The sequence below is a fragment of the Leucopleurus acutus genome, assembly GCF_964270905.1.
Source record: "Leucopleurus acutus genome assembly, chromosome: 7".
Classification (NCBI taxonomy): Eukaryota; Metazoa; Chordata; class Mammalia; order Artiodactyla; family Delphinidae; genus Leucopleurus; species Leucopleurus acutus.
The window spans coordinates 56,634,969-56,779,147 of NC_139150.1; the positions used below are offsets into that span (position 1 = coordinate 56,634,969).

At 42.5% G+C, this 144,179-nt stretch overlaps 1 protein-coding gene and 1 pseudogene across 2 annotated transcripts; one reads left to right on the forward strand and one right to left on the reverse strand.

The window, feature by feature from the left end:
• Nucleotides 1–8,087: 8,087 nt before the first annotated feature.
• Nucleotides 8,088–107,605, reverse strand: GLDC (glycine decarboxylase). The gene is made up of 25 exons (XM_082842838.1): nucleotides 107,139–107,605; nucleotides 106,522–106,600; nucleotides 87,745–87,880; nucleotides 79,718–79,882; nucleotides 75,056–75,133; nucleotides 73,916–74,063; nucleotides 73,032–73,228; nucleotides 71,377–71,473; nucleotides 65,509–65,614; nucleotides 63,944–64,083; nucleotides 63,263–63,343; nucleotides 60,832–60,929; nucleotides 60,237–60,321; nucleotides 60,022–60,063; nucleotides 58,903–59,045; nucleotides 44,265–44,340; nucleotides 38,278–38,403; nucleotides 36,707–36,856; nucleotides 26,397–26,509; nucleotides 24,956–25,097; nucleotides 22,443–22,554; nucleotides 14,159–14,254; nucleotides 10,989–11,161; nucleotides 9,329–9,409; nucleotides 8,088–8,791 (listed from the first exon to the last, which is right to left on the reverse strand). The coding sequence occupies exons 1-25, from the start codon at nucleotides 107,391–107,393 to the stop codon at nucleotides 8,648–8,650; spliced, it is 3,063 nt and encodes a 1,020-aa protein (XP_082698964.1). The 5' UTR covers nucleotides 107,394–107,605; the 3' UTR covers nucleotides 8,088–8,647.
• Nucleotides 107,606–122,975: 15,370 nt separating this feature from the next.
• On the forward strand, nucleotides 122,976–123,456 carry LOC309964463 (anaphase-promoting complex subunit 16-like; annotated as a pseudogene). The gene has a single exon. The product of its transcript is annotated as an anaphase-promoting complex subunit 16-like (transcript).
• Nucleotides 123,457–144,179: the final 20,723 nt, after the last annotated feature.

Below are 144,179 nucleotides of genomic sequence, written 5' to 3' on the forward strand. Positions count from 1 at the left end.
TTTTTCATACCGACTTACTACTTGCACACCCTGTGAGGTAAATGCCATCATCTCCATTTTACTGGAGATAAGAGCGTTACTCATCCTAAGTCACTGACGGTAGTCAGGAGCAGATTTAGAATTTAAGCTCAAGGCTGTGTTACTTTCCACTACATTTTCTGCTTCACTATGTTGTTTGATTATTTACTCCAGTATTTTCGTATTACATCCTTTTGCTCTTTGAAAACCAGGTTTGGACACTATTTTAAAGAGAACCGGTGTGTAACCTGACTGAATTTCATCTGAAAATGTCTGAGTGGTTGTTGCATGGCACCTATTTCTTTTTAGAGACTCTTCTCGTTTGCATACCGTAAAAACCATGGGCTTCATTCCTAAATGCAACCAGTTTCTGGGAAATAATGAAGTTGCTTAAGGATGATACTGAGCCTGCTTAACTGGCTCCTTTCAGCCTCTCGTCCCCAAACTGCCTCTTGCTCAGGAGCATTAGACCTCAGACTGACAGCACTGGTGTGAATGGCAGATGCTGTCCCAGGCTAAAGGCTGTCTTTCTGACAAAATGCAGAAATAGTGCTGACTCTGCTCTCTACCCCCCGACTCCCCCCACCCCACCCCCAGCCAACATGGCTGGCACCACACACTATACTCACTCCTTTGCTATTTGCAAGTTTATGTAACAGCCTACCCAACTGTCTCCTTCCATGGAAAGTATTTTCTTCATTGTCTTTTGGAATGCATTGAAGCTGCTTCTCTTAACCAATAAAAACATCTAGTTCTTCTATTTTGGGGAACTTTAATATTCCTATGCAGTTCATGTTGGATAAAATGTCTTGAATGCAAGCAAGTTATCTTTTTCCATTCTTTATGCCAGACTTTTAAGAAAGAATCTGTTTGTAATCTAATTGTACTTTGGCTGCTTCCTACTGCAGTGAGTAGCAATTTTGGATCAAGTTCCCAGTGGCAGCACTGTTGGGGGAAATTCTGCATTTTTTTAGGATGACTGATATCACTCCTGGTGCTGTTGGATTCCACCCTGTTTTCTGGGAATTTATAACTTCGGCTGTTACTTAAAGCACTTAAATCTTGTGAATCTCACCAAGTTTTTTGTTGTATTTTTTTCAAATGATCTTCAGAAGTGCTTTTGTAGGAAATTGAAAATGTCATACCCCAAACTCTACAAACGCTTTTCCTAGTGCTTTTACAGGGCAATAGACAGATCAAAATCACACTAAAATTCTCTTGCGTTGGTTCTGAAAACCCTAGACCTCTATAAGAGATCCAGACCCCCAGAGAGTCATGGAGGTCCATTTAAAAAAGATAATTTGGGGCTTCCCTGGTGGCGCAGTGGTTGAGAGTCCACCTGCCAATGCAGCAGACGCGGGTTCGTGCCCCGGTCTGGGAAGATTCCACATGCCGCGGAGCGGCTGGGCCCGTGAGCCATGGCCGCTGAGCCTGCGCGTCCGGAGCCTGTGCTCCGCGACGGGAGAGGCCACAACAGTGAGAAGCCCGCATACCGCAAAATAATAATAATAATTTGTAGTTGTTTTTTTTCAACCTTCCACTGTCCATTGATTCTCTTGAATTCAGGAGAAATTACAGGCAATCTCCAACCTGCATTTCAGAACTTAATTTGTCGAAGAATGATGGCCATAATCTATGACTTAATGTAGGTTGAAAATGAAATCTCTTCTATGAATTTGTACAAATATTTCCTGTAGGAACAATGATACAAACGAAAGAGGTAGATTTCCAGGTTAGCCTTCAAAAGCCTCTTAAACCCTAATTGAGCAGCACTGCTTTTACGGAAAAGGTATCCAGTAACCCTTCCCAGTTCCAGGCACCAGAGACTGCCCCCTCCCCTAGATAGACTACATGTTCCAAAACAAACTTCGGGATGGGTGATCTGACAGCAGATTGTAGCTTCTTTAATATCAGGGACTTATTCCCCATCCTGAGGAAGTTATATATATGAGAGGTGGGGAGAAGACATGGGAAAAGCTCCAGATGGACAATGTGTACAAAGGCTGGGAAGTTAGTTGGCAAGGTAAAGCTACAGCTGGGAGGCCCCCCGGAACAGGGAGGGCTAGGGGAGGGGGGAAGGGGGAGATCAAGTAGTCAATGAAGCAAGCAATAAGAATTACATATGAACAGGAGAAGCAAGAAAGAGGAAAAAGAACATATACACTCACCCGCCCAGACCACACATCTTGGTTAGTCATACACAGCAGGGTCCCTGCCTGCTTCTGTGGCCAGTAATAAGCAGGCGGGTCCTCCAGCCCCTCAGGCTCCCTTCCTGGGAGGTTTCCACCAGCCCTGTCCTCAGGGCTTTGCTGCTCTCTGGACTCAGTTTTCAACTTCACAGACATCCTAACCCCGAGGTAGTCATCCCCCTGCCTCTTACTTCCTTACCTCTGGCCTCAGGTTTGTATCCTGTATGGTTCCCTCAGTTCAGAATTCTTGCCGCCTAGTTGGTTTCTAAGAAAGACTTCCTTGTCCTTCCTCTTCTCTCAGCGTCCTCCCCTCCCACACACATTTCCCTCCTAATCATGGGGTCCTCCCTCTACCCCTGTATTGAGAGACCTTCCCACTCCGCTATGTCTGGTGCCCCCCCCTCCCAGCCTCTTTCTCATCCAGGGAACTTGGACCCTAGGTCTCTTGGTCCACTCGCCACCCACCCTCCACACAACACTGCTTCTCTCCTCTTCCTCCACCTTCTGCTTACTGCTGGCCTCCCTCGCTCCCAAGCTTGGGCTTCCTCCTGCCCTCCACCCTCTCCTTTTGTCAGACCCTGTGCTCTCAAGACAACTTTTTAACCATCCCCCTTCCCCATTCTCTTGATTTCTCTCCTCTTCCTAATTTGAGGGAGTTCTCTCCTGCCTCCTTAATTCGGCCAATTGTTCATGCTCTTGACTCCCTTCTCTTCCTTCTCCCCCTGGAGAACTTTCTCCCACCTCCCCTACCCCCTCATCTGGCTTTTCTTTCCCCCCAATGTTTCTTTCATCTGCCGTGTCACTGAGGTAATGATGTTCCTTCCTCTTCCACATCTGGATCCTTCTCCCCATCCTAGCACAGACCCCTACCACCGCCTCCCTCATTTCCTTGCTGTTCCTAACCTGCATCTTTTTCCCACTTTCAGTTCTCTTCCCTCCCTCCTTCCCCAATTACAAATCCTTCCCTCCCTTCCTGACCCAAGGACCGCTTCCCCTCCCCAATATCTTTTCTCCTTTTCCCTCAAAGCCCTCCATCCTGTGCCGGGGTCCCTTTTTTCCTCTCTGGACCCTATTTTCATTCCCTATGATCTCGACTCTAGGCTCAAACCCCTCCTCCCCCTTCTTGACTCCAGAAAGATTCGGACACCTTTCTTTGACCCCAGCGTTTATTCCTCATCTTCTTTCTTCCCTATTTCCCAGGGATTCTTAAAACCCTTTACATATGAGATTGAAAATAACCAAATGCTAAATAAATAAGATGGAGAATACAGATACTAAGGCCTTCGAATATGCTTCTTCCTCTTCCTGAACACCCCCTTCGCCCCTTCTCCACATCTAGTCATGGCTGGCTTCTTTTTGTTCAGATTTTAGCCTGAAAGTCACCTTGTAAGAGAATCATTCCCTGGTCACCTAATATAAAGGATTCCCAAACACCACCCACCCACAGACCATATTGGTTTTTGTTTTCTAAAGAACATTTAATACTGTGAAGTCTTGATGTGTTTGTCCATCTAGAATTGATGTCCCATGAAAGAGGACTTAACTTTCTTGTTCATCTTGTATCTCTGTCATTTAGAATGGTGCCTGGTACATAATGGCTCAGTCAGTTTGCTGAATAAGTTAGTGATTTCTAGGTACCAGACACTATGCCAAGTGCTCACTCTATCTTGTTTAATCCTTACAACAAGGCTGACTGAAGTAAGTACTTTTATTATTGCTATTTTATACCTTAAGTAACTGAAGTGCAGAAAGGGTAAGTGAATTTGCCTGTTGTCTCAAAACAGTTGGTATATCTGAAAATTTAATCCAGATCCGTATGAAGTCACAGCTCATGTTCCTCCCACTTTCTCTGGTGGTCCAGAGGAAAAGGGCCCTTAGGAATGGAAAGGGAAAGAAGATGGATCTGAATGCAAGGTAAGTCAAACTGGAGTCAGGACTCCTGTGCTGGTACAGGGAGTGCAGGATGTATAGAATAGGACACTAGATCCTATGTGAAGATGAGGATAATAACAGGAGCTAACACTTAGGAGCACTTACTTTGTGCGAGGTTCCAAACAATATATCGAATTCACTCTCACCTAGGAGTGGTAATGTCATCTTACAGATAAGGCGACTGAGGCTCAGAGATGCTAATTATCTTCTCTGAGGCCATACAGGTACGATATAGGGGAGCTGGGATACCACCCCAGGCAGTCTGACTACAAAGCAAGTACTCTGGTTGCTATCCTGCACTACACCCAGCAGGAAAATAAACAGACTTATGAGAGTAGTATGCTCTGTGTTGGGCACCACCTCCTGCTTCCTGGATTCTTATCTTCTGGACATTCTGGAATGACCTCAGCTGATGGAACACTCCTGCCTCCTGGCTTACCTCTTACTGCTCTCCACAGAGGAGGTGATTGATGATGATCACCACGTTACTCCACTAGCACTGGGGAAGCCCCCCCCCCCTTTTTATCTCCTCCCTTCACCTGGGATCAGCACAGGGCGGCAATTCTGGATTAGCGTATCTGCTCTGCAGACTCAAGCTTTTTTCTTGAGTGGGGTGTCCCCGGGCTCAGATTGCTGAAGCATGGGGGTAAAAATGGAGAGGCAAGCCCTTCCAGCTAGAGATCTAAAACCACAGTCTCCAATTGGCTTCTTATTGATAATAAAGCTGATTTGTTTTCCAAATGGCAGGAGCGAGCCTAGCAGGCCAGACAGGCGGAAGCACAGGTGGCATCGGCTCTAGGACAGTCTGCTCCGGTCATAGAGGGATTTTCCTCTCAAAATGGTAAGATTTGCATAAAAGATGCAAGGTTGACTAAGTCCAGCCTCTTCCTCACCCCTACCTGCCTCCCCAGACCCAGCCCTTAAAGGCCTAGAGTTCTGGAAATGTCTCTGAAATGTGAACAAAGAAAGCTGAGAGGCAACAAAACCTGGGACTTGTTAGAAATGCAAATTCTCTGGCCCTGCCCCAGAGGTACTGAATCAGAAATGCATCAGGGCTCAGCATTCTGTTGTCTATAAGCCCTTCTGGTGATCTAGACACACAAAGGTTTGAAAACCACTGCCCTAGGTAACATCCCTAACCCTGGCTGATGTCTGAGCCAAATGTTATGTCCCAGAGCCCTGCAAACCTCTCAAAGTGCTAACATTTCAACTTCCAAACTGCTTGTCTCAGATGGCTTCTTGCACCCCAAACTGGCACCTACCTCCTTTATTTGCATGAAAGGCACCAGTTTGGTCATTGGAAAACACGTTCCCTATATGTATCTAGAGGGTTCATGATTTTTTTTAAAATTATTATTATTTATTTATTTTTGGCTGCGTCGGGTCTTCATTGCTGCGCGTGGGCTTTCTCTAGTTGCAGCGAGCGGGGGCTACTCTTCGTTGCGGTGCGCAGGCTTCCCAGTGCGGTGGCTTCTCTTGTTGCGCCGGCTTCTCTTGTTGCGCCGCACGGGTTCTAGGTGTGTGGGCTCAGTAGTTGTGGCTCGCAGGCTTCAGTAGTTGTGGCTCGCGGGCTCTAGAGCACAGGCTCAGTAGTTGTGGCGCACAGTCTTACTTGCTCCGCGGCATGTGGGATCTTACCAGACCAGGGCTCAAACCAGTGTCCCCTGCATTGGCAGATGGATTCTTAACCACTGCACCACCAGGGAAATCCTTCATGGGATTTTCAGACTGAGCTGGGGCCCTTCCCCTCTATGACACACAGCTGCAAGGCGAGGGTTGTTCCAGGAGTGGCCTGTGGCCTGTCCCAGGGCTGTGAGAAGGCCAAGGGGATGCCCGATTCACAGGATGTATGTGTGTGTCTCCATCAGACTCCTCATCTTCAAAAGTGCTCAAAAGGTATATTCTCCATAACATTTTGTAGGTACTTAGTGCCCCTGAATTGAATAATTTAAAATGGTTAAAATGGTAAATTTTATCACAAGGTGGGGGTGAGGGGGAACTATACAAAGCCTGTCCAGAGGCGTGTCTCCCAGGCCTGGCATTTTGTACTTAGCTTTAATAGAACCCTCACAGCATGCACTGGGAATACTGGTTTCCATGGCAGTGTCCCTCTTTGAGATCAAGGATTATTCCTTCATTCATTCAATTTATATTTGTTTGTTGAACACATACAATGTGGAAGACCCCAGCTCAGCACTGGGAATCCAATGATGAATGAGATATGGTCCCTGCTCTCAGAAAACTTAGTCTAATGAGGTAGACAAAAATCAGGTAAACAGAATAATTACTAACTGTGCAAAGAGTGTAGGATAACAAACTGAGTGCCAAGCTAGAAAAAGAGAGATCCCATTTCATGGAGACGTGCAGAAGACCTCCTGAAGAGATGCTGGAACATGAAGAACAAACGGGAGCCAGCAAAGCAAAGGTGACAGGGACAAGTGCTCCAGGTGGACGATACTACACGGGCAAAGACCCGGAGCAGGGAAAGATGGCACAAGCCTCAGGTGAACGCATGAGTGACTTAATAATGAAGACAGACAGTTTACTTCAACTCTCTTAATCACCTGCTTTTGCCCCTAACATATTCCAAGGCAAGCAGTGAATGACCAGCTGTGGAGACAACTTGGGCACTCGACCACTAACACTTTACAGTCTGATAAGAAAGAAAAGAATTGCTGTTCACTCTGATGGTTTGTTTACATATGCTTGTCCTTCCTCAGAAGGGGCTACTCCATTCCCTGATGGTCAGTCTGTGTTGAGAGCCTGGTTTCCAGCTCAGGAAGGGCAGAGTCTCCAGGTGTGTGGTGACCATGGCAGTGTGGTACCCAGTTTACACCGGTAGGAACTGGAGTTGTTCAGCCTGGGTTCAAATTCTGGCTGTTCTTTCTCATCAGCTGTGTGACCTTGGGCATCCTTCCATACCTTCCCCCTCGTGTAAAAGTGGAATGTTGTGAGGCTCCAATGAAATAATAAACACTTAGAATAGTACCTGAGAAGTACTCAACAGATATTAATCATTTAATTATTACGTAAAAAAGGAACCATGGATCCCATCACTTCGCTACTGCTTAGTTAGGCTGAAATGAACAGTTCTACAAACTTTTAAGTGTGAGAATGAGTAGACCGCTTGCAGAGCATTCAATAGAGCACGCAGACCTTTCATTCTGGTCACTATCATAATAGCTTGAATGATGGTTGGTTGAGTAACAAACAAGGAACCAAGTAGTCAGGGTTAGAGCAGATGCTCAATAACTTTTGGGGAGGAACATATGAAGCATTTGCTATTTCTAGGGAAAAGTTATTTGTGGCAGGCGTGCTAATTGCCTACCTGAAACTCATTCTTTTCCTTTTCTTCAATTAACAAACTTCTGGTTATCTTTGGGGCAGTAACATGCCCAGGTAAAAGACCTTCTCATACTCCCTTGCAGCTAGGAGTGGCAATTTGAACCAAGCCTGGCCAGTTAAAAGTAAGCAGAAGTTACTGGGTGGAACCTCTGGGAAAGCATTTCAAAAGCAGCTGACTTGGATGGAATCTGCCTTCTGTTTTTCCTCCTTTTCCTGCCTAGAATGGGTATGTGATGCCCGGGTATGCAGTAGCCATCTTATTAGGACCGTGAGGATGAAGACTGTATGCAAAGGAGGCAGAACAGGAAGACTGAAGACTACCCCTCGGCTTATTATCTCTGGACTTACTGTTAAATGAGAAAAAATGAGCTGCTGTTTAATTAAACTGCTGTGGTTGTTTTTCAGTTATATGCAGCCAAACACAATTCTAGCAGAAAGGGCTAAAGTGGCATTCACTGCTGACTGAGACATACAAACTGTTTCTTTAGCCAAAGACACAGCTAATAATGTAACGGTTCTACTGGGTTGGGTATTCTCATTACCCTTCAAACTCCTCTGAAACTAGGGTACATGGGAGTTAACATTGGAAAGTGGACCAAGAAGGCATTCTTCAAATTGCAATGCTTTTATTAGAATATTATTAATTGCAGATTTTTAAAAAACTACACACATGGAAAAAGGAGAACACTCAAATACTATTACAGATTAGGCAAATTAGTAGGAGGAAAAAGATTTCTTCAGTGTATACAAAATGTAAACATTTGCCCTGGGATTTCCCACAGATGGCACAGTCCACAAGGACTTATTTGGAATAAAAATATGTCTATCGGATCTTCAGTATAGTCTCTATACTGCAAACTTGCTACATTGGAGTTAAAGTTACTAGCACACCCCAAATTTTCTATGCAAAAAACTAAGTGGTCCCAATCAAGGCAACCTGAACATCAACTGCTACATGTGAAAGCAGAGGCACCAAAGCAAATCAATCTTCCAACAATGAGCTTCCACTCATGCTAATTGTATTTACATTTACCTTGAGAGAGATTACAAAAATATACACAGTATATAAAACCCCTACTTGAGTCTGTGGTGGAAAGTGAAACATTTCTTTATCAGGCGCTCCAAAGCCATTAAATCAGTCACTTGAACTTAGGGAGAGAAGATTAAGAAGAGGCCCTCTTCTGTTCAGAAAATGGGGACTCGTAAACATCCATGGGTGGGCAGGTACAAACCAGGTGCTGATCTCCATAGATGTCATCAATCCGGGCAATGGTTGGCCAGAATTTGTTTTCTGGTTTCACGAAGGGCTGCAAGGGACAAAAGACGGAAATCTTCCAGGATCTTCTGAGAGGTTTCTCTTGGTGGGGAAGAGGAAACTGCAATGATATTCCCACGGCCTGAGGTACCATTAGCCCAACAAGTACTCAAAAAGTATAAAAAGCTAAAATCCAAACTCCTTCATTACTGTCCATCCGAATCCCCCTGTCCCTGCTCTGCCGAGCATACCACAGAGCACCTTCACCTAAGAATCAAAGGGGAGAAAGACTGCATTTGGGGCCATCTCTCTGTTGGATGATGGTAGAAAACATCGATCCACTTGACAGGGACTCCCGTTTGGTCTTCCTGCACTGTGCACCCTGAGGATTCCCAGGCCCCTGGTTGGCATTCTGACTCTGACCTCAGAGCTCTGAAAGCCAATTCCTGGGTTCTGCATTGTTCTGACTACATGTGGTCACTATGGTGAGGAGACAGCAAGAGTGGGAGCCCTTCAGAGCAGGTGATGGCCTCTCATACACCCATGAACGTGGACCAGCTGGCACATCCAGTTTCAGAGGAGAACTTACAAGTGGGAATGCTGCCACCTCTCTGGAGTACGGCCGATCCCAGTGGGAGGATGTGACGCAGGTCAACGAGTGTGGAGACATCTGAGACAGAGACATGGATGGGAGAGGGGTCAGAGCAGAACACTGCCTTTTCCTTCTGCACATCACATTAACCAGTGAGGTGATGGAAGCCCATGGACGGAGGGTGGTGGTTTTGTTTCAGTTTGGGGGGAAGGAAATTTTGGTAGGGAAATTTTTACTGTGAAATATTTCAAATATCAGAAAGTTACAGTAATAAAATAAGCACCCAACATAAATCAACATTTTTGTCATATTTCTTAACCTTTTAAAACAAGAAACATTACAGATACAGTTGAAGCTGCCTGCATATCCCCTTTCCATCTTATTGCTGGCCCTCCTCCCCAGCGATAACCACTACCTTGAATTTGGTTGTCACAATTCTCATCGTGTTTTTATACTATTACTGCATATATTAATAAACTGCATAGAGCCTAGTTTGGTACACTGTTAAACCTTATATCATCCTGTGAGTATTATCCTCCACTTGCTTTTGTATCTCAGTATTGTATTCTTTGGATGTCTATTGCTATTTTTTAAAAAACGGCCTAAACCCTGAAAGAATCCAGAGAAAAGAGAAATAATAATGAGAGCAAATCCTATATTCCTCCACTACCCTGTCAAACTCACACTGAGCACGGTGCTGGCCTTCTCCCGCCAGCCACTGGCCCCAGCACTCCACCTTCAGCTGGGCAGCTCTGGAACTTGTCTGAGCTCCCCTGAACATCTCATACTCCTCTGGCTTGAAGCCATAACAACAGAACCACAGCCTTTGAGGTATTCTCAATTCATGATCCCTCAGCTTAATAATGTCTGGACCTAATGCAGAACTTAGAGCTCTGACCAGATATAAAAGGAACATATTTTGGAAGAGGCAAAGTAATGCCTAACAATTTTTTTTCCAGTGTAGGCCATAAACATGGTAAAACATTCAGGCCAAGTACCAATCTTCTTGTTCTAAGAGATAACTACTCCAATAAAAGAATATATTTATCCAGAGTTTATAAGGTAAATAATCAGTAGAGTACATCAAACAGAGACACAGAATGATAAGACTTCTCCAACTATATAGGGTCCTTCAGCCTCTGCTCCCTCCTTTGGAAGCCAACTGGGTCCTTGTGGGGTAAATAGCTCCCGCAACCACCAAACGCATACATAAAGTTAAAACATCAGAAATAACCACATTCGGGGTTTCCCTGGCGGTCCAGCGGTTAAGACTGCCTTCCAATGCAGGTGTCGCGGGTTCCATCCCTGGTCAGGAAGCTAAGATCCCACATGACTCGTGGCCAAAAAACGGGAACATAAAACAAGCAATATTGTAAAAAATTCAATAAAGACTTTAAAAATGGTCCACATTAAAAAAATCTTTAAAAAAAAAAGGAAAAAGAATAAATAACCACATTATACTTGAGTAACCACTGTTGTGTTGATTCAAGAAGATTTAAACTTCCAGGTAATGAACGTATGGTCTGCTCAGAAGAATGGCATTATTCTAGGCAAGAATATCATCTTCCAGTAAGACTTCAGAGGTTGCCGGCACACCATCCAGACACTGTTTTCTACTCTCTGGGATATTTTAGATAAAGTACCAGTGCCTACGTACCTTCAGTGGATTGACCCTAGGGTCGATGCGGCCCTCCTCAATGTCGGCGATTTCCTGCCGAATGCTGATCATGGCATCGCAGAACCTATCCAGCTCTGCCTTGTCTTCCGACTCAGTGGGCTCAATCATGAGAGTGCCTGCCACTGGCCAGGACATGGTAGGGGCATGAAATCCTGCAAAAGAGATGGGGGAACTTGTGTCACTAACTTTGACCTCCCCAATTGGGAAGAAGAGACCCTCCCCATCTTATAGTTTATCCCAAGGAAAATAATCTGATAAATTTGCTACCGTATATATCTAGGGATTCATTTTAGCACTATTTATGGAAGAAAAGCTTAGGAAATAACCTAACATCCAACAATAGAGGATTGGTTAGGCAAATTTTACTGGGCTTCCATACAATAAATATGCAACCATTCTTAGTATTTAAATGTATATTAATTAATATTTTTGAATGTTTACCCAACTTAAGTGAAAAAGGCAAGCTACCTAATGATATTGTCTCATTTCTATTTTAAAAATGGCAAAGTATTTATATATATACACATTTATATATGTGTGTATATGTATATATATACATACACTTTATATATGTATGTATGTATATTTTATGAGGGAAGCTGCTTTGAAGAATAAATACTAAAATTCTAACAGGGTTATTGCCAGAAAAAGACTAGGGTTTTTATTTCACTTTGTGTTTTAGAATCTTTTTATAATGTTCATGTAATACTTTAGGTTAAGAGAAATTAAAATATTATAGCCTACCAAAAGTTAAATAATGAGGTAACAAGCATTAAGGAGCCTGGGGTGAGTGTTACTGTCCCTATTTTACAGATGAGGAAACTGAGGCCTGCCCAGGATGTAGAAAGTCTTCACCTTTACACTGAATACAGGCTGAAGGTATTTCTGTGTTTCCAAAAGCTTTCACATGTTAAGATCAATCGACAAGACACATGGTCAAGAGAGAGATTTCCTGGACAAAAGCTAAAAACATTTTCCCAGTTCTTACACTTTTTCCTATGAAACTTTAAAAGGTGCACAGCTCCCAGGTTGATATTTCTGTCAACTAAGTTGGCCCTGGAGGGCAATGGTTCCCAATTCTGGTGTGCATCATTACGTGGAGTGCTTTATAGAGTCATGCCTGCATTCTTTAAGGGACTGTCTTCTCAACATTTTATTATAAAACTGTTCAAATATACCGATAAGTTGAAAGGACTGTAGAGTGAACACCCATACACCTTCTACCTAGAATCTACAATGATGCTCTGTTTGCTTTATCACATATCTATCTAGTCATCTATTCCTATCACATATCTAAGGCATCCATCTTAGTTTTGATGCATTTCCAAGCATGTTGCAGTCATCAGTACACTTCCCCCTTAAACACTTCAGCATGCATATTATTAGCTAGAATTCAATATCTGAATTCAATATCTGTCCCCATATTTTTGTGATAGTTTACTTATTGCAAAATACACAAATCTTAAGTGTACAATTTAATGAATTTTGACAAATGCCTACAACTGTGTCACCCAAATCAGAAAGGATTTCTTTTTTAAACAACAAGCTGATCTCATTACCCATTAAGTCTGATCTCAATTCCATGTGTGAGCAAATTCAGCCCAGTATTTTCTGCTGTAGTGGTTCCCATATCTGGAACCATCTGAGTTGTCATGGAAACATGGATTCCTGGATTTTAACCCTGATTCAGGAAATCCAAGGTATGAGCCTTTAAAAACTCATATCAGAATCAGGTTAAGTTTGGAAATCTCTGCCATATGGCAGCATGTCCCACCCACAACTCACCTGATAGGACTCATCCAAGTGCTTGTAAACACAGATTACTAGGCCTCACCCCTAGTGTAATCAGTAATTCTGATTCAGTAGGTGATTTAGACCCAGAATCTGTTGTCATTTTCACTGTTGTTTTTTTTACTTAGCCATTCATTCATTCTCTCACTTACTAAGCACAATTGTTCTGAGTGCCTCCTATGTGCCAGGTACCTGGACAATTCTGGGCTTAGGGCAAGCATAGCCATCACTCTATCAAACATCAAAATATCAAGGTTGTAGATAGAGCAGAACTTGGAAATACTGGGCAGTGACTTCAAATACCACTTCCCTCCTACCTCCATCCCCCACCTCGCTCCCTGCAAATGCTGCTGCAGTCAGATGCGGGATACAGACCACACATCACAGAAGGGAAGCCTTAACCTGAATCAGCCATCACTCAGCCATTGCCTGAGAAGTTAAGTCAGGTCATAGGAGCAGCCAACAGGAGATTTTGAGGTAATGGCTAATTTCATTAATGAAAACTCTCTGGTTTTCCCATTTATTATCAGTGTAACTCTACATAATAAGATCATTCATTCACGAGAGAAATGAGTCACACACGTGGGACTCCCGTTATGATACGATAGTAAAACTATTAAATTATTAAAGATTTTACATTCCTTATTAAAAGAAGTCATTCAAATTATCTTAAAATTCAGATAGGACTCCACATCCATCAAAAGGCAAAGTTTTCCCCAACTTAGCCTTCCTGAGAATTGAAGGTTCTGTGATGTTATTAATAATGTCACTAAGAAAATGTATTTTAATAACGGCTGTGCTGAGTGAACATCCACTAACAACACACAGATAAAAGACTTCACAGAAAAATCACATCATCTCTGGGAAAACAAGGTGCACCTATTCCTTCATCTCTATGAGCAGCTGAAACAGCTATGCCACGACTGAGGTGGCTATAAAACTCAAATGCCACTCATCTTTCTAACACTCCTACAGGATGCCTGCTTCACTTCCTTCACTTTCATGGACCTCTCTGTTTACCAGGAGTAGGATAGGTGGAAGGATTTACCAGAAACATGGGCAGAGAGCAGCAATCATTTTCTCTGGGATTTTTAACTTTGTTAACTATAAAGTCTTCTTTACCTAGCTGCTGATGGATTCAAGATGCGTGATTTAATATCTTTTGAAGGATGGTACCGATGGAGTCATGGGCAAAGTTTTTTCTCTGTCCACAACCCCCAGATCCCCATTTAGCCTGTGGATCAGTTTACTATGGTACCTGCACATTCAGTCTGTGGTCCATAGCCAACATGGGCAGCTATATGAATGTCAAAAACCCAAGTTCCCCTACAAGGGGTCACTCCCGGGAGACCACTCACCATAATCCTGAAGCCTCTTGGCCACATCGACGGCCTCAATATTTGCAGACTTTTTGAAGGGTCTTGTATCCAAAATAAACTCATGAGCCACATAACCTGTTGAGGAAGATTATTTTAGCTCAAGATTAACATCAGCTTGTTGTTTTACCCAAGCAAATGAACTAATAAACCAGCTTTTTAATGCATATCATTGAGGACCAAGAAACCATGGGCATTTGGTAAGTTTATAGTTGACAACAAAGATTTCATCTGCTCTTATTACATATAAAAATTGCTAACATGTTGGGCCAATATGTCCCATCCTCAGTGCTCAACACACCCATGAGCCAGGAGGCTGGTGGGAGGTGGAACAGTAGCTGGAAGACTAGCTGAGATCCCAGGGGATGAGACCATTTCTACTCAAAGGACCTAAAATCTACTTGCGACAGTTAAACATGTCATCATGGGCCTGATCCTTTTATATAAAATATTTCTAGAGTTAAAGGTACATTGACACCCTTTTCAACAACATTGCTCCCAACATCAAATAACGGTTTCTTCTGTGTGTGTGTGTAAATACATACTAAACAAATATCCATAAGACACAGAATTTTATTTGATTCTTCAAAGGGGCTTTTGAGGTTTTGGTTTCAGGCTTCAGGCTGAGAATTAGAAATAAGGGCTGTCAAACAGCACACCACAAGTGGCAAGGAGCTGATGAGGCCGAAGTCTTGTGGGGGTCAGTTCACTTTGTTCTAATTTGTAAACCAATTGCCTCTCTAGCCTCAGGCTGCCATCTCCCCAGCATGACTTGTTGACCACCCATCCAACATCTAGAATAAACCACGGAGTAAGTCAGCATTTTCTTAAATAGAACAACATTCCCGGGAGCTTCCCAAATTCCATGGCCCACACAACTGATGAATTTCCTTCAAGGAAAGTATCTACTCAGGTGAAAATAACGTACTCCTTCTTAACCCCCTACCCTGACCCTCAGCAAACAGTGAATCTACTTACAGATACTTGGAGCTGACATAACTCCTCAAGCCTGAGAAGAAAAGCTCCAGTCATTAACAGCCCCTGAAGATCTAGTATGTGAACTGCTCTGTTTCTTGTGTGATGAATACATATGAAGGGATTGGCTTTGTTTGAAAACAAAAGTATGAGACTTTGAATATACTGTCACTGCATATTTTTAAAACAAGCTTTCTAACCGTGATGAGGATTCAATTGTAGGGAGTGTGGTTGAAAACTAGAAAGGTGTATTCAGAGGTAGATAAACTTAGACCAAAAAAAAAGTGCCTAAAAGGAATGACCAGCTGGAATGTTCAGGGGGAAAATCATGACATTATTTAAATCCTCATCAACTATTAATTTCAGGAATGCTAAATGCCCTATGACACTACCCCATTTGGGGAGCCCAACCTCAAGCTTCGACCTTTCTTTTCTGAGGCTCTGGCAGCCATCCCAGTACCATGACAATGACTCGAAGAAGGCGGCTAATGGAGCTCACTGCTCTGAAGAACACTCAGCCATCAGGAGGAGAGGAGGAGACGGACACACGGTGGGGAGGAGTCTCTCTTGCTGGCGGGCAGACAGCACAGTCTTTCAAGCAGAGGTTCAGTAATAGCTGAAAGGCCGCATCAAGCCAAGCCCAGCCCAGTGCTGCTAAAGCAAGACTTCATCTGCAGAGGCCCCACCACAGCCAAGTGGTTTGGGAAGAGCTCCATTTTCAAAATGAGGTTCAGATGTTACTTTCTAAGTCCATATTCTAATACGTTCAAATGGAAACTGTAGTGGGATTTCGGCATCTCTCTCTCTCTCTCTCTCTCTCTCTCTCTACTTCAGGCTGAAAAGGGGTGAAATTTAAACTTGGTTGTTCTTGGAGGCCAGATCCCAAGATGTTCATCTTTGTTTGCAGTTTTTAAGGAGAAAATATATGGCATATGGTGAGTCAGAGTAATCTGAAGTAGAAATTGTATAAACTGATCAGTGTAAGTTTTAATTTTCAGTATGTGTTTCCTCTGGGCCTAACCATGACTATAGCTGAGAGTCTGAAAGGGTAAGTTGAAGGAGCAAGGAAAGAAGAGGGGTCGGGGGGATGATGGAAGAGCAAAATAAAAGTGGCTTGGCTCTAGACAGTATGGTACTGGCACAACAACAGAAATATAGATCAGTGGTACAGGATAGAAAGCCCAGAGATAAGCCACACACCTGTGGTCACCTAATCTTTGACAAAGGAGGCCAGAATATACAATGCAGCACAGACGGCCTCTTCAATAAGTGGTGCTGGGAAAACTGGACAGCTACATGTAAGAGAATGAAATTAGAACACTCCCTAACACCATACACAAAAATAAACTCAAAATGGATTAAAGACCTAAATGTAAGGCCAGACACTATAAAAAGCTTAGAGGAAAACATAGGCAGAACACTCTATGACATAAATCACAGCAAGATCTTTTTTGACCCACCTCCTAGAGAAATGGAAATAAAACCAAAAATAAACAAGTGGGACCTCATGAAACTTAAAAGCTTTTGCACAGCAAAGGAAACCATAAACAAGACGAAAAGACAACCCTCAGAATGGGAGAAAATATTTGCAAATGAAGCAACTGACAAAGGATTAATCTCCAAAATATACAAACAGCTCATGCAGCTCAATATCAAAAAAAACAACGCAATCAAAAAATGGGCAGAAGACCTAAACAGACATTTCTCCAAAGAAAATATACAGATGGTCAACAAACATTTGAAAAGATGCTCAACATCACTAATTATTAGAGAAATGCAAGTCAAAACTACAATGAGCTATCACCTCACACCAGTCAGAATAGCCATCATCCACAAACAATAAATGCTGGAGAGGGTGTGGAGAAAAGGGAACCCTCATGCATTGTTGGTGGGAAGGTAAATTGATACAGCCACTATGGAGAACAGTATGGAGGTTCCTTAAAAACTAAAAATAGAACTATCATCTAGCAATTCCACTCCTGGGTATATATCTGGAAAAGATTAAAAATTAATTCAAAAAGGTATATGTACCCCAATGTTCATTGCAGCACTATTTACAATAGCCAGGACATGGAAGAAATCTAAATGTCCATCAACAGACGCATGGTTAAAGATGTGGGGCTTCCCTGGTGGCGAAGAGGTTGAGAGTCTGCCTGCTGATGCAGGGAACACGGGTTCGTGCCCCGGTCCGAGAGGATCCCACATGCCATGGAGCGACTGGGACTGTGAGCCATGGCCGCTGAGCCTGCACGTCCGGAGCCTGTGCTCTGCAGCGGGAGAGGCCATAGCAGTGAGAGGCCCGCATACCGCCAAAAAAAAAAAAAAAAAAAAAGTAAAAAGGAAGATGTGGTATGTATATACAATGGAATATTACTCAGCCATAAAAAGGATCGAAATTGGGTCATTTATAGAAACATGGATGGACCTACAGACTGTCACACAGAGTGAAGTCAGATATCATATATTAACACATATATGTGGAATCTGAAAAAAACTGGTATAGACAATCTTATTTACAAAGCAGAAATAGAGACACAGACGTAGAGAACAAACGTATGGATACTAAGGAGTAAGCGGGGGGATGAATTGGGAGATTGGGATTGACATATATACACTACTAAGTGTAAAACTGATAACTAATGAGAACTTTGTATAGCACAGAGAACTCTATGCTCTCTGCTGACCTAAATGGGAAGGAAATCCAAAAAAGAGGGGATATATATATATATGTATTGCTGATTCACTTTGCTGTACAGAAGAAACTAACACAGATTTGTAAAGCAACTATACCCCAATTAAAAAAAAAAAAGAAAGAAAGCGGCTTGGCTCTAAGCTTGGAACATCCCCCCTCTCAACCCCTCATGTGTTAATTATCTTACAAGGCTGAAGATGACATGGGAAAAGTGCTACAGAAAGATAAGGCTTCCCAAAACCCTCCTTGAGAGCAGGCACTGAAACCTTCTTATCCTGCATCCTCAGAGCGAGTGCCTAGAAATAAATGGAACTCACTAGCTAATTAGAAAGCTTGGGTGGGCAATCAACACTCGGTCAAGCTTTTCATTTGCAACCCAGAGGCCACAACTAACAGCATCAAGACTCCTGTTTCCCTGGGAATGAGGTCAAGTAGGTGGGCCACCCCCCTCTAGCCTCAGGAGGTCACTTCCCAGCCAGGGATGTGAGGGTCCAGCCTCTAAGGCCCATGTCCACCTGCCCATAAAGGCCACCGGGAAACCTCTCAGGGACAGGAATTTCCAGGCAGAGTTAGGTTTGCCTAAGGTCAAAAAGAGATAAGCATTTAAGAAATTAAAACATAAATAAAACACTGGGCTACTAACAAAATGGCCTATCCACTGACGGGAACTCTACTTGGGTCAAACAGTGAGCCTAGCCTCCCACAAGAGCAGACACCTGTGAATTTTTTCAGTTCCTCCTTTAAAAATGCCTCACCCTACCTGAGGTAATTCCTTACCTTATCCTAGCAGAATAAATACTACTGCTGCTTCCCCATCCCAATTCTTGGCTATCACTTCCTTGTTTCACAAAACCCTAAGCCTCAACAAGTTTCGCTGGTATTTTCAAATCTCTCAAAGAAATGGTTCATAAAGGGAAGCCTGGAGTTCATTAAAATTATTGCCTCACAGTCGTCCGTGATTCCAGTCTCATTTAGAGCTGGTAAATATGATTAAGATGAGTAACGTCTTCTAATATTGCCATTAGACATTTTGGCATACAATGTGTTTATTAAGAACATTTCTATTTTGGGCTCTCAGGAGGTACGGCGATCATTCTTTTTTAGGCCCTAAAATACTAAGCCTCCGATTGTATAATGAATGTGTTTACCAGACCAAACACGAGACAATTTTTGGTTTCATGAACTTTGGGATTGGGTAAGAAAGTCTGTAATCACCAGTCTCTTTCTGCTTGGGATGAGAAATACAATTCATTATTTAATTCTTGGATAAAATGGAAACAAATGGAAATTTCATCCATCTTTCTGTGTTGCGAATCTCCTGGGACAGTCTCTGCCCGAACCAGTCACGTGATGCCAAGCACACGGCAGGCACCTGAGCCACAGGTGCTCATTCACTTTCCTCTCCTGGAGTGCCATGCATCCCCATGCGGTCCACACCACATTCGTTCTTGCTCTAAAGAACTCAGGCTTGCATCGCACAACTCTGTGAGCACACTAAAAACCACTGAAATTCAGTGGGTGATGTGTATGGTATGTGAATCCTATCTCAATGAAGTTGTTAAATAAACTTAATCCTAAGGAAGTATTAAATAAAAAATAACAATTAGAAAAAAAAAGACCCTAAACCTTGTAAATTAAAGCAAAAAGATGATTTTCACCCATCAAATTGGCAAAGACATTTGGGGTTTGGTTTGTGTTGCTTTCCCAGCCTGGCACTTGGTGCTCACTGGGCCCTAGTGTGATGGTCACTCGTAAGCTCTTAGAATGAAATCAATTGCTATTGTCTCTGAGGGGAAACAAGGCCATACATTTCAAGAGCTTAAATGCATTCAGATCCTCTGAGATAACTTCTCTTCTACAACTCTAACCTGCGGAAATAGTCAAGGACGTTTAAAAAAAAACTCTAGGTAAAAGATGTTCATTGCAGCATTGTTACAAATGCAAATAACATGGTGGGCAGGAGGCGGGTGGGGGGGGGACCCCTACAATTACTTAAATCATGGTATATATGATAGAATCGATGTAGCAACTTTCAAAGCACCTTTAATGACGAGGGAAATAATCGCAATATTAAATAAAGTTAAAAAACAGGATACACACTGTGTTTATAATATGATCTCAATTGTCTAAAAGTAAGGTGGGAAGGAATACAGCAAAATATTCAGTGGTTATGTCTGCTTGATGGAACCATGGATCACTTACATTTTCCTCCTCAAACTTTTTTATTGTCCAAATGTTCTATGTTGAGCATATGTACATGACTTATATAATCAGACAAAACCAATACTGATGCTAATCCTGAAGGCCAATACATAAGCAGGATGCATCTCATAGCACAGGAGCTATATTTGAATTAATTAGTAGCTCTTGTAGCTTCTTTCATACCCAACAAAAGCATTTCATTGTGTTGCTTAGAGACATATTGCCCACAACTTTCTTTCCTACTCTCTGGGGAGCATTGTTAACCAGAGCTCCCGATTATTTAGTTCTTTTCTATTTTCAAACTCCAGAACCACCCTTTTGGATACATATTTACAAAGCAAGATGAGCCTTTAAATTAAAGATCACAGGTGGAGATGCACACTTCCCTGGGCTGGAGACACTAAGAGCCAAAGAGGGGCCTCGTACCCGTGGCCCTGGGTCTGGGCACTGGTTACTGACGGCTCTCTGCTCTCTCTGCCCCAAGCTCAAGACCCGTGGCTCCCTGGTCTCGGATTCTGTGCCCACAGCCCACGCGCCGCCTGTCCACCTGACTCTTAGCGCCACCCTCCCATCACCTCCAGGGTGACTTGACTCCCCCTCCTATTATTCCCTCTATTGTAGCTTCACTCTCCCCTCTTCACAGCCTTTTCCCTGGCAGCTTAAAATCATCTTGTTCTCTTATTTAAAAACAAAGCTGGGCTTCCCTGGTGGTGCAGTGGTTGAGAGTCCGCCTGCCAATGCAGGGGACGCGGGTTTGTGCCCCGGTCTAGGAAGACCCCACATGCCGCGGAGCGGCTGGGCCCGTGAGCCATGGCCGCTGAGCCTGCGCGTCCGGAGCCTGTGCTCCGCAACGGGAGAGGCCACAACAGTGAGAGGCCCACGTACCGCAAAAAAAAAAAAAAAAAATGCTGCATCCTATTGAAACAGCTCCTGTCCCCCTTCACCACCAAACCCCCCAAACCATGAAAGCTTCTCCCTTCTCCCAACCTCAGCCTACTTCTCAGCCCATTTCCATCTAGCATCTACCGCACTGTTGGGCCCTAACTGCTTTCGAAGGTGACCAAAGGCTTCCTAATTGTGAAAGGTAATGGTGCTTTTTAAGACTCATGAGACCTGAGTCTTTTTAAGCCACCTGCTCTTCAGCCTGTCCCTCCATGTCACGTAAGACCACCCACGTGTGCTGACTGTGCATGTTGTGCTGACACGATGCCAGGGACCGAGGCAGCCACAGCCTCCGCCGGGCAGGAGCTCAAGGTCTGCAGGAGACAGCCAGATGATAAACGGAGTGGGAGAATCCTCCGCGGAGGAGGGAGCCAAGAGGAGCAGTTCTCGCCACCGGGAAAGGAAAGGGCAGCCTCAGGGAGGAGGTGGGGCCAGCGCAGAGGCAGGAAGGACCGGCGCCATGACAAATGCTGGGGGTTGGGAAGGGGGGCATCTAAAGCTGCCTCGGCACAGAGCCCCCCTCACCAGATGCCACTTTTCCGCACCCACTCCACGTAGCCATCTGCTTCAGGGGTTTTGCTCTGGCTTCTCAACACTGTTTCCTTGGGTCCCACCAATTCCAAGAGCCTGCTCTCAGATCCTGTGCCCAGAGCCACATCTCTGCAAGCCTACCTGCTCCAGCCTCTCCCATCACTTCCAGGGAGAGCTTGTTCCTCCATCTCTTACTCCCTCTAAGAGGGAGGCTTACCTAACATTTCTTCACTCTCAACTAATTAGTAACTAACTCCCCTGATTCTACTTCTAACAGCATGTTCATCTCCTCCTACTGTCTTAATGATATTAACATCCTCTTAATCCTGTCATTACCCTGCTCAAAAACCCTTCTGGCCCAACTGTAGAGTCCAGAGCCTTCCAAGGCCTTCAAAGCCCCATGCTACCTCTCCAGCCTCATCTTCATCTGCTCCCTTTCCTCCTATCCCATCCTTCAACCCACCCAACACTCCCGCCACCCAGACAACTCCTTTCTCTCCGGCTTGCTCCTGTATCTCTGTTTACTGGGGTTCTGCTACTCTTCCTTTCAGGCTTATCTCAAATGGCTCCTCCCAGAAGGCTCTCCCAACTGTTCTGCCCTGCCTCTGCCCAGTCTGAATTACTCCACTCATTCCCATGGAACTGGAGGAGGTAATGAGTGCGTGGTATTTATGTATACGTCTCTCAGTGGTGTGGGCTCCGTGTTGGCCTGCGCTTCAGAGACGAAGTGCATGGCAGAGCCTCGCAAATAGTGATATCCTGTTTACTAAACTGAAGTGCTTTCCAATAACTCTAGGCTTTTCTCTGGTCTGTGCTAAGAAACAGAAGTTCCCCACCCTCTTCTGAAAGCCTCATCCACTAGGTCAAACTTCGTTTGGCCAAGGAAGAAAACCAAGGTGAATACAGACTGAAGTTCATACTTGCCTCTTGCACCCCGGAAAAGGACTCTGTAGTGTTTTTCTAATCTCTTGGCCATGTAGTTGGCATTTAATATAGCAATTTCTGTGGCCTGTTTAAGGCCCTTGCCTCCCATCATCTGCAACAGAGGGAAAAAGAGCCATCAACCACAGAACAGGGAAACCCAATGGACACTAACCAAAGGTATCCCCAGATAAATCCCACTCACAAAGGAAATCAGCCTACCACCGCTCTCTGGATTGCAGATGAGTGAAATATCCTAACAAGGATATCTGTCAATCCTCTCTAAGCCTGAAATAATTTTTGGTTTTCTCCTTTGAACAGTAATTTTATGCTTCTTATTGTAGTTACAAAGCTTAGAACAGGGCAAAACTAACTGCTGACTATTGTGTTATCTACCGAAGAAAAAGAATTGTTTTTAGGTTACATGCATTTGGGGGAGGTTTTGTTTGGTTGTTCATTGTGAATTTGAGATGCCTTGATAATTGCCAGGAATCTCATGGGATCTTGGCCAAAATCCCCACTGAATCCATTTTGTATGGTTTGTCTTCCAATTGTCCATATTTGAGGGCTTTATGTTTAACAACTGCCAGGTTCAATCTTATTCTTTTCTGGTGGTTCATAAGTCCCTGTGATTATATGGGGTGAATGCCATTAGCAGCAAAGAGCTTAAAACCAGGACTGCACCAATTTTTACTCGCTACTTTCTTCCCAGAACACCTCATCTGATGGAGGCTTGATGTATATTAATACATAACTAACGTAAAGCAAATGAGAAAGCACCAAGTAAAAGGGCAGGGACGCCGAAGTCCAAAGTAAGGAGAGGACACATTTTGGTCAAAGAAGGGTTCCTAGGGTAAGAGTTAGAACTTGAGTGGAAACTTGAAAATGGGTAGAATTTGGATAGACAAAGAGAAAGGGGACGACGCTCCAAGTGAGAAGAATGGCAGAAACAAAGGTAGGGAATGGAAGGCACATGGCTGCAGCTTGGGAGGTGCTGTAGAGCCGGGTAGGCTGTGACTACCTCTCACAAGCCTCAAACCCTTGCTGGGAAGGACCTGGACTTGGTTCAGCCAGCCACTGCCTCTCGGCCTGTGCATCAGAGTCTCTGAGCATATGCATACTAGCCCTAAGCTGCATATGCTGAATTTGATTCTCTCCGGGATGGGCCCTAGGCAAGTGCATTTTGGAAGAATCCCCTAAGGATTTTGTGCAGGCTAGGCTAGGGAGATCCAGCAGCAGAGGCAAAGGGAAGCGAGGAGAGGACGGAGAGCCCTGGTGGGAATCTAGCAGTCCAAGAGGCTCCAAGAGGGACTGCAGCAGGGAGAGAAGATAATTCTAGAGTCCAGGTGATAAGTAACAACAGCCTGAAATAAAGAAAGGGCCCAAGGTCAGAGGGGTGGCTTAAACCCTACTTTATTTATTTCATTTTTAAACTGAGGCTCTCTCTGGTGTTCCTGGCATATGGCCAAACCAGCCTTGGGGCATTTATTTTCTATACGTGATTCATCTCCAGCCCAAATAACATTCCATAACAAATAACTCAGGTTTGTAGAGACCAAAAGGAAGCTGTAAATTAGATTCTGTTTGCAAAGAAGCAGACCTTTATGATGATTGTTTTTGTTTTTACTACTTGCAAACTAACTCGAGTATCATTTCAAAAAGCAGGTTTTAGTCTCTGGGGTACAGAATTGTTGTTCCAGCTTCCCAGAAAGTTTTCATTAAGAATCATAAATGCGACACTGTTCAAGAATAACAACCAGCCCAAAGAGTCATCTGGTGTTATTTGCATAGCTGAGTTAGGGGTTTATTTCACCAGAAGCCTCCCTTCCTCTAAGGAGGGGAGCCAGGTGGGGAAGGCTGCTCTAATTAGCGGCTGAAGAAGTGCTCCTATCCAATGCACGGTCTTCTCAGCCCAGGAGGTAGGCAGGACAGTTTGAACAAGAGCTGTATAAAATAAACTCCGGCCATAGTGTTTCTTGGAAAAACACAAAGGAAGGAAGCCTGTTCTCCGACAAAGTCTAATTACCCCCGAGAGTATAGTTCCACAGGCCCTAAAGGGCAAAGAGCTTTGGGAAACCACCACATAAGCAAATTTCTGCTATTTTCATCTTATCCTCCAGGCTCCCAAGAAATATAAAGCGAAATGAGATGTATTCCTAAAATTTATCCCAGGATCTCAACCAAGTGTAATAATTAGTATGTGCACTGTTTTTCACTTGCGAGGGGCCGTACAAATCCTACAGGAAACCAAATGACGTGGCCAGAACATCCATATGACTCATGGTACTTAACTCCGTCTGGAAAAATATATCTGGCGTGTCAGTTCCTCTGGTGTTAAACCCACTATGGGAACCCAAAGGAAAACAGCCTGATGAAGAAGAGACAAAATGAGTTTTAGCTGATCTCTTTAGGAAGGTTTCTCCACTCAAGTCAGCAATTTTCAAGTCTGCAGTCTCAGTTCCCCACCCACACATCACACACCCCCAACCCCTCTAACACACATCCATAGGCCTCACCTTAATATAAGCCCACGAAATGGGCAAGATGGAACTGGAGCCCCACGGGGCCGCGCTGACGGTACCCAAAGGCCGGGCATCTTCGCTTGGCTTTACCGAAATGATGGGATGATTAGGCAGAAAAGGGACAAGATGCTTCTTCCTGTATTGTTTTTTTTAATACAAATTTAGAAGCTGTAAAAAGATCCAGTCTAACCAAACAGGCAGGTGCTGGGCCCTCTCAGGAAGCTCTATTCCTAGCAGAGGAACTCTGACATGGGAGGGACCCGGCACCTGCTAAGGGGCAGATGTTCAGGAAGTTTCCTTCCTTCCTCCTCTGCTGGAGGCATGGCTCAGCAGCCATCAGCATCCCAGCAGCTCACCCAAGAACCGTGGCGGCAAATCTGGCAGAGACAAGCAGCCTGGAATAGTATGCAGGGCCATGGGCTCACAAGAATGTGGCGACATCCCAGCCCTACACACCCTCTCCCTCCCAGCCCCGGCTCCCACACTCTTTCCCAAGGCATCTAAGGGATATAGAAAGACGCTGCTGAGAAGAAGCCCCATGGGGTAACACATCAGAGGCCAGCATGTGAACGTCAGCCACCCTGCCTCCCCCACAGCTGAGGCACTGGGCCTCCTTCACTTACTATAAATAATAGTAATCAAAAAGGAAAGAAGAAGAAAGCAGGGGGCCAGGCTCGCAGCATTCCTGAAGACTGACCCCCTTTGGCACAGTTCTGGAAAAATGAAGATGCTCAGGAAATGGCGGCTCAGCACCATTTTCATGAGCTGATTTGGCTTCACGGTGTAAAGTTATCAACTGCTTCGAGATACTGCTTTAGTCTTGTTCTGACTGCATCCAATTATTTCTAGTAATAAGGTCTGTTTCCTTCTTACTTATCTCAGATGTAATAAGAATTCAGGCTGCAAAGTGTTCAACATCTTACACCCAATTCCCTTTTTTGGGGGGGAGGGGCGTTTAAGTTCTACTCTCTTAGCAAATTTCAATTATACAATAGTGTTCTCAACTATAGTCACCATGTTATGTGTTAGATCCTCAGGTGTAACCATCAGCTGATTTTAAGAAGAAACAAAGAAAAGCTGCTTAGAAGTCTAAATTAAAGTCTGAGAGGCACTTCTAGGTGCTCATATGCCGGTTCTCAGCCATAATGCTCCGTAAAGCTCCCTAGTCATCACTCTGTTAATAATCCTGCTCTGTCTATGCGTGACTGGGAGCTGAGTGTGGTCACACACTGTGGTTAACAAAATCTAAGTCTGTTTCTCCTTAGACAAACCCTAAAAGCACCCCTTTCACTGCTCCTCACCCAGCCTTTATAGGCACGCCACATGTGAAGGTATCCTGACACTTGAAGACCTCGATGAGAAGAACAGAGAGTTTGAGACCCATCTTTGATTCTCAGTCTCCAAAGCCATCCTGCAACCAGGGCCCAGAACTCACACTCCGATGGGCCCCATGCCAGGGCCACCTCCGCCATGGGGAATGCAGAAGGTCTTGTGAAGATTTAGGTGTGAGACATCAGACCCAACGTCTCCAGGACGACAGATTCCCACCTACCACAAAGGGAAAGAACCAAAAGCAAAAGTCAACAGCTCGAAGGGGTGTTCCAGAGAGGCGGCCATGCTGCTCCCCCTGAGAGGAAAGGCAGATGGAGCTGTTCACAGAAACATACTTAATACCACAATCAGGCCGCCCCCGCCAGCATCCTTCGCCTTCCGTGTGCCCGTGGCCTTTAAACTGCCGGTCCTTCGGCTGCGGACAGGGGCGCTGAGTTTCCCGTTGGGAGGTAAAGTGGCCCCCCTTTACCTCCCAAATGCCGCAAGGAGGCAGGCCTCTGGGCACTAGGTACCCCACCCTCACCCTACACATGCTGGTGCGAGCCCCTCCCAAGGCCAAGGAGGCAGAGCGCTTTCCCCAAGAACACAGTGAGTGGGATGCAGTGCCTGTCTCTTCTCCCTCCACAGACGAGAGAATTGAGACAAGGAAATTATATGCCCTGCTCGATATAAATACAACTGGATATAAACTTCAGGAGGCCAAAGTATATCATCTCTCTCGTTCACTCCCGTATCTTTAGCATCTAATACCATGCCAGGCATATGATTGCTCTGACAGTCCTGCACCAGCCTCCCGGGCTTCCTCCCAGCACAGCCTGTGAGCGACAGCCCTTCCCTCGCACCTGACTGGGCCTCTGGGGCGAGGAGGTGCTGCACAAAAGGAAGTCTGAGGCACAGACAAGTTAACTGCCTGGTCCAAGATCACAGAACTAAGCTGTGAGACTTGAGCTGGTGTCCTTCATGCATCACATCTTCCCATCATTTAAGAAGCCACTGAGATACTTGCATATTTAGCTGTCTCCTACCTGCGGTGTGGCTGACAAGGTCTTGGTGCTCCAGCCTGGTGTCAGGCCTGAGCCTCTGAGGTGGGAAAGCTGAGCTCAGGACATTGGTACACCAGAGACCTCCCAGTCCCACATAATATCAATCAGTGACAGCTCTCCCAGAGATCTCCATCTCAGTGCTAAGACCCAGCTCCACCCAACAGCCAGCAAGCTCCAGTGCTGGATGCCCCACGCCAATGAACTAGCAAGACAGGAACACAAGCCACCCATTAGCAAAGAGGCTGCCTAAAATCATACTAAGTTCACAGACACCCCAAGACACATTATCGGACGTGGCCCTGCCCACCAGAAAGAAAAGATCCAGCCCCACCCACCAGAACACAGGCACAAGTCCCCTCCACCAGGAAGCCTACACCAGCCACTGAACCAACCTCACCCACTGGGGGCAGACACCAAAAACAATGGGAAATATGAACCTGCAGCCTGCGAAAAGGAGACCCCAAACACAGTAAGTTAAGCAAAATGAGAAAACAGAGAAATATGCAGATGAAGGAGCAAGGTAAAAACCCACCAGAACAAACAAATGAAGAGGAAATAGGCAGTCTACCTGAAAAAGAATTCAGAGGAATGATAGTAAAGGGGATTCAAAATCTTGGAAACAGAATGGAGAAAATACAAGAACCGTTTAACAAGGACCCAGAAGAACTAAAGAGCAAACAAACAATGATGAACAACACACTAAATGAAATTAAAAATTCTCTAGAAGGCATCAATAGCAGAATAACTGAGGCAGAAGAACGGAGGAATGACCTGGAAGATAAAATAGTGGAAATAACTACTGCAGAGCAGAATAAAGAAAAAGAATGAAAAGAATTGAGGACAGTCTCAGAGAACTCTGGGACACCATTAAACACACCAACATTCGAATTATAGGGGGTCCCAGAAAAAGAGAAAAAGAAAGGGACTGAGAAAATAACTGAAGAGATTATAGTTGAAAACTTCCCTAACATGGGAAAGGAAATAGTCAATCAAGGCCAGGAAGCACAGAGTCCCATACAGGAAAAATACAAGGAGAAACACGCCAAGACACATATTAATCAAACTGTCAAAAATTAAATACAAAGAAAAAACATTACAAGCAGCAAGGGAAAATAAAAAAAAAAAATACAAGGGAATCCCCATAAGGTTAACAGCTGATCTTTCAGCAGAAATCTGCAAGCCAGAAGGGAGTGGCAGGACATATTTAAACTGATGAAAGGGAAAAACCTAAAACCAACATTACTCTACCTAGCAAGGATCTCATTCAGATTCGACGGAGAAATTAAAACTTTTACAGACAAGCAAAAGCTAAGAGAATTCAGCACCACCAAACCAGCTTTACAACAAATGCTAAAGGAACTTCTCTAGGCAGGAAACACAGGAGAAGAAAAATACCTAAAATAACAAACCCAACACAATTAAGAAAATGGTAATAGGAACATACATATCGATAATTACCTTAAATGTAAATGGTTTAATGCTCCAACCAAAAGACATAGACTGGCTGAATGGATACAAAAACAAGACCTGTATATATGCTGTCTACAAGAGACCCACTTCAGACCTAGGGACACATACAGACTGAAAGTGAGGGGATGGAAAAAGATATTCCATGCAAATGGAAATCAAAACAAAGCTAGAGTAGCAATTCTCATATCAGACAAAATAGACTTGAAAATAAAAACTATTAGAAGAGACATAGAAGGACACTACATACTGATCAAGGGATTGATCCAAGAAGAAGATATAACAATTGTAAATTGTACTCCAACATAGGAGTACCTCAATACATAAGGCAAATACTAACAGCCATAAAAGGGAAAATTGACAGTAACACGCTCACAGTAGGGAACTTTAACACCCCACTTTCACCAATGGACAGATAATCCAAAATGAAAATAAATAAGGAAACACAAGCTTTAAATGTTACGTTAAACAAGATGGACTTAATTGATATTTATAGGACATTCCATCCAAAAACAACAGAATACACATTTTTCTCAAGTGCTCATGGAACATTCTCCAGGATAGATCATATCTTCGGTCACAAATCAAGCCGTAGTAAATTTAAGAAAATTGAAACTGTATCAAGTATCTTCTCTGACCACAACGCTATGAGACTAGATATCAATTACAGGAAAAGATCTGTAAAAAATACAAACACATGGAGGCTAAACAATACACTACTTAATAACGAAGTGATCACTGAAGAAATCAAACAGGAAATAAAAACATACCTAGAAACAAATGACAATGGAGACATGATGCCCCAAAACCTATGGGATGCAGCAAAAGCAGTTCTAAGAGGGAAGTTTATAGCAATACAATCCTACCTTAAGAAACAGAAAACATCTCAAACAAACAACCTAACCTTGCACCTAAAGCAATTAGATAAAGAAGAACAAGAAAACCCCAAAGTTAGCAGAAGGAAAGAAATCATAAAAATCAGATAAGAAATTAATGAAAAAGAAATGAAGGAAATGATAGCAAAGATCAATAAAACTAAAAGCTGATTCTTTGAGAAGATAAACAAAATTGATAAACCATTAGCCAGTCTCATCAAGAAAAAAAAGGAGAAGACTCAAATCAATAGAATTAGAAATGAAAAAGCAGAAGTAAAAACTGACACTGCAGAAATACAAAAGATCATGAGAGATTACTACAAGCAACTCTATGCCAATAAAATGGACAACCTGGAAGGAATGGACAAATTCTTAGAAATGCACAACTGCCAAGACTGAATCAGGAAGAAATAGAAATTATGAACAGACCAATCACAAGCACTGAAACTGAAACTGTGATTAAAAATCTTGCAACAAACAAGAGCCCAGGAACAGATGACTTCACAGGCGAATTCTATCAAACATTTAGAGAAGAGCTAACACCTATCCTTCTCAAACTCTTCCAAAATATAGCAGACGGAGGAACACTCCCAAACTCATTCTACAAGGCCACCATCACCTTGATACCAAAACCAGACAAGGATGTCACAAAAAAAGAAAACTACAGGCCAATATCACTGATGAACATAGATGCAAACATCCTCAACAAAATACTAGCAAACAGAATCCAACAGCACATGAAAAGGATCATACACCATGATCAAGTGGGGTTTATTCCAGGAATGCAAGGATTCTTCAATATACACAAATCAATCAATATGATAAACCATATTAACAAATTGAAGGAGAAAAACCATATGATTATCTCAGTAAATGCAGAGAAAGCTTTCGACAAAATTCAACACCCATTTATGATAAAAACCCTGCAGAAAGTAGGCATAGAGGGAACTTCCCTCAACATAATAAAGGCCATATATGACAAACCCACAGCCAACATCGTCCTCAATGGTGAAAAATTGAACGCATTTCCACTAAGATCAGGAACAAGACAAGGTTGCCCACTCTCACCACTCTTATTCAACATAGTTTTGGAAGTTTTAGCCACAGCAATCAGAGAAGAAAAGGAAATAAAAGGAATCCAAATTGGAAAAGAAGAAGTAAAGCTGTCACTGTTTGCAGATGACATGATACTATGCATAGAGAATCCTAAAGATGCTACCAGAAAACTACTAGAGCTAATCAATGAATTTGGTAAAGTAGCAGGATAAAAAATTAATGCACAGAAATCTATGGCATTCCTATACACTAATGATGAAAAATCTGAAAGTGAAATCAAGAAAACACTCCCATTTACCATTGCAACAAAAAGAATAAAATATCTAGGAATAAACCTACCTAAGGAAACAAAAGACCTGTATGCAGAAAATTATAAGACACTGATGAAAAAAATTAAAGATGATACAAATAGATGGAGAGATATACCATGTTCTTGGGTTGGAATAATCAACACTGTGAAAATGACTATACTACCTAAAGCAATCTAGATTCAATGCAATCGCTATCAAACTACCACTGGCATTTTTCACAGAACTAGAACAAAAATTTCACAATTTGTATGGAAACGCAAAAGACCCCGAATAGCCAAAGCAATCTTGAGAATGAAAAACGGAGCTGGAGGAATCAGGCTTCCTGACTTCAGACTATATGACAAAGCTACAGTAATCAAGACAGTATGGTACTGGCACAAAAACAGAAAGATAGATCAATGGAACAGGATAGAAAGCCCAGAGATACACCCACGCACGTAAGGTCACCTTATCTTTGATAAAGGAGGCAGGAATGTACAGTGGAGAAAGGACAGCCTCTTCAATAAGTGGTGCTCAGAAAACTGGACAGGTATATGTAAAAGTATGAGATTAGATCACTCCCTAACACCATACACAAAGATAAGCTCAAAATGGATTAAAGACCTAAATGTAAGGCCAGAAACTATCAAAGTCTTAGAGGAAAACATAGGCAGAACACTCTATGATATAAATCACAGCAAGATCCTTTTCGACCCACCTCCTACAGAAATGGAAATAAAAACAAAAATAAACAAATGGGACCTAATGAACTTCAAAGCTTTTGCACAGCAAAGGAAACCATAAACAAGACCAAAAGACAACCCTCAGAACGGGAGAAAATATTTGCAAATGAAGCAACTGACAAAGGATTAATTTCCAAAATTTATAAGCAGCTCATGCAGCTCAATAACAAAAAAACGAACAACCCAATCCAAAAATGGGCAGAAGACCTAAATAGACATTTCTCCAAAGAAGATATACAGACTGCCAACAAACACATGAAAGAATGCCCAACATCATTAATCATTAGAGAAATGCAAATCAAAACTGCGATGAAATATCATTTCACACCAGTCAGAATGGCCATCATCAAAAAATCTAGAAACAATAAATGCTGGAGAGGGTGTGGAGAAAAGGGAACACTCTTGCACTGCTGGTGGGAATGTGAATTAGTACAGCCACTATGGAGAACAGTATGGAGTTTCCTTAAAAAACTACAAGTAGAACTCCCATATAACCCAGCAATCCCACTACTGGGCATATACCCTGAGAAAACCATAATTCAAAAAGAGTCATGTACCAAAATGTTCATTGCAGCTCTATGTACAATAGCCCGGAGATGGAAATAACCTAAGTGTCCATCATTGGATGAATGGATAAAGAAGATGTGGCACATATATACAATGGAATATTACTAAGCCATAAAAAGAAATGAAATTGAGCTATTTGTAATGAGGTGGATGGACCTAGAGTCTGTCATACAGAGTGAAGTAAGTCAGAAAGAGAAAGACAGATAGTGTATGCTAACACATATATATGGAATTTAAGAAAAAAAAAATGTCATAAGAACCTAGGGGTAAGACAGGAATAAAGACACAGACTTACTAGAGAATGGACTTGAGGATATGGGGAGGGGGAAGGGTAAGCTGGGACAAAGCGAGAGAGAGGCATGGACATATATACACTACCAAATGTAAGGTAGATAGCTAGTGGGAAGCAACCGCATAGCACAGGGAGATTAGCTCGGTGCTTTGTGACTGCCTGGAGGGGTGGGATAGGGAGGGTGGGAGGGAGGGAGACTCAAGAGGGAAGAGATATGGGAACATATGTTAAAAAAAAAAAAATTTATTGAATTTGTTACAATGAAAACAAAAAAAAGAAATAAAAGGAATCCAAATCGGAAAAGAAAAACTGTCACTCTTTGCAGATGACATGACACTATACATAGAGAATCCTAAAGATGCTATCAGAAAACTACTAGAGCTAATCAATGAATTTGGTAAAGTAGCAGGATACAAAATTAATGCACAGAAATCTCTTGCATTCCTATACACTAATGATGAAAATTCTGAAAGAGAAATTAAGGAAACACTCCCATTTACCATTGCAACGAAAACAATAAAATGCCTAGGAATAAACCTACCTAAGGAGACAAAAGACCTGTATGCAGAAAATTATAAGACACTGATGAAAAAAATTAAAGACATAGAAAGAGATGGAGAGATATACCATGTTCTTGATTGGAAGAATCAACATTGTGAAAATGACTATACTACCCAAAGCAATCTACAGATTCAATGTAATCCCTATCAAACTACCACTGGCATTTTCCACAGAACTAGAACAAAAAATTTCACAATTTGTATGGAAACACAAAAGACCCCAAAGAGCCAAAGCAATCTTGAGAAGGAAAAACGGGGCTGGAGGAATCAGGCTCCCTGACTTCAGACTATATTATAAAGCTACAGTCATCAAGACAGTATAGTACTGGCACAAAACCAGAAATATAGATCAATGGAACAGGATAGAAAGCCCAGAGATAAACCCACACACATATGATCACCTTATCTTTGATAAAGGAGGCAAGAATATACAATGGAGGAAAGACAGTCTCTTCAATAAGTGGTGCTGGGAAAACTGGATAGCTACATGTAAAAGAATGATATTAGAACACTCCCTAACACTGTATACAAAAATAAACTCAAAATGGATTAAAGACCTAAATTTAAGGCCAGACACTATAAAACTCTTAGGGGAAAACATAGGCAGAACACTCTATGACATCAATCACAGCAACATCCTTTTTGACCCACCTCCTAGTGAAATGGAAATAAACACAAAAATAAACAAATGGGACCCAATAAAACTTAAAAGCTTTTGCACAGCAAAGGAAATCATAAACAAGACGAAAAGACAGCCCTCAGAATGGGAGAAAATATTTGTAAACAAAGCAACGGACAAAGGATTAATCTCCAAAGTATACAAGCAGCTCATGCAGCTCAATGTCAAAAAAAACAATCCATTCCAAAAATGGGCAGAAGACCTAAACAGACATTTCTCCAAAGAAGATATACAGATTGCCAACAAACACATGAAAGGATGCTCAACATCACTATTAGAGAAATGCAAATCAAAACTACAATGAGGTATCACCTCACACCAGTCAGAATGGCCATCATCAAAAAATCTACAAACAATAAATGCTGGAGAGGGTGTAGAGAAAAGGGAACCCTCTTGCACTGTTGGTGGGAATGTAAATTGATACAGCCACTATGGAGAACAGTATGGAGGTTCCTTAAAAAACTACAAATAGAACCACCATATGACCCAGCAATCCCACTACTGGGCATATACCCTGAGAAAACCATAATTCAAAAAGAGGCATGGGGCTTCCCTGGTGGCGCAGTGGTTGAGAGTCCGCCTGCCGATGCAGGGGACACGGGTTCGTGCCCCGGTCCAGGAGGATCCCACATGCCGTGGAGCGGCTGGGCCCGTGAGCCATGGCCACTGGGCCTGCGCGTCTGGAGCCTGTGCTCCGCAACGGGAGAGGCCATAGCAGTAAGAGGCCCGCGTACCACAAAAAAAAAAAAAAAAAAAAGAGACATGTACCACAACGTTCATTGCAGCACTATTTACAATAGCCAGGACATGGAAACAACCTAAGTGTCCGTCAACAGATGAATGAATAAAGAAGATGTGGCACATATATACAACGGAATATTACTCAGCCATAAAAAGAAACGAAATTCAACTATTTGTAGTGAGGTGCATGGACCTAGAGTCTGTCATACAGTGTGAAGTAAGTCAGAAAGAGAAAAACAAATACCGTGTGCTAACACATTTATATGGAATCTTAAAAAAAACAAACAAAAACATGGTTCTGATGAACCTAGGGGCAGGACAGGAATAAAGACGCAGACGTAGAGAATGAACTTGAGGACACGGGGAAGGGGAAGGGGAAGCTGGGACAAAGTGAGAGAGTAGTATTGACATATATACACTTCCAAATGTAAAACAGATAGCTAATGGGAAGCAGCTGCATAGCACAGGGAGGTCAGCTCTGTGCTCTGTGACCACCTAGACGGGTGGTATAGGGAGGGGGGAGGGAGACACAAGAGGTGGGGGGGGATATGGGGATAGATGTATATATATAGCTGATTCACTTTGTTATACAGCAGAAACTAACACAACATTGTAAAGCAATTATACTCCAATAAAGATGTTAAAAAAAAAAAATACTGCAACCAAAACCTGGCATCCCACAGGCAGCGTGGCTTGTGGTTTCTATGGAAACAGCAACTGACTTTTTAGCCTAATTTAGATTTTAAAATACAGATTTGAATATACAGTCAATTCCTAAGTATTCACCCCAAGAGGGAGAAGAGGAAGTACCCCTAGCGCAAGAAAGGATAGTACCTCCCTGCTATTGAAACAGGCAATTTCTAGCACCCCTGCTTTGGGTATCATGCACTTTACCAAAGGGCCCCTTAGGGCACGTGGCTATAAAGGGCTGGAAGGCTGTTGGAGAGAATACTGAGCCGAGGGAGAGAAAGGGAGGCTGACAGCTTTCCTGGACCATCCTGGTACCGGCCACAACATTCAATGGGTGTTCCTGCCACTTTGGCATTTGGACTAATTGTGAATGTGGTCAAAGATAAAGAATCCATTTATGCTATTGAAGCAATAGAATCCCTGGACTACTCAAAAGAAATCAGACAGGAGCAAAGAAAAGCAGAGAGTCTGAAATGGTTAAAAAAAACTTTTTTTTTAAAGAAAGGGACTTCCCTGGTGGCGCAGTGGTTAAGAATCCACCTGCCAATGCAGGGGATACGGGTTCCAGCCCTTGTCTGGGAAGATTCCACATGCCACAGAGCAACTAAGCCTGTGCACTACAACTACTAAGCCTGCGCTCTAGAGCCCGCAAGCCACAACTACTGAAGCCCGTGCGCCTAGAGCCCGTACTCCGCAACAAAGAGAAGCCACCGCAATGAGAAGCCCGTGCACAGCAACAAAGAGTAGCCCCCGCTCGCCGCAACTAGAGAAAGCCAGTGCGCAGCAACGAAGACCCAATGCAGCCCAAAATAAATAAATAAATTTATTTTTTAAAAAAAAGGAGAGGAAGCTGAGAAGACTCTTAAAAAGATGACAAGTCCCTGTCCTCCAGTCTCCCTAACACATTTCCTCAAAGGTACACATCACACAGACCACCACCACACCCCCGCAGCCCTGCCAAGAAATCAGGATCAGCCCTTTGGGGACAGAGCTATTCAGCTGTTTCACACTGATGAAGCTGAAGCCAGTCCAAGGCCATGGGAGACCAACAGCCACCAGTGGCCAAAACTTGGGTCTAAATTCCCTCAGGAAGGGAGTCAGGTGACCTCATTGCCTTTAGTACCCCCAGAGGGATAACACCCTGTGACAAGCTAAGGACATTCAGCTCACTCCCTGCTTCCCTTCAACCTTTTTACCTCCTCCTCAGCATCGCCCGTGACCTCCTTAGGGTCTGTAATCTCAGTGAAATTGTGGTACATACTTTGTTTGATTTGGCAATATAGAAAAAGTCAGTCTCTGTTCTGAATTCAGTGTCATGTTTTAAGACAACTGGCAAGAAATCAAAGAAAATGAATTTTTTTTTTTTTTGTACTTAACCATTTTCTCAGGGAGCCCTCTCACACTGCCCACCTGAGCATTCATATTTGCTCCGTCCAGGTAGACCTGTCCTCCGTGTTGGTGGATCAGGTCACACACATCTCCGATGTTCTCTTCAAACACTCCATTGGTGGATGGGTACGTAATCATGATTGCTGCCAGGTTCTCCTTGTGTTTATCCACCTGAAAGATAAAAAAGGGCAGAGCGAGACAATGAGAGGGAATGTTTCTTTCTTAGCCAATCCCTCGCTTTTTATTTTAAAGGATTAAGAAAGACGAAGACTTGTTCTTTTCATTTCTGGAACTGTCTCAATGTAGGATGACGCTAATAGAAGATCCACAGCCATTACCCACTTTGTAAATCATTCCAAAGAAATAACAAGATCCCTTCAGGACAGGTCTCCATTGTCAAAACCAAAAAACTGTTCAGAAGATTTTTGGGTATTTTGGGCTCAACTCTCTAAAGTGGTTTTCCTTTGGTTCAAATCATCTCAATAATTATTTCAGATCTTTTCGGTTCCAGACAAGTTGATTCTCACAGTTAATCTCTCTCTGCTCATTTTGCCATATCCACCCTTATCCCCTTTCCCTCCCATTCTACTGAAATTAGAATTCCCACTAGGAGTGTTCTGCTCTGATTAAAAAAAAACTCCATCGTTTTTCCTTTTGACAGAAGGCAAGCATATATAAAAGGCATGTTCCTGTTTTTTTGACCAGCAAGTCAGTGAACAGGCTCATGTGGAAATGAAAAAAAAAAAATTTAAGGTCATATCCTATTTTGGAGAGACTTAATTATAACTACTGACCCAGAATATTTATCAGTAAAAACTTTATGGAGCTATGGAAGCAGGAGGGTGGGTACGAGAGGTGAGCAGCGTTGTGTGTTTTCATCTTCCCTTTGAGGTAGTTACATGAAGTTCTCAGTCTCCATACCTAATAATCCCGACAAAATCACATTGCTATTCAAGTGATTTCCTTCCCTCTTAAGATGCAGCCTCCAGTCCACCAGTGGAAAGCAGATACAGTTGCTAGGCAACCTCTTCCTGGAGGTTGGGAGGTTGGGAGTGGGGATTGGTGCTGGAAGAAGGAAGATGGAATATTGCCTGAAATTCAGCAGGTAACGGCTGGGCCCATCACAAGCATCTGCAAAATCTACATTTATGTTTTAATTCCCAACACAAAGATTGAGAATACCAGTGACTGCCAGTGTGACTGTTAATGGGGGAAGGAGGGGAAGGTTGGGCAGAAGGAGGCAGGTAGATCCTGCAAGGAGTATCCTTACTACCACCATGAATAATTCAGTTTCTTACACATGCACACATTAGACGAGGGGATTTCAGCGTAAAGGACTTTCTCCCTGTTAGAGAAGGAAGAGGTAAAATAGACTGTGGTCAGCTTTACTCTGGACCAGAAATGTGACTCTTGCTTTTATTTTTCTTATAGAGTCGGCTAGGTTGTCTGATTTTATGCCATTTCCCCTAGACTCATTCAGAGGAGGAACTGCAGTCTTTTAATTAGAATGCAAAAGAAGATAAACCATCCCTGAACCCCACATCTTCTTTCCAACCCAGACCTCCCCCATCTGTTAAGTGGAATATGAGTACCATAGCCTTGAGGTGAGCTGCATCAATATTCCCGTATTTATCCACCTCCACAGGCTGAATCTTCATGCCTGCCATGTGTGCACTTGCAGGATTGGTTCCATGTGCGGATTTTGGAATGAGGCAAACCTTAGGAATGGAATGAAAGGAAGGAAGGAGAGAAAAATCACCAGGCTATTCATAATGACAGAAAAGTCCTACAAAATACTTGGAGCATAAATTCAGTAGGTGCCACATGCTCTATTTAAATTGACCAGTAGTGCCTTAAAGTTTACTACTATTTCATTAGTACTGTATTGCAAAACAATGTCCAACAGGAGTTTACACTGAATCCCCAAATACTGTTCCCTAAAGACTTTCAGAATATTAATACTCTCCTCCCTTATCCCAGCAACACCAAAAACAGGCCTAGACTTATTCTAACCTTGTCTCAGCTATAATATATAGAAAGCACCTTACAAGAACATGAGATTGGAAGTTAAACTCTAGGACTCAAATGCACACATCACAGCTCCAGTGCTCTGCTTGGCTCTCCTGAGACCAGAAGTAATAGTCGACATATTCCAAGGCCTCCCAGTGCCAACACACCAATGACTACTTCATTATTGGATGCTTACTCTGTGCAATGAATTGTTAGTTGCCATGAGAATCATAACTAAGCACAAATGCCGATCAGCCCCTGCCCTGTGCTCACACACTGCATTCACTGACAAGGCTGGCATCCATATAAATAAATGTCTAGAAGGACTTCCCTGGAGGTCCAGTGGCTAAGACTCCGCGCTTCCAATGCAGGGGATGCGGGTTCGATCCCTGGTTGGGGAACTAAGATCCCACATGCTGGGCGGTGCGGTCAGATTAAAAATAAAATAAATAAAAAAAAAAAGGACCCTTTAAACAGGGACTACATCACCTCAACCTAGTCTCCTCGGCCAGTGGAAACATTTCCTCCTCCCTTATCTGAGGAAGCCGTTCCTCTCTTTCCAAAGCATCTTGTCGTTGTCAGTATAATTGGGGAAATAAAAATTCTCTAAAAACAATGTCTAGAGCCCACAGGTACCAAAGGAACTCAGAATAATGAGGTGCAACTTCAAGTTGAAGAGATCAAGAGAAAGTATTTCAAGAGCTAGAACCTAAGCCAGAGCTTAAAGATGTGCTGAATTCTTATGGAAGGCGGATGGTAGGCACGCACAACGTTAAAATTCCCAGATTTAGGGCTTCCCTGGTGGCGCAGTGGTTGAGAGTCCGCCTGCCGATGCAGGGGACACGGGTTCGTGTCCTGGTCCGGGAGGATCCCACATGCCGCGGAGTGGCTGGGCCCATGAGCCATGGCCGCTGAGCCTGCGCGTCCGGAGCCTGTGCTCCACAATGGGAGAGGCCACAACAGTGAGAGACCCGCGTACCGCAAAAAAAAAAAAAAAAAAAAAAAAATCCCAGATTTAAATCATTTTCATTTCCTGCCCCCAAATCATGTGAACACAGGTGCTCTGTATGATCTGATGGTGCCCCACTACAGGAAAGGGCCTCATGGAGTTCCCTCCAACAGAAAGCAACAAGAAGAAGCAATACTGACCCTGAAAACAATCCTGTTTTTCATTTTTTTTAATCCCAGAACCAATACTGACACCCCTTGAAGAGAAATGGATGGGCATCATACAAATGGGCTTATGAAGGGGAAATTTAGCTTACAGCCGTTTCCTCAAAAACAGCAAAGCCATCTACTTAAGCAAAATGCATGTGATCCAAAGAGAACTGCAAACAGAGGCAAACGTGAAATTACTTTGTTGTTCTTCTGCAGACAGGGAGCTAGTGCCTCTTTTGAATGGTTACTGGTCTCATGCTGATTATGCTGTGTTGTCCTCGAATCCTTTTTCTTGTTTAACTGTTTCCCTTTTGTATTAAATTCTTTAATTTCTCAGGACCAAAGCTGGAGTTATTTTTCCTTTCTCACGAGATATTTTTATTCTACCAAAGGATCTCTGGATAAAAGGATACCTTCTGGGCAGAACACGGATCAAGGAAGGGAAAGGTGAATATTTAAAAGTGAATATAAAATATTTGTTAAAGGCCTCAATGAAGAATTCATACCAGAGAAGCTACGAGGCAACAAAAACATCCAAGCTAAAAATGTCACTCATCTTGCGATACACTGAATAGCATCCAAATGTGTCCACATCCTAATCCCAGAGTCTACGAATGTGACTTTATTTGGCAAAAGGGATTTTGCTGGTGTGATTAAATTAAGGATCTTGAGGTGAGAAATTGAGGATCTTGAGATGGGATCTTGAAACCTGGATTATAGGTTGGACCCTAAATGCATTCACAAGTGTTCTCATCATAAGGAACCAGGGGAAGCTTTGACTACAGAGGAGGTAGAAGATGTGATAACTGAACAAGGGGTTGGAGTGATGGCAGGAAGGGGCCATGAGTCCAGGAATGTAGGAGGCCTCCAGAAACTAGGAAAGGCAAAGAAACGGATTCTCTCCTGGATCCTCCAGAAGGAACGAGCCCTGCCAACACACTGACTTTAGCCAAGTGAAACCAATTTCAGACTTCTAGCCTCCATAACTATAAGAAAATAAACCTGTGTTGTTCTAAGCCACTAAATTTGTAGTAATTTGTCACAGTAGCCATGGGAAACTAATACACATCCTGATATAGGGATTAGCGGAAAGAAAAGGTCTCAGTGGTTTTGTCAGGAATTTCTTGCTGTTAGATGTTTCTGATTTTCTATGTGGATCCTCACTTTAAAAATTGTGGCGTTGCAAAGGACTTGGAAATAACAGGACCCAGACTTGATATTTTATCAACACTAACCCTCTTTGGTTAGTGTTTAGGTGGATGCTGTGTTTTTCTAACCCCCCAATGCACCTGGTACAGACCCAACATAGCTCATCCTCAAACTCTTGCTGGGGGCTTCCCTGGTGGTGCAGTGGTTAAGAATCCATCTGCCAATGCAGGGGATACGGGTTCAAGCCCTGCTCTGGTAAGATCCCACATGCCGCGGAGCAACTAAGCCCACGAGCCACAACTACTGAAGCCTGTGTACCACAACTACTGAAGCCTGCGCACCTAGAGCCTGTGCTCCGCAACAAGCCACCGCAATGAGAAGCCACTCACTGCAACGAAAAGTAGCCCCACTCGCGACAACCAGAGAAAGCCAGCACACAGCAACGGAAGACCCAACGCAGCCAAAAAACAAATGAATAAATAAATAAAATAAATCTATTAAAAAAAAAAAGACTTGCTGAATGAGTGACAGATTAAGGAGGAGGGCTACTTTGCAAGGGAAATCAATTTCTTACCACAGGTAAAATCGAAAAACAAAAGGCCACTCCTTTGCCTCAGGCAGCTGAGAAAAGAAAAATACATACAGGTTTTGGGGGTGTTTTCGGCGGTGGGTTTTTTTTGTTTTTTGGGGAGTTTTTTGGTCAGCGTTTTCCCTTTGTATAGGAAATTCAGCCTCTGATCCACAAACCTGAGTTAGTATTTGACAGGCAAATTGAGTTAATAATCATAAAGTGTTTAGGACAGTGCCTGGCACAGGGTAATTTCTAGGTAAGTGTTTGTTAAATAATTTGTATTCTCTCAAGTTAAACTGGTAAATCAAGAACTTGGCCATTGCATTTTAGGAACCTCTGAAATTTAACCTAAGAGTAAATGTGAAAATAACTTCCAAAACAGCTTGAAATAAGAGAATCATCAGGAACCTGGGAGGTTCTGTAGCACATGACTTCCCCACATTCTTTTTTTTTTTTTTTTTTTCCAAAAGGATATATTTTACTAGACTCCATTAGAGTCTGTTGTATGGAAACAGCTGTCTTAGACATCTCTGATGCTGAAAAGTCCTCCCTGATTATTTGAATAATAAGTCATTTTCTTTTCCTCTAACTAAAAAAGTCAGGTTTACTTAAAATCTTTAATCTAGAAAGGATGCCAACATTTCCAAACTTAAGAGTTCTGTATTTCTACAAGCTCAGTGACTGGGTAGCCTTCCCTGCCTCCCCTCACCCACCCCCCAAAATGCAGCATCCCACTCCTCTCTGTCCTTCAGTGGAATAACCTCTCCCAACATTTCAGTGATGGTAGTGTGAACAGTGGTGCCAGAAGAAAAGTCACACACAAGGGGACTGAGAGAGAAGGGAGGACTGGAAAAAACAAAGCAGGAAAAGGAACTAAAAAGAATCCATGAGTCACAGAAGAACTCTGCCCAGGCCCAATCAAAACGTCTCTCATCCTTTTTCCTTGACCTTTCTGGTTGGGTCCCCAACTCCTAGACATTCCCAGATAGCTCCGGGTGTCAGACTAAAGAGCAGGGAACCCAGGAGGGATGGGAAGTATCACAGAGTGGACAGACCCGAGGTTTAGCTGGCCTTTTCTCGCCAGCTGCTCACTGGCCTTCCACAAGCACCACAGTGTAGATCTCGGCGGCCTCTCCATAAAGCAGGAGCGACATGAAGATGGTTACACAGGATGAATGGCTCCCTCCCCAGGAGTCCCAGACACCTCATGGTTAAAGAACATAACAATGGGAAGTTCCAGGGCCTACTGAGTACATGGAAGCCACGGAGGAAAAATAGAGAAAGCAACTTTAAATGTCAGTCATCTGGCATCCTCTCACTGGAGTCCCAGTGTTTCCTTTCTGACTCTGTGACAGTGCTGAGATTCTGAGGTCCAAAGAACAATTGTAATTCCAAACTAACCCTTCCTTAGAAAGTTAAAGAATTCAATACCCAAGCGAAAAAAAAAAAAGTTGAAATATCAGGGACTGTATCTGTCTGATTTATCACTTGATCTCTCTCTGGACTGGCACACACAGTACCTTGCATATGGCCAGTCTTCAATAACTTATTCAAGTAATAAATGTCCTGTTTTCTGAAAGGTCTTTGAAAATCAATTCTATTCCCCAACCAGGACGAAGGCCTGGGAAAACACACCTGTGTAATCAGGATGGATAAGCAAGGGAAGGTGGGAGAAAATTTTTTTTCTCCCCTTTTGTGAAAGGAAAGTGAAATAGTATTTAAATTCTTCACTGCAAAATCCAGGCAACTGGCCATAAACAATCTTCCAGCTTTAATAAAACCAGGAATGGACTAAGATTGGACTACCACCCACTGCACCCCACTTATGTGGGCAGCCAGACCACCCCAGCACCTTTTCCTCTAACTCTCCTGGGCTGGGCAGACGCTTCGACCTGCTCCTGGCTCCTACCCACTGCTCCCTCTAACACCACCTCCACAGCTCATGCAGTTCAAGTTTAGCGTGGCCATCACCAAAATGAAGGTCCCAGGAACACACACCTCCTTCAGCCACAATCTGAAGCCTGTGTTGTTAGGTCATCTGCTAAAGGCACTACCTTTGGGGATTAGTGGAGGCCTGGTGAGCCCATTAGCACCTGCTGGCCACACAAGGGCCCCCCAAAAGCAGTTTGGACCCTAGAGACTAGACTCACCCAAAGCAAACAAAGAAGCAGAACCGTGAACTCTGCTCCATGTCCCATGTTTTCTTTTGTTGCTTAGAGCTGAGAATCACTTAATAGGGAATTTATTTATTCAATAAATATTTTCTGAGCATACATATGACAAGAACCGTGCTCAGGCACAGTAGGAGTTACAGAAGAATGAAAGCTCAGTCTCTGCCCTCTGTCCAGGGCTGAGCCAAGGAGGGAGGCTTGGAATGGCAACATTCCTGCCCCTTCCTCCCTTTGCTCCCTGCGGGGAGCAGGTCCACAGCCAACTGGCTGACTTTTACAGACTGGCTTTGAGAGAAAGCCTTTTATCTCCAAATGTTTTCCCTCAAAATGGTCCAGTGAAACGTCTTGGAGGCAAGGATAGTAATAGCCAGTTCATAGACATTTGTTTCTTGATTTTATGTTTCCCCAGCTTCTTCCAAGAAGACTTGGAGGGAGTGTCCCACAGAATGAAAGGGACCCTAAAGCTGAACCTGCTGCCCTCCCCCCACCCCCCGACGCTGAGCAATCGGTCCACACTCACTGTTCTGTGTCTCTCTCCTTTCCCGTCTAAGTAGGCTCGGATAGTGGCCAGCCCAGCGTATTCCCCCTGGGCTCCGCTGCAAAGACAGGAAGAAAAGGGTCAGAGCTTTATGCCTCTCTGCTTTCATTTACTCATTCAATATTCATCAGGCACAGGCTGTGTGTTCACCAACATGTGACACTAAAAGCTCACCTAGGACCCCTGCATGGGCCTAAAGTCTTGAACAACCAGAACAGTACCTGGTATGTGCACTAAAGCTTACCCATGCACCTAAAAAAATTATTTTTATTATGGAAAATTCCAAAATTATAGAAAAGTAGAGAGAAGAATATAAGGAACCATCACATTATACCTATCACTCAGATTTTAAAATGATCAGATTATGGTCAATCTTGTTTCCACCTATATCCCTCAGTCTGAACTAGATTATTTTGAAGCAGAATTCAAGCATCATATAATTTCATCAATTCAATCTTCAATATGTATCTTTCAAAGATAAGAATTATTTTGGGGCTTCCCTGGTGGCGCAGTGGTTGAGAGTCCGCCTGCCGATGCAGGGGACGCAGGTTCGTGCCCCGGTCCGGGAAGATCCCACATGCCACGGAGCGGCTGGGCCCGTGAGCCATGGCCACTGAGCCTGCACGTCCGGAGCCTGTGCTCCGCAACGGAGAGGCCACAACAGTGAGAGGCCCGCGTACCGCAAAAAACAAAAAAAACAAACAAAAAAAAAAACACAAAGATAAAAATTATTTTTAAAAGATAACTGTAGGGACTTCCCTGGTGGTCCAGTGGTTAAGACTCCACGTTTCCACTGCACTGGGCACGGGTTTGATCCTGGTTGGGGAACTAAGATCCCACATGCCGCATGGCGCGGTGTGCATGCATGCATAAATAAATAAATAAATAAATAAATGAATGAATGAATAAATAAATACAAAAGATAACTAATTATTACATCTAAAACAATGAACAATAATTTCTTAACATCACCAAATGTTCAGTCAATGATCAGATTACCCCAAAGGAACTGTACACTTGGAGTGTGGCACCAGTCCTGACAGCCTCAGGGTTGGCTTTCCCATGAGCCCTAATGCTCATGGCTGCTAGAGGCTGGCCATCCGCATCTCAGCAGTCCTTGAAGACACTACTTTTAGAGAACACTTAATGACTAACATTCCAGGGAGGGATGCTGAGTCAGTCATAAACTGTTACTTAATGTTCTCAGTACTCTCTGCAGGAAGGAAAGGAAGTGAGTAATAGGTTTTTTTAATCCCATTCAAAATGCATATTTCCTCCATTTCACAAAATTACACCATCTTTTGACTCTGTGGAAGGTGCAGTGGTTTTGGCATTCATCGCTTCTGGTCACTCCGTAATATTGAGATCATACTCTAAAAAACCACAAGGCTTGAGAATAAATTAGATAAACTGTTTAATTTCTAAACTAAAAGCTAAAATTTTGAGCATTGGAAAACATTTTTTGAGAGAACACTGGGATGGAACCAGTTGAATTTGAAATATCTGCAAACTAGCATAGGGGCATTGATGGTTTGGTGTCAGGAGACGGCCGAATTGATGATTTAGGGCTCAGCATGAGAAAAGGACAGAGAACAGGGAAACATCTGGGTGTGCAGGGAGTAGAGCCTGGCTGGAGGAAAGGAAGGAAAGTGGTGATTTCCCCAGTGTGGGTGTCACAGAGCAACAGAAGAGACTAGATGAGTTAGGGAATAATAATAATAAGTATAAACTGCTCCATTAATTAAGCACTTCCTCTTTACCAGGCTGTGCACGGAGTAAACACAGGTAAATGGGAAACATTGTTGTTGTCACCACCAAGCATTTTACATCATCTTAATCTTCCTAATACCCCCACAAGGTAGGTACCATTGTCCTCATTTTGCACATGAAGAAACTGAGTCAGAATATTACATGCCCAACCGGCCAACAGTGACAGCCGGAGACATCGATACAAGTTGGCCCGTCTTAAGGGGCCTTGTGCTTCACTTGTAAGCAGTGAGGCTCCTCTGAGCACTCTGTGCTTCCCAAAGGATTGAGAATCATGGGAGCAAATGCTGGCTTTCCTTCACAGAACCCTTGTCTGACTGACAGAACTAGGAGGTTTAGCTCCATGTAAAAGGCCTGTCCCCATAAGACCTGGGGCACCCATTTCCTCATCACCCACACTGAGTGAGCTTTGCCTCTCCTCTCTCTTCCAGGCAGGGAGGGAAATACTCGGCTTCTGTTTTCCTGGCTTCTGAAAAACAAGTTCTAGCTCATTTGATGTTCTTTATTTTGAGAACAGGAAAATGAATATGCCACGTTTTAGCAAACCACTTACACCACTATTTACTTAGCCTCTCTGTGTTCTCATCTCTGAAATGTGCATAATAATTGCACCCAACTCGAAGGGCAGATAGGATAAGACACGAGATGATCCATGGTAAAGGGCTTTTCACAGTGCCTGGCACTAGGTAAACACTCATTAAGTGCTGGCAACTGTCATCACTATCATCGACGTCATCATCATCACCATCTTCAGGCAGCAACCCTCATCACTCTGTGACACAGGATGGGCAGAGGATGGGCTACCACAGCATTTGAATGAGCACTTCCACAACCTCAACCTCTATCACCCTCTCCTTTCCCTCCAACAAGCCAAATCCACCATTCTTCAACTGTCCCAACTCAAGTTCTGCCTCTTCCATAAAGCCTTCCCCAAAGTCACAAATCCAGTTCCTCACCATGGCCTACAAATCCCCCACATGATCTGTGACTTCCACCCACCTCTACACCCATGTCTTCTGCCATCCTCTCCTTGTTCACTATCCTCCAGCCACCCAAGCCTTCTTCCTTCCCTGAAACAGATCAAGCCAATGTCTGCCTTGGGGCTTTTCACTAAATGTTCCTTCTGCTTGGAAAGCTCCTCCTCTAGTTCTTCAAATATCTATCTTCTTCTCAGTATTTAGGCCTCAGCTCAAGTGTCACCTCCTCAGAGAGGCCTTCCCTGAAGGCAGAAATCTTATCTGTCTTTATCAACATTGTATTCTCTATGCCAAGAACACTGACATAGGGGGTGTTCAATAAATACTGATTGACTGACTGACTGACTGACTGACTTATTCTTTACCTCCTCCAAACTCGCGTAGTATTTTACTCTACTCGTTCTTCTGATAATACCATCCTATTCATACACTGTACACTGAAAATTATTATAGATCTCACATGTACTTCGTGTACCTATTTTATCTCAATTAGGGTATAGGCTTTGAGAATAGGATCTTAGGTATTAGAGTTCTATACATTCACAGGGAATATATAGAATAGTACTATGCATGGAGTAACTCTGCAATAAATGTTTAGTCAATTTGTTCAAAATTGAGTTCTTCTCCAGTCCAGACAATCAACATTAATGTCATCCTTTCTCCCATGGAAAGGGACTTCAGCATATGGATTTTGTATTTCTCTCTGTGTTTTTCTCATGACTTCTACTCATCTTGTTTTGTTGGAAGACCAACCAAGGTGTTTAGACTAGGAGTGAAAGAAGAGACTGGAGCTAGAAGCCAGTAATCCAGGAGAAAGGCAACATGCTAAAGACTTGATCAGGAATGCTGGGTGTTTTCTGCCTTAGATACTCTTAAAAATCAGCCATGTTTCAACTCAAAAAAGTACAAAAGATATGTTCTAAATGCCACACAAGTCTTATTCCTGGGGTACTAAGGAAATAAGGGGAATTATTAGTGCCACCTGTTGGTGGAAAAGTATTATGAAAAGTAACTGCTTATATGCATAACCCGGACTGAGAACCCATCAGAAAAGTACTACCTGCGGAGGGGCAGCTAGGATAGTGGTCTTCTGACATCTATTTAAAATGAAGTGGCTAGTGGCCTGGACCTGCAGAGCCAGCCACAGTGATGCCAGTGAATGGGGAGCCTCAGACCCATCTAGAAGTGCCAGGTAGGCATAAGTTTAAACTGTCTGAGAAAAACAAGGCCCCCCGTCATGGCATTTACTCAGGCTGGTGAAAAAACTGCGACATATTGTACTGTTTAACACTGAATGAGTGAGAACTAGCAACTTCTTCCAAAACCCAGACTCATTCTACAAAGAATCCACGAGAAATCCAGTAGGCTAGACGAAGCTAGAACAACTGTATAGCAAGTACAAAGGTCCGCGAGGTGAAAATAAATTGGAGTTGATGGGATTCAACAGTTTTGTAATGATTTAAACCTAGACCCTATTAGTGTCAGTGTATCATCGTAAGTGTGGGATTTCAGGGCAGCTATTCAATGTAAATTTGGGAAAAAAATTAATTAAAGGGGGGGTGGAATTTGAAGATGGCATGACAGAGCTAGAGTGATAGTTCAGCTCTTTTGCTAAGATTAGAGCAAGAAGGACAAAATAAACTTCAAAGATTTTTATCATTTTACCTTTACCTTTGCTAAGAGCACTAAGCAAAGGTTAAGATTAAGAAATATTACAATTTAGTTCTATCTGGAAAGGTTAAACTTTGAGATCTTTGGAACAAATTTTTATTGGACTATCACACAAAATAAATCCTAAGGGACACTTGGAAACTTCCACTAGATTTTAGAAATATAACTGCAGATATGTCTACCTATGATGAAGCAGGAACATGGATGGCCTGCTCCTCCAGATGATTTTGCAGAATGATATGCAACACCAATAGTCACAGGTGGAAAGCACAGCACTTTTTAAGCATAAAATTTAAGCATAAGATTGTTAAGTGAATTGCATCCTATAAAGAAGGCATTTTGGTCAGTTACTGAGTACCTTTGTCACTGATTGCAGAAGTCATCCTCAACCAGTCATGAAATAACCTCTTAACCTCTTTGTTCCACCTAAGGAATACAGTGGCTGACTTTATATACACCATAAGAAATGCCTCAGAAGCTGGCTGCTTGGGAATATTTGAAGATGGATTATTGTAGCTGCTGTTTTTAAGAGAAAGATTTCTGCACGGTATATATACTTACAAAAAAATAACAGAGAATCCATTTGCGTGACTGCAGAATACGCTACAATTCATGACTTAGTGTGAACCCCAGCAGTCACCAAAAGTCCTGTTGAATTATACTATAAATTGAACTGAGAAAACAGTAGGATGTTTTATTTATACAAGTCAAAAGGTGTTAAAAATGTGCCCTAGGGACTTCCCTAGTGGCACAGTGGTTAAGAATCTGCCGGCATTTAAAATTTTGGGTGCTGATAATTTAAGATTTATACAATTTTTTTGAACTATCAAGTATCGAGATTTATCAAATCTATTCTTGTTTTAATTTTCTCTAGATATTCTTCTGAAAATCATTCAGTAGTTGTTAACACACCATTGTAGTTCACACACTAATGGCCACATTTAGTGTGCAGTTTAGGAGGAGTTTTCTTTTAAGCTGTCTACAAGTCAGTGGGCCTATTTTATTTCTAATAATATCTGAACTTCTTAAGAAGTTTCCTATAATATGTTTTTTAAATTATTACATTTAAAAAAACATTTTTCGGGCTTCCCTGGTGGCGCAGTGGTTGAGAGTCTGCCTGCCGATGCAGGGGACACGGGTTCGTGCCCCGGTCCGGGAGGATCCCACATGCCGCGGAGCGGCTAGGCCCGTGAGCCATGGCCACTGAGCCTGCGCGTCCGGAGCCTCTGCTCCGCAGCGGGAGAGGCCACAACAGTGAGAGGCCCGCGCACCGCAAAAAAAAAAGACATTTTTTCATGAAAAGGTTTTTTTGAGTGATAAACTGTAAATTTAAATACGAAGTGAATTGTTTCCCTTCAACCACCTATAATATCTAACATCTAGCCTGTTGTAAAAACTATAACTTTAAAAAAAAATTATTTATTTTGGTTGCACTGGGTCTCAGTTGCAGCAGGCAGGCTCCTTAGTTGTGGCTCACGGGCTCCTTAGTTGCACCCCCACCAGCTCCTTAGTTGCACCTCACCAGCTCCTTAGTTGCGGCATGTGAACTCTTGGTTGCGGCATGCATGTGGGATCTAGTTCCCTGACCAGAGTTCGAACCCAGGCCCCCTGCATTGGGAACATGGAGTCTTGACCACTGCACCACCAGGGAAGTCCCAAAACTATAATGTTTAGTAGCTAAAATATGCATCATTATCAAATAAAACCAAGATTTTTGTAGACATAAGATTATTCTAAAATTTATACATAAAGGCAAAGTAACTGAAATAGCTTCATTTTGAAAAAGAAAAAAGTAAGAAGAATCAGTCTGATGCCAAGACCTATTATATAGTTACTGTAATAAATAGTATATTATTAGTGGAAGGATATACTTGTAGATCAATGGAATAGAATATAGAAACAGAAATAAATTCACATATATAAACCCAACTGATTTTTGACAAAATTGCAAAAGCAATTCAATAGAGGAAAGACAGTCTTTTCAACAAATAATGCTGGAACAATTAGACTTCCATAGGTCAACCTAAGTCTCATATCTTATACAAAAACTATCTCAAAATAAATCATGGACTTAAATGTAAAACATAAAACGATAAAACTTTTAGGATTAAACAGAAGAAAATCTTTGAAATTTAGAGCTAGTCAAAGAGTTCTTTGACTTGAAATCAAAAGCACAATTCATAAAAGGAAAAATGGATAAATTGAACTTCATCATAGTTAAAAAACTTTTGCTCTGCAAAAGACCCTGTTAAGAAGATGAAAAGACACGCTACAGATTGGGAGAAAATATCTGCAAACTACATATAAACAGTAAAAACAGTAACAAACAAACTACATAACAGACAGTAAAAAAACAAAGGCAATTCAATTAGAAAATGGTGCTGTGATGATCATGTGAATATGCTTAGAAATTGAAAGGAAGAGTTACATTAGGATGTTGGAGATTTGCAGGTTCTCATTGTTGCTCTTTTCGTGGGTGTATATGTAGAAATGCTCAGCCTTTCAGTCCCCTTAAAAGGGGAATTTCCCCTTTTGTCTGAGTCTAGGGAAAGGCAGGGTCCTAAAACCCCGTATGGAAGCAGAAAGGGACCAGATATTCCCAATCACTACCCATGAACACCTCGGTGCTAGACATGTAACCCAGTCTCAACCTATCGGATACTCCAGCCTGGGACTTCATGAATCTGGAGGGAGTGACCCTAGGAAAAGGGCAGTCACAGTGGTGGTGGTGATGCTTCCCCTGGAGTGACCTTGATTTATTCTCTGCTGCCAACTTCCCTTGGGTCTTGCTCACTTTTGAAGCCCCATTCTCCAGCTTTTCCATCAATTCTGGGAAGCACCCAATATCTTCACCCTGTAAATTGCTTTTCTGCCTAAATTAGGCCAACCCATCTTCTGTTGTTGCACCTAAGAACCTTTACTTAATGATGGTGTCATGGGGCAGGAGGGGATTACTAAATTTCTCCTACAACACAACATTTTAAACACCAAATATAATATATATCACTCATTCCTAGGCAGGTCTAACAAAGAGATGGGGCCATCCTGGAGTTTCTCTTGCCCCTAATATCAAAGCCTTCCTTGATTTGCTATCCCTTTTCAAGCAATTTTATCCTGAGCCCCTCTGGATCTTACTCTCATCTCATTGGGATATGCCACCTAATTTACAGATGAATTTAAATTTTGTATTATAAAAGTAATATGTTTGTCTGATTTTTTTTAATTCCATCAATGCAGAAGGGATGAAACTTACAGTAAAAAAAAAAAAAAAAAAGCAAGAAAGCAACTCCCCCCAAATTCTTCCTAGTCTTACTCCCCAGAAAGAAGCACTATTAATAATTTCTTGTGATATATGATGTTTTGATGTTGGACATTCTAATGCCAAACTGTCCTCATCCAAACCCTTCTTTATTTTAAAAATACCACCAACGAGTGGTTAGGAACAAAAATGATCCAAGTGAAATGTTAGCTAAGAAACTGACATTATGGTAAAACTAATCATAGTAAAATGATCAACAAAACAGCCAGTGTGTCAAAAATGACCTGAATCAGTGCATGGCAACCTCAGAGGACCACTCTCAGGAAAACAAGGTAGAATTAGTGCTGACTCCTATCTTACAGACAGGATAAACACGATATGCTTCCATATCTTGGAAGCAATTCAAATTCAATCAAACTCTTCGTTGCATAACTCAAATATTCCAAACACTACCTAGATCTCTGCTTCTAGTAGCTTAAAATAACACCCCCTCAACACGTTCTTACCAACCTGTATCTAATTTGACATAAGCTAAATTCTATGCTTAACCTTTGAATTCTGGGCAAAAAACATCTAGATGGATCCAGCCACTCTAACCTTTCTGATATCTCAAGAGCACCTTAAAGCAATGGTTTTCAAACTCAAAACCCCCAAATATCAGCATCACCCTGGGACTTGTTAGAAATATGAATGCTTGGCTTGCACCCCAGGAGTACTGAATCAGAAATTCTGTGTGTACAGCCCAACATGAGAACCACTTCTCCAAAGCCTTACAAACTGCAAAAATCCAAATGTACTCTTGGGAGTCAAGAAAGTTGGGGAAGGGGAGATCCTTCTCATCGCTTTATATTTCCCCAAAAGTGGCTCTTTTCATCCTTCAGCCTTCTTTCTCTTCCTGGCACTCTGAGGGTCTCCTTGGGAAATCAGTCACTCATCAGAGAGGGTCTCTAATATCTGGTTTCTCAGAGCTCTCTGTAGGGGAGGGCTCTGAAGCTGCACTAGGCCCAGTAGGAAAGCGAATCAGAAGTTATCAATGAGTTAAGTCTACTCAGTGACACTGACCACGAGCTCAGGAAAGAAGGGGAGGGACATGGCCAATATCAGGGGTTTGACTCTCTTTGTTGTAAACAATGTGATCTGCACATGACGGTCATGACTTGGCCTGCAAAGGCCAGTTTTAAAGTTCACTCCACTGGAAGATATTAGTCATCTAACTAAACATCCCTCTTTGGTGTTCCTCCAGGTCAACACACTTTGCAACCCAGTGATGCACATTAGAATCACCTGAGGAGCTTTTTAAAAACTCTGTGATACCTGGGTACTGCCCCTGGAGGAGATTCCGACGTAGCTAGTTTGCCCGGTGGGGAGGGCATGACATAACTCAAAGGCTCCCCAGGAATTCTAATATGCAGCCAGGACTGAGAACCCCTGCAGCCCGTGGTTTTCATAGTGTGGTAGCCAAACCAGCACAACCTCATCCCCCAAGATTATATTAGAAATACAAATTCTCAGGCCTCAATCCAGTCTCATTAAATCAAAAACTCTGGCAGTGGGGCTTAGCAATTTCACAAGCCCTACAGGTGATTCTCATGCACAATAAAGTTTGAGAGTCATTGATTGCACCCTGTTCACACCTCATTTAAGAACCTTACCAGGAGGAGATTCTGGGAAAGCAACCGCTAGCTCTATCTGCACTCAAGATCACAGTTTGCAGTTTTTAAAGACAAAAACAACTTCCTCACTTTTATAAGCCAAGTGAGCTAATAATAATTCCAGCTTGTCTTTCATTTTAGATAACCGTGGAAGGTGTTAATGGCTGTTTCTGTCTGCTTTAAACATTACATCATAATTTTAACCTAGCAATTCCTAGAGTGTATTTGTGTGCTGCTGAATGATTTTAAGAGTGTCACAGTGATACGGGGAGCAAGCCGAAGCAAGCTACGCTGGGCACGGTAGGAAATGGAAAGGTAATTAAATATTATCTGGCTATGTTCTCCACTAAGCTGGAAATGCTCTCCGGCTTTATAGATTGAGCAAATAAGAGAAATGGGGACAAGTTTCTTGACATTTTTGTTTCAAGTCCTTTAAACAACTTTGGGATCTAACTGTCCCAGGAAATAGACCAAGTGAAGGCTTGGCTATATGAACCAAAGATTTCACGCCACAGTTTTTGGTTACAAAATCCTTTATCATCCATATTTATCAGCCATCCCTCAATTAAATCTCAAATCAATAAGGTAGTGTTCCCTTTCTTGCTGTATAGGAGAGAAACCTACATCACAACTAGGGAGGAAGCCACATGACAGAGCTCTGGAGGCCTCATACATCCTGGGTGCTAGCTAACCTCTCCTCTGAGCTGCTGATTTCCCCTCAGAAAAAAGTGTACTGAAGACAAAGGCCCTGTGGCAGTCTCTATCTAGGCAGGAACTATTAGAGAAAGAGAGAAAGAATAAAAACCTTCTGTGGGCATAACATAGAACTGCTCTGGACTGGAAGACATTATGTGAGGGCCCAGCAGCACAGACGAGGCGGAGCCATCAGGAAAACAGGCAGAAACACTCAGGTTTATGCCCGAAAATTGCAGTTTTCCTACTTAGGCATTTTAGAACCAGAGAGTTGTATTTCGAGTCCACTTGATGTTAAATATTACTCCATTCTACAGAGTTTGGCTCTTTTGCCCTTTGTTGAAAACCTTCCTCACTTTGAGTACAGCTTTGCTACAAAGGAAGACCAGTAGTTTGCCTCAGCTCCAAGGCAAGTTCAAAGCCAACTTCACTATGTTATCAGCTGATGGCCAAACCCCCTGAGATCAGGAGAGTCAGGGTGGAAATGAATCTAAGTATCTTATCAAGAATTTCATTGTTTCATAATATGCATGTTCCCCACAATAAAAGTAACTTATTTTTGGATTGTATTAAAATAACATATATCGTGGTTAAAAAATGTTTTTATAAACTAAAATAGCATAAGGACAAAGAAGTAAAAGTCACTTGAAATTCTACCACCTTGAGATAACTATTTGGGTGTCCATCCTTTGATTCTCTTTCCATCTATGCCTCTGCATAGATCTGTCAAAGAGTATGGCAGTTCCTTAAAAAATTAAACAGAGGGCTTCCCTGGTGGCGCAGTGGTTGAGAGTCCGCCTGCCAATGCAGGGGACGCGGGTTCGAGCCCTGGTCCGGGAGGATCCCACATGCCGCGGAGCAACTAAGCCTGTGCACCACAACTACTGAAGCCCACATGCCTGGAGCTCGTGCTCTGCAGCAAGAGAGGCCACTGCAATGAGAGGCCCGCACACCACAGCGAGGAGTGGCCCCGGCTCGCCACAACTAGAGAAAGCCCGCAAGCAGCAATGAAGACCCAACACAGCCAAAAATAAATAAATAAATTTAAAAAGAAAAAAATTAAACAGAATTACCATATATCCAACAATTTCATGTCTGGCTATACAACAAAAAGAACTGAAGGCAGGGACTCAAACAGGTATTTGTACACCAACACTCATAGCAGCATTATTCCTTATAACCAAAAAGTTGAAACAACCCAAATGTCCACTGATGGAAGAATGGATAAACAAAATGTGGTACATACATACAATGGAATATTTTGAAAGGAGGGAAATGCTGACATGTCACAACAACGATGAACCCTGAAAACATTATGCTAAGTGAAATAAGCCAGACACAAAAGGACAAATATTGTATGATTCCATTTATGTGCTGTACGTAGAGTGGTCAAGTTAATAGTGACAGAAAGTAGAATCACAGTTGCCAGGCGCTGGGGTAAGGGGGGTAAATGAGGAAATATTGTTTAATGGGTACAGAGGTTCGATTTGGGAAGATAAAAAAGTTCTGCAGCTAGACAGAGTTGATGGTTGTACAATGATGTGAATGTAATGAATGCCATTGAACTGGACAGTTAAAAATGGTTAAAATAGTAAATTTTATATTATGTATATTTTACAATAAAAAATTAAGTTATAAAATATTACTAATGCTACTTCCTAAAAATTATGCCATAGTTATCTTTTAAAATACCATGCAGTAACAAAAAAGGAAGGGAAATATATTTAGATTCCAAAGTTTTGGTGACTGGACTCTAGAACTCTATAGACACACTGACCAATTCCAACTCGTCAGGTATAAATAAAAACACCAGGAAATGGTCCCTTGATAAGAGAGGTTACTACACCCTCTATTTTTTTTTTTTTTTTTTTTTTTTTTTTTTTTTTTTTTGCGGTACGCAGGCCTCTCACTGTTGTGGCCTCTCCCGTTACGGAGCACAGGCTCTGGACGCGCAGGCTCAGCGGCCATGGCTCACGGGCCCAGCTGCTCCGCGGCATGTGGGATCTTCCCAGACCGGGGCACGAACCCGTGTCCCCTGCATCGGCAGGCGGACTCTCAACCACTGTGCCACCAGGGAAGCCCTACACTCTCTATTTTATGAGTATAACTTCAGTGGCTGACATGGTACACTAAATTCTTTTTCTGTGCAGAGTAGTCAAGAAAACTTGTGTTTCTTCTTCCAATAACTATAAAGCCTACATTGGTCCCTTAGATTTCAGTGGACACTAGCCAGCAGTAAATCATGACTAATTAACCAGGAAGTAGTTAGCCCTGTAGTAGACTGACTCTGAGACCTGGAATATAGAATTATAAGACCTGGGATTTATAATCCACCTATGGAGAAAAAGATTACCACAAATAAACCAAGATGGAGGTTATGAAGAGCTAAAACTAAAGTCACTCACATAGAATATGTGGTGCATCCCTTCCTCTTTTCCCAAATTAGACATCAAATTTCCTTACTCACTAGAAGAATAGCCCCTGTATTTTCCCAACAAAGAGTAAGGTATTTCCCTATCTGTCATAGCAGCCTCTGCTCAGGACCAGAAATATCCCTCTACTAAGCCTCAACACAGCCTCTGTAACACTCAAGTCAGCTCTTGGAAATGGGTGGTATATCTGGGAATCTCTGCAGCTGTGGAAGGCATCACTGCCAGGAGCTACAAAATGATAAAGATTTCTTTCCCTCCTCCAAGACTGGGATAGAGAATGGAGTCTTGCTGACAATCATACAAATGAGGAGAGTAAGACAGAGAAAGAGCATTAGGTAAACTGAGGAGAACAGAGAAACTTCTAAGATGATGGTTTTCAACCTTGGCTGCAAGCTGGAATTACCTGGGGAGCTTTAAAGATATACCCATGCCTGCATCCTTCCCTCACCCTAGTCTTTCCCCATAGAGACTATTATTCTATCTGGGATTGTGATCTGGACATCAGGATTTCTTATAGACTCACCATGTGAGTCGAATTTCCAGGCCTGGGAACCACTGCTTTACGGGAAGGAGAGCTTCCTCATCCTTCAGTCAGTCTTCTGGAGACCCTGCCTGGGATCTCAATTTACTGCAAGAGCTAATGACTTTAAAAAAAAAAAAAAAAAAAAGAGCTAATGACTTTAAAATGGTCTTGAAAAATTGCTCTCCAGTACAATACAGAAGATGTGACCATATTCCATCACTAGAGGGCAGTTTCTTCATTGTCAACACTTAATTAAGGTATTGCCTCAGGTTAATTTACTCAGGTTCCTCCCTTAATTAAAAAAAAAAAAAAAGCAAAGCTGCATGATGACATTTTAATGAAGGTATACTACCGCCTGACTTTCATAAACGTCAATTCCTCCCTATTTATGAAATGAGAGTTTGAGAGACTAATATTAAAAAAGCTGTGTCCTTTCATCTGTCACATGCCCTCTTCCTAAAGGGTTTGTACTGTGTGGGGTATATTGTTTTCACAAAGTGTATGGCTTTGCTGTGTTACCTATGTTTCCAAACAGGAGGGAGGGCTTGATAGTAACTGATTAAGATCTGATTACTTTCTGTCTCAGAAAATGAGACAATAAATGTCTCAGTTTTTAAAATCCTTTGATTTTTGTATCTTGAAATAGAAATCTGGCATTTCTATCAAGTTTCTAAGTGCTGCCAATGCTGAGACTGCTGGTGGAGAACCACACTGAGCAGTGGGAGGTAGAGAACCTCGGGGCAGATACCAGACTCCTCCTCTGAAGGTATCCCCAGATGTTAATTCACATGTTGATGACATGTCTGTCTGTCTGTCTATCTATTCCCATGAAGACAGAACAATCACAAATCCAGTGGATCCAGGTTGACTACACTACATCAGAATCACTTGGTTGCTTCTTAAAAACAAAGACTTTTAGTCCCAACCCCTGGAGATCAGGACTTCTAAAGTGGGGCCCAGGAATTTATATTTTTTTAACAAGTACCCAGGAGATGCCGCAAGAGCCCTTTGCTTTTGAAAATCACTGTTGCTCAAATGTTTTTACTTTACAGACAGAGACCGAGGACAGAAAAGAGGAAGGGAACTTTCAAAGTTAGTGACAGAACAAACTAGGATGCGGACTCTCCTGGCCTTACTAGATTGAGGCATTACTGCTTATAAGGAGTTAACACGTGTGCTCGATTCTGATTCTTACACTATAAGACGGATGTAGTAACTAGCTTCCAAAGATGGTCTGCAATGAACCAGGACTCTTGACATTCACACCCACGTGTTGTCCCCTTCCCACGTTCAATCTGGGCTGGCCCTGAAATTTGCTGTGACAGATAGAATGCTCTGGAAGTGATGTTGTGTAACTCCAGAGGCTGAGCCTTAAGAAGTTTACAGCGTCCACGTCCTTCCATCTTGGAACACTCCACTTTGAACCCAGACCCAATTCTGTGAGGGAGCTCAAGCAACCACTGGAGAGGTCCACATGGGGAAGAACCAAGGCCCAGGTCAACACCCTTAACTGAGCTCCCAGACAACAGCCATCACTACCTTCCCAGTTATGTGAATGAGGCCACTTTGGACCTTCTAGTCATCCATCCCAGTGGGTATTATACTACAAGAGATGACTGAAAAGACAGAAGAAGAAATCCCCTTACCTGTTAGGCTGGAAAGAGATTCGGTCATAGCCTGTGAGTTCACACAAATCCTTCTCAAGTTCTCGAAAAAGCTGCTGGTACCCTTGAGCTTGGTCCAGAGGCACAAAGGGGTGTATGTTTGCAAATTCTTTCCATGTGATAGGCTGAAGAGCAAGAAGGGAGGAAACATACACATATGTACATATTGTAATAGTAATAACAAGACTAACTTTAATAATGATGATGATGATAGCAACAGCTAACACAAAGAGTGCTTACTATGTGCCAGGCACTGTTCTAAGCACTTTACATTCATTCATTTAACTCTTACCACAATCTTATGGGGTAAGTACTATTACTGTCTTCATCCTACAAGTGGGTCACAGAGGCCCAGAAAGGGAACTTATACAAAAATATAACCATTTCCTATTTTTTCAGGAACAAAAAGGCCCCTGAATAGATTTATATCCATGAAACCCAATGAGTTGTTTCAGGTATGGTTTATTCAAACTCTTACATAGCACATATATCATTCTTTCTTCATGAAGCAGAACAAAACACCAACATAAAAGCAAACGGGGAAAATCCTCCTATTAGAATATAAAATGATTTTCTTTGCCTGATGTGATTTGTCATATCAGACTAATCCTATGGAAAAAAAAGAAACATCCTAGCCTAGTAGAGATACTTACCAAACACCATAGCAGGGGACACAAATCTTCTGTTGATACAAGAAACAAATTAAAACCTCAAATCTCTACCTTTCTGGCACTGGGGAAGGATTTCTAGAAAGAAGGCTTACGGTTCTTAATTCTATCTAAGCTTAACAACTACAAACTGATAAAAGCTTTCAACGTGCCAGGTTTAAAAGGGTGGTGGGGGGAGTTGGGGAAGATAGGAAGACATAAACACCATGTTTAATGATTTTAATATTTAAAAATAATTTCACCCATAAATTTAAATGATCAGGTTGTGATAAAGTTAGGGTTTCTGCCAAGGCTGTTGAAAAGCAAGGTAAAGGATTACTAAAGCAGTTGTTAAACCACGGTCCCAGGAGCAGCTTTCTCTAGTTATCTGCTTATGTATAAGCCAAGACACGGCCTCTGCTAAGTTCCCTTTTAACAGAAGTGACCTACTTACTGTGAGTTCAGATGAACTGTTGAGCTTCATGGTACAGGACCCCTTGAAGAAGCACAGCCAAAGCGTATTACGTTAGTGACATCCTATGGTCTATCTGATCGGCCCTCCCATCTCCCCGAATGGTCACCCATTCATCCCTCTTGCAGCCTATTAGATGTGACCCAAAGAGGTGGGTTCAGGGTGGGGTGGGAAGTGGAAATCAAGGCCATAATTACCAGCGGAATCATGCTATGAACAAGGGAAATGTCTTTGTTTTCCAATCTCTTCATATATCGGACAATATTTGTTTCTGAGTGATAGCTGTGAACATAAAACACATGGTTTAGGCCAATATAGTTAGGTAAGAGCCCATACACATCCTTCTAAGAGGTAAGACACACTGAGATCTACCTTCAACATACAGATCAAATTAGGCCATGGACAACATGCCAACAAAGCATCCGAGGGAAGGGCGTGTACCCCCCATGAAGCTCAGAGGATGCCCTAGGACAAGAAGCCACCTGTGGGCCTGAGAGGAAGAGTTGGAAAGAAGAGGATGTTGAGTTCCTGGGTATGATCTTCAGCCTGGCGACTATGCATCGAAACTCCCATCTTCTTGAGAGTAGAATTAGGGGTTATAGTGTCAAGGGAGCACAGCCACCAGGAAATAAGGTGTGCTTCGCCTGGGTTAGAATTGGGATTTAGTAGTGGGTCAGGCTGAGCCACAATAAACCAGGCCATGTCATAGTCAGAATGCCATAGTAGAAGCCACTCTCTACCGTGCTCCCAAGCCACAGCACACAATGCAGAAGTCACACAAACTACACAAACCTGTTGAACACCTGATGTGTGAGGAATGGACTAGTTCTCTTGAAGGCAGTCCCTAGAATACCTCTCTGTTCCTCACCCATGCTTTCAGCAACCAGCTCCTGCATGGAGAGACCACAGAAACTGAAGGGCAGGAAGCATGCCTGGAACCACATGTGAAGAAGGCTTTCCATTCAGCGTGTATTCTGACAGAGCACCAGAAATTCCCTACCATCCAACCTCCCACCTCCCTGACCATCCACCCCAGGGATATCTGGCACAGTGCAGTGACAGATGTCAGGGGTCACGCATTGTGGCAATTCTCCAAAACACTGTTTTTAAGTTCTGTGGAAATTAGCCACAGTGAGCAAAGAAAAGTGAACAATTTTTACTGCCAAAGAAAAAAAAGTTGAAATCCCCTGCATGTTCCTTGAATAATGAAGCAAGTTCCAGTAAACTATTTTAAAGGGCTATCTAAAAAGTGACGACCATGATAACACTCAAGTAAAGATTCTCACTTGACATTGCTCTTTTATCTTGGAGAACAATTCTAATAAAAGACAAGTGCCAAGACCATTCAGTGGGAGAAAGGACAGTCTCTTCAACAATGGTGCTGAGAAAACTTGATATACACAGGCAAAAGAATGAAGTTGGATCCTTATCTTATAGCATATACAAAAACTAATTCAAAATGGATTAAGGGGACTTCCTTGGTGGCGCAGTGGTTAAGAAATCCGCCTGCCAATGCAGGGGACACGGGTTCAAGCCCTGGTCCGGGAAGATCCCACATGCCATGGAGCAACTAAGCCCGTGTGCCACAACTACTGAGCCCATGTGCCACAACTACGGAAGCCCTCGCGCCTAGAGCCTCTGCTCCACAACAAGAGAAGCCACCACAATGAGAAGCCCGCGCACCGCAACGAACAGTAGCCCCTGCTCGCTGCAACTAGAGAAAGCCCGCGTGCAGCAATGAAGACCCAACGCCGTCAAAAACAAATAAATAAATAAATTTATTTTTTTTAGAAAAATGGATTAAGGACCTAAATTTACAAGCTAAAACTCTTAGAAGAAAGTATAGGGGCAAATCTGCATGACCTTGGATTTGGCAATGGTGTCTTAAATATGACACCAAAAGCATGAGCAACACAAGAAAAAATACAGTGCACTTTTGTGCATTAAGGAACACTATCAGAAAAAAATTTTTAATTAAAAAAAAAGGGACACTACCAAGAGAATTAACAGATAACCCACAGAATTGGGGGAAATATTTGCAAATCATATATCTGATAAGCATTTAATATCCAGAATATATAATGAAATACATGGCTTGCTCCTCATTCTGCTCCAGGCCGGTAGTATGAGAGCCCTCAGTGGTTGCTCTGTAAATATTCTTCAAATGCATGGAACAAATATCTGTGATTAAATTTACTGCAGAGTTCTAGAGGGAAGATATTATTCAGTCTTGTTTATTAATTAAAGATTAAAAGAGAACAGTATAATACTTTTTTGACGATTTACATTTGTTATCTGATACTGAAGTCATCTCTCAAAGAGGACTCAGACAACCAGGACAGCCCTGATCAACACTCTGGAGCCTATTTCTGTCTCCTTCCATTGATTCCTTTAACAGATATTTATTAAGTGGCTCCTATGCTCCAGGCCTTGTAGAGTGCTCTGATGAACACCTTGCCACAGGTCTAGGTAGCTGACATCTCTCTTCCATCCCACAGACTCTCCTGCTCACATGTCCCTGCTATTTCATCATTTTAGAAACCAACTCAGTCTCACTGAACTGTTTCTAGTTCTCATATAACCTCTCTCCTCCTAGCCTTTGTGGCTGCTTTTCCCAGTGTCTGGAACACCTCTGGCCCCATCCTCCTTCTTCTCAACTGTGTCTGGATAGCTCCTACTCATCTCTCAGGTCTCAGCTTAAGACAGTTTCTTCCAAGTGTTGGTGAGAAGCCCCCTCCACTCTGTGCTCAGAGAGCATCTTTGGACAGTGCCCATCATAGGACATCATCTGGATTGCAGTCTTGTGCCTGTTTGGATCCTCATTAGACTATAAGCTCCAAAAGGGCGGGAAGTATGTCTGATTTACCACTAGCCTCAGGGCACAGCATAAGACCTGGCACATATTAGGTCAGTTTTCCCAGAATCAACATAACCAAGATGCCTATGCCATGAATCTTTGTATTAGGAATAGTTTCAGTTAAGCACCATTAACAATCCTTCCAACTAGCCTTGCAGCTCAGTCCTGGCTAGGGCCCACGGCAGTGACCTCTAACTATCAGCAGTCACAGTAGCAAGGGACAATCGGTGGCATAATTTTAACGCAGGCCACCTAATGTCATTCCTGTGCCCCCTCCCCCTCACACTCACGCCCATAAGAGGCAAAGCCATCTGTGACACCTCCTCAAATAGTCATTATGAGGAATGTAAATTTTGATTTACTTACTGCAGATGACTCACAGCCAAAGATCCACAACAAGTCATCCAGATCTTTTTCATTGACTGTTTCATCAAGAGAAATACCAAGCTATAGAAACGAAAATGAAAGGGGAAACATCAGCTCGAAATGCCAAGATCAGTGCAGAAACTCCAAGAGAGGTCAAAGGGGAGAAAGTGCTGGACAAAACTCTCAGTTGTTCTAAAATAACAGGCTATCATTATGTCCAAGTTGGCCCTTGGGCAAAGTAGGCTAGACCAGTCCCAAACGTCAAAAGATTGAGCGTTTTACAGCCACTTCTGGACTCTAAAAGAGTCCAGATGGCTGCAGGGCACTCCTTTTGGTACTAGATATGCTCACTTTTTTCTTCCCTTAACTTACCTTATCATATCACTTATCGTAGCCTTTACCTTGAACAGTCATATTGTGAACGAAGGAGTATTGAGCAAAATATGAGCCTAAGAGTCCCATATATGAAAACACAACATCTTAAGGAAAGCTGACAATGGATTATCATTTAAAAGGCCACAATGTTCCAAACTGAAGATGAAAATTGTTTACAAAGAAGTTGTGCCCAAAGGTCCAATACTGATTTTTTTTTAAAAAAAGAGAAATTTTAATGAGAAAAGTCATAAAAATTTATAGAATTTGTACAACAAACAAACAAACAAAACTGAAAGTCTGACTTACTGTGTGATCCTCAAACAGCCGAATATTTATTTGCCGCTGAGCAGCCCTGCCCAAGACCTCCTTCACTGAGCAGCCACACTGAATCTTCAAAGTGTCAAAGAACAAGTCATGCTGGAGTTGGTGTCCTGCTCTCTTGAGACCTAGACAAGATAGGATAGCCACCGGTCTCTATGTAGAAACCAGACCCTCTGCCACTGACGCTTCACAGAAGTAAAGAGGTAAATCCTACTACGGTCTGTTCGTACCCAGTGTTTTGGTCGGTGCTTTTTTTTAAAAAAAGTAGGACTTCCCTGGCGGCACAGTGGTTAAGAATCCGCCTGCCAGTGCAGGGGTACGGGTTCGAGCCCTGGTCCGGGATGATCCCACATGCCACGGGGCAACTAAGCCCATGCACCACAACTACTGAGCCTGCGCTCTAGAGCCTGTGAGCCACAACTGCTGAAGCCCATGCACCTAGAGCCCGTGCTCCACAACAAGAAAAGCAACCGCAATGAGAAGCCTGTGCATCGCAGCAAAGAGTAGCCCCTGCTCGCCACAACTAGAGAAAGCCTGCGTGCAGCAACGAAGACCCAACACAGCCAAAAATAAATAAATAAATTTATTTTTTTTAAAAAAGGTAAATGTTTATTATTATGCTACAGAAAGTTGTGAAATACATATAAAAATGGAGAAAAAAATCACCATAATCACCATCCAGAAATAACTAGTGGTTACTTCTTGGTATAGATTCCTCTAGAAGTGTGTGTGTGTGTGTGTGTGTGTGTGTGTGTGTGTGTGTGTGTGTGTGTGTGTGTGTGTGTGTGTGTGTGTGTGTGTGTGTGTGTGTGTGTGTGTAATATATCACGTACATATACTTCTTTACCCTTTTTTAAAAAATTTAATGTAGCATGAAGATTTTGCTTTTCTACAGATCAAAACCCCTATCATTATTTTTAATGGCTATATAATATTCAAACTTAAATTATGTACCATAATTTAACTAATTACTTATTATTGGACGTTTAGGCTGTTTCCAAGATTGTGCTATTGTAAATAATGTTTCAATGCACACCCTTTACATCATTATCTGATTATTTCCTTTAGATACATTCCTAGAATTTCTGTATCAAATTGTAGGCGCATTTTAAAAGTTTTTGACACAGATTGTTTAAGTGCCTTCATAAAAGTCATACCAATATCAGGATTCTTTTTAATCTCTGCCAATGTAATGAGAGAAACACTATTTTTTTCTTTCAATTTACATTTCTTTGATTAATAGTGAGGTTGAAATTATATATGTTCATTTGTATACTTTCTTTTAAAATTACATTTAATGTCCTTTGTCCAGTTTTCTCTCAGGGTGTTCATTCTTCTTGTGTATGGGGTGGGGGGACTGAGGAAGAGCTCACTATATTAAATATATTAACACTCAGTCTGTCATAGATGCTGAAAATATTATTCCTAGGTTTTTATTTGACTCTTAATTTTGCATGTAGTATTAGACATGCAGTGAGTTTTCAATTTTATTTACTCACATGTATCAGTCTTGTTATAACCAAAAGTTTTAAAACAGAAAACTGACTCACCTTCAGACAAAATCAAAGTGGCATTATGTACCCTCCTAGCAATATGTTCCAGCCCGTGGGACCCATGGTAGATTGCAAACATTGCAGCCATATTCGCCAAGAGAGCCTAAAACGACAAAGAGCTTTTAAAGAATCATGTTCAACAATGTGATATCAGGAAGATGATTAGTGGGAGGGACTGTTGTTCTGACTTGAGATGCCAAAACTAAAAGCAGGTACAAAGCAAAATGATCAGACTCCCTGCCTTCTCTATGATAGCTGGAGAACATTCATAACCTGCCCAACCATCTGAGGGGTAAATACAGCATCCAAGACACTCTAGCGTCACTATACTAAACCTTTGAATGTGACCATTAGTAAGGTGCTCCATCCATGCAACATAATCATCCCATAAAGGGGAAGATCAGGCTGTCATCAGACATGGAGATGCAATATTTAATGTTGGAAGACAGTGGAACAACAAAGACCTCAGGGGAAAACGGTGAGATCTAAGAATTTTATGCTCAATAATACAGTTCTTCAAGGATAAAAGCAAGAAAAATTTTCAAACACACAAGAAGTCAGGGAGTATAATTCTCTTGAAGCCTTAAATAAAACACTAGAAACTGAATTTCAGCCAACCAAGAGGTGAATGGTGAATCTATGCAAAGGACCACCAAAGATGAAAATGCAGGACGCAGGGGAATAAAACCAAAATGAGTTGGCAGGAGATATATTAGGAAGGGAAAACCAAAACCTACTGGCTTATTCCCTGCTGACAGTAAGGTGACTTTCTCGGGTAAAGATATCTCTCCTGACCGTTGATTGAAGTTTCACAAAAATATTTACAGGGAAGTGTGTATCCTAGTGTGACAGAGAATAGGAAAGAATGGCACTAGAATCTCTCAGAGACTCAGGGATGGAATCCAGCATAGGGAGCAAGGAAGGGACCACTGTCATGGCATCTTGGGTCAGGGAGGAGGATAAAAAGAGGATGGCAGGGCTTCCCTGGTGGCGCAGTGGTTGAGAGTCCGCCTGTCGATGCAGGGGACACGGGTTCATGCCCCAGTCTGGGAAGATCCCACATGCCGCGGAGCGGCTGGGCCCGTGAGCCATGGCCACTGAGCCTGCGCGTCCGGAGCCTGTGCTCCGCAACGGGAGAGGCCACAACAGTGAAAGGCCCGAGTGCTGCAAAAAAAAAAAAAAAAAAAAAAAAAAAGAGGATGGCAAGGGTCAGAAACCAAAATGAGGGCCAATGTGGGGGAAAATCATGGAGGGCCACCTCCTGTCTCTCCTCTCTCTCACCCTATCCCTCACCTGCTTTTCCACCCTAGATCCTACCAACCAGCAGCCTTCTAACCATGCAATATCACCCTAGGTAACTGACCCAAACTCTAATCTCAGACTCCTCACCTGCTTAGTCCATTCAATTCTCCCACAGCCCCTCCCATCTCATTGGTCCAGCACCATGGTTTCTATGAGTTTCCAGTCCCACTAAAGTGACTTTTGTCCTAATGTACTAGGTCAGCAGTTCAAGGTCCACCTTCATGTTCAATCATCCCAAGGTGGGAAGGGGCACATTACAGAACAGAAACACTACTCAGATGAGAAACACAGTGCTTTAAAGTTGGATGATGTTCAATATCAGATCTATTTTGTTAGGTACCCATTTCCTCTGTGAGGCTGTTAGAAGGAATCTCTCTGGGATCACTGCAAAAATGCCAGAAAGTGAAATCAGAGTCAATAAAGAAAATAAGGAAAAGAAGACATCAGAGAACACTGCAGTAGACTTTCTTGGACCAAGTGCCAGAGAGGGTACAGACATTCTTGTGGACTCTGTATAACAATTAGAAATAAATACGGAAGAACCACAACACATTATAGCTATGGAGAGGGCATGTCTGAAGTAAAACATCCATAATATAGTGTATCATGGCTCATGGCTATGCTGCCTGGGAATAAAAACTCAGGCTTGATGTTCACAGAATGCTCTGGAAGCCTCCCATCACAGAGGCTTTGTGGAGGTTGATTCATGTCACTTTTTAAACTAGAGATCATTCTTTCTACAAAGAGGAGACTGTATCAGCGAACTGACCAACAAATTAATGAAAAGTACAAAGTCACTTTTAGAAATCCTGGTAAGGCATTAGAGTATCAAAGGAAGTTCAGAGAAACAGAGAGACCAAGAAGATTCAAATTTCTTTGATAATCTGACAAACAACATAATTAGGATACTTAAAGTAATCAAAAGTGAGTCATGGGGACTTCCCTGGTGGCGCAGTGGCTAAGAATCCGCCTGCCAATGCAGGGGACACGAGTTTGAGCCCTGGTCCAGCAAGATCCCACAAGCCCGTGCACCACAACTACTGAGCCCATGCTCTAGAGCCCGCAAGCCACAACTACTGAGCCCACGTGCCACAACTACTGAAGCCCACGCACCTAGAGCCCGTGCTCCGCAACAAGAGAAGACACCACAATGAAAAGCCCGTGTGCCGCAACAAAGAGTAGCCCCTGCTCGCCCCAACTAGAGAAAGCCCACGTGCAGCAATGAAGACCCAACGCAGCCAAAAATAAATAAATAAAATAAATTTATTTTTTAAAAAAAGTGAATCATGAAAGGATGCTCAAAATCATTAGTTATTAGGTAACTGCAAATCAATCCCACGGTGAGATATCACTTCACACCCACTAGGACAGCTATAACCAAAAAGAGGAACAGTAACAAGTACAGGTGAAAATGTGGAGAAATTACAACCCTCATATATTGGTGGAGGGAATGTAAAATGGTGCAGCCACTTCAGAAAAGAGTCTGGAAGTTCCTCAATTAGTTCAACATAGAGTTACCAATGACCCAGAAATTCTATTTCTAGGAATATACCCAGGAGAACTGAAAATATATGTCCCCACAAAAACTTATACACAAATGTGCATAGCAGCCTTATTCAAAGTACCCCAAAGTGGAAGCAACCTAAATGCCCATCAATTGATGAATGGATTAACAAAATATGATATATCCATACAATGGGATATTCTTCAGCCATAAAAAAGAATGAAGTATTGATTCCTGATACTGTAGGGGTTCCAAACAGGCCTCCCTAACATCTGCCACTTTAGCACGTGGATTATTTTGAGTTCAGGCAATGGAGACCTTCTGGGCTCAAGAGAAACTACTGCTCCTCCCTTAACTGCCCAGAAGAATTTAAATTGAGGATTTTTCCCAGAAAAGGAGTTATTACCAAAGATAAATTTTATCTAAGTGGCCCCATCTATATGGCAGAACAAACAACTAATTACCAGACATCTTGTTCTTCTTCTTATCATCCAGTGAATGGCCCTCCCATGCTTGGAAGCACCTGGCCCCTATCCTATTCCTTAGCCCAGGATGACATGTATAACCTTATTTACTTTTCTGTCCTTTAACCTCTCATGTATGTGGGGTCTCTGAGCCTCTCATATATGTGGGGATCCTGTATGTATGTATAAAATGTCATTTTCTCCTGTTAATCTGTCTCATATCAATTTAATTCTTAGACCAGCTAGAAGAACCTAGAAGGTTAGACGAAAAAAATTTTTTTTTCCTTCCCAATTCTACAACGTGGATGAACCTTGAAAACATTATCTCAAATGAAAGAAACCAGGCACAAAAGGCCACATATTGTATGATCTCATTTATATGAAATATCCAGAATAGGCAGATCCATAGAGACAGAAAGGAGATAAGTGGTCACCAGGGGCTGAAGGGAGGCAAGAAGGATAGGAAGTGACTGCTTAATGGGAACAAGTTTCTTTTAGGGGTGATAAAAATATCCAGAAATGAAATGCTGGTGATGGTTACCCAACTTTGTGAAAATACTATCAACCACTGAACGGTGTACTTTAAATGGGTGAATTATATGGAGAGTTAAATCTCAACAAGAGAGCTAATGAAATGTAAATTATACATCAATACCCCTGGACTTCAGAAAAAGCTAATGAAAGCCTGTGGTGGAAGTTGAGAAATAAGAGAATATAAAGAAGAAGTTATGATGCAAATTCAGACACCTGTAGAAATGTCACAAGTTTACAGAAAGATTTTTTTTAAAGAATTCAGTAATGCGTTTTCAGAGATTAAAAAAAAAAAAAAGTTCTCGGGGCTTTCCTGGTGGCGCAGTGGTTGAGAGTCTGCCTGCCGATGCAGGGGACGCAGGTTCGTGCCCGGGTCCAGGAGGATCCCACATGCCGCGAAGCAGCTGGGCCCGTGAGCCATGGCCGCTGAGCCTGCGCATCCGGAGCCTGTGCTCCACAACGGGAGAGGCCACAACAGTGAGAGGCCTGCATAACGCAAAAAAAAAAAAAAAAAAAAAAAAATTTCTGCACCATCAGTGATGCAAAACTAAGAGAAGTCCAGTGTGGACCCTACAACACTCAAGAGGAATGGGGCAGCCTTGAGAAGAACATGGAAGAGGTGCTACAAGAAGAAGGCTGGAGTAATGACATAGAGTGCTCAAGGAACAGCTTAAAAAAATATCAGTCATCTCCGAACAAAAGAGAATAATTATAGGCCTACAAAGAAAATGATACTGGCGTCACAAGCAATTGTTGCATGCAACCAGTTATGAGAAGAAACACGTGAGATGAAATAGACAATGGAGAGTTAGAAAATCTCCAGAATAAGAAAATGAAAATCAGAGAAGACAGGGTATGACTATCTCTAGGGCAAACATCATTTTATTCATTGCTGAAAAACACAGACCTCTTATGATCCAAGTTAAATAATGAAATATCAGCTATCCATGAACTGGAAGGAAAAAAGAAGTAGGAATGTAACTTTTGCTCATTGTAGAATGCCCAAGTTAACCTGGAAAATTAATTCAAACCTTGAAGCAGAAAGCCCTTAGTGCACTTATGATCAGAAAGACACGTTCTGGAAGAACATGAGCAGAAAGCAGCAGAGGAAGGGAAGACATGTAAGCAGGGAATTCAACAAATGAAGGGTAAACTACAGAAAGTAAAGGCATCACATAAAGATGAATTTGCTGTCAACAGAGGACAAGCTTGTGACAACTGGCTTCTTCCTGCAATACTAGAGGAGCTCTTCCCTGAAAAGCAGCCGCCTCCCTGAGACAAAAAGAATAATACAGGAAAACCAACTGAGGAAACTATTTCAACCACCAATGGATATGGAGCAAACTATAAGCAGACCTTATCATCTACTCCCTCCCTGGAGAGGCCTTCTAAAAGCTGGCGGTGGTGCTGTGAGCCAATGCTCTGAGAGGAAGAACACTGCACTGCCTGCTGGGGTATCTGTGAGATCTCTCCCTTTCCCTGACCCCGAATGGAAGAGAACCGAGAATGGATTATATGCTCAGGAGTGGTCCTCCACCTGATCCTAGGAACTGGCTGGATGTCAGAAAACACTGCTCCCTCTAACCTGAGACATTGGGCAACGTTCAGGTAACTCCTCCTCTTTTGTCCCATACATTTCAGAAATGTCTCTCATGAGTTCCCAGTAAGAGTATCCCATGGCCACCACCGGCTGGCCAATCTGGACTATCCCCTCAGTACAGTCACCTCAAGCACCTTCACCTTGCCTTCCTCACACTAACCTGGAGGGCCTCCATCTCAGCTCTAAGAGGAGGTGCCCCAGTCACCACCCATAATGGACCTGCCCTGTGGCCAAGAATGCCAGAGACCCTAACAGGTGAAGGGTGTGCATACATTGAACCACAGTAAAATACATTGTATTGGCGTTCTGACAAGACCACAAGGCTTCTCTACCAACAAGATCTTGACATTTTTGGTGTGCACACTGCTCAGTGGATGAATGAAGCAACAACTCAGTAAATGAACAAGTAGCTCATTGCTGTAGACTGTAAGACATTCAGTGAGCAGGTCAGGTATGTGATCTACCTGAGCTGTACAGATGTTGCTGGTAGCCTTGTCTCTCCGGATGTGTTGCTCCCTGGTTTGAAGAGCAAGACGATACACTTCTTTTCCACTGGCATCTCTGGACCAAGAATAAAACATCCGGTTAGTACAGATCATTATAGCACCAGGAGTTGTTGCCATAAACAGAACTGCTTCTTTCCTTCCCACCTTTAAGTGAATTCAGCAAAGTTACTTAGGTGCAAGGCCATAAAGAAACAATTTCTAAACCATCTTCTTCTAAAGGGGACTGTTAATTTTCAGTCTGTACTTTGAGGATTTGAGGCACTGAGATATATACAATAAGCTGGGAACTTTAAAAGAAAATTTTCCAGGAATCACCCAGCCCAATAAAATGATGGTGATTGAGGATTAAACTTCACTCTGAGCTTCTTGGCAGACTCAGAGAAAAGGGAAATATCTGACAAAGGAAACAGAATTTCTATACTAGAAATCTAAAGCAACTATATGGCTATAAATAAAGGATGTTAACAACCTAATGCTTGTCTCTAATAAAATTTCTCCTTTCTTAATACAATTAAAAATCTAGATAACCACAAAGATTCAGCAGTCTTAGCCTTTATTTCATCAAACTCTCAGGTCCACTTTCCAGAAAGGTAAGAAGTTCAATACAAAAATCAGAAGATGATAACTGATATATGAAACTCTTTTAAATTAGAAAACCCTCTGTCACATCTCATCTGGTGAAGAGACATCATTGAAAGAAAATGTAATGTAAGAATACTTAAAGAAACTATTATTTTTTACATTAAAAAGCAAAGTGCCTTTTGCCATCATGTGACAAAGTGTAAGTATTTCAGAACTTCTCATCACTAGCACATCATTCACTAATTCAGACTCTTCACTTACATTAATAGCCCAGCTTTATGAAAGGTCAAAAACAATATGCTAAAGTTCCACAGTAATAATCATGGCATTCATCTCAATTCTCAACCCGAGGATTTTCATCAATGAGAAGCACTCAAGGAAGTACATTTGGAAATTACTCAAATGGCCAAACGGCAGGCCTCTAGGAAATAATGTAGGTCACACCCAATGTGTGCATGGTAATCTCTTATTGCACTTGTCTTTACATAGCCATGTGGCATGTTAATACTTTTGAGAAAGAAACTAGTTAGATATAAAACACACTTAAAATATTCAGTCTCTCAGGACTTTCATCAATCTAAAATTCATTTCTATGACTTCAATACAAATATGCTATAAATTATAAACATACTTTTCCAAATATGCACAAATTCATGGCATTCGAGAAGAGGTACATGGCATTTGAGAAAGGCCAGGTATGGGATAATGGTGTGTGTGTGTGTGTGTGTGTGTGTGTGTGTGTGTGTATGGGATAATGGGATGTGTGTGTGTGTGTGTGTGTGTGTGTGTGTGTGTTGGGATGGGATTGGGGAGTAGGTAGGGCATTGATACCCCAAACATTCATACCCCAAATACATTCTCTCTTCTGACTCTATGTTTACATTTCCTTAATCGACCCAAAATGGCCCAGTTAAATTCGACCCAAAATGGCCCAGTTAAATTCAAAGAGAAATCAACAACTTTTGTGATCAAGAGAAGGAGCAGGAAAACCCATAACCACAATAAAAGGGAAGAAACATGAGCTGCTTTACCTTGTTACCCCCACCATTCTTCCAGGCATCATCCTCACCAAACTTTCTCTGACAGCAAAAAAGGCTGCATGTGGTCCGCCATAGCCCAGAGGCACCCCAAATCTCTGTGAGCTGCCCAGGGCAACGTCCACCCCAAATTCTCCGGGAGGCCTCAGGATACACAGAGCTAGAAGGTCAGTAGCACAGCAGGCCAAGCTCTAGAAAGGAAACAAGAGAAAATGGACAAGGTTGTGACCTTCCCTGAGACCAGTGGAAGGATAGCAAATTATCTCCATTATAGGCAGACTGGCAGAGTTGGTTCGTATCCTGTGAAATTTATTTACTCATTCATTCATTTAAAATATTTACTGAGTGCCTACTATGTGCCAGGAACCAGTGAAGAAAACAAACTTGAAAAAAGGAGGTTGGAAGGAGGCAGTTTTACCTTACCAAGTGATAAAGGTGTGGAAATTAAAACACACCAAAAAGAGAAACAATAATAGGGCTTCTCTGGTGGTGCAGTGGTTAAGAATCCGCCTGCCAATGCAGGGGACATGGGGTCAGCCCTGGTCCAGGAAGATCCCATATGCCTCAGAGCAGCTAAGCCTGTGTACCACAACTACTGAGCCTGTGCTCTAGAGCTGGCGAGCCACAACTACTGAAGCCCGCGCGCCTAGAGCCTGTGCTCCGCACAAGAGAAGCCACCGCAATGAGAAGCCCTTGCACCGCAAGAGTAGCTCCTGCTCACCACAACTAGAGAAAGCCCGCGCGCAGCAACGACGCCCCAACACAGCCAAAAAGAAATTAAACAAACTTTTTTTAAAATCATGCTAAAAAGAGTAACAATAATAATTCAAAATTGAGACACACCTCCATGGACCCCCCACAAGGAGAGGTTTGCCTACCCCAGCCTGATGGGCTCTCTCCACGAGCTCCGTGAAGTCTTCCACCTTCCCCTCGCTGTCTGGGTACTGGAACAGCGCTCCACTGACATCTTTTCCACTGAAGTCCATTTCATGGGGTAACTTCAGCTCAATGAGGACTCCGGCATACCTGAAAAGACAGAAGACAAAGAACCACCATGCTTTTGGTTTACAGGGAAAGTCAAATCATCTACAGTTTCTTTTCCACGTTAGAGCATGCGTATTCTGTGTCCTTCCTCAGTGCCCCCACCCCCTACCCTATCCCAACACGCACACACCCCCATCCCACACCCAGCCCTTCAGTGGTAACTGTGCTTCACACCAACTCACCTGCAGCCACTGTTAGCACCTCCCCTCCCGCTTTCCTGTCAGAACCTGTGCCTGAGACAAGAGCAGAAACGTGCCTTCCTAGGGCTAAACAACCACTACCTGCAACTACACAGCCATTGCCACTTTGACCTTGGATAGGTCTTAGGTGAGTGGAAAACCTCAGTAAGACAATGAAGAAGACCTTCCTTAGGTTCCTGAAACTATCTAATTCCTATCATATATCAGAAAACCACTTCTGAAGGAATGGTGGTATGGGATTGGGGGAAAGGCTTTTACAAGGAGAAAGTAAATAAACACACCCACATGCGGTAGTTGTGCTGTGTCTGTTTTATCTGATTACAGCACTTAAAAAATATAATCTGCTTTCAGCTACATCATACTAAAGTACGTATTATGTGGATTCCCTATGGGCCATGTTTGCAGGAATATATACAAAATCAGAACAGTTGTGTGAGAGTTCCATTTTTACCCTGTGCTTTTCAAACTTTTCAAAACACTGTTGAAACTATTTTAATATTAATTTTCTTTTTTGTAAAAAAGAACACAAAACAATGTGCTCTTTTTGTAAAATATAAAGCAAAGGTGACCAAATCCACTGTGTTATTTTTTCCTGAATTCTGACACATCTTACTCACCAGTGAGGTCATGGGAAGAAAGTGGGAGGGAAAGTAAAATTCAATAACCCCAGCTTAAACCAGGTTCAACTCCAGTCAGTTTGGAAATTAGAGGAAGAAACAGCAGAGATGAGCATAATATTATCCCTGAGTTCAAAATACAAATAAAATTAATTACTTGGCTCGAGTCTGGACGACAGCTATTGTCTGTGAGTGGCAACGAGGGTCAACAAAAAACTTCCTCCTCTTGTTGTGTCTGTTGAAAAGAAAAATCCCAATTCGAACATGAACATTAAAGAAATCAGAGTATCGTCTAAGAATGCAAAGCAAAGATGGTACTTAAGGAAAGTCTGAGCATAGGATAAAAAATAATGAGTCATTAATAACTAATAGTGACATTTCCTGATTAGAATTTCACTGAAATCCAATTCCCATTCTAACCCCATTTAGCAAAATCAATCTTAAACTGGTATAAATTTTTAAAAATATGTTATGAGGTAAAGAAGATGTGGCACATATATACAATGGAATATTACTCAGCCATAAAAAGAAACGAAATTGAGCTATTTGTAATGAGGTAGATAGACCTAGAGTCTGTCATACAGAGTGAAGTAAGTCAGAAAGAGAAAGACAAATACCGTATGCTAACACATATATATGGAATTTAAGGAAAAAAAATGTCATGAAGAACCTAGGGGTAAGACAGGAATAAAGACACAGACCTACTAGAAAACGGACTTGAGGATATGGGGAGGGGGAAGGGGGAGCTGTGACAAAGTGAGAGAGAGGCATGGACATATATACACTACCAAACGTAAAATAGATAGCTAGTGGGAAGCAGCAGCACAGCACAGGGAGATCAGCTCGGTGCTTTGTGACCGCCTGGAGGGGTGGGATGGAGGGGGGGAAGACGCAAGAGGGAAGAGATATGGGAACATATGCATATGTATAACTGATTCACTTTGTTATAAAGCAGAAACTAACACACCATTGTAAAGCAATTATACCCCAATAAAGATGTTAAATATATATATATATATATATACTATGAGGAAAAAGAAAGAAAAGGGTAGTGATTAGGTGCGAGTAGGAACAAAAAACTAAGTCTTCTAGATAAAATCATCTGAGAAGTTTATTGCCAAAGGAGCATTTAGAGATTATCTAAACCGAGTGTCCTCATTCAAAGGAAGCGGAGAAGAACTCAGATAGGTTGTGATACGTGCAGGTGCCACACAGCTATGGAAGGAACTGCGTTGGGTCTAAGACCCAAATTCAGGAAGTTCTCTAACAGTCCATAGTTTCAGGAAACAAAACTGATGGGGTTGCAGAACATTTCGTGTATCACAAGCACATCTGGGTAAAAAGAAGTGAGTGGAGGATACAAGTATATTGTATAAAAAGAAAGATCCACACGACCAGTTAACAGCAAGTTTCTCAATGGAATGCGACTGAGAAACAGCAAGGTTTTACTTGTCATTATATCCTTCTCTACTATTTGAAATTTTCCACTATGAACAGGTATTATTCTTATAATAAGCATAAATTCAATAGAGTAGGTAGAGGTGGGAGATACAAAATTAACTGTCCAATACACAAAGCTCTTCAAAGTCTATATCTAAATAACTCTGGAGAGAAGAGCTATCTAAGCCTAAATGACCTCGGATGGAAACAAAAACCCTGCTATTGAAGAAAACATTTCCTAAAGATAAGAAACACAAGGTTGCTTCTCAAGGGTAAAATTAAATGCAGGATGGAAGGTATGAGAATTAAGAGAGAGGAAGCAAATCCAGCACTTGCAGAGTGTGTGTTGCCCAGTGACTCTATTAAGCTCAGGAGAGAACCCCTGACCCATCAACTACAAAGGTCTCGGCTTCTGGGCTTCCCTGGTGGCGCAGTGGTTGAGAGTCCGCCTGCCGATGCAGGGGACAGGGGTGACACGGGTTCGTGCCCTGGCCCGGGAAGATCCCACATGCCGTGGAGTGGCTAGGCCCGTGAGCCATGGCCGCTGAGCCTGCGCGTGAGATGAAAGCTTTTACTCAGAAAAAGGGGATGGAGGTGGGGGATGGGAGAGCAGCGAGAAGGTGGATGAGGAAGAGAGAAGGTGAAAAGCTTAGACTAGGAACGGCATTCTCCACCCCCCCCCCCTTGCTGTCCCTAAGAAAATAGGAAGAAGAGCCTGAACCTACCCCTGGGACTGCTTGGGAAGCAGAAGGGCCTGGAACTTAGAGGTCTCCATATCTGCCCAGTGAGTTCGAGGTTCACAACTGCAACACTGTGATTTATAGGAAGTAAATATTTGGTCATTCAGATGACCAAGATATATTTCTCATATATATTTGGTCTTTGTCCACAGTTCCTGGCTCACAGCTCCCAAAACCACTGGAATTTTCTAAGTGTGAAAAGTGATCAAGGTGTCATTTGTAATGTTAATGAGGTGACTTTTGCATCCCACAGAGGAATGAGGGCTGGTTGCTAAAGGAGCCAACCGTGTGATAAGAGGGTTGGAACTTTCAGTTCTACACCCTGAGCTCCAGGGAAGGAAGAGGGGCTGGAGGCTGAATCAATTGCCAATGGCCAAGATTTAATCACTCGTGTCTATGTAGTGAAGCCTCCATAAAAAACCCAAAGGGTAGGATTTGGAGAGCTTCTGGACTGGTGAACATGAGGAGATTTGGGAAGAATGGGGATCTCTGAGGGAGCATGGAAGCTCTGACCCTTTCAACATACCCAGCCCTATGCATCCCTTCTGCCTGGCTGTTCCTGAGTTATATCATTTGATAATAAACTGGTTCTAGTAAGTAAAATGTTTCTCTGAGTTCTGGGCGCTGCTCTGAGGAGGAGGTCATGAAAATTCCAGTCGATTGAATGCAGGTAACAACCTGTACTTGAGAATGGCACCCTGAGTTGGAGGGGGTTGTTGGACACCAGCAGATGTTTGTTCATTTGTTTTCAGGTGTGAGAGGAACCCCCCTCCCTGACTGGAATTGATACCAGAATCAATTTAACCACCCCTCAAGTCTGTGGAAGCCAAGAAAGAGGCTTACATGGGCATTCAGAGTGTAAACAAAGAATGTTACCCGCCAGTTCCACAAGGATCAAGCCATCAGCCACTGCAGTCAACCCAGTCAGTCGACTAGGGCCAGCCCCCCAAAACCTCAGACAGACACATCATCAATGTGGGCAGATTTCCCTACCAGATGACCATCTACATGAGAATTCTACCTGGAGGGAAGGTAAACTCAAATGTATTCTCGAGGCAAAGAACAAAAGAAGGTGAGGAGCTGAAGAATGATTATCAACTAAATATTAACCAAAGTTAACCATGACCCAGCAATTCTACTTCTAGAAATGCATCCTCAGGAAATAATCAGAACTTCTGACAAAGATCTATCCTACAGATGCACAAAAATACCATTAATAACAGTGAAAAATGGGAACAAACAATGTATAACAATAGAGGTGAGGTTACATAAATTATGGTACTTCCATGCAAATGAATATTGCTATGTAGCCAATAAAAGCCACTGTTTAGAAAGCTGACTAAAGAAATGGGGAAATGTTCATAAAATACTGTTAAATAGAAAAAGAAAAGCTATAAAACATTAAATACAACCTGAGAAGAATATTCTTCATAAAACAGGGTGATGCTTATTTACACATTACATTGCAGATTGCTAGTTCCTACCCAATATCCATTCTCCCTGTCACCCATAGTAACAGAACCCCAATATGTAGGGGCAGCAATGTGCCCATCTGAAAAAAACTGCATTTCCACAGGTCACTTGTAGGTAGGGGTGGTCAATGAAGCATAAGTAAATTGTTGAGTGGAGGCTTCCAAAACACTATTTAAAGAGAGCTTATTTCGCTAGAAGTACCCTTTACTTCTTCCTGAATGCAGGCGTCATGGCTAGAGCTCCAGCAGTCATCTTGTGACCAGGAGGGCTGTGGACGGGACTGTTGTCTGCCATTGCAGTAAACAAAAAATGTTGCCCGCCATTCCAGTTCTACAAGGATCAAGCCATTAGCCACTGCAGCTGCCCACTGATGGTGCACCCTGAGAGGAACTCAGGATGGAGAAAAACAGGAAGTATTATTTGCTTTGGAGACTGGCCCAAGATAGTTAAGATGCATTTCTAAGAAATAATTTCAATGAGCCCAAACTCTTGCATCTTCCCGTATATTGAAAAGCACTAACATTAACCTGAGATGTCTGTTCTTTGTGATTAGCAGTAATCTTTTGATGTTCAACTGCATGGTTTTTTCCCAGCAAAAACCTCCTACATGTTCTGGCTCCTCCCTGACCTCTTCAGAGCAGTTCCTCAGAGCTGTGTGAGAGACTGTCTCCGGGGCTCTCATCCTTAGTAAGATCCCCAAATAAAACTTAACTTGCAACTTTTAGGTTGTATGCTTTTCTTCAGTCCACAGGATGAAAGCCTCGCACTAACGATGGTAAAGAGAGAGGGGCATTGGTCCTTGATACTATCTCGGAGTTGCTGTAACATCCCTGAACTTAACATCATGTATGTGAAGAGCAAAACCTCTTTCTTACATAATGTTAAACAATAAACAGCAGTGGCTTTTTAAATGCACTATATTTCACATCTGTTTGTTACCTCAACTAACTGGTATAATGATACTGATACAACATATCTCATAGACACAAATGTGTGTGTGTGTGATAGACAGAAAGAGGGGGCGGGGAAGAGAAAGAGAGAGAGAGAGGGAAAGAGGGACGAAGTCACTGGGCACTGACCGGAGCAGGGAAACCCCCGCCTGCACAGCAGTTGTGAGACTGGAAGGTGTCCCTCCCCCTGAGGGAATCTCAGGCTGGGCCTCTCACCTGTGGCAGAGCTGCATTGCCTCTGCAGCCGCGGTGGCCTCATCCAGCAGGGATGCATTAGCCATGTCCATGCCTGTGATGTCACACACCATGGTCTGGTAATTGAGTAAACTCTCCAGTCTCCCCTGAGATACCTCTGGCTGGTACGGAGTATACTGGGTGATCCTGTAAGGGACCCAAAACACTATGTCCAAACTGTGAATCCACTATTCAGAAAAAGCTCATGAAATACCTTCATTTTAGAATTCAGTATCGGAAAATTAAGTTTGCCTCTCTTGAGAATCATATAATACAACAATAAGCTTCCTTTTTGTCTTTTGTAAGGAAACTCAGCATTAAATCATAGTAACAATATTATCCTTTGGGGATAATCAGTACTTACTTTTCTATCCCTCTAAATTACTTAATCTTACATTTCTATTTTAATGATCTTATCGTAAGTATGCTGTATTGTAAGTTGGCTCTTAAAATCCACTTGAGACTGTCTATGGTATTATAAACAGAATAAAAAAAAAAAGCTCACCGCAACCATGGTTCACAATAGAAAAGTATCCAAGAATCTAATACCTAATACTCGAAACTTTTGGTTTTGGGGGAGAGGAGCTTTGTTTATACTGACCAGAAGTTCTATGTGCTCCTAAAAAATTAATAGAGGTCTATTTAAGAAGTGTTGGGAATTCCCCGGCGGTCCAGTGGTTGGGATTCCGCACTTTCACTGCCAAGGGCCCGGGTTCAATCCCTGGTCAGGGAACTAGGATCCCACAAGACACGTGGCATAGCCAAAAAAAGAAAAGAATTGTCACTATCCACTTATTAAAAGTCTATGGAAGTAAACTCCATACCTATTAAAATTCAAGAATACTAATGGTTAGAAGGCAGCACAGACATGAATTCTAACCTTAAAATCCTCCAGTTATTAGCCAAAAATGTGTCTTTAGGTATGAGAGTTAATCCACTTAGTGACTTCATCACTTTTTCATCCCTTCATTCATTCACTCATCCTACAAATATTTACTGCATGTCTACTAAGTGCCAAAAACTATGATTAGTTCTGGTGGCACATCATAAGCAAGATGGGTACCAGTCCCTAATCTCAAGGAAAATATACTGTAGTGGGGAAAAAGAGATAAAAAATACATAAGATCATTTCAGAGTGATAAATATTTTAAAGAAAATAAAATAAGAGGAGAGAGGGTGGCTGAGGACTTGGAAAGAGCTGCTATCTTTTCACCAAGAATCCATTACTGTACTACCAAAGTGTGTCAGATTGGGGTCTATGCTCCCACATGAGAGTAACGCTGTTTCATATCCCTATTGTTTTCGTTCTTCCAAGCCTGAAGAGTATTAGGAAAAAAAATCTTTTTCAACCCCTTTTCCTTTCTCTCCTGATCTGGTAATCACGTTCAGGATAGTTCCACCTTTTATTTTCTTTTTTCTTTTCTGAAGGCTTTGAAATCAATGTCTTCTTACCTTTGAGGGGGAATAGAGTGGGGGAGATTGCCTTACCAAGCAGTACAGTGTCAAGACTTTTGAAATAATTTCCCTGAAACTTTCATTGGTATAGTTGTGTGTGTGTGTGTGTGTGTGTGTGTGTGTGTGTGTGTGTGTGTACAGCACAGTATGTTTTTGCTTCAATTAATTCCTTGAACAGCCTGGCTTAGCAACTGTAAATCAGTTAGCCAAATTCTAAGCGGGTGGTGAACTGGAATAAATGAAGCACACAATACATAATGTAGACTAAGTAGAAAGGGAATCTAAGCAGAAATGGCACACAAAAGGCACAGGCAAGGGGCCACTGTGACCTCAGATCAGATAAGATCTTCATACACAGCATAGTCTGCCACCACAAAGACATATGCTTAGATAGCCTGGCTAACATGAAATTTTCATTTTATTCACAATCATTATTTGGCATATGGACAGACACAAACTTATACACACACATATGCAAACAAGCATGCATATGTATCAGCTAGCCCATGCAAAGAATTCATCACAGTACTGAACAGAATGTTGAAAAATGTGCAACAAACCCTCTATTAAAAGGAAAATGATTAAATAGACAATATGCATATAATACTATGGATTGTGAAAATGATATGTAAAAATATTTTCTGACATAGAAGATGCTCATGATACATTAATTTAAAAAGTAAAATGTAAAATACTACAATTCTATTTGTAAAAACGTGAACCAAAATGTAAACAGTGATCTTGTCTGGGTGGCAAGATTAACCATAATTTTTACTTTCTTTTTATTATATGTTCTAAATTTTAAAGACATCGGCTACCATTTATTAACCATCTTCTGTGTGTCAGGAACATGTTTACAACCTTTTTTTGCTGATTATGTGATGCATGCTCTTTGTAAAAAGTTGGAAAATTGAGATAACTACTGGGAAAATAAAATCACCCATAATCCCAGAACTCCAAGATAACAATAGTTAACATTTAGGTACATTTCTTTTCAGTCTTTTTTTTTTTTCTTTTTCTGCTCATTTTTCTGTTGTGTTGTTTGCCCCTTTTCTTGTTAATTTGTGACTTTTCTATATACATTCTTTTTTTTTTCTCTAGCTTTACTGAAGTATAATTCACAAAACTGTGTATATTAAAAGTGTACAACATGATGTTTTGATATATGTATACTTTGTGAAATGACCACCACAATCAGGTTAATTAATTTCAGTCTCTTTTTGACATCACAATCATACTTATACTTCAAAGTAAGACGGTACTCTGTATAAAGTTGTGTCTCGATTTTTTTTTGTTAACATTATTCCATGGACAATTTCTAATAACTTTAAATATTATTCAGAAATATGCATTTGATTGTTTTGTGTTATTAAATCATTTATCATAATTTATTTAACAAGTCCCCTCAAGTTGAACATTAATTTTGGTTTTTAAATATTAGAAATAGCATAACAGTGAACATCCTTATCTTTGTATTATTTCCTTAGGATAAATTCCTAGATTCCTATCTTTGTATTATTTCCTTAGGATAAATTCCCCTCAAGTTGAATATTACTTTTGGTTTTTAAATATTAGAAATAGCGTAACAGTGAACATCCTTATCTTTGTATTATTTCCTTAGGATAAATCCCTAGATATGGAATTTCAAATCATAAGGTGTACAGTACTCAATTTCAAATCTTTCGGTACATATGCCATGTTTTTCTCTAGACAGTTCACACCATTCTGTATTCCCTTAAGTAATACAGTGATTCACAGGTTTCCCTGTATCTTCACCAATGCTAAGTATTAAGAAGCTCTGGGTGTCAACCTAAATTCTATAATTTATTACCTGTGAACTGGGACAAGTCACTAAACCTCTCCCTGACAATTTCTCTTGGCCATCAATGGAGATAACATCACCCATATCAGATATTATCTTAACATTCAAGTCCAATTAACATACATAAAGCATTTTGGAAATGATTAAGTCCTTCCCAAATGCTGGTTGTTTTGAAAAGTTTTTATCCTCTGTTCCGGTCTTAGAAAATTTTTTTTAAACACTCATAGACTTCTCCCAAAGGATTTATTCATACTTCTATTCAGATATTATTAGATATTTCTACTTGGAAACAATTTCTTTCTGGAAATTCATCACATCCCATGTCAGCATCACACTCCCTATCCTTCCTCCAACCAGATCACCAAACAAGGTAGTTTCTTTTCTTAAATTCCTTCAAAGTTACCACTATCATGCCAATTCTCAAGGTAAAAAGTCCAGATTTTTTTAGGCCCAAATGATGACCAGTTGCCATTAGTCTTCCTTCCGACGTCCTATATCCACCCCTTTGATGCCTTACTAGCCTAGCACAGTGCTTAAAATAGGAAATTATCTAATATTTCTGGTGCAAATGTATGTGTTTGACTTTCCTGCTCAAATGGGGATGGCTCCCCAGTTACCTGCAAGAAAAAGCCCCAAACCTCCCAAACACAGTCCTTCATACCTGAGACCATGCTATTCCTTTGCTCAGACTTTGGGATTTAATATTCCCCCTCCCTTGTGCAGCCTTTCTCTCCTTGCTCAAAGTCCAAGCTTAGGCTGATGCTAATTAGCACTGCTAAAAGGAGAGAGCTTTAAAACTTTTCCTACAAAGATGACAAATACATGATCCTACTTCTTTTACTTGTAAACTTCTTTTATAATCCACACTTTTTTTTTTACACTAATAAACAGACATAAATGGTCTTAAAAATCATCTATTAATGGACATGGATTGGTGAGTCTCAAGCCTGGAGATACTAAATAAACCCTCGTTTCAGGAGAAAAATGCTAGCACAGGGCCTGCCATCCTGCATAAAAGGGTTTAGTTGCCCCAGGCAAAACAGGGATCAAGAAAATGTCTGTAATCTACAACTTCTATGTTCCAACTGATATTTAACTCAATTGATTTCTGTTTCTAGATATATTTTAATATTAAAAACCAAAAAGTATCTGCATATCCAAGAAGGCATTCTGTTCCGCTCAAAAAGGATGCATGATATATTCAACATGGCATTAACATTTATTCCAAAATAATCAGTATTCTCTACGATTTTAACCAAAAAAGGCGTGGGGGAGTTGCAGGAAGACAAACATTCATGAGATTCTCTCATTTAATCCCAGTGCCAACATTACACAAAACAGAAATAGTCACAAGGGAAATGTAAGTGTTTTGATATTAGTTAACTGATATTATCAGCAATCAAAAATTTCAAAAAGTAGACCCTACAAAATATATTCTAGGCCTAATGTAAATCTTCTTGTAAGAGCCCAAATGTTTGTATTCTCTGGAGGCTATGTTACCCATTTATTTTCACCTCACGTCACCGGAATTTGTTGGTTCCATCTCTATGGCAACCATTCAGAAGGGTGATAATGTGAAGTCTACCCAAGCTCATGTGCACAGCCCTCCCTATCAGGGCTGGCAAGGGCCAGTATCACCCTCTGTTTCAGATCAGCCTTCGGAGAATGCAAAGGAACAAAACTTAAAATGCACCCCAAAACCAGAACTGAAAAGCAAAGAACAACACTGTCTCCCTCTCAAAACCCTGGCGGATCCTAAAGTAAATGAACATATCCACTCACAGCCAGGAAGCAATATGGTGAATATTCTGTGCGGCCACCAAGAGCGAAGACAGCTGGCCAGTATTCAGACAGCTGGAATGCTGCAGCCCATTCATGTACTTGGGAGGCTTGTTTTGTAAGAAGGAGGAGACAGGCCATTTGCTTTTCAAATCAAACTTGGAGTTTACCATCCAAACTTTTACCAATACCCCAGGGGAAAAGAAGCCCTCAGCAATACAAATACCTTCACAGGCGCGCGTTCACACACACACCCAAAGCAGAAAAACTACTTCTTTGACAGTTCATTCCTGTTCTCCTATTAATAAAGAAATGGAGCATATTGAAACCAAAAGCAATGCAACAGTGATTAGGCCAACAGATCTGGCTTCTATAATGATGGGACGTGAATCACTGCATCTAGGACAAACACCCTCATCAACCAGGACTACCTTTGCACTTGTGCAAAAGCAGACAAAAGATGCAAAGGCGCTGTGCTTCCCACATAGTCTAACCTATGCCCTAAGCTACACACATGCCTTGGTCCTCAGACCTACAGGTCTGGGCTTTAGGCACCAGATGAAGGCCTGCTGTGCTGACGGCCCAACACATATTCACTCACAAGACTCAAACACACAGAAACCGCTATGTTTGTTTGAGTGTAAGTTCAGAGTGTAAGTTCACATATGGTAAGTAGTCAAAACAGTACCTCTATTCCTAGTACTAAGAACACTTTGTGCAAAGTTTAAAATTACGTAGGGTATCAGGTTTACTCTCTAAAATGTCAAAATTGTCAAAGTTTGTAATCTTAGAGGGGGTTCATATTTCTCTGTGTGTTTGTGTGTGTGTGTGTGTGTGTTTTAGAGGTGACTAGATGTTTTAAAGGGAGAATGAGGGAGTCGGGAGGGGAATGAGCAGGGACTCAGTAGAGTCTGGGAAATGAAAATTTACAAAAACAGGAAGGGGGCCATCCACATGAAACCCATCTGGGTTTGCTAACTGGTGCTCATAGAAGTTAGGCTCCTACCCAACCACAGAAGCTGGGAGACACGGACCCCATTTCAGGAGTTGACTAGAACAAACAGTAAATTTGGGGGGTAGCTTTGAGTCTTCTCAGGCAGGCATTTACTTCTGGTTTTGTTTGTTTGTTTGTTTTTGCAGTACGCGGGCCTCTCACTGCCGTGGCCTCTCCCGTTGCGGAGCACAGGCTCCGGACGCGCAGGCCCAGCAGCTATGGCTCACAGGCCCAGCCGTTCCGTGGCATGTGGGATCTTCCCGGACCGGGGCACGAACCCGTGTCCCCTGCATCTGCATCAGCAGGTGGACTCAACCACTGCACCACAGGGAAGCCCCTTTCTTCTGTTTTTGAGGAAAAAAATGGACTAACAGATGTCTCAATAGTCTGTCATAGGATGGCAGGTGGACAGCTTCTTATATGAGGCAATTATACTGAAATAAGAATTTTGGTCACTTGATTCAAATTAACTCTTGACAGAATTTTATTAAATAACACCTATTTTTAAAACAGATGTGAAGTGTTCAGCAAATGTTTAAGGTATATTGCTGTGGAGCACGTACTTAGTATTTCAAAGGAGGCAATTCCGTGCTTTCCCATGGGGGGTCCACATTCCCTTTACTAAAGTTGATTTTTTTTCTATATGCTAACCTAAAAGATAGTCTCTGCATCTTGCTATAAATACCTTTGAATTGCTGAGGCAATCACTTACTCTGTCCTTGCATAATAATGGTCCTACTAAAAATTAAATTTACCTCGTACACCAACCAACTTAAAAAAAAAAAAAAATCACCCAGGAAGTATCAAAGCCTTCCCAGGCTTGGTTTGTTTCTACGCTAGAGATGGTAAGTGCACACATTCCTTTGGAGATAAGGTTATCAGTTGAAATAAAGTTTCAATTCAAAGATGCTGGTGTATACAATGGCACTGATCCAAAAACAGAGAAAGAAAGGCCCAAGGGTCCCCATCTTTCCTCCTCCATCGTCAGACAATATTTCCCAGTGGGCAGAAGCAGATGCTCTGATCTGCTCTCAGGCACCTTTGAAGCCATGGTCTTTGCCCGTTAAGAAGTACCCAAGGTGTTTTCTTGTTTAGTGTGTACTAGGACATGAACCTCTGTTTCCTTCTTTCTATCATACAGCCAACAGGAATGGAAAAGCAAGATCGCATGGAAGTTTTCCTCAAGTGCAGGAGAAACATTTTCATTTTGCACAACCTGTGGCAGCCAGAGTGGGCAGGGACAAGAACACCCCCTACCCCACCCCCTAGAGGACTAGGAACGAGTTATCTGATAGGTGAGGTGGCGGCAGAACAAGTAACATCAACAGCTCAGCCTTGTCTTTGATTGTTTCTAGAAGAGCCTGTTCACAGAATACACATGTTCTCTTTCTCTACAAAGTGCTAAGTAATAAAGCTAACATTTTCATCTCCATCTACCTGATACAATGTCTTCTTTTTTCAGTTGGTCATAAACCCAGAATATTGGTTTGGGGCAGGGAGCAGAGGAGGGGGGTATAGGTAACTGTAGCTCCTAAAATCCCGAGAGAAGACAATGGACCAAGATTTTGACTCACTGAGTAATCTCAGACAGCCTAAAATCCTAGTGTCTCCAAAGAATAAAGCCCTGAATCTGCCCACCTGCAGGTTTGATATCTTGCTCAAAAACGCTCACTGAGAACAAACACGGAGTCAGCAAGAGGAAGAGATGCCCAGCATCCACAATTTTGAGCTCCAGATTATTTTATGGGAATAAAAGTAGAAAGAAGCTTCTAAGTCCTCTACATTTGAGTAAGGAAATCTCCCAAGCCAGAGAAAGCCAGGTAGGTTCCTGCAGGTTAGGGATAGCACTAGAGTATGGGTGTCAGTGGGCAAGTTCTGAGGCTTTGCGGGGTGGAGACACAGAAAGAGTCATGCAAATCAAATCACAGCACTCCTGTTTTTCATCAAGAAATACATTACCATCCTGAGTTCTCCAGTAAGTTCCGCAAAATTGTCTGTGGCACTGAGCAGTTATAATAGCCCATGCCAATGTATGATCTCCAGATCTGGTTCTTGCTGGAAATGGCATGCAGAGATGCAAGGATTTCATTTTCACCTGATTGTGGGAAAGAGAGAAACGTTACAGAGAGAAAATGTCCCAAAAGAGAACTCTAGTTATAGTTTTAAGCCCTAGTTTTGTTTGAATATTGACAGGAGGAGAACAGCTATATGGGAAATATAAGAATCATCCTCTCAGCAACACTAAGTACTAGATGCAGGAACCTGAAAGATCCCCAAACAGCACTCAGTTACTCCTCAAGGTTGGTTCCTCATAATTTTTTTTGGCTCTTCTTTTTTTGGCTTTGTCAGAATTTCCCAGTTTTGACACCTGCCTCATTCCAGTTTTCTTCTGTTCCCTTCACATGTTTTATTTACACCAAATAAAAATTCTGCTCCTGGTAAAATATTTTTCCTTTTATTCATTTTTTTGGGGGGGGTTAATTTATTTTATTTTTGGCCGCGTTGGGTCTTTGTTGCTGCACATGGGCTTTCTCTAGTTGCAGCGAGCGGGGGCTTCTCTTCGTTGCAGCGCACGGGCTTCTTAGTGTGGTGGTTTCTCTTATTGCGGAGCACGGGCTCTAGGCGCGCAGGCTTCAGTAGTTGTGGCTTGTGGGCTCTCGAGCGCAGGCTCAGTAGTTGTGGCGCACTGGCTTAGTTGCTCCACGGCATGTGGGATCTTCCCGGACCAGGGCTCGAACCCGTGGTCCCCTACATTGGCAGGCGGATTCTCAACCACTGCGCCACCAGGGAAGCCCTGTTTTCCCTTTTAAATTGCCTTATACCAATAGTTGGTATGTCTTAAATAACACATGACCTACATTTTTCTCTAAAATTGCCGTGCTAATTCTGACACTTTTTCCTGTGTGTCGCTGAAAGGGCTACTTATAAAAGCCCCTTCACCCAACCAATAAAATATCAGTTATAATAAAAGATCCACATGCAGGGTTTTTTTATATTTATTTATTTTCCTTATTTTTTCCCACTTTTTGTTTTTTTTTTTTTTTTGTCTGCATCAGGGTCTTAGTTGTAGCACATGGTATTTTCGTTGAGGCATGAGGCATGCAGGATATTTCGTTACAGTGCACAGGCTCTTTGTTGTGGCGCATGGGCTTTTCTCTAGTTGTGGCACTCAGGCTTCTCTCTAGTTGTGGTGTGCAGGCTCCAGGGCGCGTGGGCTATGCTGTTTGTGGCACACAGCCTCTCTCATTGAGGCGCGTGAGCTCAATAGTTGTGGTGCCCGGGCTTAGCTGCCCTGCGGCATGTGGGATCTTAGTTCCCTGACCAGGGATCGAACCTGCGTCCCCTGCACTGGAAGGCGGATTCTTCACCACTGGACCACCAGGAAAGTCTTAACCAGCATTTTCATTAGGGAACTAGGTAATTAAGGAGGAATTATAAAAGTCCTTGGTGCAGATGAGACCCTATTTGGGGTCATGCACGTAATAACAGCATCTGACATTTTGAGCACTTACTCTTTGCCAGGAATTGTACCAAATGCTTTCCACATCGCTTTGGAAACTAAGGCTTGAAGAGAACCACTCACCTAAGGCTACACGATTTTAAATTAGCCACCCAGCCTAACTCCAGCTTCCACACTTTCCTGAATGTGCCAGATTTCGATCTGCTACTTATACTGAAAGATACTTTCTAGATACAAATGACCTTACCTGGTTCTTTCTCTGCTCCTCTGCATATAGTTAGATCATGCTACTAAAATTTAACTGAGATTTAACTACTTAGGCAAATGTCTGCCCCCTTTAAGATCTTACAGACTCAGGGACTTCCCTGGTGGTCCAGTGGTAAAGAATCCACCTTCCAATGCAGGGAATGCAGGTTCAATTCCTGGTTGGGGGACTAAGATCCCACATGCCACGGGGCAAGTAAGCCTGCGTGCCACAACGACTGAGCCCGCGCGCCCTGGACCCTACGCACCACAACTACAGAGCTCGTGCACAACTAGAGACAGAAAACCCGCATGCCACAACTAGAGAGAAGCCTGTGTGCCACAATAAAAGATCCCACGTACCTCAACAAAGACCCGACATAGCCCCCCCCCAAAAAATTTAGGGACTCAGTCACTAAATCTTGGAATTGATTGATTTTATTGTTACAAATCTAGGTACAGCAATCTCTAAAATGGCAAACTGGCTAGGAAGATGCTTCACGATGTTTTAATTCTACTGAACTCTGTGACTGTTATTCTCATTAATCCTTCTTTATCTTCATTGAAAACACTGTCACCTGCCATCCTACCCTCCCACCCCACTTGGCTTTCACAGTAAATAAATTCACAAGAGATGTGTCATTTTGCCAGACTAGGCTAACAAAAGAGGGGAGTATCAGTTTACAAGTATCGGTTTCATGAGTAAATACAACCCTACTGCCTTATGATGGACAATCTTGCCTTCTTCCACAGATTTAGGAACTATAGGTGAAAGTACAATAAAACAATATCTGAGGAGATACGCAAGTACAGCATCCTTAAGGAACAATCATGCAAGAAATCCAATCACTTCCCAAAGTCTTCTTAGGGCAGAGTGATTAAGAAGCCCAGTAGGAGGGGAAATTAGCAGTGCCTGGCCCGCACCCAATTCAGCAAGGCCAGCTTCAATTAAGATCCTGTGCAAGAGGGAGAGGTCCCTGTTCCATATTATGCCATGAGGACAAAAGGTCCAGCTCTCAAATGAGAACAGTCTTTGAAGGACTTTGTCAAATTAAGAGTTTAACCTTTGAGAGTCATACAGTATTGAGTAATATGATTTTTTTTCTACATTACAGAAAGATAATTCTATTGGTAGTGTGGAGAGGTCAGAGAGGAGACTCTGGAAACAAGGGGATATGGTAAGAGGCCAGCACAATAGTCCAGGAGGGAGATGGTTCAGGGAATGTTATGGGTTAAAGGGTTAAACTGTATCCTCTAAAAGATACGTTTAAGTCCTAACCCCAGGTACCTAAACAATTATACAAAACATCAGTGGCTGCTACGAGAGATGTTAATATTTATCTGGAGACCCTAAACTCTCAACTAGAATGGTGGAGGAACCTGATTCTTCCTTTTGCGAGAAAACCCATTCTCTCATACCTCCCAGCAGGGCTGAGGATGTTAGTACAAGTTCGTGTGCCCAGTGAAAGAGCTTCAGTTAGAGCCCAGTTCCTTTCTCATCCATTCTGCAGCCTATCCTGTCCATATGCCTTCACCACTGCAGACTAGCCAGGAACCCACTGCCACACCCCACATCAGTTCAGGGTGTCCATATATCAATACATATCATCATCCCTCATAGTTGCCAATGTCCTACACACTTGGATAAAACACTTGAAAAAATTTAAAGGCCAATTAGCATAAAAGAGCAAAAAAAATTAATTATATATAAGACCCAGAAGCATAAAAATGTTCAAACTTGAGTTTTTAATCCTGTAACAGAGGAGACTTCCCTGGTGGCACAGTGGTTAAGACTCCATGCTCCCAATGCAGGGGGCCGGGGTTCGATCCCTGCTCAGGGAACTAGATCCCCCATGCATGCCACAACTAAGAGTTCGCACACCACATATAAGGAGCTTGCCTGCTGCTACTAAGACCCGGTGCAACCAAATAATCCTATAACAGATATACTCTAGTCCCTATGGGACCAAATTTTCCAAGCACCTGTGGGCTCTGCCCCTACCCAGATAGAGCTAATACAAATACAGCAGGCCCTCCAGGACCCACAGCTTCCAAGTTTGTGGATTTCAACCAAGAATCAAAAATATTCGGAAAAAAAATTTTCAGAAAGTTCCAAAAAGCAAAACTTGAATTTGCCAGTGTTGGCAACTATTTACATATCATTTACATCGTATTTACAACTATTTACATAGAATTTACCTTGTATTAAAACTATTTACATGGTATTTACATTGTATTAGGTATTATAAGTAAGCTAGGGATGATTTAAAGTATATGGGGAGGTTGTGCGTAGGTTATATGCAAATGCTGCACCATTTTATATAAGAGACTTGAGCATCCAAGGATTTTGGTATGGTGGAGGGTGGGGGTAAGGGGGCGCCTGAAGCCAATCCCTCCTGGATACTGAGGGACAATTGTATTCCCTGATTGGCCCTCATCATAGCCTGGTCTTGACAACCAATTTTACATTCTATTGGGAACAAAGTGAGTTAACAGAATGAGTAGTCCTCTGTACACCAAGCTAAAGGACACTCATGAGCCATCAAGAGTAGGGTAGGTACTTGGTCATGCTTCTGGAAGTTATAATGGTCTGAGAAACCTTTACCATTCACTCATCCATTGCTCATCATGACAACCTAGAAGTCAAGACAGTCTGTGACTTGAAGAACAGAGAGTTAAACTGCTTCTTACTGTGATAAAATCAAGACCTCACCTAGAGATTATCATACTAAGTGAAGTCAAAGAGAAAGACAAATACCACATGATATCATTTATATGTGGAATCTAAAAAATGATACAAATGAACTTCCTTACAGAACAGAAATAGACTCACAGACACAGAAAACAAACTTATAGTTACCAAAAGGGAAAGGGGAAGGGGGGATAAATCAGGAATTTGGGATTAACAGATACACACTACTATATATAAAATAGATAAACAACAAGGACCTACTATATAGCACAAGGAACTATATTCAGTGTCTTCTAATAACCTATAATGGAAAAGAATTCAGTTATATGTATATAACTGAATCACTTTATACCTGATGCATTGTAAACCAACTATATGTCAATAAAAATAAATAAATTTTTAAAAAATCTAGACCTCAGGCTTTACCAGTCACATTTAATAAAAAACACTCCCCAAAAACACAACTTAATGAGTGTCTGGATTATTTCTAATGTTTGTTCACTGGTCACCATTTCTCATACCTACTAATGAAATCTGACTTTGGTCCAATCAGCAGAAGAGCCAACCTAGTACATTTAGGAACCCAGAGTTTGAGTTACTATGTTAAATAATGCCAAGATCCAATGGACATGGAGAAAAGGGGCGAAGAGGGAAAAGTCCACAATCAGAGGTCTGCCGCTGAACCTCTCTGAAATGAAGCATAGCAGAAGCAGTCTCTAAGAGGAAGTTTTGGGGCATGATTGGTCTAAATAAAAGCCCAAATCCTAACCATGCAATATCCACCACTGTACTTCACAATAGAGTTAGATTCCTCTCCCCCTTGGAAAAGAATGCCTTTCTAGAGAAACAGGGTGGGATCCTTAAGTCCAAAGTGGCAGTCTTTTCCACCTACGTAGTAAAAGAAGCATTTTAAAAAGGCAATTGTGTCATCCAAACCCTGGGCAGCACAGCCCCAGGAAAGCTGTGTGAACAAAGAGGAGAGAGGAAAATGATCAGCTTCCCCCCAGAGTGAGCCCCACAGCAGCGCACATTCCTCACTCTTGTCCTTCCAACTTGACAAAACAGCTTCTTCCTGTTAACAGGCCCAATTCCAGTAACTATCTTCCTGAATATGAAGGACAATGAAACAAACCAGGGAGGAAATGAGACAGAATGAGAAAGGGAATGTCCATTAAAAAACACTTGGATGGATAAACAACAAGGTCCTACTGTATAGCACAGGGAACTATATTCAATATCCTGTAAGAAACCATAATGGAAAAGAATATAAAAAACTATATATATATAGATAGATATACATATATATAAAATATGAAAAACTATATATATATATATATATATATATATATATCTGAATCACTTTGCTGTAAACCAGAAACTAACACAACATTGCAAATCAACTATACTTCAATTAAAAAAATAAATAAATAAAAACAAAACACTTGGAGACAAACTGTCATTCTCCAGACGTCTGCCTACAGCCTCAAAGAGCAGCCAGACCTTGCATTACTGTGCCCTCCCAGCCATGAAATTCCTTAGTCCTTTAGCGATCTAAGCAGTTAAGTTCTTTTCTTGTGGAATAAATACCTGCTTCTGACCTTGTTTATTCCTCTACCTCAGCACGTTGCATAACGCCCTGGTCCTAATGTACCAAGAACAGAGTTCAGTGACCTGGGCACCATTCCCTAAGAAACTACAGGTCGGTCTCACAATGTTCCTGCTTCTCAGAATTCAGAATGAATGCTTCCTCCTTACATAATTCCATATAAGAGCCTTTCCAGTAGTAACTCCCTTGTCATTTGCACCTAAAACATCAAGGAGAATTTTGTACCAACCACTTCCCCAAATATACTTTCTGGTAGGAATAAGCTGATTTAGCTGTTAAATTTCTAGGCCTAGGTTTTAATTTCCCATACATGTGAACTTGGACAAGAACTAGGAGAATGTCATTAGAATAAACAGGCAGGCTATATGGGTCAAGATACCTGCTACACGTCAACACACACACACACACACACACACACACACACACACACACACACACACACACACACACACACACACTGTTGCCCACCCTTAACCCATTCCCAAACACACAACACAATTTTTTTTTGCCACAATTATATGGAAAAATGTATCCAGGCTTTGCTTTTGCTTTTCTGACAATCTAAAAATATTATGCCTAAGTTTCTACAGAGTATATATTATTCTATCATTTATATTAAAAAATAAATATATATGGATATGTTGTATATTAACAGAATATCTCTGGGATGATTCTTAAGAAACTGATAAGTGAGAAGGGGTCTTGCTTACCCTGTATATCTTTTCATGCTCTTGAATTTTGGATAATACGACTGTCATTTATTCAAAAAATTTAAATTGAGTTAAAATGTTACACCCAGAACAAAATCCTGCTTGTGAAATACATGGGTGCAGACATCTGCTGTCCCCACAGTGGCTGGCTGTCCACAGAGCATTTTCCAGGCAGCCCAGCAACGCACAGCATGGAGCAGCCATTCAACCAGCAACAGAGCCTCCCTCCCACTCCCTGCCCTTCACGTGCTTTGCAAGATTCTCAGAAAAGGACTCTAAGGAAATCATCAGGACTGAAAACCAAGAAACTCGTATTTGAATTTCCCAGAAAGGGCTTTTTCTGCCAGAGGCTGAAGGGAAGAGCTGGGGCTAGAATGTGAGGACAGAGACTGCTTTAGCATTTTTCTTGCCAAAGCTGCTCAGGAACCATGGGGGGGTGGGGTCCGGGGTCTCAAGATAAACAAACCATGGATGATAGCATATATCAGGATTTTCTGATTTCCTGAGTGGAAGCCAGAATTTGCCTACAAACTCCATCCTAACGTGTAGCCTTTTTCTAACTTCACCTAATCATTTGCAGCACCTCTCTCCCTCCCCCGTAAATAAGTGGGCTTAAGCATGGCTTAACCCCACTTACCCAGCCCATTAAACCCTACTCCCTCTTATTTGCCAAGTTTCTTTCCCTAGCAAAGGAGGGTTTCACAACCACGGTCTGCTGAATTATAGAATTTGTTCAGTCCAGGAAGGCAAACCAATCTATAAGCTCGTTAATGCAGAATAATGACATGGAAACTCTTTGAATTGAAAACGCTTCAAGACTGGCAGAGGGGCGCCCACCCCATGCGTCAGGATGTGGTCTAGGCAGCACCACACAGGCCTGACCTGGGGCTCTGGACCCCCAACCCTAAGCCTGCCAGGCTCTTTCCCATCTTCTTGATCAGCCGATTAATACCCCAGCTCACCCAGCCCCTCATGAGTCTTGGGAATTAGAACCCCTGGCCAAGGCACTTCCAGCCGAGAGGGGCCAAGGCACGTCCAATCCGTGCTTCTGATGGCTCCATGGTCCCTCGTCTCCACAGGAGTGAGCAGTCCCTAGAGCTCTGCCTGCTCACCCAAGAGATATACAGGTTCAAGATCTTTATAGCAGCTGTAGGAAAACCAGAAGAGCATCCCATGGCCGGGTAGTGGGGACATGTCTGTTATTTACTTCTGGGACTTGGGTCACACTACTTTCTGTGGGAGACCTCGTCAGCCGCCCCTTTTCATTCCATCTATAAACATTTACAAAAGAAGTGTACAGAGAAACATTACAATTCATAATATTTACCTGGAACACCAGTTGACCTACGTAAGCAGGCCAAATGGTCAATTTGAAATGAGAATCAGAGTGGAAGTCCTGGAGTGTTTGTTTTTCCTCTTTGCTGCCCTGTGAGTAGCTTGTCATGGCCAGCAGAGCAAGAACAAGAAGGGACAAATATGTATTGAGTCCAACTTAAACAATTTAATATGTTTGCAGGAAAGAGAGAATTTTTATAGATCAAAGGAATACAGGCATATGGAGAAATTTGTAATCCAGCCCAGAATCTCACCAACTAAATTATAATCTCTTTGTGGACAGAGGCATAGTGGTTGCTAGGTACATACTAGGTGCTCAGAAAATACAAGTGAATGAAAATTCACCTAAACTCCCACATATAGTTGTTAGCTCAATATTTACAATAACTCACCTATCACAGAATCCACAATGACAAATCAAGGTGCAAACGGTTCTCACATCCCTAAAGGCATGAACTTCAGAGAAACATTTCTAAAGGGAAACTTGCAGCTATTAAGCAAGTTCTGTGAAATAATACAGTGCCTACAATAATTTCATATTTTCCAAACTTTTGTTTCCTTATTGTTTAATCAGTTAGTACATTGGATGATATGGACATTGATAATCCTTACTAAAATTCCCAGTTTGCATTTTTATTAAAATACTTCAGGTTTAACAAGTAAAACAAACCTGAGCAGTCAAAACGAGATCAAAGTTCTTCACACATCATATAACAGAGATTTCTAAAAGCAAAGCACAGTGCCATTTGGTGGGGTGAAAAGAGGACATAAGGAATAGAAGCCAGAACACTCACCCTCCTGAAAGCAGCGCACAACCTCGTTGTGGGCCCCCCCCTTCAGGCTCCCGAGCAGGTCAGGCCCCCCACGCCCATTCCCATAAGGTGCTCACTGAGCTCCCATCCCAATGTGGACGGATGGGACTGCCTCACCTGTCTCCCACCGCAGCCAGCCTGTGTGGACTTGAAGTCCTTGGCCACTTGACTTTACCAATCCTCAAACTAAGCTAAACTCAGGCACCCCATTCCTCTGTTCCTGCTCCCAGGTCACTAAATGATGCTGGGTGAGGGGATCCTAGCAAACCTTACAGATTCAAGCCATTAAATCTCAGCAGGTCTTCCATGCAGGGTGATCTAGGCCCCTCACTACCCAGATGATCACTTTCTCACTTTTCTAATGCTCTGTCTCACCCTTCCTGCCTCTCACTTAGATCATCAGACAGGCAGCCCCTAAACTCCTCCCACCTCAGAGTGTCCTTATGTAGTCATGTGTACTTTTTTCTCTCTTATGCCTAAGAAAGGTCCAGAATATGATACTGAGGTCCACAAACCCCTGACTTAAAATGTAACCTCTGGCCTCTTGGATTACTTCATCTCAGGCTGCTCTGCCTGTGTCTTTTTCCATGCTCTATTTCCCAATAGCCTGGTTTCCACTTTCTTCCCAATACTTCATCCATAGGAAATCTCACTCATTCTCATTAATTCATTCAGAAGACTCACTAAATCTGCAACTCCATCTCTAATCTCTCTCTTGAGCTCTAGACTCGTTATTTCCAACTACTGATTCAGCTTTTTCAAATGCATGTTCCTGAGTACCTCAAATTCAGTTCTGCTCAAACAACACCCATGATCTCGTCTTCCTCTAGGACCCTCCTCTTCTCCCCGTTTGCTCTCTGTTAATGACATCTCCATCACCCCAAGACACTCAGCCTAGAAACTGACTGACAGTCCTACCTGCTGCCCCGCTGGACCGACCACCATGTTTGTACCAAAACCGTACTTCCCACAGGCTGCTCCCAGGCAATTATTGATACTAAGCCCAGCAGGAGAACTAATGCAGACCCATTCCTGTAAGATGTGGGACTTCTCTGATGGGTGACTTTGGTTCAAGGACTCTGCTCAGTCTGACCAAAACTTTTTAGATCTGTGCTGCAGTCTATGATTCTTCTTACCCAATTCTTCCATCCTTCTCCCCCTCCACCAGGGTCAGACCTGCATCACAGTCTAAAGACTCCCCTGCCTTCTCATGCTCCCACTCTTACATATCTAATATCATCTTGGTGACTGCTTCCTGGTAGACACATTTAAAATTTCACCTCTAAAATCTCCAACAGGGTTTCCCTGGTGGCACAGTGGTTAAGAATCCGCCTGCCAATGCAGGGGACATGGGTTCGAGCCCTGGTCTGGGAAGATCCCACATGCCGCGGAGCAACTAAGCCCGTGCGCCACAACTACTGAGCCTGCGCTCTAGAGCCTGTGAACCACAACTACTGAGCCCGCAAGCCACAACTACTGAAGCATGCATGCCTAGAGCCTGTGCTCTGCAACAAAGAGTAGCCCCCGCTCACCGCAACTAGAGAAAGCCTTCACGCAGCAACAAAGACCCAAGGCAGCCCAAAATTAAAAAAATAAATAAAATCTCCAACAATCTCCCAGCTGGTCTCCTTGCCTCTGTCTCAGAGGCACTCTGCAAAACACAGTTTGAATATGTCACTTCCCTCTGTAATAACTGTTAATGTCTCTCCACTATGTAGAGGAAAACAAATCCTTTATCATGGCTTTGGGCCCTCCATACCTTGCTTTCCATACCTCTCTGCAGCTCAGTATTCTACACACATGGTCTACTCACCATCCTCAAATAACCATGTTAGGTTATTTGAGGCATGTCCACACTTCCAAGCCTCTGCTCATGCCATAACCTCAGCTAAACCATTCATCCTATTTGCAGACCTAAGGAGCTATTCAGTATCTATCTCCCTATCAGTTTTAACCTACAGTCAGGGACCATATCTTTATCACCCTTTACTTCCTCATTCTTGCATCCTCAGTGCCTAAAGCAGTATTGTATTTTCCATTGAAGTCTCTCAAGGAATTAAAGTAGATGGAGGAGGCTATAGACATAGATTTGGTGATAGTGGCTTATAACCCAATGGTGACAAAGGGTAGTAGGTTGGGGCATTTAGTCTATGGGCAAATGGCCCTATGTACCTCAATAGTCCTCAAGAGTAATACCATATTTAAAGCACAGTATATTTTATTTTGATAGCATTGAGTACTTTTAAAAGTTAGATAAAATTCATTATAATTTATGATAGCAAGTATATGCTAATTTAGATGAATGTGGTAGTTTTTTAAATATCTATGCAGAAGATTTTTAGGGCAGTGAAAACACCCTGTATGCTACTATAATGGTGGATACATGTCATTATACACTTGTTCAAATCCACAGAATGTACAACACCAAGAGTGAACCCTAATGTAAACTACGGACTCTGGGTGATGATGATGTGTCAACGCAGGTTCATCAATGGTAACAAATGTACCCCTCTGGTGGGGGATGTTGATAATGAGGGAGGCTGTGCATATGTGGAGGCAAGAGGTATAGGGGAATTCTCTGTACTTTCTGCTCAATGTTGCTGTGAACCTTAAACTGCTCTAAAAAGGAACGTCTATTAAAAAAAATTTTGCGTGCAATCTTGTTTACACTCCTCCCTTCGAAAGGTGTAAACTAATTCCCCTTCCCTTGAATTTGGGCCAGTCTTAGTGACTCACTTTTATGAACAGCATATGATATAAATGATACTATAGAACTTCCAAGACTAGGTCATAAAAAGAATAGTTTCTGCCTGGCTTTCCTTCTCTCCTGAATCACTGGCTCTGCAGGAATCCAGCTGCCATGTTGCAAGGACACTCAAGCAGTCTGTGGATAGACCCATGTGAGGAGGCACCAGGGCTCCCGCTAACAGCCAGCACCAACTTGCCAGCCATGTTTATGAGCCACCTTGGAAGTGGCTCCTCCAGCCCTAGTTGAGCGTCCACCAACGTGAGACCACAACCTCATGAGTGACTCAGCCAGAACCACCTAGCTTAGTTGCTCCTGGATTCTTGACCCATGGAAACTGTGAGGATAATAAATGTTCACTGTTGTTTTAAGCCGCAGTTTTGTAGTAATTTCTTATAAAGCAAGAGATAACTAATACAGTAACTTTGCCAAGTTTTAAAAATATTGTTAAAGAATTCCATTTACATAAAATCTTTGATGGTGCTGGATGAATTCCATGATCCTTTAACAAGATGAAGAGGAAAAAGTTGTTTTATATTTTAAGTTCTTTGTCCCAATCACATGACCTATTTGGCCCCTCATCACCATATGTCAGCATGTTTGTATCCTTGCATGTCAAAAAATAAGCAAGTCCTGTGAAAGGATTTCAATCCAAAATGGAACCCAAGGGGAGTTCCCCAGTGGCCACTGCTGTGGCCCAGGTTCAATCCCTGGTCGGGGAACTCAGATCCCACAAGCCACGTGGCCCGTCCACAAAGAAAAAAAAAAAAGGAACAATTTGAGACAGCAGAAACATAAAAGTTGAAGAGGAAAAGGATGGGACTCATACAGCCAAATGAAGATAAGGTGCTATCAGCAGAAAAAGGACTATTAAAAAAAAAAAAAAGGAACCCAAGGATAGGAAATGGAGAATCTCACACATGCTCCCTCAGAAGAACGGAACTTAAGAACTGAGAGACTGATTTCCTGTAAACGCCTGATTTACAGAAGACTGAGACTTATCTCCAGACCAATGAACATCCACCAAGAATCTCTCCATACTCAAGCCAATGAACTTACTGGCTGGGTTCTGGCTGGATGTCCCTCTCTTTGTGCTCCCTGCCCAAAACACAACCTGCCCCAGACCCTCAGTAACTTGTTTGCAGCTTCTACAGCACATGTCTCCTAAATTGCAATTCCTCTGCTATTCCCAAATAAACTCAAATTTCTGGTAATTTGAGCTTGTTTCAGTTTACATCCTTATTTAGATTGATAGTTCAAAACATCTTAATGCTTAAAAATGATACTTTACAAAGACTGAGATTTCTCATTTGGTGTTCTAGTTTCAAAAGGAAGGGGAAAAAACTGATCACAATTTATTTTAGGATTCATCTCTTTTAAAATAAATATTTTCACCTCTCCACTTTTATCAGGATATATCACCACATATTTTTCTGAAATATCCCTGCAGTATAATAAGAAATATCTCTGGTCTTTGGTATTTCCTGAGTGACAAGAGTATCTTGTGTTATTCATACTCAAGTCCTTTTGAGCACACCTGAGTATCTGCTAATAAAGTGATTAGGGTGGGGTTCCTAAATAGCCTCAGGATGTGGCTGGTCAGCAAAAAGACCAAGTGATCAGAGGGCTGGAACTTTCAGGCCCACCAATTGACCTCTGGGAAAAGGAAGGGGGGAGGGGTTGCAGGATAAGCTCTATAAAAACAGCAGATTTGATGAGCTTCTGGGCTGGCTAATACATCCCTGTGCCGGGAAAGTGGTCCACCCCAGTTCCATGGGGGCAAAAGCTCCTGTGCTTGGGACACGTCCAGACCCTACCCTATGTACCTCTTCATTTGGCTGTTCACCTGTATCTCTTATGATATCCTTTATAATAAACTAGTAAATGTAAGGAAATGTTAGTGTTCTGTGAGCTGCTCTAGAAAATTAATTGAACCAGAGGAGGGGGTCCAATTTATAGCTTGTTGGTCAGAAGCCCAGGTGAAAACCCTAACTTGTGATTGGCACCTGAAGTGGGGGCAGTTTGGGGGGACTTAATCTGTGAGGTCTGATGCTATATGCAGGTAGACAGTATCAGAAGTGAGTTAAATCGTAGGACAACCAGTTGGTGTCCCCTGAGAACTGAAAATTGCTCGGTGGTGTTGGAAAACACTCCAGAATCCCCCAAATCATTGACAGCATAATTATTCTATTAAGATTCCATCCAGGATGAGACTATAACAATACTCAAATAATTCCATAATTATGCTTCACACATTGCATTTTGCCATTTTCTTTTTCTCAATGAAGGAGCTGCCTTTTTGTGTTTTTCCCTTCTTATAATAACATATTTACACACAAAGAAAACATAGTCAATGTAAAGATTTTGTCTTTGTTTCTAACAGGAAAAGATATACCTCAACTTTTCACATTGTTTTCAGAAATCCCTGTTTTTCTATCCAATTTCACATCACTTCTGTACACTCACAGCATTTTATTCATGTTTCTTATGATATCTTGGACACTTTAACTTTCTGAATCAATTTATGTTAAGATGTAAACTCCTTGAGGATAGTGACTATGTTTTTTCATACATTTATCCTCACAGTTCCTCGCCTATAGTAAACAGCCATAAACACTTACAATTTAGACAATATGTTGACTGTCCAAGGTATCAGTCAGATCAGCAGGGGTCTGCCTAACAAGAATTTATGACAAAAATAAAAGGACAACAGACTGCTGTGAGAGTCTAAACATATAAATAAGGAATAGCCAGACCACAGAACTTTCACCCACAACCTGCAGCAACCTACTCAGGAAACCAACCCCCTTATCTACAATAAACCACCTCTGAACTCAGCCTGCTACAGATTAGACTTGCAGAAAGCCATCTTTTGCTATCTTCAGTGACAATGGAGGAAAATGAATGATAACTTCTGTAACAATTGGCCCAAAAGGGCCAGGACTTGATTAATAACTGACAGCTTCCTTACTCTCGGTCCCTGCTTCCAATTTAGGACCAACCAGACAAAGCCAAACAAGCAGCCCTAACCTACCACATAGGAAGCCCTGCTTTAATTGGCCCACCTACAGCTTGCCCAGGCCAACAGGGCACACCTGAAGCCTTTCCTTTATTTCACTATGAGGTCTTCCCACTCCTCTGCAAAGCAGAAGGCTGACTCCTAGAGCAAGTTCAGAATAAACAGCCTTTGCTTTTCTCATTTGGCTGGTCTTTATTTATTTCCACAGTTGTATAATGAAAATCCATTGGAATTATCCTAAAGATGAAATAATAATTCATATGTGCTGGGAACTGAAGGATCTAGGAATGGCCAAAGGAGAGATTTGTCAGAGACTGAAGAGTTTACAGGTTGCACCTTACAACAGACTTAATCCAGCTGAAAGATAATTGACGCCCACAGCCAGGGGAACAACTGCCCTGTAGGTGTCCTTGAGGTCAGTTCAGAAGAGTGCCCATGGACTTCCCTGGTGGCGCAGTGGTTAACAATCTGCCTGCCAATGCAGGGGACACGGGTTCAATACCTGGTCTGGGAAGATCCTATATGTTGCAAAGCAGCTAACAGCATGTGCCACAACTACTGAGCCTGCACTCTAGAGCCCATGAGCCGCAACTACTGAGTCTGCGCACTGCAACTACTGAGCCCACACACCACAACTACTGAAGCCTGTGAGCTCTAGGGCCCATGTGCCCCAACTACTGAGCCCGCACGCCTAGAGCCCGTGCTCGTCAACAAGAGAAGTCACCGCAATGAGAAGCTCGTGCACCACGACAAAGAGCAGCCTCGACTCACCACAACTAGAGAAAGCCCGCATGCAGCAACGAAGACCCAATGCAGTCAAAAATTAAAAAAAAAAATGGAAGAGTGTCCAACCCCACCTGGGTGACAGTCACCACCTGCAGCTGCGTTACACAATACCTCCTCCCTCTGCTCACTGCCCTCCATTAACCATTTATTAAAATCACTCTAAACGATATCTCTTAGAATACAAAGTTCTCACAAGACCATCAAAAGTCTCATTTTGACAGCTCAGCCGGTCAATTCTGGTTGAATAACTTGAATATTAAAGGGTTTAGTGTCTCCTCTCTCTTCCTAAGCATGCTCACAATAAGCAATGTGAAATTTTGTGTAAACTTTAAACCCTGCTTCTGTGAACTTACAGGCTAGTTCAGTCTGGTTCGCTTGAGATGGCTTCACTGAAAATACTATACAGAGAGGCATATCATAGCCGTAAGCGATTGGCATGGTTCATAAAGTATTTAAATTTTGTATTAATAACAAAATAAATACATAGTTATTGTAGAAAATCTAGAAAAAGCAAAGGAATAAAAAGAAATCTAAAATCATCCGTAATGGCACCATACAGAGAAACAAATGTTCCCACTGACATATATCCTTCTAGTTTTTTTTGTTCTTTGTTTATGTCAGTGAGGGATGGAGAATTCACTTGACTAGATGAATCTGATACGGTTTTGAACTGAATATCTTTGCTTGTTTCTCTAAAGTATGGCTTACTGTGAAGCCAACTAATGATCAAGGTATTCTTTCAAGGCACTTCCTGAAGTGTCCAAGGGGAGGGGGAGCATCCTGCAGGACAGCTGGACCCTCTGTACCTCCCTGACTCTGTCGGGCCACTCTGTCCTGTACAAGCTGGTCCCTTTAGCTCCAGCAGTCTCCCCCAGCCTTGTCCAGCAGAGCATAACTACCCACCCTTCGATACCCAGCCCTAGTCCTGAACTTTTGTCATCCCTTCCCTCGCCCTGGCAGCGGGCCTGAGTGTTCTCACACCTGTGCTCTCAGCCTGTCGCTGCATTTCCACTAGGGCAGCTGGCAAGTGGCAGAGTGATTCCAGTGTGATTGGCCTTGTGCATACCCGTAAACTGGATGCTCTGGAAGAGCAAGACAGGAGTTTTCTACCCACCCCCTTGCAGAGGACACAACGAAGACAATGTAGACTGACGGCTGGAGTGTGAACAGCAGCTGGTCTGTGTGGGGTGAATTCTGCCTTCACCGCTTACCAGTGGTGACCTTGAGCAGGATTCTTACCCTCTGTATGCCATGGTTTCTTCATCTTTAAAACAGAGTTGTTAATGGTAGTTACCCCTCCGGGTTGTAATAAGGATTAAATTAATACATGAAATACACTTTAAAAAGTGCCCAGCACATGGTAAGCACTACATAAAGATTTGAGATTATAAAGTTATGCATAAGAACTAACCCAAGTATCTCCATGCTGCTTACAGCTCTCACAATCTTCTTTTTCCTTAGCAATGAGGGATTTAAGACTCATCTAACTAGCTCTTATTAGTTTTCTCTGTATGCAGTGAACAAATATTTGGTCTAGAATTCCTCTGACTACAGTAGAACACAGGCATTCAGCATTCACATGAAACCAAGTTTGGATAATGCTGCTCCACTGTTAAATGAAAATGCTTCTGCTACAGGTTACCTGTACCAATTTGCTCTCCTCACGTGGAACACATTCATTACCCATGACGTGTGCACACCTCAGATGAAAACACTGATGCCTTCTGTGCTGCCCACCACCACCTCCCCCTCCCCCTCATTTCCGCCCCCAGCTCACTTCCAAGTAGCAAGCTTTGCTGGAGAGCCAGCCCACTTCAGGGCAACGGGGGACTCCTGACTGTGCAATATTTTCTGAGTCACCTCAGACTAACCAGATGGAACCGGCCCCAAGTCTCACAGAAGCTGGGTTTAAAGTTTACACTTAAATTGCAAATTACTTATCAGAAGTCTGCTTCTAAAGAGGAGAGGAGGAGAAATGGAATCCCCCAAGGTTCAAATTAGTCAGCTGAAAACAAGCACCTGAACTAAAAAAGGCTAGATAGCTTTGACATGGTTCCTAGATGCTAATGTTCTTCAGGAACATTTTATTTTAGAGTATATGGTAAAAGGGCTGACCTAACATGTCCTGACTTTGAAAGTCTCAGGAGGGCTTTTACTTATTCAAATATTCACCGATGGCTTGCTTCAAAAATATATAACTCTTCACTGTAAACATTCAATTAATCAGGATTCTGATTTCCTAAACCTTAAGTAGATAAGGCTTCCAGCTATCCCCAAGTCTCAATCAGTTCAATTGGACAAAAAGCGCATATTTTCTTCTATGAACAAGGTCCCAGCCGTCAGGGGAAATGGTTCAGATTTGAAACTAACAAAGGGAGCAGCCCTCAGCACACCCTGAGTTACAGCATCAGCCAGCTGGAGCTGGACCTCCTCAAGTCGTATACTTTAAAACAAAATAAAGCTTGCCTTCCACATATCCTTTCTGTTCTAAAACGTAAAACAAACCAATTGTCTTCTCTTCACTTGACTCCAGAAGTAAGAGATAGCATTTTTATGATTCAAAACCATGAGAATTCTTTCCTGTTTATTAAAAAAAAAAAAAAGCTCTTCAGCTCTGCCTATTTGCCTTTAATTTGTTTGTGGATTCTTGCTCAGCCCATGGAAGTCAAATAATCTTCAGACCATTAAAAATATTTTAAATATAAAATAAAATTCTTTCTGTTTGAATTTTAAAAATAAATAAATAAAAATAATAAAATTCTGAGAGTCTATGGTTAAAATAAGATTTCTTAATCAAGCATGAATCTTATTTCTGTTTCTCTATAAAAATCATTCAGGCTTTAAAAGTACTGCTGCCTTTCAGTAGGTATAAATAGTAAAATTTGGTTGTGAGAGAGAACAATCTGAAGCTACTGTGGTATAAAGAACCTTGGGGTAGGAGGCCAGATGTCTGGGTTTCCTATTTTTGTCACTCCCCTGTTTGCATGACTGTAGGCAATTCCGTTTCCCTTCTGAGTATCCTGATCTGCAGAGAAGTGATGACACCTCTCAAGCCAAAGGATGGGAGAACCATGGCCTGGGACAGGTGCCTGGAAAGTTGGGAGTCCTCTACACGTGTTTGTGCACTGCCTTCCCCTGGGAAGTTTGCTGTCTCCACGCTGAGATAAAGAACTGAATTATTCCACCCTCTTCCTCCCCGTGCGGTACCCAACGCCGATTTATTTTCATAAACATTCTCCCTCCTGAGCAATCCTAACCCACAGCTGGACTTTCAAAGACCATAGAAGACAAATAGGTCAGAGCAAGCGGAATCTCCCGGTCACTTACAGACTGGGTCATCCATTTTCAAGGGTCTTTTCAAGCGGATGCTGGCGGGGACGGTCTTCTCGATCAGTTCATCAATGCTCTAAAATTAAAACGCAAGTCCGTGAACACTAAAGGCAGAGGAAATTGCTTCTCAGTTAAAAGTCACCTCTGCATTTTGCATCTACAAAGGCTTGTGGGAAACTTCATTTAAATTGTCTAATTAGGGTTTCTTTCTAAAAAGAACAACTTTGATCAAACCAAAAATCACTGGAGAAAAATAATGAGTCGGGGTAGTGATTCGGCCACTTAGGGCTGGATTTCAGTGGGCAACCGGAGATAATCGGATAAATCAGAAGGTCCTTCTCTTGCAAAGTGAGAGCTCATCTGCAGGGCGACTTAGGTTGAAAAATACACGGTTTTGAGGCGCGAAGAGCGGGTGGAGGAGAAAGTAACCTGGTGGGAGCAGGCTGGGGCACGCAGACCGAGCGCGCGTGCTCGCTCCCACACCAGGGGCCCCGGGCCAGGGTGCGGGTCCCACGCGGAGCGAAGCAGAGCTCCTGGCGGGGGCCGGGAGGCCGTACGGGCAGAACCCGGGCGGCGCAGGGTGAGGCCTCTGAGGGCCGGGTTGGGGTCCTTACCGCCAGCCCCAGGGCCTGTAGCATCTCCCTCTGGTCTTTGTCCCCGGGGCCGATATGCCTCCTAGCAAAGTCGTCGTGTCTGGGCAGGAGGCGCTCGAGGAGGCGCGAGGCCCCAGCCCCGCCGCTATCCCCGCCGCCGCTACTGCTGTCACGGCCGCACGGCGCCCAACGAGGCCCCGCGCCTCCAGCCAGGCGGCGGCTGCCCCCGACTCTGCAACCCAGACGCAGTCCCCAGGCCCTGGCGCACGTCTGCATGGTGGTGGTCACCGTCCCCTGCCGGGCCGGCGAGGGTCAGCTACGCTTTCGGCTCCTCTTCTGGTCGCGGTCCCCTGGGTAGCGGCTGCCCCCGGGTGGCTGGAGCCCCTCCCCGCTGGATGACTGAAGGGACGGATGGATGGTCAGAAGCAATGAATGGGTGCCGCGCTGAGCCCGGACACGCGCGCAAAGTTGTTACTCCACTCGAGGCACCTGCTTCGCACACTTTAAGCGTCGTTCTGGGGGTGGGCAGTGGGAGACGGCCAGGAAACGCTCGGCCAATGGCAGTGAACGGAAGGGCGGGGGCGGGGTAGACCCCGCCCCCCGCCCCCTTTCCCTACCCCCTCCTCAGGCCCTCTGCTAGTCTCCCGGAGCCTTCCATTCTCAATTACTCCTACTCCATCTCTGGTTGACGCGGGGCGGGGGCGCTCCATGCGCTCTGTGCCAGAGGCCACAGGCGTAGTGCCTGGGGAATTCAGCTGAGATGGAAGAGGATTCCAACAGAGAAGCCAGACTCAAAGAGTTGGATAGTCTCCATTAATTTTAGGGTATCTTTCCTGTCATATCTCATGGAAACCAATATGCACAGATGAGAGTTATTATATAGTTGTAGGATCATGAGCGAGTTGCCCAATCTCTGAGTTTAGGTTTCCGCATCTCATACCGCTGGATGGGATTTAAAAAGAGATTATGCATTGAAAGCACTGCCATAACACTAGCCTTGAGCTCTCTCTCTCTCTCTCTCTCTCTCTCTCTCTCTCTCTCTCTCTCTCTCCTCCTTCCCCCCACCCACGCCCCCCCCAGCAGGTGTGTGGTATAAAAATGCAAACGATACAAAGGTATACATTTTGCATTGTCATCTTAGTTGGAAAATTATTTATACCTGGTTATTTTTGAAATCTAATCTCTCTAGTTATCTCTTGAGATTTTTATCAAGAATGAACTTTCAAAATTCCCACTGTCATTCTAATATGAGGAAGAGAGAAGGACAGAAATCAGCAGACCATTAGGTGTACTAACACTAGGAAAAACAGAAGGTGTCCTCTTTCTCCTCCTCTAAGCTTCCTCCTTCAATCATTTTCTGCACACTCTGGGTTCTGTAGCTGACAGGCACAGAGACTAGGCAGAGAGGCAAGAAAGTATAAAATAAAAAGCAGTAGGGGGGCTTCCCTGGTGGCGCAGTGGTTGAGAGTCCGCCTGCCGATGCAGGGGACACAGGTTCGTGCCCCGGTCTGGGAAGATCCCACATGCCGCGGAACGGCTGGGCCCGTGAGCCATGGCCGCTGAGCCTGCGCGTCCGGAGCCTGTGCTCCGCAACGGGAGAGGCCACAACAGTGAGAGGCCCACGTACCGCAAAAAAAAAAAAAAAAAAAAAGCAGTAGGCAAAATGTTTGTATGGCAGGCGGGGGTGAATGGTGAGCTAGAAAGGCTGGGTGGAATGTCTCTGAACATCTTTTCATCCATTTGGAATTGAAATTACAGCCTTCATAAAAGTTGGGAGATATCCTCAGTGCTAGAGGCCATGGGGGGAGGGGGAGAAATGTGCATTTATTCCCCATTCCTGACTATTCTTTTTCTGTGTATCACAGGAAGCAAGAGAACTATAATTCCAAGATTGGCTCCAGAGTTCTGAATGTTATTAGTCTTCTGTCAACAAGATACTCTTGTGTGAGAACTGGAAAATGGAATAAAAGTGGAAACCATTTTCTTATTTCTCTGACAGCAGCAGACAGATGCATGGGTGGCAGCAGACATGAAGCGCTTCTTTACCAGCCATCCATGTTGGTACAGCAAGGCAGCTGTGTCTATCAATGGAAATGTCCTGTGGTTTTCCAACCTAGCAGGCAGCAGGAATTTCTCACTGTCCTGGACTAGAGCTTCAGTGGTCGACCTGAAGATGGTGGTATTCTATCTACCCTGTCTCTTGCTCTTCCAGTCCTTCCACTGGTTTTAGATGCACCTATTCCTGGCAATTTAATCCAGCTATGCTTGAAATATTTTGAGTGTTTTGTTTGTTCTCCTAAATAAACCTTAACAAAGACTGTAACTGAGGCCAATAGTAGCTTTAAGATAGTAATCTTAAAGCTTAAATGGATTAGCTATCTGACCCAATTCTGTTTGAAGACAGTGATAACATTATCAGTAGTGGAGAATGAGAGCATGATAGTCTTAGGCATGAAATGGAAAGAGTTACTTAAATTATCAGTGGGGAATAAATTGCTTATTGAAGAAAGGTCTTTGCTAGACCAAAAATAGTTGCTAAGTTAGACCCTTCTGGTGGGAATGATGCCTACAAGGACTATAGAGAGCGCTAGTGGCTTTTGAATGCCCAGGAGAGTTTACCGAATAAAATGACAGCTCAAAGAACTAGAGAGCTTCAATGCTCTATAACTTCTGTAGCTGCAGGGAGAAGGTATTTACAAGTCAGACCCAATGTTTGATCCAGCTGATTGTCAAATTATCATACAAGTTGAATCCACAGCTTTATTAGGACTCATATGTGAAAGCTTGGGATTAATTTAAAACCCTACCAAACGTAAGGTAGATAGCTAGTGGGAAGCCGCCGCCGCATAGCACAGGGAGATCAGCTCGGTGCTTTGTGAAAGCCTGGAGGGGTGGGATAGGGAGGGTGGGAGGGAGGGAGACACAAGAGGGAAGACATATGGGAACATGTGTATATATATGGCTGATTCGCTTTGTTATGGAGCAGAAACTAACACACCATTGTAAAGCAATTATACTCCAATAAAGATGTAAAAAACAAAAAAAAAAAAAACGGGGAGATATGATAAGAAAACCAAAAAAAAAAAAACCCTAAGATTTGGAATGGGGACATCTTCGTAGTTTGGGTTGAATTTAATTATCTTTTTTTTTAATTTATTTATTTTTGGCTGCGTTGGGTCTTTGTTGCTGGGCGCGGGCTTTCTCTAGTTGTGGCAAGCAGGGGCTACTCTTCGTTACGGTGTGTGGGCTTCTCATTGTTGTGGCTTCTCTTGTTGCGGAGCATGGGCTCTAGGCACGCGGGCTTCAGTAGTTGTGGCACACGGGCTCTGGAGCACAGGCTTAGTAGTTGTGGCGCACGGGCTTAGTTGCTCTGCGGCATGTGGGATCTTCCCAAACCAGGGCTCGAACCCATGTCCCCTGCATTGACAGGCGGATTCTTAACCACTGTGCCACCAGGGAAGCCCTTAATTATCTTGAATCCTCAAATCCCACTGAGTTCCCCTTGCCACTTGAAGCAGTCCCTTCTCCCCTCTCTGAGATGCTGGCCATCCCTTGCTTGAAGAACCTGTAATGGCTTCACTGAAAAATTAACCTTTCAGGGACTTCCCTGGTGGTCCAGTGGTTAAGACTCCACACTCCCAATTCAGGGGGCATGGGTTCGATCCCTGGTCGAGGAACTAAGATCCTGCATGCCACACAGCACAGCCAAAAAAAAGAATTAATCTTGCAAAGGTATGCCAATGCTTCTTTACCTCTAGATCCACAGCCAGAGTCAGATTGCAGCATACCCTAGGAAAGTGAATAAGATGTCTGACACCAGAGGAGAAGCTTACACAGGGAAATAATTGCAAGACATTGCTAATGTACATTGGCACTGGAGGATTCCTGTGTAGGAGTGGGTTCTAACCAAGGAAGAAGGAATATAATATTGAAGTGATTGGTGTGTTTGCAGCACTAGAGATTCTGGATTTAGTGTATTAACTCAATAAGTCAGGAGCGGCTCTAAGGGTCTGCTGAGTTGGTTGACTGAAATCAGACTCAATAATGGCCTTCATTAAATTAGGTTAAGATACTAAACTTTCTTGGTTTAATAGAGAAGAAAGGATCCAAAGACTTGGTGAGAGGGAATTCCCTGGTAGTCCAGTGGTTAGGACTCCGTGCTTTCACTGCTGAGTTCCCAGGTTCAATCCCTAGTCGGGGAACTAAGAGCCCACAAGCCATGTGACCAAAAAAGAAAAAAAAAGAAAGAAAGAAAGAAAAAAAATCAAAGACTTGGTGAGATAAGAGTGTTGCATTCATCATGTGCAACACACTCTTCAACCCTTTCAGTGTATTCCTCAGTAAGACACAGAGGACAATATCTTCACCAAAAGAAATCCATTGGTTCAAGAGGATCAGCATTATTCTTGAAAAGCTCTGTACTTTATGTTTGCATGTGTGAGATGATGGTGGAAGATGCCACTGTTGAAATGGGCTCCCTGATTTCAATGGTAATGATGGAGTTCCAAAGTGGTAGAGGCCAGTGGCAACACTAGAAAACAGGGAACAGTGAGTAAGGTTGCTATAATGCACAGCAGAGTTAGAGAGGTAATCAGGCTTGATCCACAGGGATCTTTGGTGTTCACTAATTAATGAGCAGCCCATGAAAATCTTACTTAATCTGGTGAACCAAACTTTGATATGTCACCCAAATGGAGAGACCCAGTTGCTCAACTAGTTCTCTTACTTTAGCTGGTTTCATAGACCCAGAGCATCTTAGATGATGGGGATCTTAAGAAAGAATCCTTGAGAAAAGATCTTATGGCCCTGCTATAAGTATATACTATAAATCTTCCTCCTAAACTCTCCCAAAGATACCTGTGGTCATTTACCAAGTGTGATGGTTAATCTTATATATCAATTTTTCCTGGGCTACAGTGCCCAGATATGAGGTCAAACATTATTCTGGATGTTTCTGTAAGAATGCTTTTGGATTAAAGATTTAAATCAGTTGACTTTGAGTAAGGCAGATTGCCCACCATAAAGTGGGTGGGCCTAAACTAATCAGTTGAAGCCCTGACTAGAACACAAGATGGATCTCCACTGAGCAAGGGGGAATTACGCAGTAGACAGCCTTTGGACTTGAACTGCAACATTAGTTGTACCCTAATAGCCTTTGGACTTGAACTGCAGCACTGGCTCTTCTCTAAGCCTCCAGCCTGCAAGCCTGCTAGTGCAGATTTTGGACTCACCAGCCTCTGTAATCTCATGAACCAATTCCAAAGAGAAAGAGAGAGAGACTAATATATATATATATATATATATATATATTAGTGTGGGGGGGGTGTGTGTGTGTGTATACATTGAGAGAAAGAGAAAGAGAGTGTATGTATACTATTGATTCTGTTCCTCTAGAGAACCCTGACTAATATATCAATGAAAGAAAATATCCAGACTTTGGGTGGATTATTAGAACCTTGTTCTAAGATAATGCTAAACTCTGCAGATCCAAACCAAATAATTCTAGTCCACAAATCACAGTGGGGTGTTATGAAGATTAGAATATAAATGGAGATTTGGGATTTCTGGTTTCAGTTCCACTACGTAAAGAGCAAGGAAGTCGGGCTTCCCTGGTGGCGCAGTGGCTGAGATTCAGCCTGCCGATGCAGGGGACACGGGTTCGTGCCCTGGTCTGGGAGGATCCCACATGCCGCGGAGCGGCTGTGCCCGTGAGCCATGGCCGCTGAGCCTGCGCATTCGGAGTCTGTGCTCTGCAACGGGAGAGGCCACATCGGTGAAAGGCCCGCGTACCGCAAAAAAAAAGAAAAAAAAAAGAGCAAGGAAGTCATCACTCCTGTCCTTACAACAAGAAAAAGGTAAACAAATGAAAAATCAATAACTTTTGCACACATCTGAAAAACTGACATTGCAGGGTAAAATGCCACCTTGAAATCTGATGAGACAGGCTCATACAAAGAATCACAGCCAAGATCTGATTACCTAGAGCAGAAGCCACTGGAGCCCGAAACAGGTAGGAACACATAATGGTAATTATGATGAATTGCTGGATGCTGAGTGTGGACTAATTTAAAAGAGACTAATTTAAAACTCCTGGGAACTACAGTCTTAGTGAGGCTCTCACACTTTCTTGGGTTTTACCCCCAGAAGCCGTACCATAGTTAGGGTGAAGATCCAAGAAATATCTCCTCATAGCACTGGTAGGGGAAGAGAATGAGTAATCACTGTGAAATATGCCCAGAGTCTTCTTTATGACAAAGACCTATTCTGCAAAGGAAAGGACTTTACCAGAGCTTTATCCCAGCTGGAGAAGGGAATTCCTTCCACTCTATCCCCCTCCAGCCTTCTGGTCTTACATAATGGGGGAAAAAAAAAGTCACAAGTGTTTAGTGCTTCAAGGAAATAGACTGGGAACTCTGCAACCAGGGAAAGAAGTATGGGGCAGGGGTGGGAGTGAGGGAGCTTTATCACTGGGGAAACACTTGGAAGTTCATAGTCCGAGACATAGGCCCACAAAAACATTATATTTAATTAGAACATTAGGAAACACTTCCTCTCCTCCACAATATACCACCACATAAACAGGGCTACAATAAAAAGAACTAAACAGGCAATATTAAACACAGCCCAGCTCTAGCCAAATTAACATAGATCTCATATTAAAGCCCTATTTACCTCAGTTCCTAATACCCAATACAGCACATTGGGCTTTCAACAAAAATTACAAGGCATGCAAAAAGTCAAGAAAAACAGTTTGAAGAGACAAAAATCATCAGAACCAAACATGCATATGATACAGGTGTTGGAATGATTCTACAAGAAATTTCAAGTAACTATGTTAAAATAACATGTTAAAAGTTCTGATAGAGGGACTTCCCTGGTGGCGCAGTGGTTGTCTGCCTGCCAGTGCAGGGGACACGGGTTCGAGCCCTGCTCTGGGAGGATCCCACATGCCGCGGGCTCACATGGGCCCATGAGCTATAACTACTGAGCCTGTGCGTCTGAAGCCTGTGCTCCGCAACAAGAGAGGCCACGATAGTGAGAGGCCCACGCACCGCGATGCGATGAAGAGTAGCCCCCGCTCAATGCAACTAGAGAAAGCCCTCGCACAGAAACGAAGACCCAACACAGCCAAAAATAAATAAATAAATAAATTTATTTTAAAAAAAAGTGAAGGATAGGGACTTCCCTGGAGATGCAGTGGTTAAGAATCCACCTGCCAAAATGGTACAGATGAACCAGTTTGCAGGGCAGAAATAGAGACACAGATGTAGAGCACAAACGTAAGGACACCAAGGGGGGAAAGTGGTGGGGGGTGGGGGTGGGGTAGGATGAATTGGGAGATTGGGATTGACATGTATACGTTAATATGTATAAAATGGATAACTAATAAGAACTTGCTGTATAAAAAATAAATAAAATAATTTTTTTAAAAAAAGCCAATGCAGGGGACACAGGTTCAATCCCTGGTCAGGGAACTTAGATCCCACATGCCACGGAGCAACTAAGCCCATGTACCACAGCTACTGAAGCCCACACACCTAGAGCCTGTGCTCTGCAACAAGAGAAGCCACCACAATGAGAAGCCCACGCACCACAACAAAGAGTAGCCCCTGCTCGATGCCAACTAGGGAAAGCCTGCATGCAGCAACAAAGATCCAGTGCAGCCAAAAATAAATAAACAAAATAAATAAATAACTTTTTTTAAAATGTGAAGGATAGGACTTCCCTGGTGGCACAGTGAGTGGTTAAGTATCTGCCTGCCAATGCAGGGGACATGGGTTCAAGCCCTGGTTTGGGAAGATCCCACATGCCATGGAGCAACTAAGCCCATGAGCCACAGCTACTGAGCCCACGTGCTGCAACTACTGAAGCCCACGCACCTAGAGCCCATGCTCCGCACAAGAGAAGCCATCACAATGAGAAGCCCGCACACCACAATGAAGAGTAGCCCCCACTCTCGACAACTAGAGAAAGCCTGCACACAGCAACACAGCCAAAAAAAAAAAAAAGTTAAGGATACTTTCTCAGACAAAAATTGAGGGAATTCATAGCAAGAAGACATTATCTATATTTTTGCTCTTTCCATTGTTTCTTCTTCCCTTCTAATGTTCCAAGAATGCTTCTTTTATCATTTTCTTTTTGTTTAGGGAACTTCCTTCAGTCTTTTTTTTTTTAAAGGCTGGCATCTAATTCTCAGTTTTCTTTCATCTGAGAATGACTTGATTTCTCCTTCATTCCTGAAAGATATTTTCACAAGATATAATATTCTGAGTCAACAGTTCTTTTCTTTCAGCACTTGAAAAATGTGTGCCACTTCTTTCTGGCCTCCATGGTTTCTGATGAGAAATGACATCATTCAACTCTTTTTCCCCCTATAGATAAAATGTCATTTCTCTTTTGCTTCTTTCAGCACTTTTCTTTGTCTTTAGTATTCAGAAGTTTGACTATGATGTGTCTTGGCATGGATTTCTTCGGGTTCATCTTATTTGAGGTTTTCTCAGTGTCTTAGTCAGCTTGAGCTGCCACACTGAAATTCCATGAATGAGGTAGACACAACAGAAATTTATTTCTGGAGGCTGGAAAATCCAAGATCAAAGTGCCAGCCAATTCAGTTCTGGTGAAGGCTCTCTTTCTGGATTGCAGATGGATTCCTTCCTGCTGTGTCCTTACCTGGACTTTCTTTGGTGTGTGCACAAGGAGAACAAGAAAGAGGGAGAGAGAGAAAGCTCTTCCTCTTCTTATAAGGCCACCAATCCTAATGGATTAGGAACCCACCCTTATGACTTCATTTAACTTTAATTACCTCCTAAAAGCCCTCTCCCCACTATAATCATATTGGGGTTAGGGCTTCAACATATGAATTTGGGGATGGGGAGCACAATTCAGTCCATAGTACTAAGCTTCTTAAATATGTAGGCTTGTATTTTTTGCCAAATTTGGGAAATTTTCTGACATTATTTCTTTCTGTGGCCCTTCCCTCTTTTTCTCTTCTCCTTCTGGGACTTCAATGACATGAATGTTAGATCTTTTGTTAGAGTCTCCTATGTCCCTGAGGCTCTGCTCATGTTTTGTTTTTTTTTTCCCCCCTGTTTTCTCTCTGTTGTTCAGACTGGGTAACTGTTATTTCTCTACCTTCAACTCCACTGATTCTTTCTTCTGTCTTTTCCATTCTGCTGTCAAGCCCAGCCATTGATTTATTATTTATTTATTCATTGGTATTTTTCAGTTCTAAATTTCCATTTAGTTCCTCGTTATAGCTCTCATTCATGTTGAGGATTTTCCTTGTTCTTGATATGATGAGTAATTTCGCATTGTATCCAGGACATTTTGAATATTATGAGTCTCTGGTTCCTATTTAGGTCTTACATTTTAGAAGGCAGTCAAACTGTTTAGGTTCAAAATGCATGTCCTGGCTCACTTTTGTGGGCTATGTTTCAAGTGTTAATTCATTTTCAAAGCCTTTGCATTGCTATTCTGGTCTGCTCTACTTGGGTGTGACCCAGAAGCCAAACTGAAACCTGGGCACTAGTCCACACATAGTTCAGTTTGCTGTGTTGATTACGGTCAACCTCATGGATGGTCTGCTCAAAGGTATGTGCAGGACTTCATACACAGATTTAAAGAATCCTGCTTTCCAGTTCCCTCGTCTAACTCTCACCCAGTCACTAGTTGGGAAGGAGCAGCACGTTGCCTTTTTGCAGCTGTTCACTTAGTGTAGGGCAGCGACGGTCAAGAATGCACCCCCCCACAGTCTCTGTAGCGCCAGGTTAGGGGATAGCTGCGTCTGCTTGTGTTGGTGCAGGCTGGGCAATGTTGACAGGGCTCCATCCCACAGGCTTGGCCAGAAATAGTGACAATGGGGATGCATGTGGCTTTTTTCATGGTGTTTACCTGGAGTAGTATGGGTTTTGTCCTGAAGAGTCACTGTTTTCCCATTCCTTTGGCTAGTGGGAGCAGGATTCCCTTGCACTGAGGCCTGGATATACAGGAGGCAAAATATAAATCTCATGAAGCTCACTGCTGGGCCAGTTTTCAAGTCCCAAAGGGCCTGGCCAGGCCACCTTCTTTTCCCCAACCTTTCAGAGTCTTATGATAGGTGCTTTAAGTATTTCAACCAGGATTTTAGTTATAATTAGGAGGAGAAATAAGTAAAAGTACATCTAACTCCATTTTTTTCCAGGAGCATAAGTCTGCTTGATCTGTGCAGGACATGATTTTAGAGCTTGATAATGGATTATGAAAATGTATTCAGGTAGGGATTCCAATTGCATCTGCTTTTACTGATTACTGGAGCAGATTAACATAGCCACTTGCAACTGGTGTACTGCTATTAATCTGGGCAGACTATTTTTTCCCTATACCAATTAGTAAAGACCACCAGAAGCACTTTACTTCATCTGTCAGCAGAAGCAGTACACCTGCCTGTCTTCCCACAGGGCTGTGTCAGCTCCTCAACTTTGTGTCATGTTCTAATCTGCTAGGACTTTTTTTAAAAAATAAATTTATTTATTTTATTTATTTATTTTTGGCTGCATTGGGTGTTGGTTGCCCTGCGTGGGCTTTTTTCTAGTTGAGGCGTTCGGAGGGGCTACTCTTCATTGCACTGCGCGGGCTTCTCATTGCAATGGCTTCTTTTGTTGGAGAGCATGGGCTCTAGGTGCGTGGGCTTCCGTAGTTGTGCCTCGAGAGCTCTAGAGCGCAGGCTCAGTAGTTGTGGTGCACGGGCTTAGTTGCTCCGTTGCATGTGGGATCTTCCCAGACCAGGGCTCAAACCCATGTCCCCTGTGTTGGCAGGCGGATTCTTAACCACTGCTTCACCAGGGAAGTCCCTCCACTAGGACTGTGATTGTCTTGCTCTTCCACAGGACACAGTGTTTGAAGGACCTGGTGAGCAGCATGTAGCAAGTTTGCTTGATGCATTGGAAGACACATGCCACAAAATGGGAGATAAACCTCATGAAAATTCAGGAATCCACTACCTCAGTTAAGTTTCTAGGGCTCCAGTGGTCTTAGTCCTCTTGGGCTACCCACTTCAAAGTGAAAGAATTTTGTGCATGTTAAACACCCTATCACTAAGAAAGAGGCACGATGATAAGTGGGCCTTTTTGGATTTTGGAGGCAGCATGTGCCACATTTCTTATACTGCTCCAATTCATTTACCCATAAAATTGACGGTTTTGAGTGGAGCCAAAGAAAAAGGAAAAACACGCTGGTCTAATACTTGGGACTCATGACCCAGTAAATCCAGTGGTGGTCTGTCTGTGGCACATAACGATGCTATATGGAGACTCTGGTAAGCACTATTGGGAGAATTATGGAGTAGACCCATAGGTTTTGAAGCAAAGCCATGCTTGATCTTTGATGGTATGATCTATTATGCCCACCATGAACTGGATGTTATCTGACACACCAATATTTAAAGCTGGGAATGCCCAGCAGCACTCCTTCATCAAGTGGAATGGGAACCATTCCATCATCCAGGGGAAGATGGGCTAAAGCATGATATTTCATGATATCTTCATGATATTTGACACAAGCCAAAAGAAATTACTACAGAACTATGATATAATCCCACTTAAGGATTGCCCTGAAGGACCACAGGGAAGAGAAATCCTCCAAATGGGCAGAACTTGAAACAGTTCATTTGGAAAGAGAGATGTCTAGAAAAACAGATATCACTGACTCTGGGATAAGGGCTAATGGTTTGTGGATAACGGTTTTTGTTGCACAACGAGACCAGAGGATTAGTGATAAGGAGAGATGCATGTGGTTCTACCTCTCAGAATAGCACAGAATGAGAAGATGTTAGCATTCCATGTAAACATTCACCAAAGAGCACCAACTGCAGACAAGGCCTCCGATAATCAAGTGGACAAGACAACAGATTCTGTAGATGAGCCAGGATCATTCCCCAACCACTCCAGCGCTTTGCTCAATGAGCTTATGTTGAAAATGGCCACAGAATTAAATATGGGTTTAACAATATGGGATTAACAATATGGGATTATCCTCATTCCAGAGTTATTGGCTCTGTTGGTTTAGATAACTTAGTTCTAAAGAAAGGAATGTTTTTCCAAGAAATAAAAACAATGATCCCACTGAACTAGAAGTTAAGACTGCCACCTGGACATTTGGGGCTCTTCATGCCACTGAATCCACAAGCAAAGAAGGGGTAATTGATGCTAATTATAAATGGAAAATATGTTTATTGTTTCACATTAGGAATAAGGAATATATCTAGAATTCTGGGTATTTTCGGTTTTTTAATTAATTAATTTATTTATTTATTTATTATTTGTTTGTTTTTGGCTACGCTGGGTCCTTGTTGCTGCAGGCGGGTTTTCTCTAGTTGTGGTGAGTGGGGGCTACTCTTCATTGCGGTGCAAGGGCTTCTCATTGCGGTGGCTTCTCTTGTTGCAGAGCACAGGGTCTAGGTGTGCAGGCTTCAGTAGCTGTGGCTTGTGGGCTCAGTAGTTGTAGCTTGCGGGCTCTAGAGCGCAGGCTCAGTAGTTGTGGTGCATGGGCTTAGTTGCTCTGTGGCATGTGAGATCTTCCTGGACCAGGGCTCGAACCCGTGTCCCCTGCCTTGGCAGGCGGATTCTTAACCACTGCACCAAGAGGGAAAGCCCAGAATTCTGGGTATTTTCTAAAGCCTTCTTAGTACTTCCATGTCCAGTGGCTAAAATGTAATAAAAAACTATAACAACCCAACAGAAACAGGGCCAGTAAGAGCTCAGACCCTTCAGAAATGGAGATTTGGGTCATCTCACTACTGGTAGAGAACTGTGACCAGCTACGGTCACAGAAATAGAGAACAGGATATAGGTAGTGGATGAAGGAGGTTATAATATGTTATAGTCTGATGACCAGTTGCAGAAACAAGGTGAAGTTCCTATGTATGCTTTTCCATGCTTTGTTATGTATATACTTTATTTACCAACCTATGTTTTTCCTTTCCCCTTTCCGTATTATTTTATATAAAGAATTTGGTGGCAGTTAATGTTACAAATTAGTCCAGTATGTACAGATTATCAAAGGAGGATTATGACTAAATAAGAAATATCACTCAGAAATAGTATAGTGGCTGATGAGACTTTTGTTGTCCCCTTCCGAGAAAAGGTGGGCATGCTTTTCTTTGTATAAGGGGTAGTTGCATAAAATTAGAAGGAATTTTTGCTGTTGTTGTTTGCTGAACTATAGATAGAAAGCACTGTATGGCTGCTGAGAAGCCAAAGAGATAGACTGCTTTTTTTTCTTTTTTTTTTGCGGTACGCGGGCCTCTCACCACCGTGGCCTCTCCCGTTGCGAAGCACAGGCTCCGGACGCGCAGGCTCAGCGGCCATGGCTCACGGGCCCAGCCGCTCCGCAGCATGTGGGAACTTCCCGGACCTCAGCACAAACCCGCGTCCCCCGCATCGGCAGGCGGACTCTCAACCACTGCGCCACCAGGGAAGCCCCTTTTCTTTTCTTTCCTTTTTTAATCCAAGATGCATTCTCACTCCCTTCTAAGCTCTTCTCTATATCACAAATGCTGGAATCTTGGAACTGTATTTCTCAGACCCTGTTGTCTACAGGATCCTGGATGCCATTTACAGGCAGCACAAGATACACTCATGCAATATTTGTAAGGCAGAAGAGAGGTAGAAGCCATGTCTTTCTTCCTCTGGTGGAGTGGGCAGGTGTGTGGGATGAGGCAGATGCGGATTGCTGTAATGAGCACAGGCATTCCACTGTTAGTCACTCGCCTCTCTGCAACAAAGCAGCGATGTCAGCTGGTGGCTAGTTCCTGTGATTTCCTGACCTGTGTGGCAGCCACAACTTAGTGATTTGTAGGACCAGAGCAATAGTGCAAACCTGGAAGCCAGTGGCAGGTTCCCCTGACTTCCTCTCCTTTTTTTTTTAATCTTTAGTCAATTCATTATTTTTTTAATATTAGTCAATTAATTTTTATTTTTAATTTTATTTATTTTTGGCTGCATTGGGTCTTCATTGCTGTGCGTGGGCTTTCTCTAGTTGTGGCGAGCGGGTGCTACTCTTCATTGCAGTGCACGGTCTTCTCACTGTGGTGGCTTCTCTTTGCAGAGCACGGGCTCTATGTGCGCGGGCTTCAGTAGTCGCAGCACACGGGCCCTAGAGCACGGGAGCTTCAGTAGTTGAGCTGCGTGGACTCAGCAGTTGTGGCGCACAGGCTGTAGGGTACGCAGGCTTCAGTAGTTGTGGCACACAGGCTTAGTTGCTCTGCGGCATGTGGGATCTTCCCAGACCAGGGATTGAACCCGTGTCCCCTGCATTGGCAGGCAGATTCTTAACCACTGTGCCACCAGGTAAGTCTCCTTCTTCTTCTTCAGTGTCATAAACACTTGATTCTTTTAAATTTTATTTTATTTTATTTTATTTATTTATTTATTTTGGCTGTGTTGGGTCTTTGTTGCTGCATGCAGGCTTTCTCTAGTGGCGAGCAGGGGCTACTCTTCGTTGCAGTGCACAGGCTTCTCACTGCGGTGGCTTCTCTTGTTGCAGAGCATGGGCTCTAGGTGTGCGGGCTGCAACAGTTGTGGCACTTGGGCTCAGTAGTTGTGGCTCGTGGGCTCTAGAGCGCAGGCTCAGTAGTTGTGGCACATGGGCTTAGTTGCTCTGCGGCATGTGGGATCTTCCCAGACCAGGGCTGGAACCTCTGTCCCCTGCATTGGCAGGCGGATTCTTAACCACTGCGCCACCAGGAAAGCCCAACGTAAACATTTGATTCTTTGCTTGAAAGGCCCAGAGTGATTTGTTTTCCTCCTTGAACTCTGATGGATACGCTCTTGCAAGTTAAGCCAGCATACCTAAACTTCGTTACAACCATGATTTGGGGAAGTAATTCCTTGTGGCCGATAGTTTCTGCAGAGGTTCCAATTCCTGTCTGCATGGTTGATTTGAACTGCCTGATGTCAAACAGCTCCTGACTGAGAGACTTTATGTTGAGATCTTACATATTTAGAAATCTAGAAGAAGGAAAGTAGCCGAAATCCAGAAGAAGGAAAGTAGCCAAACCTTACCATGGAGTTAAGTGACATGAGTGCCTTAGGAACGTATAGTTTTCATTTGTCACTATCCCAACTCAGTAAAGACTGCCACATTCTTATGCCTAGAAGAAAACATCTAATGTTGATTCAAGTTAGTCCTCTTTTGTGCCTTGAACACAGCTTTAGATGATGTGTAAATATGATATATATGGAGCATTCCTATTAAACATATAAGTTCAGTCAAAAGAGTCAACACCACAAATGACTATCAAACAAATCTAGAAATAAGCAAGGAAGCCCACAATCAACATGTTTATTTAATATTATTTTGGAAACCACAGCCCTTGTATTAAAGCTTGAAACTTCATTAAGTTTTGGATAGGAGGAGTCAAATTTCATTACTTGTAAACTACTACAGTACTTATAAAAATCAAAATAATCAGTTGAAAGTAATTTGAACTAATAAGTGACATCTAATAAGAGTTTCAATACCTTTTCCTTTACATTAGCAGTGATCACTTAGAAAATACAATGAGAAAAAAATTGCATTCATAATAGCAAATGATAAAATAGTAGGGATAATCTTAACACTAAATATTCAAGATTTAAATTATAAAAACATAAAACTTTACAAAGACATTGAATAATATTTCAATAAATAATGAGACATACAACTATACTCCAATAAAAATTTTTTAAATTGAAAAAAATGTAATGAGACATAAGACAATCCTGTGTGGAAAACCTAAATATAGTAAAAATGATCACTTCTACACAAAATAACATATAGGTTTAACTGAAGTCTAATGAAAATCCAATAGTAATTTTTGGCACTTTACCAATAGGTCTAAATTTTATCTGCAATAATAAATAAGAATTGTTAGGGAGCAGGCCGCAGCCCTCGTAGCAGTAAACGCAGCCACTCCGGTTGGCCTTGGGGGCGGGGCTGTAGAGGAACTTGTCAAAGCTGCAGAGTGAAGTGAGAAATCTACTAGAGAGGAAATGGCTGCCTCTTCATCATCCTCCTCAGCCGGTGGGGTCAGTGGAAGTTCTGCCACTGGATCTGGTTTCAGTGGCTCAGACCTTGCCCCACCACTGAAAGCCCTTTTCACCTACCCCAAAGGAGCTGGAGAGATGTTAGAAGGTGGCTCTGAGAGATTCCTCTGTGAATCCGTTTTCAGCTATCAAGTGGCATCTACGCTTAAACAGGTGAAACATGATCAGTAAGTTGCTTGGATGGAAAAACTAGCTGTTCTGGTAGAAGAACTGGAGGCAGATAGTGGCGATTTAAACCCATCCAGAAGCTGCTGGGGTTCACCCCCTCTTCAGGTTGACCTTGCCTGGATGGTCACCTCTGGGGCACAGCAAGTGCAGGTCCAGTGAGGAACTTTTCTTACAGCTTACATAGCCATCCAGAGAATCACAGTTCCATCACTGGATTGTTAATTCACATCCATACTTGGTTTCTCTGTATCTATCCACAAGCAACAAATACTTAAATGTGTGATCTTACAGGGAAATTTTTTGTTTATTTGTTTAAAAAAGTACTGAGAATCAGGGCTTCCCTGGTGGCGCAGTGGTTGAGAGTCCGCCTGCCGATGCAGGGGACACGGGTTCGTGCCCTGGTCCGGGAAGATCCCACATGCCGCGGAGCGGCTGCGCCCGTGAGCCATGGCCACTGAGCCTGCGCGTCCGGAGCCTGTTGCTCCGCAGCAGGAGAGGCCACAGCAGTGAGAGGCCCGCGTACCACAAAAATAATAATAAATAAATAAATAAAATTAAAAAGTACTGAGAATCAGATTTAGGCAATTGGCATCACAGAACCAGGAGGTTTGGGTTTAAGAGAGATTTATAAAACATCACAAGCCAGGACACATGCCAGAATTGGCCAACGGAATGGCATCCCTCCTGTCAATTCATGCAGTTCCTAGAACCTCACCAGTCAAGTCCAAGGTCAAGATCTGGAGTTATAAAATACAGCATTTCTGACCTAAAACCGTTCTTTTTGCAGATGAATGTGATTTCAACTCAGGACCTGTCCAAATTAGGAATTTTTTAATGTTTGGGATTTTTTTTCTATTTTTAGACATCTAATTCTATAGATTCTATCTTTTTCTAACCTCCTCTAGGCATGCCAAATTCTGGCAAAAAGAATTGCTTTTTGAATGTTGAAGTTCTGGTAAAACTAAAGCAGTGAGCAAAATCCTTTTAAACACAGAAATCCTGAGTTCATTTTGTTGGTGGGCTCAGGCAATTCTGTAGCAAATAAATCCTTTGAAAGAGCTGCAAACTGGTTTCTTTATCCTTTCAAAGCCTCAGGGATTTGGGATAGGGGAAAGAGGGCAAATTACTTTTTATAAGAAGGGAATCTAAAAACCATTTCTCCCAAGCAAATGGAAGATTTGCTTTCTCTCAGGGATATTTGTCTTTTTAGAAGTATACGAATTTATCATCAATATCTGAGTAGGTTTTTTACCATGAAAAGGAAAAACCTGGAAAGCTAAGAGGTGTCTTTTGTTGCTCCTCATGGGACCACAGGGTCCACACTGCACAGTTAGGAGAATCATTTATTAAATTGTATGCAAATTTTGCCTCAGAAAAAAAAAAAAAGAAGAAGAATTGTTAGGACTTTTTTTTTTCACCGTAAAGAATAATGAGGATAGAACTTTAAAAATTACAACAATGTGATATACACAAGAATTCTGATTCAGTACTGGCTCAAAACACTAGCTATAAAAAAGCAATAGATATTACATGGCATTAAGGAATTTTTGTTAATTATCTTAGGTGTGATAATGGTTGTGTAGGAAGTGTTCTTAGGAGGTGTGTATGAAGTATTTAGGAAGAGAGATTATGATGTCTGCAACTTATTTTGAAGTGGTAAAGAAATTTAAAAGATAGTCTCATAAAGAAAATATGGCAATGATTGTTGAATCAAGGCAATGATATATATAATTCATATATATATAATTCTTTTCTTTTTCTTTTTTTTTTGGAAACTTGTAATAATAAAGTAGAAAAAAGCAGTGAAACACTAACCTAAGACACAACAGTCAGATGAATGGACCAAAATCTCAAGGTATATCCTAGTATATATAAAAACTTAATACATAAAAAAAGAAGAAGAATTTGGAAAAATGCTCAAGGTAGAGTTTCACTTCACATCAAACTAAATTCCAGATTAAAAAAAAAAATACAGCTAAAAACACACAAAAAAGAATACAGAGATGCATACTCTGGTCGGGAAAAGGCCTTGTATATGTTAAAATAATGAACAAAAGTAAATAGATATGTAATATTAATAGCTACTTGAGATTCTAATATATAATTCATTTAGCCATTTTCCTATCTGTAGATACACATCTCTCCCCAGATCCTTCAGCTCCAGCTTTCTCGCTCTGCACTTGTTGTTTTCTCTGCCTGGAATATTCTTCCCCTGAGTTTATTCAGCTTAAATATCACATCATTGAAGAGACCTGTCCTTGCCACATAATCTGAAATGGCCCTAAAATAAGTCACTCTGTATTCTTCTTGCTTTACTGTTCTTCATCACATTTATATGTTTACTTGCCGTGATCTTATATGTTTATTTGTTTTCCAACTTTCTCCCTTACTAGACCATAAGTTCCATGAGGTCAGAAATAATTGCCTTTTCACTGTTGTATCCCTAGTGCTTAGAATTAGCCTAGTGCCTGGCTCCTAGTATGTGTTCAAAATAATTATTATATTATATTATATTATATTATATTATATTATATTATATTATATTATATTATACAAATTCTGGTAATTAATCTAAAGAGAAAAAACAGGTGCTCTAAGAGATATAACAAGGGCAACCTAATTTCGATAGAGAATTCATGGAAGGCTTTGCTGAGGAAGTGATATTTAAAGTGATATCTGAATATCAAATCAGATGACAAGTAGAGGGAAAGGCATTTTCCAGGCAGAGAGAACAACATGGGCAAAGGTTTAAAAACAGGAAAGAACAGCCATAAATAAGCAGCTAAAAGACTGACATGCCTGGAGCATAGTGAGGGTGGGGGGAAAGAGTAGGCAAAATGGTATAAAACTTTAAAAGTTGATATACACACAAATGATTTTTTTTTTTTTTGGTACGCGGGCCTCTCACTGTTGTAGCCTCTTCCGTTGTGGTGCACACGCTCCAGATGCGCTGGCTCAGCGGCCATGGCTCATGGGCCCAGCTGTTCCGCGGCATGTGGGATCTTCCCAGACCGCTCCGTGGCATGTGGGATCTTCCCGGACCAGGGCACGAACCCGTGTTCCCTGCATCGGCAGGTGGACTCTCAACCACTGCGCCACCAGGGATGCCCTACACAAATGATTTATTCAAGTCCTTTGGTGTATAGAAGCTACGGAGGTCAAGGGATGGACTGTTAGTTTGTTTCAGTAGAAACAGGGCTAGAATATAAGCCTTCCGGTCCTAACTCCAAGATCCTCTCTATTGGAGGAGGCTGCTTCATCATTAAACTAGCATGTCAAGTCTTGTAAATAGAAAAGATCCTTTAATTACTGCAGTGAGTAGCTGAAGTTCCTTCCTGACCCACTCTCCCTGCTTCTGGTAAGAACACAATGGTTTTCTTTGGGAAAGCATTTCCCCCACATTGTCAGGCCATGTATTTGGATGGGCTGACTCCACTCCAGGGCCACAGGTATGGGCATGGGAGACAGGCCTTGCAAACAAGAGTAGTAAATCCCCCTGGCCACATTCATTAGTTTCCATTATCATGTTAGCTTATCAAGCTAAGCTAAGTGAATCCACCCAGAGCTCTGAGAATTGGGGTTGCACATCAGATAGGATTAGATTCAATGTATATAACAACCTCCCCCAAAGTGGTTTAATCACACAGAAATGGACAAATAAAAAGAAATATCCAGTTCAAATCACATCATTTGAGAACCTGGACCCAGATATATCTGAAAGCAAGGTCCCTTTAAACTGTGTGCCAAAAACCTCCCTCACTAAAAATGCTTCTTACAAAAAAACTCAGTATTTCATGATCCTTTAGTATCTTCCAAACTAAATTCCATGGTAGTGCTTAGACTTGAAGGGTCTATATTAACAGGAATTCAGCACTTACATTAGGGAGACAACATAGTTTAGCAGTCAAATACATAAGCTTTGAAGTCCTGTTGCCCAAATTCAAATCCTGCCTTCACTGCTCACTAGTTTGGTGACCTTGGATGAATTTAAACCCCAGAGTCTTCAGCTATAAAGCAGAGATGCAAATAGTACCAGCTCACACAGTTACAGTGAGAAGTGAATGAGATATTTCAGGTAGAGCAGTTGATGAAACAAATTTCTATAATACGAGTGATATATTCTAAGAAATGCAGAAGTGATTTTATTCAGCAGTGCTTTGTATGACTGGGCTATGGGAAAGGGCTGGGGAGAAAGAAATTTGTCTCTTTTGAGCACTTCTGTGTCCACAGCTACTTTGTGACTAGGAGAAGGAAACTTTCTTGAAAGATGTATAATCCCCACAAAAATGGGCCCTTGTCAGTCTGGGCAGGGAGAGACAGGAACAGGAGCCCAGATCATGGTCACCTGGTAGATAAATCTGAGAGCATCCACGTAGAAACAGAAAAGGAGTACGCTGCTTGGGTTTGAGGGGCTTAGAGAGAAGCATCTGGGGAAATGCTTTAAAATGTTTCTTTCCCTCCCCTCATCCACTGCATTATACTTTTTCTCTCAAATCCATAGAAATCATAAAGCAGAATAAACGCAGAGCAGCATCTTAAACATGCCTGGCACAGAGCTTGGCACAGGATCAGCATTCAGGAAACATCCTTCAAGCCCTAAGGATGCTTACATCTACAAATATCATGTGTTTGCATCATGTTCAGGATTCGCTCTGCAACCAGAGCTAAATGACACCCGAGTTTAACATCTAATATCTTGTTTCAAAGGAAACTGGCAGAGATTAGTTGCATTACTTCAAGGATTCACTACCCCAAAATATCTGCCTTTTGCAGTACAGAGACCTTATTATTTAGGATTAGATTAGGGCACAAGGGACAGAAAAGCTGAAATAACAGTGGCATATTTCTTCTCATCTAAACAAGGTCTAGTTATTGGCACTGTAAATGCTGGCGTTGTGGTAATAGGCTTAATGCTATGCTGTGAAACCACAGGCTCTTTTACTTAAGACAGGATTAAGACATATATTCAATATATTCTAGATTCCCAGTAAGAGAGCCAAGAAGGCCTGGCTCCCAGGTGATGCTTTGTGGGACACACACACACACACACCGGTGATGCTTTGTTTTCCAAGAGACGCAGAATTGTCAAAGGATTTAGATGCAAGGTAAGTACCTGAATTTTGTTTCCTGGCTGACTAAGGGTGGGGTGGGGAAGCAGAGAACAGAGGAACACCAGTGGCCCCTGTCCAAAAATATCTCTTCCCACTATACACCAACTAGAGATACATCTCTGTAAACGAGTTTCTCCTTTAAAAGCAATTACTGCCATGCCAAGCCTCATTAACAACTCAGTGTGAATTCCTTTAAACAGACAATCCACTCAGCTCTCACCTGAAGTCCTACAAGTGTCCATTGGTGATTTCTCTGGATGAATTGCTGAATCCCTCTTTCTCATTATTACACAAGCCAGAACATTATTTGGGAACTTTATTTTTAATAATAAAAAATAGCTATATAACAATGAACTTTTATGTTTGTATCAAGTAACTAACTTTATTTATTGTATTATTATTTTTTTTTTTTGCCGTACGCGGGCCTCTCACTATTGTGGCCTCTCCCATTGTGGAGCACAGACTCCGGACGCGCAGGCTCAGCGGCCATGGCTCACGGGCCCAGCCGCTCCGCGGCATGTGGGATCTTCCCGGACCGGGGCACGAACCTGTGTCCCCTGCATCGGCAGGCGGACTCTCAACCACTGCGCCACCAGGGAAGCCCTGTTCATTGTATTTTATGTCTGCCTTTATAATAATGGAAATCTTTCTATGACATGCTTTTCCTAAGTTACAGCGAACTTCTTTCCTTTTCTCTTGGGTCTGATGTGAGGCCAGTCCATTTCACAGTCAATGCCCCTAAGTAAACCATGGGAGAGGAGCAACAAAGAGGGTGGAGAATTCTTGGTTCTCATCAGTTTGTGACTCATGTACCTACACGCCGCTGCTACACCATTCCCCATCCCTCCTGTTCCTGGGAAGAACAGGCAGGGCAGGATGATGTTTCTGCTAGTGGGACTCTTTTTTTTTTTTTTAATTGAGATAAAGTTCACATAACATAAAATTAACCATTTTAAAGTGAACAATTCAGTGCATTTAGTACATTCAAAATGTGTACAAACCCCACTACCATCTAGACCCAAAACATTTTTATCACTCCAAAAGGAGAATCCATACCCATGAAGCAGTTACTTCTCCTTCCCACCTCCCCCCAGACTTTGGTAACCACCAACATGCTTTCTGTGCCTGTGGGACTCTGCTTGATCACTTCCTCCCCACAGAATCCATGGGGATGTGCAGGTGGTAAGGTCGTCTCTATGGCCTTAGAGAGAGACGAGGATGTAAAACACCCTGAGAACATGGCTGAAGTGTAGAACTCCCTGGGGGAAATTATTCTGTTTCTTCAATAAGAAAATATAGGTGAGGGCTTCCCTGGTGGCACAATGGTTAAGAATCTGCCTGCCAATTCAGGGGACACGGGTTCAAGCCCTTGTCCAGGAAGATCCCACATCCCGCAGAGCAACTAAGCCCGTGCGCCACAACTACGGAGCCTGAGCTCTAGGGCCCATGAGCTACAACTACTGAGCCCACGAGCCACAACTACTGAAGCCCACGTGCCTACAGACTGTGCTCCGCAACAAGAGAAGCCACCACAGTGACAAGCCTGCATGCCCTAACAAAGAGTAGCCCCTGCTTGCGGCAACTAGAGAAAGTCCGCATGCAGCAACGAAGACCCAATGCAGCCAAAAATAAATAAATAAAATAAATAAATTTATTTTTAAAAAAAGAAAATATAGGTGAAACAACCTAAGTGTCCATCAACAGATGAATGGATAAAGAAAATGTGGTGTACATAGCCAATAGAATATTATTCAGCCATAAAAAAAGAAGCAAATCCTTCCATTTGCAGCAACACGGACAGACCCTGAGGGTATTATGCTAAGTGAAATAAGTCAAACAGAGAAAGACAAATACCATATGATCTCACTGATAAGGAGAATCTTAAAAAAACTGGACTCATAGATACAGAGAATAGATTGGTAGTTGCCAGAGGTGGGGGTAGGGGAGTGGGAGAAATGGGTAAAGGTGGTCAAAAGATACAAACTTCCAGTTATAAGACAAATAAGTCTTAGGGATGTAATGTAAGGCATGGTGACGATTGTCAACAATATTGTGTTGTATATTTGAAAATTTCTAAGAAAGTAGATCTTAAAAGTTCTCATCATAAGAAAAAAAATTTGTAATCATGTGTGGTGATGGATGTTAAATAAATTTATTGTGGTGATCATTTCACAGTATATACATATACCAAATCATTATGTTGTACACCTAAAATTCATATGTTATATGTCAATTATATCTCAACTTTAAAAAAAAAGAAAATATAGGAATTGGATTAAGAAATTGATTCGTCATATATTTAAAGCCTTACCTAATAGATGAGTCAGCAGACTTCTCCTTGAATCTTATTAGTCAGACCCGGTCTCGTGGCCACTCCTGTATACTGGGAAGGCTCAGCTTTTCCAGCCTCTGTGTTTGTAGAAAAGCCAGGAGAAGTGAGTTGGGACACCCTTACAGTCAAAGAAGTACCTATGGTTATATTTAAATACTAATAATCCAGTCATTTAAAAGGGAGACATTGACCCCATAATAAATTAAATATATATAATTAAGGCTAATATTAATGTAGGGGAATTATGATGGAAAAATGCACTCCTGAAAATATTTTAAAACTTTAAAACAAAAATAGTACTTGATATTATTAAAATATAATGAAGACCCTTCCTATGAATAGGTAAGGGACAAGAGAAAAAGAATAAAAGGTCACTCCCAAGTTTTGAGTCTAGGAAATGAGAGGATGTTGGCAGACATAATGGAAACGGGGCTGTCCAGGAGGAAAGCGAGTTCAGGGTGTAGGAAGTTGACTTTGCCTCCAAAATGGTGAGTTTGATGTTGGGGGGAAGGGGTACTCAGGAAAAGGACACAGCAGGTCAGTAATAATGTAAGATCAGAGGTCAGGTCTAGGGATCTGGGCCTGAGAACCACCTACTTCCAGGGGGAGGTCAGGTTGGGGGGATATACGTCATGTCCAAGTAAGCTCTCTGGGAAGGGGTTTGACAAAAGTGATCAGAACAAACCTTGAGGGTCACCCATATTTGAGGAGAGAAAGCAAAGACCCTGCAGGAAGCAAGGAAAAGTGTTGAGAAAGAGGGAGGAGACACGGGTTGGCCTAGAGTCTTGGAGACCAGAGAGGAGAAAATGTCAGACAAGGTGGGGGCACTGTGCCCAGGTGCCCCAGGGAGGACAGGGGAAAGAGAAACAGGAAAAGATTCACTGGAGTTTGCAGAGGAAACCCCTGTGACCTCTGAGAGGCAATTACCCCAGGTCTAGAGCCTGTCTATGCAGGGCTGAAGTTGAGAGTGATGTGGGAAGGGATGCAGCAGATTCCAATCATCTGCTTGAGATGTCTGGTGATAAAAGGGAGGAAAATCCCATGGTGGCTTGAGGAAACAGTGAACAGAGAAAGTTTTAAAAGTGGGCTGATGTTGACCCTTGTGGCACTGGATGACACATTTACATGGGTTTTCCTGGCCAGTGCTGACCTCAGTGGTGTAATCCAGCACTCTCTGGTCAGAGTTTTACACCAACAGGTATCACAGAGTCAATTCCAAAGTTCACTTGGTGGCCAGCTTGTGAAAAGGGCAAATAAACCATAGGTCGGGTTTCCCCCCCCGCCTCAAATCCTATTCTCTCTACAAAAAATGACCTCTGAAATAGCACATAGAACCTCCTCTACCCATTTTGGAAAGGAAATGCAATGGATATAGAGACACTGTATCAGAAAATGAACAGCTCATCCATGCATCTGGAGAAGTTGGAGCACATACAAATACAGTCCTCAAAAAAAAAAAAAAAAAAAGGAGTAGAGGGGAGATGATAACCCCTAATTAATTTGTCAGACTGGGATTGGCTGGTGGTGGTGGTGGTGATGCTTCCTGAGGAGGGACTTGGAGAGCCTGTTAGATGGGAAGGGTCATGGGTCAGTTCACAGTTCAGGGGGAAGCATAAGAATGTGAGTGTGGAGCCTTCAGGAGATTGGAATCTGAGAGGTTCAGCTGTTTAGCAACAGCCACTGTGGGGTGGGAAGAGGATCTTTCACCACCAGCAGCCAGAGCTTGGCCTCAAGAAATTTTTTTTTTTTTAAGGCTATTAGTAGGCAGAAGTTCTAGCAAGCAGTAACTCCAAAGAAAGGTCCAGTCGCTTAAATTTGAGGTTAAACTCCAATACTGTAAGGAATCGGTGAGGCCCTAGAGACACTGGGGGAATAGAAAATCTACTTAGAACTTAAGATAATGTGGGCGACACGGTCATTGAATGATATAGAGTGCCGGTTACTAAAATCCAGCTAAAATCCCAGTTAGTTTCCTTTCTGAAGGAAATAAGGTCCAGGTGGATTCCCACCCATCCCCACCCCAGGCTAAGCAGAAAACTAACCTCCTATGTATTTCCCCAGTTTAGAGACCAGATTAGTGGATTACTCTAGAGTTTGGGGTAGGTCAAGGCCTACAGCAGGGAATGAAGTGAGAGGGACTTGGGGCCAAAACCAGGTCAATCATTGCCAAAGCTCTGTGACCAGCTCAGCCTTGGGCATTGACTCCTGGAGTGTTTTCCGATACCATCAAGCAAATCTCCAGTTCTCAGGGGACACCAACTGAACGTCCTACAATTTAACTCAAGTCTGACACTATCTACATGAAGATAGCATCATATCCCACAGGTTAAGGGCTCAGTTCTACAAGACTGCCCCCACTTCAGATGCCATTTGCAAGTCCAGGTTGTCACCTGTGCTTCTGAATGACCAGCTGTAAGTTGAAGGTTCCCATGACCACCTCCTCGAGTTCAATTAATTTGCTAGAGAGGCTCACAGAACTCAAGAGAAATACTTCCTATGTTTACCAGTTTATTATAAAGGATATTATAAAAGATACAGACGAACACCCAGATGAAAAGGTACATAGGGCGAGGTCCAGAAGGGCCCTGAGCACAGGAGCTTCTGTCCCTGTCGAACTGCGGTGCACCATCCTTCCTGAAGATGAGTGCGTTCACCAACGCAGAAGCTCATCAAATATTGTAGTTCAAGAATTTTCATACAGCTTAATCTATAGTGTCCCTCTGCCTTCCCTTCCCGGAGGTCAGCGGGTGGGGTTGACATTTTCAGCCCTCTAATCACTTGTTCTGGTGACTAGCCCTATCCTGAGGCTATCTAGGGACTCCACCTGAAGTCAGCATCAACTCTGGTATGCATAACTTTTAAAAGACACTCCTGTCACTCTTGAACTTCCAAGGACTTTAGGAGCTTTGTGCCAGGAACTGAGGACAAAGACCAAATATATTTCTTTCTATACCACAACTCCTCACATGGCTTCAGAGTGGGCCATGCCACTGTGGCATTCTGACTCCTCAACGTCTCGCTGAGAATCCTTGGAGATCCCTGGTGTCTGACTCTGTCCTCACCCCAGGGTTAGGATTCTACTCCAGTTATACGAAACGGGTCCCAAGGGCAGATGACGGGTTGGGGGAGAACTGGGCATGGCCTGCATTCTCTCTCCCTCAGCTCTGGAGAGCAATAAGCAGACCCTAAGAGGTACTAACTCATGTCTCCAAAGGTCGCTTCCCCCAAGGTCTTCCCTCTGCAGAAACACCATGAGTATTAGCCTCTGACCTGAAGGACGGCCAGGAGCCTGCACACTACAGATCATATCCTCCCTTTTTAATTAACATTTCCACTTCAGTGCAGCCTGATTTCATTCACTCCTCAGCAGGGTCCTGCTCCTGTAACATTTTCACTGCCAATTACTTTATGACTCCCTTATTCAGGGCATACAGGCTTCCTTTTAACCACCCACTTTCCTCTGTCTCCTCTGTGTTAATCAACCCAGCATGAAAGCAGACTGTTCAAGGGTCAGGGAAGCCCAAGGTCAGGAGGAGTTAGGCATTAGTCAAAGGCTGAAGACCTTCCAGACAAGTCAGAGGCAGAGACCAGGTGCCTTTAGGGGCTTCAGCAGCCTGAGGGTGGGCTCCCATATTTCCTGAAGCACACAGAGACTGAGAAAGCCCTCAGCACAGTGTTGCTGACAACCTGAGCACTTCCTTCTTCAGAATCCGGGCTCTAATGCTGGGATTCTCACTTTTCTCCTACCCTGTTTCATCAAAGGTGGGTGTGTCTGACTGAAGTCTGTGCTTTAACCACTCTGAATGTGCAAGAAAATATAAAGGGAGTGGCCCACATGTCCCCTGCCATGCTCTAGGATCTGCCAATTTAACAGGGGTTTGGAGGGGAGGACCTGAGGCAGGGACCCAATATAAGTGGCATCTGCACATTCATCTTACAGGCCAGTGCTTAGCATGAAAGTGGCTTTAGAATGAAAAAGTGAGTGTTGAAGTGAAAAAAATCAAAACTATTCAGGTGTGGGGGACCAGAACTTGATGTCCCTCACCAATCTGAGTTCTGTGGATAAGATCAAAATGTGGAAGGCAACAGGGAAAATACAACAGGGGCTGAACTAGAGCAGAGGTGCTCGGTCAAATGGAGGACTCTCCTAAATGACCTACTTCACAGGTAACTTCCATCCTGGGGCAGATTTCTAAACTCGATTCTTTTCCCCTTTAGAAGAGGCACTGTTGGGGCTTCCCTGGAGGTGCAGTGGTTAAGAATCCACCTGCCAATGCAGGGGACATGGGTTCGAGCCCTGGTACCGGAGGATCCCACATGCCGTGGAGCAACTAAGCCCATGTGCCACAGCTGCTGAGCCTGACCTCTAGAGCCCGCAGGCCACAACTACTGAGCCCATGAGCCACAACTACTGAAGCCTGTGCGCCTAGAGCCCGTGCTCTGCAACAAGAGAAGCCACCACAATGAGAAGCCCGTGAAGCAAAACGAAGAGTAGCCCCCGCTCGCCTTAACTAGAGAAAGCCCGCGCACGGCAACGAAGACCCAATGCAGGCAATAAATAAATAAATAAACTTATAAAAAAAAAGAGGCACTGTTGGGACTTCCCTGGTGGCGCAGTGGTTAAGAATCCACCTGCCAGTGCAGGGGACATGGGTTCAGGTTCGAGCCTTGGTCTGGGAAGATCCCACATGCTGCAGGGCAACTAAGCCCGTGCACCACAACTATTAAGCCCGCGTTCTGCAACAACTAGAGAAAGCCCGCATGCAGCAACAAAGACCCAACACAGCCGAAAGTAAATAAATAAATTTATAATAAAATAAAATAAGCACTGCTTATACACATTATTATCAGACTGAATATCTGCTATTCCAGCCCCAAATCCTTTGGCTCCTGTGTCTTTGTCCATTCTGTGCCTAGCGCTTCTTTTACCTCCACTTGGCCGGTCAAAACTCTATCATCCTGTAATGTACATCTATTACTTTATATCCTGAAAAATACATCTGTATTCTCTTTTTAAATTGAAACAAAGAGCAGCAAGTGTTATTCATCCAAGATGCCTTATTTTACCCCTTCCTCTGTGCCCTGGGGGCAGGTTACTTACCGTGCTTAAGATTCAATGTCCCCAGCCAGAAATGGAAATATTAACAACCACTTACATAAATGAAAATAAATGTTCATAATTGAAACACTGTATATAAAGTGCCTAGCAGGGTCCTGGAATGTAGTATGCTGTCAATAAATATTAATCTCTTTCTCACTCTATGCTTATCCCCATATAAAATGACTCACAGCTCCTTTGCTGCACACTCCACCTTGTTCTACAGTATCAGTGCTCTTTCCTCTTCAGTTTGCAGTGCCCTTAAAGGCTAGAGGCTTAATCTTATGTGAATTATTTTACCTTCCTATCTCTGCCACAAACTGACACTTAGTACCTTAAATATAGCATATACTTAAGAAATACTTGTTTTGAGATTTTTTTGAATTAATTTTATTTTTTTAAGCTATAGTTTTTTTTAAATTGAAGTACAGCTGATTTACAACGTTGTGAGAAATACTTATTTTGTTGAAAGCAAGAATGAAAGTGATAAAGAATGAAGAGATTGAAAAAAACCTACCTGCCCATCCACTATGAGAAAGAGGAAATCACTTCATGTTTACTTTTTCTAAGAAGTTTAATGGGGGGGAGGGGCTTGTAGGCTAGAGTTTTGTCTGTTAATTTATTTACTCTTTGTTTTACCATAAGTAAAAGTGCTTAGAACAGCACCTGGCACAAGTAAATACTATAATAACCTTTTACTATTATTCCCCTCTCCCAAGTGTACTTCTTATAGTTTAGCTACTGGCAAACCACATTCTCAAATACTGTCCCTAACTAAGGCAAGCAGGAAGATCACGGGGCTTGTGGGGTTTTTTTGTTTGTTTTTTTCTTTTTTTTTGGGTGGGGGCAAGTAGGGGGAAAGTAGCCCATTTGGTCTGATGCATAAAATCCCACTTGAATGCTGCCATCTAGTGTTCACTTCAAAAGTTAGGTGCGGTCCTAGCTAGGTAACCCTGTCCTCCCTCTCAGCAAAGACCATTTTAACACTGTTTTGTTATTGGATCCCAGGTTTTGGGAAATTTTAGTTATCAAAAGTACAACAGAGCTTTTGGCAGTAATGAGGGAGTAACTGAGAAACCGGAAATTTTCCTAAAATTCTAACAGAAATGATCCCATAGCAAAGTGATATGATTACAACCAAAATCAAAGAAATGAGAGATTTAGGTTATCCTGTGAATAGTCGTTGCGGTACATGTGGTTTCTGTTGTAGACTGTTTATTTGAGTACCTTTCATGCATCAGTCTCTTTACATAGGGTTACTCTAATTCAGATCTCCCCGTAACCCTCTGAGTTAATACTGCTATTCCCATTTTAATTTTTTTTTTTTTTTGGGGGGTATGCGGGCCTCTCACTGTTGTGGCCTCTCCCGTTGCGGAGCAAGGCTCCGGACGCGCAGGCTCAGCGGCCATGGCTCACGGGCCCAGCCGCTCCGCGGCATGTGGGATCTTCCCAGACCGGGGCACGAACCCACGTCCCCTGCATCGGCAGGCAAACTCTCAATCACTGCGCCACCAGGGAAGCCCATGCTATCCCCATTTTAAAGGTAAGAAAATAGAGGCCCTGACAGTTTCACTTGTTTTCCTTTCCAAAGCTAGTTGAGAGAAGAATTAGGTTTTGTACCCACGTCTATCAATTTTCAACTCTATGCCCTTTCATCTGTACCCCAGTGCCTGCTAAACTTTTGGAAATCCCAGCAACAGGCCACCAACTCTGGTTACTATTCTCATAGATTTCTACAGTGTCCTTGCTTAAGAACCACTGCACTAAAGAAATACAAAACCCTCTGCATGTTAATGTCCTAGAAATAAACTGTACCATTAACACCTGAACCAAGACTTTCAGATATCTAAGTTAGAAACAGTAAGTACTAAGAACAAATCAACTTGCTTCACAGTGATATAAAGGGAAAATGATCAATAAATAATAAAATACTAATCTTCCCCAAAGTACTCTATATCTTTATGAGAACTGAAACCAAATAACAGAATCATAGAAATCTGCATTGTAGAAATCATGGAAATGTTATTTTTAACAAGCTTCTATCTTTAATAAGCTTGTGCTTAATGTTGAAAAGTTTTTTATAAAGGGGAAGAGGAAACAAAATTAAAAGGTAACAATAATCTCTGAAGTCCAATAACTTAACCTCCCAATATTTTTATGTATAGCGTAAGTTTTAAATGCATATTTGAAACAAATGTATATGTATATATATAATTTTTAAAGTAACAACATGCTAAACGTGCAGTTTAGTTAGCTTTTTTAAAAAACTAAGGTACACTGGTAATAGTTTTCCATGACAGAATTATTATTCTATAATTTTTTAATGGCTGCATTGAGTTCCATTTAATGGATCATTATATTATATTTAACCAGCTTAAATACATTTAGCTTGTTTCAGATTTTTTTTTTAACATCTTTATTGGGGTATAATTGCTTTACAATGGTGTGTTAGTTTCTGCTTTATAACAAAGTGAATCAGTCATACATAAACATATGTTCCCATATGTCTTCCCTCTTGCGTCTCGCTCCCTCCCACCCTCCCTATCCCACCCCTCCAGGCTGTCACAAAGCACCGAGCCAATATCCCTGTGCCATGCGGCTGCTTCCCACTAGCTATCTACCTTACTACGTTTGTTAGTGTGTATATGTCCATGACTCTCTCTTGCCCTGTCACAGCTCACCCTTCCCCCTCCCCATAACCTCAAGTCCGTTCTCTAGGAGGTCTGCGTCTTTATTCCTGCCTTACCCCTAGGTTCTTCATGACATTTTTTTCCCTTAAATTCCATGTTAGCATACGGTATTTGTCTTTTTCTTTCTGACTTACTTCACTCTGTATGACAGACTCTAGGTCTATCCACCTCATTACAAATAGCTCAATTTCGTTTCTTTTTATGGCTGAGTAATATTCCATTGTATATATGTGCCACATCTTCTTTATCCATTCATCCGATGATGGGCACTTAGGTTGTTTCCATCTCCGGGCTATTGTAAATAGAGCTGCAATGAACATTTTGGTACATGACTCTTTTTGAATTTTGGTTTTCTCAGGGTATATGCCCAGTAGTGGGATTGCTGGGTCATATGGTAGTTCTATTTGTATGTTTCAGATTTTTACCAATACAAGATATGCAGGGGTAAATAACTGCATTCCTAAACCTAACATATATCTCTGTGTTAACATTCAAAGGAAGATACGCAGTGCAAACAGAAAGTGGACTTAAGAGACTCTTAAAGAAAGCAAGGGGTGCAGCCAAAAAATTAATAGGAAAATTACAAATAATCAATTAGCTAAGCAGCAAAGCTGCCCAAGAATTAATCGTATTATCCTCAGTGTTCCAAATAAAGTTAAATTGACAGAAATTGCTTTCTCATAGGCAGGGCTCTGGCTCTTCCTGTGTGCCATTACTGCAAAGTTAGAAGGAATCAGGGTGCAGTCGAGGGTTAAGAATGATAAGCCAAATGCTTACACAAAGAAAACCATCAGAAACCAAGTAGTATTTCTAGACTGGGCTTGCAAACACAGGCAGAGGTTAAGAACCTGAGGTAAAACTGAGAGACTAAACCAGAGTCATAGCACCCCATGAAGTCAGCATTCTGGTGTGGGTGGACCAGCGTTAGAACCACAGATCTGCCAATCACAGGAACTGTGAACTTGGACTAGTCCCTTAAACTCCTTGACCCTCAGTTTCCACATTTTCCTCATCTTTAACATGGAAAGAGCAATAATGCTTCTCCCTCAAAGTTGTCAGGATTAAATGACATAATGTAGCTTCCATGTAGAGTAAAGAGAATGCTATAGAGTGGATGTTCAATAACTGGTAGCTATAAACCAGGAAACCAAGTTTTGTCTAACTACGGTAGAGGGTCACTGTGCTTTAGCCTCAGAGGCTGGAACTAGATAGGGCCCAATCCAAAGGGTGGAAAGTATCTGAGCCACACAGGGGACACTGGTGAGAGCCAGAGCATGGAGGCTAGATCCCAGAAACCAGGATGACACTTGGGGCCCGTGAAGGGTAAGGGAAGGCATGTGGGAGTGCAGGCAGGGACTGAGTCCAAAAAGCAGGTCCCCAACTGGAACTCCTTTAACTCCTCTGATTTCCCTAAGAGCCCCCAAAGCTGTACAGCTTTTACTTAGCTCCTTTTACAGGAATTTCCTTCTCTTTCCTCCTGTGACTCTTTGTGTTTGCCTCTATTAAGTATCATATTGACCTAACTTTCAATGTTTACCACTTTCTGAATAGTAAAGCCTTATTCCAGAAGGAGACTATAAATCTTTGCTTTCCTGGGAGAAATGAGAGGAATTCCTTCAGAAAAGCTTGGCAGCACTCTTGATCATCTCATTACATCTAATACATCCCCATACCCCAAGGATCCTTCTAAATATTTTGTGAATACACTCCCTTAGATCTTTTTATTTTTTATTTTATTTTATTTTATTTTTTTCAGTACGCAGGCCTCTCACTGCCATGGCCTCTCCCGTTGCGGAGCACAGGCTCCGAACGCGCAGGCTCAGCGGCCATGGCTCACGGGCCCAGCCGCTCCGCGGCATGTGGGATCTTCCCAGACCGGGGCACGAACCTGTGTCCCCTGCATCGGCAGGCGGACTTTCAACCACTGCGCCACCAGGGAAGCCCCTTAGATCTTTATTATCACCACAATAGTTCAAAACGTCTTTGTCTTTTCTTGGACTCCTACAATCATCTGCTAACTGGAGCCTTCATTTCTACTTGTGTCCACGCCCATTCTCCATTTGCAGCTAGAATAATTCTGTATTATAAAAACAAAAATATGACCAAATCTTTTTCTAGCTTAAAAAACTTCTAATAATTCTCTTTACTATCAGGATGAAGTCACAATTCCTTAACGTTGTCCACAAAGCCTCTATGACCTGGGCTTTGACTTTCCACACTCATTGGCAATTCTCCTCTTTGTTCATAATGCTGCTGTAGTGGTAACTTTTCTTCAGTTCCTAGAAGTCATCAAGCTTTGTTCAACCTCGGGCCCTTTACACATAATCCCCTCTGCCCACAGGTTCACTGCACAACTTTTCACTTGACCAATTCCTCTTTATCCTTCAGGTCTCTAATTAATTTGTGACTTATTCACTGAAACTTACCCAAATCTTCTAAACTAGGTTAGGTCTTTGTTTTATGCTTTCATAACACCCTGTACTTTGTCCTGGCTGCACTTATCACAACTCTAAATAATAGTTGTTTGGTTATTCTTGAATATCTAGCTCTTTGAATTGAATATGATCAAGGATGTATGTCTTATGTTCAAAGCTATAAATCAAGCACATAGCACAAATACTAGCACATAGTAGGCTTCCAATAAAAATAATGTATGTCCACAATTATCCATATTTCTATCTTCAGTCATAAATCTATGTGTGTAAAATACATAAAACTAGAACAAAAGAAATTAAGCTGATATCCTGCATGCTCTTTGGAAGTTAGAGGTTATTCTTTGCCTACCTATCTTGCAGTAGGAGGTACTCAATAGCTAAGAGACTCACTATAGTAAATTTTCTCCAAGTCTGACCCTGAAAAAGTGGTTTATACATAGAAAAGGAGCATGTCAGCTATAAAGGATAGAGAAAATCAGGCTGGCTTTAGCAATCTCCATATCAAAACTCAATGCTAGAAGAAAATGGAGCAATGGCCTACAAAGCACACAGTTAAGGAAAAATATAATAGTGTGATGCAAGAATGTAACATTTAGCAAGGTGTCTTGAGATATAAAAAGCAAGAGGGACTTCCCTGGTGGTCCAGTCATTAAGACTCCACACTTCCAATACAGGGGATGCAGGTTCTATCCCCGGTTGGGAAACTAAGATCCTGCATGATGCGTGGCACGGCCAAAGATTTAAAAAAGAGAGAGAGAGAGAGAGAGAGATAAAAGGAAGAAACTAAAGAAAATAATGAAATCTCAAATTTCTATTTCCAGTTATGATGGGTTAGGTTATTCAAACTAACATGCCCACTGATAATGACTAAAGATGCTGGATAAACTATAAAAAAATAATCTCAAAAGCATCAAATTACTGAAAGAAGGTAAGGAACTATTAGGCCCAAAGCTAAGAGAAGGCAGAAACGGAAAGAAGCAAATGGGGGGCACCAGAGCACAAAAGCTATTCTTGCCCTGAGGACATTTTCTAGTCAGAGAACATGTAGCTTTTTTTTTTTTTTTTTAGTTGCTTCATTGGGCATGGAATGAGCAGACAAGGTTCAGGGCTACCCAACGTGAAAATGGCATAATGTGATTCTCCCCATTTTAAGCTGAGATTTCACAGGCTATACTCTAAGGGGAAGTATGAACCAGTACCCTAGAATTTTAGGAAAGTTTGCTTTTATATTGACAAAAAAAAAAAGTTTGCTTTTACATAGGAGAAAGAAAAGATAGTTTAAAAAAAACTCCCATCTTTGAACAGATGGGCAGCCATTGGGCAGCTGTTGCTCAGATTTGTAGCCTGGGTTAGCAATGGCCCAAGGAAACTCCGCCCATGAAAACTGGTCTCTGATGGAGAAGGCCTCAAGGCACCCAGCAGGAACAAACAAAAATCCTCTTTGAAAGCAGCCACAAATACTTTTTTCTCACAAATCGTTTATCAAGGTTAAAAAGTGAAGACACAAAGAAACTAGACACCACGGACCATACACAGCACATATATCAGGCAGCAGAAAGGAACCTGAAAATAATTCAGACATTAGAACTATCATGATACAGATTACAAAACAACTGATACAGATTACAAAACAACTATGACTACTATGTTTCAAGAAATAAAATAATCCAGCTCCAATTAGCAGGACAGGGACAGAGAGGACAGAGAAACATGCTGAAATGCTCCATGTATATGGAATCAACAAAATCCAGGCTAAGCGGAAACACTATAGAGTCTAAGGTCCCAGGTTCGTCAACAGAACACTGTAAGGAATATAAAGCTTTAAACGTTTTGCCATTAAGTAGGATGTTTGGTATATGGTTCATTGCAGATACCCTTTATTAGATTAATTTCCCTTTCATCACTGGTTTTCCATGAGCATTTATCATGAATAAGTATTTGATTTAATCATTTATGCAACAATTATTGAGATAATCATATTCTTTCCATTAATCAATTAATACTTTGAATTGTGGTGTTAAAACAACAATGTGCTCAAAACGTCTTATATAAAACTAAATTTGGCTAATATTTTGCTTACCAGTTTTTGCACCTACATTCATGAGTAAAACTGTAAATACCATTTTCCTTCTATTTGCTCTCCTTGTCAGGTTTTCCTATCAGGGTTATACTAACCCTCATAAAAAGTTGAAGTGTTCCCTGTTTTTGCCTTCCCTTCCCCATTTTTCTAGAAGTATTGTATTTGATTAATAAGGGAATTATGGTTACAACAAACTTATGGGAGAGGGGATAAATTAGTTTGGGATTAACATATACACACTACTATACATAAAATAGATAAACAACAAGGACTTACTGTATAGCACTGGGAACTACATTCAATATCTTATAATAACCTATAATGGAAAAGAATCTGAAAAAAGATAGATATATGTGTATGTATAACTGATTCACTTTGCTGTACACCCGAAACTAACACAACATTATGAATAAACTATACTTCAATTTTTTTAAAATGGTTTTTAAAAAGAGAGAGAAAGCAGAAAAAAAACCGGGAGTTATGTTTTCCTCATAATGTTTGGTTTAACTTGCCAAGAAAGCCTGGGTGGCCTGGAGTCTTCTTTGTGGGAAGGCTTTGGACTACTCTTTCAATTTGTTTTTAAACTGTTTTCCTTCACATGGACAAAGAGGTTCCTCCCCAGGACTTTTCCATTCCGGGAAGCAGACTGCGTTGTGCTCGGGCCATAGAACTGAAGCAAACGCGCTCAAGGTGCGGTCACTACGGGCCAAGGGAGAAACCGGGAAACCACTCGGGGCGCAGCCGAGCCGCGACCACCCCTGCCCCGGAAGCCGCGTTCTGACGTCACCACGCGGCAGCGTCCCCTCAGGACCGCAACGGAGCCTGTTGTATCATGGGACACGCATGGCTACTCTCTGGTCTTAGAGCGTCGGTGCGGACTTTCGCTCGGTGCTCTGTGCACCTGTTCCTCCCGCCTGCTCAAACTTCTTTCCTATTTATGAAGAGGGGGGCGTCCCATCTCCCGGAAGCAAGGAGATGCGAGAGGACGGCGCCAGTTTAGGTGCAGCTAAAGGTAATGGAAGCTGATCCGGAGCCTGAGACCCATCAGAGGCTCACGTGACGGTCTAAGGGCTACTACTGCCTACTA

Coding starts and splice junctions, on each gene's coding strand:
- GLDC (XM_082842838.1), bottom strand. CDS start 107,393: ATGCAGACGTGCGCCAGGGCCTGGGGACTGCGTCTGGGTTGCAGAGTC. Junction 71,474..73,031: donor AGAATGGTGGGGGTAACAAG/GTAAAGCAGCTC, acceptor TTCTTGGTCCAG/AGATGCCAGTGGAAAAGAAG. Junction 22,555..24,955: donor TTTCGTGGGCTTATATTAAG/GTGAGGCCTATG, acceptor CCTCTGTTGCAG/ATGATGGGAGGCAAGGGCCT.